General features: G+C 39.7%; 7 protein-coding genes across 8 annotated transcripts; 6 read left to right on the forward strand and 1 right to left on the reverse strand.

Moving 5' to 3' along the window:
- The first annotated feature begins 24,234 nt into the window (after positions 1 to 24,234).
- ccbe1 (collagen and calcium binding EGF domains 1) lies at positions 24,235 to 53,324 on the forward strand. Of its 2 annotated transcripts, none has more exons than XM_034547736.1 (11): positions 24,235 to 24,402; positions 24,526 to 24,606; positions 43,402 to 43,454; positions 43,694 to 43,828; positions 44,383 to 44,520; positions 45,575 to 45,684; positions 46,661 to 46,769; positions 47,543 to 47,682; positions 48,877 to 48,912; positions 51,804 to 51,839; positions 52,295 to 53,324. In XM_034547736.1, the coding sequence occupies exons 1-11, from the start codon at positions 24,299 to 24,301 to the stop codon at positions 52,565 to 52,567; spliced, it is 1,215 nt and encodes a 404-aa protein (XP_034403627.1). In that variant the 5' UTR covers positions 24,235 to 24,298; the 3' UTR covers positions 52,568 to 53,324. The 2 variants fall into 2 exon arrangements, with proteins under 2 accessions (XP_034403627.1, XP_034403628.1); XM_034547737.1 differs by having other exon boundaries at positions 48,877 to 48,917; positions 52,295 to 52,421.
- A 6,354-nt stretch (positions 53,325 to 59,678) lies between these two features.
- Positions 59,679 to 70,894, forward strand: lman1 (lectin, mannose-binding, 1). The gene is made up of 13 exons (XM_034547416.1): positions 59,679 to 59,930; positions 61,031 to 61,185; positions 61,637 to 61,744; positions 62,255 to 62,316; positions 62,640 to 62,739; positions 62,892 to 63,015; positions 63,718 to 63,776; positions 63,943 to 64,075; positions 64,257 to 64,444; positions 65,172 to 65,251; positions 68,843 to 69,005; positions 69,106 to 69,230; positions 70,223 to 70,894. The coding sequence occupies exons 1-13, from the start codon at positions 59,711 to 59,713 to the stop codon at positions 70,257 to 70,259; spliced, it is 1,554 nt and encodes a 517-aa protein (XP_034403307.1). The 5' UTR covers positions 59,679 to 59,710; the 3' UTR covers positions 70,260 to 70,894.
- A 1,887-nt stretch (positions 70,895 to 72,781) lies between these two features.
- Positions 72,782 to 77,402, forward strand: cplx4a (complexin 4a). Its single transcript, XM_034547207.1, has 3 exons — positions 72,782 to 72,945; positions 74,455 to 74,542; positions 77,010 to 77,402. Exons 1-3 carry the CDS (start codon positions 72,782 to 72,784, stop codon positions 77,235 to 77,237), a joined length of 480 nt encoding a protein of 159 aa, XP_034403098.1. The 3' UTR covers positions 77,238 to 77,402.
- A 4,390-nt stretch (positions 77,403 to 81,792) lies between these two features.
- rx3 (retinal homeobox gene 3) lies at positions 81,793 to 84,038 on the forward strand. The gene is made up of 3 exons (XM_034547233.1): positions 81,793 to 82,051; positions 82,395 to 82,630; positions 83,589 to 84,038. Exons 1-3 carry the CDS (start codon positions 81,793 to 81,795, stop codon positions 84,036 to 84,038), a joined length of 945 nt encoding a protein of 314 aa, XP_034403124.1.
- Positions 84,039 to 85,843: 1,805 nt separating this feature from the next.
- On the reverse strand, positions 85,844 to 86,925 carry grp (gastrin-releasing peptide). Its single transcript, XM_034547244.1, has 3 exons — positions 86,769 to 86,925; positions 85,989 to 86,218; positions 85,844 to 85,894 (listed from the first exon to the last, which is right to left on the reverse strand). Exons 1-3 carry the CDS (start codon positions 86,923 to 86,925, stop codon positions 85,844 to 85,846), a joined length of 438 nt encoding a protein of 145 aa, XP_034403135.1.
- Positions 86,926 to 94,957: 8,032 nt separating this feature from the next.
- On the forward strand, positions 94,958 to 101,531 carry znf532 (zinc finger protein 532). The gene is made up of 8 exons (XM_034547054.1): positions 94,958 to 97,288; positions 97,449 to 97,630; positions 98,255 to 98,431; positions 99,190 to 99,352; positions 99,593 to 99,901; positions 100,324 to 100,436; positions 100,791 to 100,929; positions 101,040 to 101,531. Exons 1-8 carry the CDS (start codon positions 94,958 to 94,960, stop codon positions 101,529 to 101,531), a joined length of 3,906 nt encoding a protein of 1,301 aa, XP_034402945.1.
- Positions 101,532 to 104,450: 2,919 nt separating this feature from the next.
- oacyl (O-acyltransferase like) lies at positions 104,451 to 110,291 on the forward strand. The gene is made up of 15 exons (XM_034547246.1): positions 104,451 to 104,466; positions 106,194 to 106,327; positions 106,414 to 106,492; positions 106,584 to 106,719; positions 106,873 to 107,085; positions 107,256 to 107,458; positions 107,550 to 107,652; positions 107,741 to 107,842; positions 107,957 to 108,122; positions 108,207 to 108,286; positions 108,382 to 108,492; positions 108,649 to 108,772; positions 108,928 to 109,114; positions 109,905 to 110,047; positions 110,187 to 110,291. Coding segments are annotated over exons 1-15 (1,887 nt in total). The 5' UTR covers positions 104,451 to 104,465.
- Positions 110,292 to 111,489: the final 1,198 nt, after the last annotated feature.

Consider the following 111,489-nt stretch of genomic DNA (forward strand, 5'->3'; position numbering starts at 1 on the left):
TTTTGCATTGCTATTTTTAAAGGGCACACATCGTGAAACAATAATCACTTTTTCAGTGCTTGTGCCCATATATTTAGAAATCGGAAGTGCTTACCAACCCACACACTGTGAAATAAGACCACGCAGTCAGTTTTTTATGGGCTGTCTCAATCTGAAAACATGATTTAACACACATGATTTGTCTCACCATGCGGGGCTCATGACATAAACTGTCCACAGCTTGAGAACTACAAGGTACAACATATTTTCTTCAAGAGAGTTTTGTGATTACAGGTATATCCAGACAGACAGTGTGTTTTATGTAAATTAAACCATGTAAACATGTTCTAATAGAAATCTAAAATACAAGTATGAACCTGAAAAGGAGCATGATTTGTCCCCTTTAATATCCAGCGTGAGGATGATTAGGACGCCCTTTGGCCAAAGTCCAGTACACTCAGCACAGTGCATATATTTGCAGTCATATATCTGTTCGTTGTAAGACTCCTCAGTGTTTTATGTGCAATCACTTTGACTTCACGTATCCCTCAGCCAAACGACCAGCGGCAGTGCGTGGTGTTGGCAACAGGAGCGCCAATGTCTGTACAAAAAAAGAAATACAAATCAGTTAACATCACAAGCGCCTATTAATCTTTTGAAACTAATTGATGCAACTTGCATCTTCTCAAATCAGTGAGATCTGAACACATTACGCATACTGCCAGAATCACCAGGACCACTGCAATATCTCCATCCACGCAATTAATTTGCTTCATTAGACCTTTTATTGAGTATGAAAAGTGAACCAGTGGTTTTTCTCTTCACGGGCATGGTTACCATGAAAACCAAAGACTCTTTAAGGGGCAGACTGTCCACCAATTAGTTAGGATTTGGAAAAACATAATGTTTGGCCTTGTGAATAACTACTCACAGGTTTAGGCAACCATAAAACCACAAAGTGGTGGCAAACACTGGTCTCATGGTTGATTGTCCTCTATTTGTTGAATCCATCCAGCTCTCCTCCTGCCCACCATACGTGGTCTATTTGGTTATTAAATACTCCGTCACCATCTCGGACTGTTGCTTAGTAACGTTGGTGCGTTTACTTTGTATCCACCACAGAAAAGGATCCTATTTGACTCTCTATTAGCATTATTTTGACACGATAAAACAGACAATTCATGTCCATGTACACAAAACCAATAGATTACATGTTGTGACTATTTCATGACCTGCCATGATACTTGGCTGGAATAACCTTTTCTATTTTAGAATGAAGGGGGTAGAAGAGTTGGGAGGTTGCTTTGACTGAAACATCCAGGACCACCGAGCTGCCCAAGTCCATCCAAGGGGAGGAGACAAGAGCTGACCATAACACAACACTTCCTGGCTATTTGCTGGCTGTTACTTTGGATATAGAGAGAATTGTCAAATAATCAATAATTTCAGTTTTGTTCTTGTATAATATTTATTTTAGGTACAAGAAAAAAGCTGCAAATAGTCGGCTACAACATTTCCTTGGAAGCTATTTTAGCTACAGTACAGTCTTGTTGGTAATTGCAGACTTCAATGCAGGTTTGGGTTCTTTCCAGGGCTCTGTGACATCAAACAGGTAGTTATGCATACATGAGTACTCGGTCTAACTCCCAGGTTACTCCTGTCAACATCATTAAAACCAAAAGTGCCTCACCTGTCGCTCCCTTTCATACACTGGTGCCCTCTCTTTCAGGCCTGCATGAAAAGTGTGAGGATTTTATCTCCTTTGAAATAGGACTAAAATAGGGTTACAGGATTAAGCCTGACCCTCACTGATCCAGCAGACACTCAAGGTTGACATGCGGTTAAGAGACGGTAATATATTTGGAGACCGTATTATCATAATTTTTACTTTTTACTCTATCCAGAAATGTGTTATCTGTACAAAATAGGAAGCGATAATCCTGCACTACGTGGTATATGTACTTAAGTTACCTAAATTGACTGCTGAAATGTATTCAGGTTGAGGTTCCTGTGTGATGCCGTCTGCATGTGCATCAATTACACAGACAGAACATGCGCTTTAACCTCGGTGTGACCGTGAGATGACTTGTGACCTCCAACTGCATTTGCTTGTCCTTTAGAATGATGTTATCCTATACTGTAGATTCAATTATTTAGGATGGTATAACAAAGCATTTAATTAAACCTGCAGCACTGAGGTCAACAATCATGTAAGTTAAGTCACACCAAGGACATTATAGACGGTATGCTGCAGGGGAAAGACCACAGAAGTGTGTGCTAAAGCATTTCATTGGTGACCAGCAGCCATAGACTTTAGAATTAAATGAGCTTTCTCCTGAGAAATAATGTTTTTAAACTGTAATTACTTTCCCTCAATGAATCTGTAGAAAAAAATGTCATAACGTATTATGTTTTTGGCTGTGGTTTACCATTTATCAAGGGCTTAATGCGCTACTGTGCTTACCCCACACCAAGTTAGGACGCCATATTTCAATGATTCTGAAAAACAAATCATGTTGCAAAAAGCCTACAAATATAACAGAAATAGAAGTACAACTACTGTAGTATACATATGAAAATATTCTAGACGTCTTATTCCCCAAAATTCAGTTTACAAACTTTGTGATCACCGCTAGAAATTAAAATAAAGTTCAAGAGGTTAATACAATGTTACAAACTGCCCAAATGATCCTCTTTTATCCTTGTCTTTTCTCCATGCACAGCAAAACGTGTCAGCTTACAAAACTTCACCTTTTGTCCTGTTTGACGCCCCCGATCGAATTCCATCAGGCCAGTCGGATCAGTGTCCTTCCCTCCACCACAATTAATTTCTAACAATCGAAAAGACATGTCTAACATTAAAGAACTGAGCGACTGTCCTTTGGTGCCCACGTAAAGTCACACACCCACCAGGAGAGACAACCGTGGTAATCCACACGGGGATATCTGACGGGGCCTGATCTGGTCACATTTGAGTGTGTGTGTGTGTGTGTGTGTGTGTGTGTGTGTTTACTCAATATCTGTGCAAACATTGATAGATGCACAAATGTCCTGGCATTCTGGCCGAGAGCGTCCCGGGAAGCCGAAACAGGGGACTCTGATTAGAATGCAACAGCAGCCTTCCTCTGCTGCTTTGTCTGCACCCACCTCATTTACACACACACACACACACGCACGCACACACACACACACACACACACACACACACACACACACACACACACACACACACACACACACACACACAAACACACACACGTGAACACTTTATAGGAGGGAATACATCTTTTATGCATAAGGTGCTCCCTGTCTTTAGCTTTATATGCTCACAACATGTCCATAAACTGTGACATCTATAAATATTATGTTGAGATATCATGTACACTACAGGTGTAGTAATCATGATCTCACCCCGACTCGTCGTATTGTGCCCGCTCACTATCACGAATGAAGTTGGGGTCAGCCGTTTAAGGAATACCTTGACCAGGCAGCGACCTTCGGTTCTGAAAAAGAAAAATGTTTTAATGTTGCGTTCTCTCTAGTGGCCAGCAGGGGGAGACTCCTCCAGTAGCAAACAGAAGTCTGGATGTATGGAAGTCTATGACCCCTCTTCTCACTTGACTAGTTTCAAGTCTTCTTCAATGCAGCGTGATGTTCATTTTGTAAATGATGGTCACATTAAGAGTAAAATAGACCATAAAGCGGAATATGCTTTAGAGTAGGCTCACTGTGATTGACAGGTCGCTACTGCTACCAGAGTCTGGCGTCTCTACGTCAACAAGTATGATCACTTTCACCAAGATGGTGACAGTCGTAATCCAAGATTAGGAATTGGACAAACGCCAAACTACTTATCATACACAGTCTGTGATCTTGACGCTGAAGGTTTGCGTGTCGTTAATGTTGTAACACGTGGTTATTAATGTGAAACAGTGGTGGTAAGGTTTAGGCAACACAACCACCTAGTTAGAGTTAGACAATCATCGTGGTTTGGCTTTAAATTAGTATGCCAAGCTACAGACGTAACGTCATCACTCAACTTTTGGTTTCATACAGGATTGCTGGTCCCCAGAGTAAAGGTCCTCTGGTTATTTGACCCTCCGTGGATTTCTAACTCCTAATAGTGCATGAGCTGCTATGAGCGTCTAACGATGACGCAACGGGTTCATGAAGCCCGTTGCGTCTCAGACAATGAAGGGTATACCCTGTTAGTCGGTATCATGACGTCGTGGGCCACTGCACAAGCGGATTCCAGAGTGAGATCAGGCTGACTGACTAAAAAGACATAGTGGACTTGATTTAAATAAGACATCTCATTACTCATCTTCTTCAAAGAAGAACTGTTGAAGTCTGTAGAGAGTCCGTGTGAGGTCTCTGCCCTTCACAGGAGGCCATTTTCAACTTGGGACAGGACATTTTAATTTTGGAGAGCATTGCGCTGTCTCTCGGTTTGCTTTTGAAATACTTTCAACTAATTTATGCACGTCATTTAAAAAATATTTCCTTAAATGTAACCACACACATGCACTCATACATGTGTAGTGTGGCAAGGCAAGGCGGATTATCTCCATCTCTATCTTTCACCTGTAAAGTTCAGTCGGTAACAACAAGCAATCTCACACAAGGCAACAGCAACCTAACAACATTAGAGAGCCACGGTCATGTCGCTGTTCATCTCGATGAAGCAACTTCTAATGTTAATATAACGCTGTGGGGGATAGAAACATTTTATTTTGCCTATTTTCTGGAAAGTTTGTTGAGATTTGAACTTCAGTTGGATGACTGATGTACAGTGATGACATGAAACAAATAAAAGGTCCAAATCTTCTGCACATTTCAGAAGAAAAGCGGTCACCAGGAAGTGATTGATAATCATTAAACCTGTCATTGCTGATTTTCTGTTGATTGAGCAATTGATTCTTGCATCATTCAACATAAACTGCAGCAGATTGTCTCTGCTCATGCTTTTTTTCCTTTTACTGTTTTGTTACTTGCTTGTGGTACACCAGATGTGCTGTGAGTCGCTTTAACCTTTCCCAAGCACCTTGCCGTCACATAGCATTTAACCTTAGATATGAGTGCTGGACTTCTCCGCTGACCTCACGGTAGAGGTCAGAGGCTTCTTGTTATCTTGTTACTCACACTCTCTCTCTTCCACACACACACACACACACACACACACACACACATACATTCTGTGTGTCACTGATAAATATCAGCAAAAGCATTTTCAGAGGAAAACGTGACCTGGAAAGAGTGGGGCAAACACAAATAAATGAAATATAAACTGAGTGGCATGAGGGTGACGTGAGGTCAAATTAAATGTGAATAATATTTTATTAGTCACTTTGTCTACCAGCTCTTCATAACTCACAGAACTATTGATTAACTGTCAACAGATGGTGTTTGTCATCTCCTTCATTGAACACATCTTTCCATCAGTTACACATAAATGATTTCCCCCTTTTTGGTCGACACACACGGCCAAACTGAGGAAATAATAGTCTGTGTATGTGGAGAAAAGAAGCTTTGATAAGTGCGATTTAGTTTATTGATGACAGTCCATAACAAACAATATTTGGTTAACATAAAAAGTTTGTAAATCTCAATGGGACCACCTTGCGGAATGAAGATCATTTTTTTACAGCCCGGATTTGTTTATCAGTCGGATCTATTTGTTTGCATTCCTATACGCAACAACATAAACAGCAAGATTAAATTCCGCCAATATCTGCACAATGTAAAGTATGAGTACGCACACATTAGGTGACTAAAATGATTAGAAAGGCCCAGAGCACCACAGGTCTGCCTCAATCCAATTGAGCTCCACGATCTAGAGATAATAACTGTATAAACCGCTGATTAACTGCAGGAAGAAGGATATTAGATCAGATACAGTAAGTGTGGGATGTTATCAAATCTACTGAAAAAAGTTAATTCTGTGGCCTCTCTAATAATCATTTATCTTCATTTGCAGGCGCAAATGCGATTTAGACGTCTTTTTGAACGCCATACATTTATACACGTCATCCAGAGATCCAATCAAACACACGGCACACCCTGTGTGGATGAGGAGCTCCATATCTTCAGTCTCATGTGGATCCATCCCCCCAACTGACACACATGCAGCAGGGGTCCTCTTAAGAGGTCTCGATCAGCAGATTATCCGATGCCTACATCAAGGACGACATACAATGTCCCCTTAGTAGACCCACTGTTCCGCTCTCCAACGTTAATCTGTCTGAACGAGCCAGGATTAATACTTTCCCAGAAATGTTAGCCTACAATATGAATCAGAATCAGAATCAGAAACTTTTAATAGCCAAGTAGGTTTACACCTACAAGGAACTTAGCGTAGTGGGTGGTGCAACATAGGACATCAGACATAACAAGCAACAACAAGCAACAACAGTGGACAACAAATAAACAATCAACAAAGTGCAGACGAGACATAGAATAAAATAAAATGTAAAATGTAAAATGTACAGTGTAAGATAAAGTGCAATTATAAAGTGTATGTAGTGTTGAACGAGTGAAGGAGCAACAAGGAGACATGACATCATCCTACGGATCCACTAAAGGTCAAGGCCTCACACACAACAGATATTGTTGACCAATGCGCACCGAGTGTAAATCTGTCATGAATGATCTCCAGGATTTTATGTCAAACAAAGAAGGGCATTCCAAAGAAGTCCGCATATTTCAATCTAGTTTAAAATCTTCTCTATGACACTGAAGAGTATTGAAGTGGATGCTATATTTTGTATTTATTTAGAGTTTAAAAGTCAAAAACCCAGCTTATAGGCTTAATCAGAACTGTAAGATTTGATTGACAGTCAAGAAGAAATACAAAAATCTGTCATGTGACAGAAACAAATGTGAAATAAGATAACCAGTCTACTGCAGCAAAGCACCTCCAACCAATGTAGGTGAATTGAAATAAATGAATGAATGAATCACTTGTTTATTAGACCCACAGTTTGGATTGTACTCAAACAACAGGATTAACCTGGAAGAAAATAAAGACATTCAGTTCATATCTCTCACTGCACTCACATAAGAGAAGAACTTTCCCTATTTCACCATCACTTTCTAAACCAACAGCATGAAATCATTAGTATGCACGAGATTAACAACCACCAAAGGAGAATCGACCTCTGCAGTAATTACAAGATGTTGCAATAGCTGAAACTTACAGCCAGAAAATAAGAGAGCGCTAGAAAACCGCTAGCAGAATTGAATTATAATGTGGTGAAAGGAAATGATATATGATTACATAAATTCACCACAGATGATCACGTTGTGTTCTGTCACCAATTTGCAAAGGAAAAGCCAGTTGTTGGAGGTCTGTTGGGATAAATCTTATCTTTCCGAGAACTGCCTGCAAAAATGAATGACTACAGTGCAATATTGTTGGATTAAATTTGATCTGAGGCAATGACGTCTGCGTTGATTGTCGCGTCTGACGAATCTCGCATGCAATGAGGGCCTCCAATTTTCACAGCACGTACCATTGAAAGGTCACATTCATTTTTGATAATGTATTCAGTCAAATATTTTTTTAATTAATGTTCAGTCTTACTTACCACTAGTCTTATCACCCAAACACATGTCCCCTTCTCTCCGGGTGTGACTTGTTTCATGCTTCTATACTTGAAGTCGCGAAACAAAACAAAAAAAGAGTATTTGAAATAATGACACAATCTGACAGTAATCTGTAGCCCTTATTTTTGACATTTTGCTCCAACAGGACTGTGCTGATCTTCTCGTCTTATTTCCACGCAGACACCAGTGTCATCATGTTAGCGAAGCTAGAAAGTGTGAAAGTGTGTGCATTTTGTCCCAGCTTATATATGCACTTCCTGGGCATGGCTGCTGTGCGTCAACACATTGTGTGCCTAGATGGACTCAAAGCCTGGTCATTCAGTATCAGTTAGTCATCACAAAGTAAACTGTAATCTGGTCAGTTGGAGGGCAAAAGGATGTAAGAGGTTTCCCTCTGATGTAGAGCCCTATCCCAGACTCCGTGGACATGTGACACCTAATGCCTCCTGCGTAACAGTAAATAATCCTGTCATCGTTAAACCCTGCCAGATTAACGAAAATCCCTTATGAATGGAATTTTTTTTCTTGTTGTAGTTTTCATAACCATATTACTGATAATATTATGATGCTCCCCTTCGCATCTTCCGAAAAATAAGGAAGTGGACAGATGGCAGAGCCGTCGTGGTCGCTAGGTACAGGCGCGGCTTGAGGCCCGTCTCGCCGTTGGGAAACATCGGCGTACGAAACTCAGGCTCGCTGGCACGTCGGGATGTCCGAAAACATGCATTCGTAATTTAATGGATTGAGAAGTGAACGACCTCTGCAGCCTGTTAAGTCTAAGCTGTGGAATCCTGAACCGTCTGTTAGACGACATAAGCTTTTATTTATTTTTTTCCCCAAATAAAATATGAAAGGGATCTGATGTAATTCCATTATGGTACTGTCACTGCTGCTATTTCTGCTGCAAGTGCGAGTACTATGTATTTTACTTCTTTTAATGTCATTAAAAATGCTAAAAGCTTTATTGGGATGTTCTGTGCAATACTACAGCTGCAGAGGGGAAGAATACACTGGGAGTACAGGTGCCCCATGATGTCCACATACACCTTGTCTTTAATACATGGTCTGCATAGTTGCTTGGAGTCATACATTAAAGGAAATGTGGGCTATTGTTCACTGTACAGTTTCCTTTTCAACCTCAATATTCACAAGACAACGTGAATATGAGAATCCTTAATTTGAACACAATTTGAATGAGAAAAAAAACCTCAATAATTGTTTTTATTTCAGTTACAATCCCCAAACAATTCTCACCTGAAATAACTCCCAGTACTTTTAATTCCGTTGCAGCGTGTCAACATATCTTCTTAGGGTCAACAGATTTATTTTTCCCATCTGTGGCATTCATGAGTCATATTGTGCAGTTTACTCGACTACTTGCACGGCAGATGTTGAATGCAATCCAGATATAATCTGGCTTTAAGATTGGACCAATAGAGACTTTGGAAAATACTTTCCCTTTCTGCCATCATAGTAATGTTGTGATGCAGATGTGCTCCAATTCCTCAGTTGGCCTGTGAAGTATGCTGAAATATTCTTAAGGACAACCAACAGTATCATTTGTCAATTTTTTGTCCACATCTAAAGGTCCATGGACCATTATCTTACACACATTTATATGTATACACGTCATAACAATAACAATACTGGATTTTCTTTTTAAACAATATAAATAAGAGTGTATTCTCTGGGTCCACATAAATATGCCACAATCGTGTTGCCACAAAACAGCATTTTTATGTATTCATGAGATATCTGACTATTTGCCTCCCAAAATCAAATAGACGATAATCTTCAAACAAGAACAAATGTTGAAGGAAATTGTGATGTCAAGAGTATCATTTCATTTTTGTGAAAATCATGAATACTATACACAAAATATGATTGGATCCTCGCCAGAAAAGGAAAAGCCCTTTATGTCAAAACAAAAAGCCATCTGCGTGACCCGCCATCCCCCCTCCGGACTTTGCTGTTCTGACAGAAGCTATGCGATAATCAAATGGTTTTCCTGTGTCATCAGGAGGAAGTATTACATCACAGAATGAACCGACATGTACAGATGTGGCGTGGAAGTGACCAACCAGGCGCTGATGATCAGCCTGAAGTAATAATGGGCACACTGAGTGGCCATGTGGCTGTTACGCAATCAGTCAAGCCACATCAGCAAGGTTGCGCAAGAGGTCTGCGGTGGTCTGTTTGCATCATGCAATCCATCCCAATATCTCAACAACTATTAGATGGATTGCCATGAAATTTTTGGGAGACGTTCATGATTTCAAAACATTGTGTAACATTTTTTTAAATTTTTTATCAAACACCATCTTCAAGATTATCCTGGCCAAAGAAAAAGTGGTTCACTATATTTTCCCGATAATCATCAAATAAACTTAAAGTGACACTCAACAAAACATTTCGTTAAGGAACACAAATTGTATTGCGTCATAGATAGGACACATATCTTTGGGTAAAAACAAAACATCTTTATTAATGAAAAAAAACCAAACAATCAGAAAATGAGGTAATCATAAATCATGTACCGCCTCATGAGTAATGGATGAATATGATAATTCCTTTGTTTTTTAATCAGGCTTTAATTTCCACTTCTCTAACATGCATAGCAACCAAGGCAGCTTTTACAAGTCAACTGTTAAGATATTCAGGATTATCCCGGTAATGGAAATTCACCACAATCAACTCTGTTGGCGCATGTTAGCATACTAATATTAGCATTTAGCTCTAAGCAGCACAGTGCCTCAGTACAGCCTCGCACAGCTGCTTACATGCCTGCAGCCTCTTTGTTGTAAAGTGCTTGTTTCAGCCACACTGACTTAACTTAAACTACATTTTAGATTTTTAAAGCTAAAGACTAAATTTGCTCTTTTTATTTGTTATGAATCAACCATCTCCTGACTGCGTTTTCGATACAAATTCTGTGAAGTGAATAGATGAACTAATTAATCATCAGAAATGGTGCTTCAGAGCTACTTTGGATGCAAAAGTAAAAACCCTGAGCTCTCGTGTCAGTGTGTTGTCAAGTTATTCGCACCCTGTCCATTCATATGCACCCAAGCGTGTCATGAGGATTTACGTAGCTGACACGTGGCAGGCATTAATCAGGTATTTGCTTGTGTCTGGCAGTGGTGATAAGACGGAGGGGGAATGGTGGTGGGGATGAGGCACATTGTATTTTTTTCCCCTTTACAGTACATTTGCCATATTGATTAAATCGATTTACATAACTAAGGCCAGATGAGCTTTCTCTCTCTCTCTCTCTCTCTCTCTTTGTTTGTGTGTATTCTTTAATCAGATGTTGCTCTGGAAACTTTCTTTTTGTCATCCATGACATTGGAGGAAAGCTATTCCTGGATCAGTGTTTGCTTTTGACTCCGTTGCAGCAAAACACAATGAGTATCATTCGTCATGTGAACCATTTCATGGATGGCAGATTTTTATTTTTATTTCTGTTATTTGTAATGTAGTGTCTCATTCTTTTTTAGAAACCATCTGTGTGCAATATGTGCCTCAGTTAAAGCTAGCACACAGCGCTAATTTAGGGGTTTGTTTTCTACACATGAAAGAGAGTTAATGTCCTGTCTAGTTTCGACTTTACTCGACTGAAGACTGACCTCTGTGAGGATACTGCACATTTCAAACTGCTCCACTTCAATCACTGACATTCACTTTCTTCTTCTCTTTGTTGATTCTCTTTCCTACAAAGTGGTGACTATAACAGGTGTAAAACTGTCAGTTCTGGTCTTCATTTTCCCTCAAGAGGAAATTGTTTTTGCAGCATAGTTTCATTAAAAACACAATAAAAAATAAACGCAATGAGAAATCAAGACATTAAAGGGCAGGTGCAATAGGCACACAAAGCAGAATACAACAAAGGTTTAAGGGATACAAGCAAAGAAAAAATGGGAGAATAGGGAGAAGACAAAGGACTGCAGGGAACCAAGAGGCAGGTTATGGTGTCTCAAAAGTGTTTACTGCACATCTATAATGGTTTCTAATTTTCTGCAACAGTTAACTCTATCTAACCAGATGGGAATGGACGTTAAAATCCTTAAAGAGAGGAATGCCTGGATTTGCTATTTAGCTTTTTGTGTTATAAGGTAAAAATCTCTGACAAAGAAGGCTACAGCTGACTCATTATTTAACTTGTTCAGGTTGTCCAATCGATTCATTTGAATCCACATACCAAGACACCTTAAAGCAATAACCTCTGCAGAAAACACTCTGTTCATTGTCCTTCCATATTGCCTCAATTACTTCAATCAATACTCCAATATTTGCCTGAGAAGGTGGCAGTGATTGCGTTAAGTCAATAACTGTGTCTTTGAGACTGTTCATCACATCACTAAACCACTGAGCGAGAGGCACATGTATTGACTCCTTTCCTTAAAGAAGTTGCCAACAACTCATCTGCAAATTTAAGAAATTGCCTGATGTTGTATTAAGTAGTGTGGACAGGACACAATCCTGAGTCCGAAATCCCTCTGACAAGCTTGAAATCAAAATTCAGAAGATTTTTTGGCAATATACTGTATATGTCTCAATCAAAGGAGAGAGCATCAATAAATACAAGTGTTAAGGTACTGATGAGATGATTAAAGACAGATAAGTGATGGGTTCTTCTGTTTTTGCAAGCGGTCAAGGAGGCCCTCAACCCTGACTCTTAAATGCCACAGGCCTGAAATCACTGAGCTCCTAAAAATACTATTTATTAAAAGCTATTTGAGCCACGTTGGTGCCAGTAACCTGGGATTTCCCCTAACATAATGAAAAACAAAGGATTAGATGAACAGTCAGCATTATGACCGGGGTGGAGATAGGTCAGGATGAAACATCGCAGGGGAAACTGAAGACACCTGAGGTATTTTGAGGCCTTTAGTCCTGTAAAGCTGAGGCCAGTAAATCGCCTGCAACACACACATCATCATTTAGAGCCTGTTCCAGCTCATGCTATTGATTTGCTCAGCAAAGTATCCTCTCTCATCTCACATCCATGTTGTTCTTGTCATCTTGACATTAGACAGAATAGAAAGGACAGGGAAGGGATATTTGGTCCTTGGGCAAAGCATGTGATTATTGACAGTGTGGTTATGTATAGCTCAGTGTTTATAATGCCTCTTATCCATATAATTTCAGCAATAGACCCATGTTGCGAGCCTTTAATAGTCTGTTTTTCACTCTCTCTCGTCGACATGAAAAGCACAACAACCTGTGATTGGTCCTTATCTATCATTTCAGTGCCACCCTTATAATAAACCCTTCCTACAGTCACACACATCAATTATTTAACAACATCATTCGGGGTCACTTGACTTGATTGACTTCTGGATTAAGTCACAAATACCCTGATCATTTCCTGGTACATTATCACTCGGAAGATGTTTGCTTTTATTAGCATTTTGGCTCGAAACCTTGTTACTGTTGCGTCTCATTTAGAGTGCATACAGATTTAATGTTGGCATCTGCCTCTATTTCCCTGCCATGCAGTAAATCAACAGCAACTGACTAGGGATTCATCCACAGGTGGATGGATAGCAGCAAGCTGTTGCGGTGTGATTGCACAGGAAGTGGCATCAGCAGAGATTGAGCAAGTCTATTTGACAGCTCAAATAGACGTTCCTGTTGGTAATGGCACTGCACAAATTCAGCCAAGACACGGGCAGGTCAAAACACAGAGCCACTTAAGTTGTCAGATTGATGCTCCTCTGCAGGCTTGTTTCATTTGAGCACTTAAATGCTCTATTTGGATTTTTTCTGAGCCCTGTTCTGTCACGCTGAACACTGTAGGCATAATAGTTGAAACACCCAACCCTGGTTGTAACTCTGACAGATGTCATTGCCAGGTCAGTGTTACAACGACTGGTGCTTTATCTTAAGTGCAATATTAAGCCAATCTATTGCCAAAAGAAAAAAGAGAAGAGAAAACGGGCAAATCTGGACCTGAATTCATCAAATCCAGCCTTTTGAGAAAACTAAAATCATAATTTTGCCATTTTGCAATCGTTTTACAACCACAAAAAGCTTAGAAAAGTTGGACATATCTGCATTATCTTTTAAATAAATCCATTTCTTATATGAATGTATAATCTTTTATTGTATTCATTTATTTTTATTTCATTTTACAACAAATCTTGGGTGTATTATGAATCAAAAGAACAGTTTGTACATTCTGAGGATTCGTCGCCTTCATGATGCACAAAGAGAAACTCCCCTCGGGCTGAATGCCGTGGACCATAAACTCCATACTTCATACATCAGTCATCCGTAGAACCATAAAGAGAGCGTGTGCCCTCAGCCTACCCTCGCCATAAGTCAACTTATGATGCCAAATTGAATTCTGATGACCAGATGAGAAGAGTTTTTTTGCTGACCTGGTGAAAGTCTTTCATGCATTCATCTCTTATCGGCTGATTTACTGAAACACTCTGTACCGTTGCCTCAATCTGAATCAAGTCGCTTGCTTTGCACTGTGCAAAATGCCGCTGAAGTAAAGGTTTGTTTTTGCACTTCTTTTCTTTCCCTCAACACCGTTTTAATGTTATGAAGGACTGAGAAGAACAAATTCGTCCTGTCATGGCGTGGAGTGCGCCCCTCCCCTCTCTTTCTCCTCTCCGTCTCTTTCTTTCATGTTATGAATTCCAAGTTTGTCACCACCATCCTCTGTCCTTGAGCCTGGCTCCCTGGTAATCAAATTAGCATGGTGAAATGCGCAGGTGCTAAACCCAATTCATATATTTCATTTCATATAGTTATCAGCCCTCCAGTTGACCGCCAGTGTTTGCCCCAGAACATGTCTAGTCCCACATGTCCCACATGTCTATGGCGATGGTAGTTGTGTGTTTCCTGGCCGTCCGGTGCATGTGAACAGTTCATAACCCATACGACAGTAGTGTCAGATAATCATGAATTGACACGCTGAATATGTCCTCTGCATTTGGGTTGATGACCCCTTGGTGTGTAGTGAAGGAGAGAAAACACCCTGCTCGCTCCAAAATTCAGTCAGATCCATTTCCTGGCCTCATCTCACATTTTTTTAGCATATCACCTGAATTATTACTGTTCTATGCAGAGCACAGCGAATGATGCGACTGAAAGAAGCATTAATAAATGATAAACCAGCAGCTGTGAGCGTCAGTGTTATGCAATCACGCCCCACAAGTAATGTGTATGTGTGTGAGTGTGCTTCTGCATATATGTATGTGTGTGTGTGTGTGTGTGTGTGAGAGTGTGTGTGTGCACAGTATATGTGAGAGAGTGAGATGACCATGTGGCTGAGGTGAGAGAGAGGGAGCGAAGTGGCCAAGACTCCAGTGACGAGGCTGCATGAGACTTATCCATATTGATGCTGTATTTACCACCACCGCCTCCCCGCTTTGACCTGAACGGTACTGTTTGATGCATTATTTAAAAGGCTTGAGGGCTCCAACTGTCCTGGACAATACATGGAGTATGAGAGGAGTTTGATATGTAATGCTACAGTATATGCATATATGTCCACGCATATTCATTAACTAGTTCAATCTGGTAGATTTTTTTAAAAGGTGCTCATTCAGTCGAGAGGCAGAATGCCCGGGAGTGCCAACGCTTACTGAAACGGCACATATTGCACAATACACGAATCCATGGAGAACCATGTGTGAAGTGTGAAAATGGTTTCAGAAGGATGTTCATGCACGTCAAGTAAGCAGCCAGTTAGTTAACCATGTGTCATGCTGTATGCCTCTCATGCTAATGGTGTTGCTCATGTCTCCTCAGGAGCACAGTGCACCACTGCACATCAGACTCAGAAGGTTATCATTAGTACTTTTGTGTGGCCCGTACAGTACACTCATTTGTACACAAACAGTTGAAGTGTGAAGGCAATGTTTGTCCATTGCGGATGACGAAGTATCAACAGTAATTGTATGCAAACCCCCGAAGAGTTCTAACAATGGCGATGTACGGTGGTAGATCCAAGTCTTTGCTCCTAGAGTCACATTATGCTGTCGTTGATGTAACACTCTATTAGTTGACCTCAGGTGTGCCCCAACTCTCATTCAGCTAAACTCATTTAGAATTAGTTTGTTGTATAAGTTGTGTGTATATGCTTGTGTGTGTTGGACCCTATATTTTCTTTTTTTATTCCAATGCCATATGCTTTGGATATGCATGCATATGTTTGCTCAATTTATTCAATTTGATTTTGTATTTATGATTTTATGTTAGTTTGCGATCAGCCCCATATATGTACAAATGTATATATGTATATATGTAACAAAACACACATTGTAATATTGTTATTATTTTTATTCTTTTTTTAAGTAATGCTGGTCATAAGTAGACAGTGCTTTATTTTTAAAAGGCGTGGAATGTTCACAACACGTTTTGCACATTGATTCAAACTTGTTAATGCAGTAAGCTTGCCATTATTTTATAATATTCAGGTTCAAAGCTTTTCTCCTCCAGGTGTCCTTTAAGCCATGGCTGCCATGTGGAGGAATCAACAATGTTGTAAAACACGGAGTTTGTTTAGAGGAATTCAAATTTACAAGGATCTTTTGATGTCTATTTCAGAAACAGAATGATCAGTGTTAAGAAAATAGTAAATCACTAGAATGGTGAAACAAGGGATTTTAATACGAAAGATCAGTATGTTTGCCTTTTATTTTTTTTTCCCGTTTCTCATTGAGTCACATTAAAGCTGCATTGGAGCCACAAATCATAACTAAGGTCAGCCCTCTGTCTTATTGCTTTACATATTAGTGCATATGAGTTATGTGTAGATGTCAGAGAATATTTACAGTGTAGGTGTCCTCAAGGATGGACATTGTGCGTCCCACAGTAGAGAAAATGCTGCAGCTGACCGATGGGGAAACCTTATCAGCATGTCGCAGGGAGGTGTGTGTGTGTGTGTGTGTGTGTGTGTGTGTGTGTGTGTGTGTGTTTAGATAGTATAAGAGAAGCCGGTAGAGCATCACAACTTTTGAATTTGGGCTGCTAGTTGCAACATATAAAAACAGCATACAGTTGCTCTCTGCTGGAATCCAAGCAGCTTTTATACTGATTGTGAACGCCCCAAGACTGTGAACAGCTGGACTGACATCCCACGATGTGAGACCCACAGTAACGTTGAGCTGTGGCCACCGCCTACGCAGTCAGTTTGACTTTCTGTTTACTTCTCGCCTAACTGTTGCCGCCACACTGACATTTAAAATGTGACTAACCAATTATGACATTTCTGAAGGGTAAATCAATTAGAATAAGATAACTGTGAGTACTTTTGTTGGCTGCGGCCTATATGATTGACACCTTGAACAGTTGACATGAAATACAATTAGCTGATACAATCAGCTAATGACCTCTAATTTGGATCGTGCAGCAGTAATTTGTATGAGCTGAAGGATTGTTTTATTAGCCCAAATGAGAAAGACTATACATAATGTTAGACAAAAAGCCCAATATCTAATGGGAAAAGATCTGACTCAATAAATGTTGTAAAGTGCAAACCTGTCACAGGGTTTTAACAGTAATTATATTATCTGGTGTTTGGAAGTGTTATTGACGAAAGCTTTCTATAAAAGCACACCAATGATGCCTTTGGCTTTTATTAATATCTCTCCAACAAACATTTGATGAAAAAAGCTGAAAATGCAAAGCATCTCACACTCAAAGAAATATTTAGGCCTAATATGTAAGATGTATGTATTTCAATTGCATATAAAATACATAGTTTTAACGTGAACACACTAATAAACTTAATGTATTTTATTTTCATTAGTCGAACATGAATTGAAATCTAAAAATAAACCAATAAACCCAATGTGTTTGGAACACACAACAGACGTTGTATTAATGCATTTACCATAAATAAGTCAAATGTGTTTCAAATTCATAACCAGGTATATGATGAGCAGGAGATACAATGTTTTTTCTAGAGCAGGTGTCTCACTTTTGTGTTTACAGGTTGCCAAGAATGATGGGTGTACCAGGGAAGGTGCTCCTGTGCATTGTGCATACGCTGGTCTATACATGCAGGTCAACCTTGGAGCAACACTGTGCGGGACAAATCGAAACGGAACACTTTGTTTGCTCAGTTCACACAAAGCTTCCTGAATTTAATCTTGAAGTAATGACTGCCGGAGTGGAAAATCGATGATGACTGTCACTGCTGCAAACTGTGTCACTATCCTGTGACAGGGAAAGGAAACAAATGGGTATGCTAATGTCTTCCCGAGTTAAACCGATATGGCTCGGTGTACTGGTGCATGTTGCCACAACCAGGCCATAAATTCGCTGATACCCGGGACCAATTCTGCCTAATGCTTCAGAACTAATTTAAATGATGATGGGCCGTATTTCCAGACCAGCGCTAGTCCTGATCACCAGCACGGCCGAGAGGAGCTATTATCTTAAGAGTAGAGAAATAGACGCCCAGGAGAGAAGAGTGGAAGAGGTAAAGAAAAGCGTGGGGGGACGTCAAGAGGATACGAGGAAGGAAGATAATGTGTTACCCATCTTAAGTAAATGTTTTGCCTAGAGAACTAAAACTGAAACTTTGCTTAGAAATACTCTGTTTTAATTTATTTGGCTAAAATGCTAATGCATTATTTTAGATATATGAAATGTCGCGAGTACAGAGCCTTTCAAAGAGAAATAATCCCTCTTTTTTCTTTTTTTTGCATGGGTCCAACCATCTGCTCGCTGGCTGTATATCTCAGTGCGAGATCAAGAAATGTGCAGCATAGTCTCCATGTGTAAATAAATAAATAAACCATACAACACTCTTGTCACGCAAGTCAATCAGCAATTTCCACTTCACTTTTAACTCATTTTCTAACTTGTTTTTTCTGTAGACACACACACACCCACACACACACACACACACACGCACACACACACACACACACACTATACACTCACACTTTGTACAGGAGGGCGGTGGAAACAGACCGATACATTCCTTTATCAATGAGTATCTGGATCTGGGAGGAAGGATGACTTCAAGGAGAGACCAAGTGGGCTACATGTGTGTGTGTGTGTATGTGTGTGTGTGTGTGTGTGTGTGTGTGTGTGTGTGTGTGTGTGTGTGTATGTGTGTGTGTATGCATATCAGTGGCAGTAAAAAATGAGCCAGGAGATCCAGAGGAGGGGGAGATACATAATGACAGGGAGGGGTGGTGAAATGTGGCCATCCCAAGGACACGGCACTGAGGTTGATTTATTGATCGCAGCATCGTGAGGGAACATATACAGTGGCATGTACTGTAGTAGAAGTAAATTTCAATTTGACCATTAATGTTACATGTTTTCTTGTGTATTAATCAACATGGGGGGGGGGGGGGGGGGGGGGGAGTCCTTTCAATCAGCTTAGTCCAGATGTTGATTGTTTCCATCCGTTTTTATCTGTTAAAGATTAAACTTTTACGATTATAAGAAAAATAAATAAATAAAACGCTATTTTGCTATGCAACAGTATTTCAGGACCAGTTATTGAAGATGCTCTTTTGCTTAAGGACAGTCATCGTGTTTATAATTTCCCTCATATCCATGTCGCTCTTCCCTGAATCGCTTCGTACGTGGGCATGTATACAGCAGCTGAAAAAAGCAAGACTTCCTGACACATCACATTGCACCTTGTGTGAGTCACCAGTGAACCTTTGAGCAGCTGGTGCATGTGAAGAGAGAGATAGAGACACGGTGACGTGGTGGGGGAGATCGCTCTCACTGAGATGACAGGAGGAAAACTCTGTATTAACCTGCTGCCACAACGGTGGAGGAGTGAGAGCCACAGTGATGATGGCTGTGCTCCACTTGCTCTGCTTTGCAGTCCTGATTTGCTTACTTGATGTGTATTTGAAACCCTCCAAAGAGAAACCAATAATGGACTTAAACAGCTTTTACTTTGGTTGTGAATTGAAGTATCCTCCATGTTATTTTGAACTTGCATTGGAAATGGACCCCTTCATGGTCAGTATGGAGAGCTGGAACACGAACAGCAACCAGAAACTTTCTTTGCGTTCGTGAATGTTGTTTTAGGACCATAAGCAGACTTTATCTCCACTGTTTGATGCAGCAAAAGAATCTTAAAAATATACATATTACCTTGATTTTCCTGCCCTAGCAACACAGCCACGCATCTCCTTTGTTTTTTTTTTCACCTTTTCACCACTTGAGCTCCTTCACTGTAATTTATTCTGCTCTTCACACATTTATTAAGTCTTTTGGTGAGTTATGAATCACATCTTTGTATCCACCCTGACTGCATCATTGGTCTATTTCTGAGTGAATAAAGGTCTATTGCCATGGCAGAGAGGCAGAATAGAGTCTGACAAAGTTACTAAGCTACACGGTTTGAGAATTAGACAACTGGCAACATTTATTCTTTGATTTAATTAGTAATGGTTTAATGTTGCTGCGGCATTATTATATCTGTGGTGGACTAATTGTTAAAAAATAACTATATGTATACTGGTTCAGTAGATACTTAGCAAAGATAGTTTGGAACTATAAAGGTAGTCAAACAAAAGAATTGGAGTAAAAATGAATTACTGTAATGAACAAAACAGACATTATAAAGAGGTATAGTGTGAGACTGTATATTAAAGCTGCAGCGACCATATAACAGTTTGCATAAAAAGCTTGTGGGAGGCAGAGTGACCTTGAGACAAAATACATCTCTATAGAGAGGAAGTCACAGGTTTGATTCTCGTGACTAAACGTGTCCCTGTCGATGCATATTAACCTTTTCAAAATGTTGAGGGATTGATTTACAGTTGTGTCAAATGAGACTTTTGTTCACGATGCAAACGTGCCGTCTGTGATGCTGCCTGTTAATATTTCTCGTGAGCACAAACTTGATGTGGCTCTCTCCCGGTCTGGGCATGTGCAGAGAGGCACTGCAGTGCTGCACCGTGAAAAGAGAGAAAGACAGAGAGAGGAGTTTTGACAGCGGGGTGTTCGTGCCCTGCAATATTGTCGTTGCTATCCCATGTGTTGAGAGCATTTAGAGGATAACAAGTGTGTATATAGTCCACTGCTGCAGCCCTGCATGATGAAGCATCCATTAAGCATGAAAGGTTTAATGCTAATGTCAATGTCGGTGATTTACAAGGCACTGAGTAGGTTTTCCCGGCACATACTCACATTGGACAGCTCGTCCGTGTGCTGTAACGTCTTTCTTTTCTGATTCCATCTTGCCAAGCAACCAAACCAAGTCCATCTGGTGCTATGCAACCCTGAAGCCATCGCACCTTGGATTAGCAGTGTAGTTCTGCTCCACCTTTCTCCGGGTTCAACTGGGGCCATTTCAGCCTCTCGCTGGCTGAAATCTCAAGGACAGCTCCTCAATCAAGAGGAGCACGTCTCATCAAGGACACTTTGAGTCTTTCCTGGCTTTTGTTTGTACCCGCATCAACTTTTATAACTGTGTCCTTTCTCCCTGCATCACTTTTCTTTTCTCTGCTCTGATTTCATTTCCAGGTCCATTTGTTTTCTTTGTGCTATGGATTATTTTTAGTTTTATCTATGTGGCACTGTTAAGTGGTGAAAAGAAAACAGTCCAACAGTGCTCTAAATAATCCTTCCTGGTCAGGAAAACCCAGCTCAGACTAACACAACTGATGGAGATTAGGTAAACAGGGAGAACAGGACATATATAGTGAGTTGATCTCAAAATGTAAGTTTGGAATGTGGGAACACAAACAGAGAGAGATTAAAGCTGATTAAAGCAAGTCACGGCAAACCAGCTTTAACCAAACTCAGAAAACAAGACAACACAATAAAAGTAATGTATTGTAAAGAGACAATAAAGCACATTAACAGACTGAAGGGTAGAAAGGCTTCCTTTGTTGTTCTACGTTGTTCTCTGGAAATTGATAACAAAGGCAAAAGAATCACAGATAATTATTTCATATCTCTATGGCAGAGGATGTTGCCAAACATTATAGTGCTGTTATTAGCCCTGTAGCTTTTGATACAGTATCCGGCTGCAACATTAATTGGCTACTTGTGCTGTTGCAGACATGATCATTCTCTTCCTCTCGGGCTGCTGAGGCATCAAAACAGGTGGAACATAAATGGCACAGCGTGTGCACCTCAGAGTCGTGACGCACCCTGGTATTTCTAAAAGCTGTCATCCATTTTGTGGGCAATGATGACGATAGTGGCGAAAGAGAGGTGGGGGGTGGGATCTCTTGGTTGAAAGGGCCATCAAGTGGCCGAACATTGAACTGCACCGTCAGGCATTGAGCCATGGAGGCTCTGTTGTAATGAAGTAGGTGGACCTTTGCTTTCCCTTGAACTAAAGTGGTCATGCTTGAGCAGGCCCTTTGAAGCAGTCTCAAGGTGCTATTTCCTGCTCAATAATACTGTGAAACGATTCCCTTTCAATTGAAAAAAAACTAAACATGATTGTAATGTGAAGTATTGTATTATGTTTCATCTGAACAGACATTCTTACTAATGTCATATTCTGGATAAAGTTAAATCATGCCTGACTGACCTCACAGATTGAAAAGCTATCTTTGTGGCTGTAAGTGACACCGCATCCTCTTGTTTCACTGGGAGATCCTTTACAGGCTCCTCAGTAGCCAACTCCACTGTAACGCCACACTGCATTCCTGAAACTAAAGACCTCCTGGGTTCTTCAGATGCCAGTGAGCAGTGTTTGTGCTCAGATCGGGGACGCTGGTAGAGGTCACGCCGAGGTCACGGTCATTAGGAAAGAAAATGCCATCATATTTGTGTCATCAACTCCCTTTGAATCACCCAAAGAATGAAGATATAGTGAGGGGAGCCTGTGAGTGGACCATGATGCTGATGTCCATGAACATGCTTCATGTTACATAACAGTGCTGATTGGAATCCAGTGGTGGACAGTACTGAGTAAATGCTTAAGTGCAATACTGAAGTACTACTTCCCTTTAGTATTTGAATTGCTTCTTCATACTTCTACTCATGTTTCAATATTGTACTTTTTCCTTTCATGCTTTTTTTATGACAACTATACTGATTGCAGATTAACAGTTTAAAAACCAAATCTCAGTGCTGCTTATATTTTAATACATCATTGCTAATGAGTTTGTTCTGTCTGTATAATGTTTTTCTGTATCACTTTTGATAGTTGTAGGTACCTTTTGTTGATAATATTTGTAACATAGTTATTTTATGCTGTATTATTGCTACTTTTACTTCAGTAGAGGAGCTGAATACTTCTTCCATAATCAGTTAATATCATGCTTGAGTTTTAATGTTTAGGCATAACATTGAAGCACACATTTTGCCACTGGACACCAGGCTATAAATATATCCTGTAGTTGATATTTTATTTTTGATGCTCAATTAATTCACAAACTCTCTTTTAACAAGCTGCATTGTGATGATAGCTGATAATTTGCACCATAAATCCCCTGAGCTTTGACACAAATAAAAACATTTGTTGATAAAAAGTACAGAAAAAGATGCCCCTTGGTGAGTGATGGAGGATTTAAAGCAGTGGTCTGGATAAATAAATACAATATTTCCTCATTTACTATTTAGTTCTCCTTGTAAACATAATACTAACTAGTAAACAGTTTATGTTGTGTTTGTTTGTAGCTGAGAAAAAAAGCTTAGTATCGTCTCTTTGCACATCACAAGCCAAACACCTCATTGGTTGCTTTTAAAAATATTTAAAAAAATATTTAGTGAAGTTCATGTATTTAAAATGCATCAGTTCAGTACATCAAAATTAAATTATTAATGATTTGCTCCAGCAATTTGATATTGCACTTCCATGAAGTTTGCTGAACTTGTGAGATACTTTTTAAAAATTGGTAACAACAGAGGCTCAGCTATCCTGACTTCAACTCCTCATAAAGCTCCAAAAACATGTATTAGTCTTTCATTAAACATGTCATTAAGGATGATGACATAATCAGGGTTATCTTTTAAACTTCAGAAAGCTCCTTTTGGTGGTCACAGTAGAAATGCAACTACTGTTTTTGCATTCAGTATTTCGCTGAATTTCAAGTGTGGCATGCCCCTTTTAATATTTAATACAATTGTGTTATCTTAATTAATGAATAATGCTTACACATATATGTACAATAAATTAATTACTTTAAATGTATTTTTGATGCTGTCTCTAATGCATTGTAATGTGTTGGTTGTATGAGCATCCACTCAAGTGTCAGGCAGAATTGAATATCATTATGTCTAATTGATGATGGACTCACCACACTTTCCTTATTGACCAGTTATTCCGCTAACAGCCACGCGGTGGTAGCAGAGGCGCAGGCGTCATGACGACACGTCCAGCGCTCCGCTGAAACGTACGCGTGCGTGTGTATGTGCGCGCGTCCTCAGGTGCTCATGCGCTCGCACCTTTGTGGGGTGAGGGATGGGGCGTGGTAAACGTTAAGACACTAAGTTTAGAGAAACGGTTGAACAAAAGGTAAGTGTCACGTGTCAGAGAACTCCTTAGCTTAAAGAAAAGATATTTAATGATGAAATAATAATAATACAAAAATAATAATAATATTATATTCCGTCTCTTCCGGTTTCTTGACCGTGACCTGTCCAAAAGTAACGGGAAGTTACCGTTGACCGTTAAGCTAGCTTACTGCGAAGTGGGAGGGTCTGTCGTCGGGCTCCACCACTTTAGTCCCAGTAGTTGTAGCAGCGAGGTGGAGTTAATCATTACTGGTGTGCGTTACTGTCACCTGCAGCCGACTGGACCGATGAAATGACACTAAAACACAACAGGAGTCCTCTCCTGCTCGCCGTCACCTGCATGTACTTCTCGGGAGGTTTACTTTGGTCCCACCAAGAAGAGGATGCCACTCACGGGTAAACTGTGGGACGCGTGTTACAAACGACATGACAAGAGGAGCTCCTCGCACGAGATGAAGGAGAAAAAAATGCTCCAACTTTTTTTAATGTTTTTTTTTCTTCTTCTTTTTCCTTTCGCAGAGAAGAGTGCTCCGAGAATAAGATTTCTACAACAAAGTACCCGTGCGTGAAGTCGAGCGGAGAAGTCACGACGTGTTACAGGTAGGAGTGATTCATGTGGTTGGATTCTGCTCAATTTGAGTTGTAATGGTGTGAAATGATCAGGGTGTGAGTGCAAAATGTAGCTCTAACTGATTGTAGAATGTGCCCGTATTAATATTAATATTAATATTAATATTAATATTCAGAGCAATAATGTTGTTTGATTGTGCTTGGTTATAATAGGTGGAAACTCATATGTACTGTGTCTCACACTGGACACAGTTGTGCCTTGAGAAGCATGGAAAAGATAACACAAAAATGGTGCCTAAATTGTGTTTCCTGCTTATGGCTTTAAAAGAAAAATTGAGCACAGCTGTTAAACATTCTCTAGTGTTCCTTTCGACTATGCATGCGATTTTATTTATTTTTGAATTAATCTACTGTCGGTCAAATGTTTATATGAGTTGTAAAATGTCTGCATCCCGCAGTCTAATCATTACATATGTTACAAAACTCCACGAACCTTCGGATATTATATCACGATGTATCTGGAAATCAAGGGATTTCCGGGGAGACGTGGGTAGATTTCTGTCGTAATCGTCTTTTTTTGTGAATTTCAGGGATCATAGCAATCTAAGAATACACAAGCCTCCGTATTGGACTATTATACTCTTGACACTGGCTTTTAATTATTGCAGTTCAGACACTGTGGGCACAGCGTTGACTCGCAGCAAAACTCCTGTCACAGGCTACGGATTAAGTTGTTAGAACCTAATCTGTCTTCATTGCGAGGGGCCACCTCACAGACATAATGAAAAAAACCTGAAAGAAATGGTTTGCTCAAAAATCAATTCAAATATTCGTTCTTCCCTAAAGGCCAATTTATTAATTTAGGTATAGAATAGATAACGTTTACTGCAAAAAAGTTTGACAAACGTCTTATCTTTTTCATGTATACAAGCTGCAAGTTGAATCATGTATTAAAGGAGTTCAACTTGATATATGCTACTCTCCCAAATCCCCCACACTGCTTACAGAGATATATGTATTAAATGATGGACAGGCTGTCACGATAGTTGTACTGTTACTTACTAAGGAAACAAGCTCATACAATTTATTCCGGAAGTCATTTAAAACATTTTGTCAATCATCTTGATTCATAGCAACAACAAAAAAAAAAAAGTCTGTACGTCCTTATCTGGGAAAATGTATAAAGAAATGAAGTCATGCCAGATTGTTGAGTATCTCCTTCGGGAAGTCTTTCCAAATGTAGACTTTGAAAGGTTTCATCTCTACATCACTTGACAATCTGCTGGCTGTGGTACAAGCACTCAGTGACATCCTGTTTGATCCTCAAATCCCAAACACATTCTTAACATAACTTTGTTGGTTTATGGTTATTGGCTGCTGCCACAGTTGTTTCCCACAATGTTTATTTAAGCAAAGAAAAGGGTTTCAGCTCAGAGCCAAGATCGTGTAATAGGGACATTTCAGTTCACCTGCCCAGTGTGAGTCGATGACTGGCCATCAGCCCTCTAATGGTTAGTAGAGAAGTCTTATTGTAGTGCCAAAGATTGAGATTAATGATCCGAATTTGATAAGATGAATGTGGATGTTGCGTCATTTACCAGCACAATTGTGCCTTGGCATGACTGAGATGCAGTTCAAAGGGAACCAAGTGGGATTTAAGTTGGCAAGACTCTGTTGCCAGAGAAAAATATGGCATTCATTAGGCTCTCTCTTGAGTATCAGTGTCGGCACATCCCGGAACATTTAGTTACTGTGTATATATATATATATGTATATACTTTTAACACTGTCATGTTAATGTTGCTTGTACACACAGGTGGGCTATAGTTGCTTGATGGCCAAAAGGCCAAGATCTGAAGTTCCTTCATCGGGCAAATATTGGGGTTGGTTAGCTTCTAGAAAGGATGTTTAAATTCTCACTAAACAGTTTAATGACTGATTTTAGTTTTTTAACTTTTTTGTCTTCTTTGGTGCATTTGACAATGCAAATGTCACCAATTTGCAAAAAAAAATAGAAATACTGTACAGTATTATAGACAGTGAATATCAATGCACCTCCCACATCTATATGAAGTAGTTGCCAGGCAACCAGCAAAGACTCCATGAAGTCGCCGCTCTCTGCCAAGAAATGCAAAGGCCCTCTGTAACAAGAACAATGCTGAACTTTTGTATTTCATACACACATTTACCATAATGTTAAAGAGCTGTTGTTTTAATAGTAGTGTAGTAGAAAAACAACAACAACGCACAATACTTCCCAACTACAGCAACACAAACAACTTCAGGTCAGAATAAAAAAACAAAAAAGTTATGTGACGGTGATTTTCTGTGCATAGGCAAATAAAGGCCCCCACATTTCTTTCAATAATCTCTGAAGAGCCTGCTTAACAGATTGTTAAAAGACACTTTTTTTTTTTTTGCATTTAGTTTTTTGGACAAAATAAACAAACAGGATATAAGCCGTCAATCAATGAGCTTTAAAAGGTGGATTTTGTGTACTTGGACTGAGCCGGGCTCGCTGTTAATCCCCAGTTTCAAGTGTTTATGCTGAACTAAGATAATCAGATGAGAAGATCGATGCCACTCTCAAATGTGTCTGTTTAATATGATACCAGCAGCTAACTCTCGGCAAGAAAGTGATCAAACGTATTCTAAAAATGTCAAACATTTCCGAGGTCTTCTGTATAGGTCTAGTGGAGAGCAGAGGACCACATGAAGGACTTTTTAAACAGTCCTCCTTGGACAATGGCATTCCACTGTGTGCACAGTTAAACATTCATCTTTGGAGCATTCATCTTATTGTGAAACTGCATCATAGGAGACACCAGAGAGCCAGAGAGTATGCGTCCCAGTACAAGAGAAGTACCAGGACCTCAGCTGACACATCTGTCTCTCTGACAGTGCTGGCACATTTTCCTCTCACCGTCTTTCTGGGATGTTTTGAGATTGTCGCATGTGGGTTCTGTTGAAGGATTCAGCATTTCCGGTCTTAAAATACATGCTTACATCTGTAGTTTTACAGGGTAAAATTAAGTATGCTTGGCTCAAAATAAGATGTGAGAGGTTGTGCAGAGTTTTTTTGTTCCAGAAATTGAACTTAAATTATGACTGCCTTTTGATTGCAGCACAAATGCTCCACTGAAAGCCAAATAACAGTTTCACTCAAATAATAAGGAGCTTGCTGTTTGTTCCAATTTGGCAGCAACTTTAGTGTTAAGCGCCGGTCACTACTGTTGCATTTTTTTAATGGACCTCTCATCAGTATTGACTGTAGTAGTATCAACATCTTTATTAGGTTGTTTTTTTACATATTTGTTATCATTAGTCATGTAAATCATTCTCTTTATCCTCAGTGTATTTTTTCCACAACTGTTGCTGCTGCTGAAAACATAAAACTATCACTTTCGGTTTCCTTGTGTCACACAAAGCAAGATTATTGACTTAGCTGGGCAAATGCACTGAATATAGCCCAGAGGAGGTTTTTATTTGAATCCATTTAGCAGATTTGAGAGCCTTCCAGGTTTTACTCAGCAGTTATCCAGCTAACTTGATAATCCTGCTTTGTGAGACAGACCCCCTGGTGAAAACGGCACATTTTTCAGCTTTCACAAGCTCCTTTTAAGCTAAATCACTTGACGGCAGATCATTATTATATTTATGAACGGTTATGTACTAAAGCTTGATTGTTTTTATGCTGTTCAATTGAACACAGTACATTTAATGTAGTTTTTTTCTTCTGCTGCTGAGATTCAATATCATATGACATCTCTGAAAAACCAAGATGAGAGCCAGATCCAGTGTGTTAGCTAACAATCGTAGGTTAGAGGCACATTAATAATCTTTGTTTATAACTTCTCTTAGGAGACAAGAGGCTACATGAAACAGTGATTACATTGGCTTGATTTATTGTGTATATGATGTCGGCCTTACCTGCCCTGTAAAGGAAATGCTTCTCTGGAAAATAAGCAGAACGCAGTGAGAGTGAGTCTTTCCACTCTACAGCTGCAACAGTTATACGTAAATGATGTGTGGCCTTTTGTAATTGTGGCTTTGTTATTTTTCCAAATCATTTTGATGGAACTAAAGCATTTTGCTGCGTTCTCTCCCCCCTTTTGTGCTCTGCTCCCGTCTTCCTCTTCTCTGGAATTCAGGGGGAACTGGTTTACACAGTAAAGGAACTGTGGATAACATTTCTTCAGCCCCCCTGTGAGACATGATGGTCACGATACTTCACATGCACTTGGCTGATCCAAACAGCGTTGTTTGTGTCTCGTAATTGGCCCCCATCAATTCATTCCAATGAAATGCATGGGAATTTGTTCAGAGGTAATTGTTGTTGCTAATCTTTACTTATTCCAGTTCTGCATTGTTTTATCGTGAATCCAGCAGCCCAGAGGTTTGTAAAAAATGCTATTGACTTCTAAATGAGTAATTTATATATTGTGTGATTCACAGTCAGGCTGATTGTTCAACTTGGCTACAAAAGCTTTTCAAGTATTTCTTGTTTCCTTGGTTTTCAAATCTGGTTTTCGCATCACATTTAAAATGTATTCTACACATTGGAATAATCTTCATAGTTGGACTTCTGTTCCTTCTCCCGATCCAAATAGCTTTCAACACGAGTCTGTTGCCATATTGTCGTCCCTCCAGTGATCGTAGATAAAGGAGTTCAGTATTTGATAGTTATATACACGCACATAAACTGATGCAGTATGATTAGTTATTAAGCACAACAAATATTCCAGAATGAATGAATGAAAACCCTCTTCTGGAAAACTGATGAGTGAGGGAGATGGAAAATGTCCAGTCCATTTAAAATGACTCTTTTGCTCTCAGGCTTTAGATGTCTCTATTATTACATACAAATCCAATTATCAGCCACCTTGTGTGCTGCTGGATATGCATCACGGAACCAGTTACTAGACTTGATAAGTATACTTGTCTTGTTTGTACAGGAAAAGCAGAACAGTTCATGTCAAAAGATGTTGTCAGATAACTCTAAAGCAAAGCAGCAAACTGTTGTTCTGTTGTAAACAATGTGTTGGTGGTTTCTACTTGAGGGCTTCCAAACACACAGAGGCTACGTGACAAAGCAGGAATATTTTTGGGATTTATTGAAAACACATCTGGAATAACTAACAAAACATTTTACTGAAGAATTCATTTTAGGAATGACAACATGATAAGCTATTGCAGTTTCGAAGACAAAAATGCATCATAAAAAAATGTAAATAGTTTCCGAGGAAGGAGCATGGAATAAGTCCAAACTGTTTTCTCAACACTTTACTGGAATTAACCTCAGTAGATGCCGAGTGAGATAACGCCACTAAAAATCATGCCAATCAAACATGCCTGAAATGATATGCAGCACCCCAGCGTTTTGATACTCAGAGAAAAGGTGAGTGAAAACTGCCAGTAGAAATTCCAACATTTTATTACACTATAAAGTATATTATCAAAGATTGGACTGATATATCCCAAATCCCTGAAATGATACGTAATATCCGTTCAAAGAAAATACATCAACATCTGTTTTCTATCGATATTCAGAAAGAGGATATGTAGCCTGTCAACTGTAGACTGCTGTATTATTGAGGCTGCACTGTGGATTCAAAGAGCTGACATCAACATTCGTTATCGCTCTTTGGCTCCTGCACATTTGATTGTTAAAATAAATCTAAATGGCACACAGGAGGTCAGCTGTCAGATTAAGCTAATGATCCTAGTCCGTCTGCTATGAAATACAAAAACGCATGCATTAAATACTTTGAATCTACTATTCGACTCGTAGAATCTTTAGTATAAATTAGAATAAATTGAGTTGAGAGTCCGTGGGGTAAATGTTGACTTCAACAGGTCCGCACAATTAACTTTTTAAAACCTGATGACAAGGTTGGGTTTGGTAGAAATGAACACAACTTGATTAGAGTTGGAGCAACAGCATGGTTTGGGTTAAAATGACTGCATTGTTAAGTTTGGGTACCGTCATCTTGTTCAAAGTCAATGAATGGCCATTGTTGTTAAAAACAAATGACATTTACTGTCTGTAGGAAATGGGAAACAAACTGTGGTCTCCTGGAGCCAAGTGTTTTGTTGACCCACTTGGGTGAGACTCGTAACAGATACACAGGCCGACTGGGTTTTGTCTTTCTGAAATAACTGAAACTGTGGTGTTTCTTAAGAAGGCAATGTCCCCTTTTCCAACATATTACTTTCTCTGTAGGTCAGAAACCAGTATAATAGAACCAGTGAATGATCCTGTGGCCTATGAATTTGGATCGGTCTTTTTACTAAAGCACTTTAGTTGGAGCACCGGAGGCCCAATGTAACCACCAAGTTCAGGGTTTATGTGCTTATAAAACGTCTTTTAAAGCCACTAGTTATGTTTTCAATTATTTTAATGATCATGCTCCACACAGGAAAGAACTTTGCGTGTTCCAGTTGTTACCTACAGGTTATTTTAGTACATTACTTATTTAGTTATTATTTACACTTCTGATTTATTATGTGCCTGTGTACGCATGTGCATGTCCTACTTTACACTGCACAGGTGAGATTATTTGTACCTACGTATGCATTTCTGGGCAGAAATACCTCCATTTTAAACGCATCATTAATTCAGAAACAGGCCTTGCTTATTATTATTGTTCTCCTTTTTTAAACTGAAAAACATGGTGCAGTTCATATGTTGTTCTGCATCAAAAAGGAAACCCCCCAAGGTAATTTACAATGAAAAATAAAAATGCAAGGCTTTAGAACATCGGTTTTTCCTAAAATATACCACAAAAACATTTTAAATGTTCTTGTTTCAACAGAATACAAGTGGAAACTATTGTTTTTGTACTCCAACTTTATTTACGAGTATCACTTGTTTTTCCCAAATGCTTTAATCTGTTAACTTGTCCCAGAGAAACATTATTGCTGTTGATAATGATCATTCATAGCACATATGCCCTGGAGCCAGCCATTATTGTGTCACTTTGTCACACTTTGCACCATATTATGAACAATATTGTCTTAGACGTTGAGCCAATTGGTCGTGAGTAATCTCTTCAGGTCCTGTCATTAGCTGTTGAACTGTGTTGTGAGTGGTGGAGGCAGGTTTTCTCAAGTCTGATATGTCATTCATCTTTGCTCCCGTAGGGGGTGATGTTTTGCAAAACATTAAAAGCATATCTGTATTGTTTTGTTTTAGATGATATGTGAAATAGCTGTTTTAAGTGGTGATATTCCCTATAAGGGAAAGGGTGAATCTGTAAAAGCACTGAGGAAGATTCAGTGAAGTGTAAGTTATCTTAGTGAGAGCAGGGGAGGACATGTTAGTGTTAAGGAGCATTCCTGAGTGACGGATGTACAGCACAAGCAGCAGCAAACATCCTCTCTCCTCTCTTATTTCTCTGCTGCATGGCACTTCATGAATTAAAGTGATGTGATAGAAATATTCAGTAGGCGATCATAAATGTGCTGTTGGATTCACTATGTCATGTTTATTTAACCATTAAAAACACCAGGACAACCAATAAAATGCCACATCATTCAATTTACTTACAAAAAACACATTTCTTTCTTAATATCTTATATTTTCCTTTCTTTGAATAATTAGAGACTCATATTTTCTGCCACACAAAAAGTAACCATTGTAATTTTGATTTGGTTCCTTTGCATTTTGCCATCTGTTTTCATTTGCTTGAAGAACCTAATATGAAACATGGAAAGAGCATGACTTTGAGAGTTATTACTTCATAATGTCTCCAAACGAGTTGTTTAATTGGAGTAGTTTGACAACTGTTCTTTGGATGATTTTGACCTGTTGCCCAGAGTGCACATGCTTTCTTCAGCACTGAACAGTAGTTAGCCAGTTGTGGAGGACGGGCTGTTAATGGAGATGGATGTTCTCCCTCGGCCTTCAAGGGCATGTGCAGGGTGTGGGATAAGCTATCTGAAAATATACTGTAAAAGGAAATGAGGACTAAATGTGAAAATAAATTACTATCTATCTCTCTACAGGGCATCCATCTGGCCTCCTTTTGTTAATTTATGAATGACTGCTGGTGTTTACACATTTTATTCTGTACATATTCTGACCTTAAATATAATTTTAAGTACATGCTGAATGGTAGTAGATCCTAAACCAAACGAATTACAAGATCTTAGTTGGTGTGTGGAGTCCTTGTGTGGTCCGTTTCACATTCAATTTTAACATTTTCAGATCACATACATTTTTCCCTCTTTAACCCATGTATCAACTATTTTGTTCCTATATTTTGGTTTCATAAAATCACACTCTTGTTTTCTTTGGCTGTTGCTCGTTCTCCCATCTGTTTCTTTCCATGGAGAACTGTAGTGTGGTCACGCTTGGGTCACGCTTGGGTCACGCTGTGGTTTAGTAATGGTGAAGAGATGTGGTGATATGGAAACCACTGGCTGTGGGTTTCTGCCTCCATGCCTTGGATATAGAGAGCCTATATCCAAGACGGCTCTAGTTGTATTCAAGATGGTGTTGCATTCAACCCAGACACAATATATTAAAAATAATATTATAGCATCACTTTGCATAAAAACAGTATTTGTGTACCCCCTACTGTGAAACAGGATCTTCTGGACAAGTTAATCAGATAATTGAAAGCAATCGGGTATGTCTTTAAACTTGATGTGCATTTTATTTTTCATAGCAAGTTGTTGGGCCATTTGAAGCCTTAACTTATTCCCCCATAAGTGAAAGGAATGAACTGCTAATTTATCGGCCCAGAAGGACAGCAGCTAGCCAAAAAAAATGTCCGCCAGCACCAGTGAACACATGCACCAGCCCAGTCATGTTAAATTATAAACAGCTGCACCATTCAATGTTAATAGCACATTTTGGAAAAGAGGCTTAATGTTTGGTGGCTTTTGGCCGCGCAGATGTGGCCCCTTCCCTTGAGAACGTTGCTTGTTGAGACCATGTTATTCAGCAGGTACAGAGCTACTTCATGCTGCTTGAATTACGCAGACGTTTATCTTCCCTCTTGATGTGCCCTCCTCTCTACATTTAAGAAGGCCGGATGAGGTTTAATTCGGAAGGAAACATGGACATTGATAAATGTTGTTTTAAATTATAATCTGAGTTTGTCAATGACGGCTAATTCAATCCCTCGACAGAATATTCAATTTCACTACATGCAAGTATTAAAATAACATGAAACAACAAAACCTCAAGTGGGTTACACAGGTTACATACCACACATCTCAAATACCTCACCAGTGTAAAGGAGAAATATAATCCAGTAACAAGCTCACATGTTGATATAATAATCTCCAGCCATGACACAACTACATGGAAAAAATACTGTTAACCAATTTAATTACTTCAAATGGAAACACTCAAATTATTTATTTAGATTTTTTACACTTTTGCACAAGTTCAGAACATTGCTTTTAAATTGAAAAAAAAGAGTTGAAAAAACTATTCTCATTTTAAGTGTTACCACTTGAAGTCCTTTTTTAAGTATCTTTAAAAAATACCTTTTGTCAGTCTATAGGACAAGGCTTATACAAAATATCCTACATTTCAAATTTTATGGAAATCCATCGAGGAGCTGTTGAAAATAATTGTTGACATTTTGAGTAAATCTGTAAAATATCTGTACAAAATGTTGACCCAATTCATAGAGTATATGTTGAGATATTTCACTGGAAAATGGGACATTTCCACCTGCTGAGTGCACTAATAGAAAAGCCAGGAAGGGTCTTTTGGATCCATCCTATAAATGTCTGTACAAAATTGCAATGCAACCCATCGAATAGTTGTTGATATTTCAGTCTAGACCAAAGTAGTGGACTGACGGCATCGCTAAAAAACAAAGGGGGGGGGGGGGGGGAGGCAGGAATCCAGCACACTACTGGTCAAACACACGTGACAAAAACTGTTAATGTGCGCTGTAGATATCAACATTCATTGCATCTGGTCTTCTGGACAGCAAGAGGCACCAGAACATTTGCACAGCTTTATAAAACTTAACGTAAGCTCCCAAGTTTGATTGCTGTTGAGCCTTTTCTAGGTCCTCAGTAAATGACTGTATTGATTTCTCTCACGTACCGGCTTGAAACCCCATTGTGATGTGGCTTGAATGGATTGTGTATTGATTGCTTTTTTTTAAAGCTCTTGTGGAAATTGTACTATATATCTATACTATACAATATTGTATATATTTCTTGTTAAATCATTAGGAGGAGGTGGTGGCACAATAAACCCACTCCAACTACTGAAAGGTCTTAGCTGAGAAAAAAAAGAACATCTGCTTTTTACATCTTAATCTTTTTGAATACTGTTGGACATTACATTGTAGACATGTAATGTCTACATTGTGGTGAGCTATATTACTTTTAAAAAGCCAAATAATCCCTCATAAAATACTGTTGATTTTAGTTTCAGGAGGCCAGTTCTTCAGGGATCAGTTTTCCTAAAAATCCATTTGCAACATTTGCATAGTGTCACCATTAATTTTGCAGCCAGTGATTTCTTTTTTAAGCAGCTTTTTTTCCCCACTCTGGTAATGTAATGACCTGTTAAATCTGTTAATAATAACAAATGAATTAAATGACTAATAATAATTCTTTTGGCATTTCCCTGAAGTGTACGTTGCACGCTTCCACAGTAACATCAGCTTTTGAAGGGGATTGGTGATATCTGGCTTGTGTCCAGTAGAGTGGTTTAAGTTAGAAACACATGGAAAGGCTGATGACGGTTTACGTTAACAGGCAACAGACACGCATGCTATGTATAATTTCCTGAAGTGTCAGTATCATTAACATCAAACACACCTCTGCACTTGTCCGCAGCTTTTTCAGCAAAAGTTGATTTATAAATGAAATGTTGAGTTTCTCAACTAAAAACGTGACATAAAAGAAGACATATATTCATTATAGATTACACTATGCATTTTATAGCGTGTAGTCAGAGTCAAATCTCATTTGCTTGAGCCTGGAACACCACTGAGGAAACGCAGCAAAGAAAGGCAGTTGCCCGGGCTGCCACTGTTATAGCTGACTGGTTGTATTTTGGATCCAGCTGTCCACCAAAGCTGAGCCAAGCTGAAGTGCTTTTGCAGTAAATCTCATAGAAAAAACGCCAGTTTTGTTGGATTATGTTGCAGATGCCACCACAGCAGGAGCGCAGTGCATGGCCAAAGTGTCTGTTTACGGCAGATGGATTGCAGAGTTCATATGGAGACAGGTCCTCATTTCAAGTGACCCCTTTCTGCCACACAAAAAGTAACCATTGTTTTAGTTGCCATGTATTATCACAATAATTCATTCTATTTATGGCTGCTTTTTTGATCAGACAGGCAGCGACACTTGTTTACTGTTTTTGATTTGGGATGCTGGTAGACATATTTTGTTACCTTTGGACAGTTGTTTCACTCTGTTTTCTATCTTTATGCTAAGCTAAGCTAACCAGCAGCTGGCTGTAGCTTCATATTAAACGTACAGATCAATCTTTTCATTGAGTTTCCTGCAAGAAAGCAAACTTGTGTATTTCTCAAAATATGAGCTATTCCTTTGATCATACTATAATTACATACTTTTCTATAACAAGCAGCAACAGCTCCTTTTTAACGTGTGACTTTATTGTGTTGCTACATGCTCTGACATGTTTTTGTAACATTTACCAGGCCTTCCCATTTGAGTTGCGTCACAAAAGAGAACATGAAAATAAAAGGGCAAGAATTAAAAGCAGAGTTTTGAATTAGTGACATTAAATTGAGCGATGCTTTTGGACAATTTAACCAGACCGCTTGCTTGTTTTTAAATGAGGGGCCTTACCAAGGGGTATTGTACCGAAGCATTGTGACTGCTATGGGCTGTGAACACTGAGTTCAAACAGTCATTAACCAATAGTTTGTTAACGTACCGTGTCAGTGATCAAATGGGGCGCCATTGTTTCTCTGGGCAGACATATGCGCTCACCCGCTCTATACAGAAGAAACGGCAATGCCTTTTTAAATGGAACAGATTTTATTTAAGAAGATATTTGTAATGTAAAAGGCCAACTAAATTGGGACACAATATATCACTTCACAAAATGTAAACAATCTAGTTGGGCCATCCACTAAGTATTCATGATGGGGTCCACACTATTTTCATGTGTTTTGCATATAGCCGCTCTATTGAACCTTTTAGCCTCATTAAACTCCCAGTTTGGGTTTTATGGATTCCAATAGGTTGATGTCGCTGTGTGCCTGCTGGATGTGGTAGTAGCCTGTTGTTTTCTAACATTAGCCAGTTGTATAATGTGATACTAGGTCAGGGCTGTGTGTCTGGCAGCTTGTCTTGGAGTTTTTCTGCCCATTATTAGCTAGAAATGTCTTAATGCAGCTTGTCAAATACATTGAGTTAAGTTTTTCAGAGTTAATTCTCAAACAGCAACTGGTGGAAAAACTCCAAGGTGCATGTGAACTATGTTATAATATATGTATGATGGTATAATAATCTCTGCAATAATCACCTATCAGTACTTTTATCACATTATATCTGGTGTTATTTCAGTACAACACCAGATACTGTTGTATATTAAACTTGTTGAAGTATTGAGCCAGTAACAACTGGCTCTATTTCGTCCTCCTTTATAAAGTTCAGAGCTAGCATGAAGCTCTTAAACAGCTGAGTTATTGTTGGACCCTTCCGTCTTTGAAATGTCCCTTTAGTCTTTACACTGAGTTATACTGCAAAGTGCTCTGGGGTTATAATTTTACAGCTGGTGTCTGCAATGGCCTGCTTCCAAACAACAGATATCAGCTTGTAGAAAAACATATTGCTCCAACATCGTTTACCTTTTTATGCAATCTCCAAACAATCGCCTGTAATCACATAATTACTCACAATAATGGGACATAATACAGCATATCTGAAGTAACAGCAACACATATAAAAGAGGAATGTTGGGTGCATTAAGAATCATGACTAGAAGTCTGCCACTATTGAGAAAACTATGCTCTGCAACAATGTCTGATTCCTTCCTCTTCTGAGTGTAGTATTTTTAGCAGAATGCATGACCTTTCCAAGAGAGGTTTTTTGGACACTAAGGTATCCATGTGGTCTGAGGATGAACTCTCTGTTTTTTTAATGTGTCCATATAAACTTGTTCTCCTTGGGGGTTGTTCTTTTGGCTCCAGCACTGGCAGAAGTTAACTGTCCCTCTTAATATACTGTATTTGGTCTATTCTGGAGTTGCTAATGTGTTGCTTAACTTTATCTCTGTGTTGTCATGACGACCAGTGTGTGCTTACAGAAAAAGAACACATTTTGACATGCTAGAGTTTTTATTTCCAAATGACATCATTTAAATCTCCAAACCATGAGGCCTTACACACTGCAGTGCACCTTTTTTTTAATTGTGTGTGTGTGTTCATTTAATCACATTACACTGTGGTGAACCCAACGGAGAGGGTTCATGTAAAAGTAACAACAGTTGAACGATGACTTGATTATTTGGAAAGAAGTCTTTTTTTGACTGCAGAGTGAGTTGTGATAAGTGTAAGGTGATGTATGAAGGTAGTTCTTGGTAACTGGACTTTTGAGTCTACAAGATAACGAGTGAGCCTGCTGTGTAGTGTTGAGAATGAGTTGACCCGTCTAGTGGTGAGCACATAATACTAAGTAGGCAGTATATCTGCAAAATACCTGAAAGATGAACAGTTGTCTTGTGCAGTAATATACAGTCTAGAATGCCAGTGCTCAAGTTTTGGATGTGATATTAGCAGCTAAAAAAGAGGAAGAATCTGGATGAGCTGGAGGAACTTGAGGCTGGAGGGAACCACTGCTTTATTTGAGTTATTGTTTATAAGGAAATGGCTGATATGAACACCTAGTGGCATAATTAGGGCTTTTGTTTTGCTGTGTGCCATCTTCATTTACTCTTTAACCAGTAATATATAGACTGAACACATCTGAACAAAGGATAACATGTGTGGCCTTTTTATTATAATACCAAACCTATTAAATTAGCCCTTGCGGTTGCAGAGATAACACCTTTTTAGTTTGGGTATGCAATTCTCAGCAGAGAATTCCTCACATTTTTACAAAAATATTGAATTATGAATTTATTTGTGTTCCTTTTATGTCACTCATAATCCACACTATTTAGCACGAACAGGCTAATACGGATGCGTGTCAGAGTTGTGTCCTCTCCACTTCGACAAACATCTTCTCTTGAGTGGAATGCAGACATGTTATTGTATATCACTGCTACACAAATAAACCTCCACTGAGCAGACGGCGTGTGTTGTCTCACAGCTGTGTGTATTTGTGTGTGTGTGATACCCTTTATTTTTGTAATTACTATCCCTGTAAGAAAGAAGAGCATGCTGGGATGTGATGAAGAGGGCCTCTCACGCGAAGGTGCATGGACTGGATACATCTTTGGTTTGCATCTGTTTCCGAGTTTTGCTTATGCTATAGTTGCTTCCACTTGAATTCATGTACGTCGGTGTGAATTAGTGTGTTTCATCACAAGACAACGGCAGGCAGGTCAGTCCACCATGTTGGTTCAGGGGAGGTCCGCTGTTTATAAGGTAATTAGAGTGCCTGTGGTTCAACCCGGGTAACTGAGGTCAGACTAATCTATGTCTAGATTTCAGGGAGGCCCCTGTAAAATGATATGCATCACTGGTCAAATGAAATAACCTTTTTGATGGAAAGAAAAGGCACAGGTGGCAAAACAATCGGATTGTCTGTGATGTGTGTATTCTGAACAAGTGCAGGTCTAGTGCGTCTGAAGTTAAATGTCAGTCAAAAAGCTGGTGTTATGTGTGTGTGTGTGTGTGTGTGTGTGTGTGCATGTGACTCTGGAAGCTCATTGAAATTCGTGTCAAAGTATCATGAATGCTTCTGGGATAGCTTCCCCCCCCTGTTCTCTCACTCATGAATATGAATGAAATCCGCATGTGTTTTGAATTTGGTTGCTGATTTGAATAAAGTACATGAGCGCCTAACAAGCTTGCACATCATTGTATTCTGAGCTGTTATGAAAAGTGCTAAGGCTCTGTGCATAATGACTCAGCATGGTCTTGTCGTACGCTGCATATTAAAAAGAGCTTCATCTCTAATTACCCATGAGTAATCTTTTGGATAGGATTTTTTTTCTGCTGGATGCCAAAACAACAAAGGCACATTCATATGGTGCTCTTTGACTGTCCCCTAGTGTGTCACTGTGGACAGTGATTTAGATCTGAGCTGTTCAAACACAGTGAGAGGAGATGATGTGGACTATTATAGCCTTCAAAGAATCAATGCCAGATATTCACTCAGTCAGTTGTGTCAATATCAGCAGAGCTGTTTGGAGAAAACAATGTCCTTTTTTGATTTAGTGTTGGCGTGCTAAGGTAAGAGTTAATTCACACTCTTCATACAGACGACATTTACGTGTTTCTTCATAAAGAGTTAAGTCGGCTCTTATTATGGGAAAAGCGTTACAGTTTTACTTAAAGCCACTTTTGGAAAGGTGTATTTGGACTGCGAGTACTAATTGCAGCCAACAGTTTAACTGCAGTGCATTAGTGTTCATGTTGTTTTAGGACAATAACACCTAAATGCAAATTTCAGCGCTAATATACGTCTGGTGTGTGATGAGAATATTATTTATACGTATCAGCAGTTTATCTCTGAGGCCTAACAGATTTTCTACCCCCAGACTATAAATCGTGTAGTTAGTTTGAGGTTATTTTATTGCTTTAGTGCATTGACCTTCAGCCTATATCTATCACCCAGTGTCTTCACGAGGCATGTTGTTTTAACTTGCAGACGAGTCATATCATTACTATCTTGGTTTTGCATGTCAACCGCTCCCCTGGTCTGCCTGTTTTCATGTCCAAGTGTCAAAATAGAAAAGGTTATCAAAGAGACAACTATTTTAAATTAATATTTCTGAAAGGACAATTCCAGATGATACTGTCATTTTGTTTTAAATTGCAAATTAACCAAATATCACTTAGATTTGTTTAGTTATTGATATAATGAGATAAGGTAGAATATTGATTTGCGCTAATGAGCATTTCCTTGAATGATAATTTAATAAAGAAACAGTTCAGTAGAACATGAACTTCAACACAGATATGAACCCAGTTTTCATGGGATGTTGCCTTTCTCATGATCTTCTGGAGACGACATAGATGTTTGTTTTCACATGATTGTTCAACTAACCCTAGTTATTTTACTACGCTGTTTATTTGCTATAAGTACCCTCTGTCTTCATGGGGATGTTATTGTGACATGAAATATTGGGTCACACATGAAACCATCCTCGGATCAGTGCTCTCTCTCACATCCACAAACATCAAAACGTTCCACAGTTTGGCATGCACTGGTACATTTTACTGCACTTGTGCAGTACTTCCAGGCCTAATAAATATCCTACATACATAAAACTAATTTAGGGTTTTTCCGGTAACTAGCATACAGTTCATAATCGAACAAACATACTAAAGTTACATGTGTTACATTTACAGAGCGTTTGCACAAAGCCTTCCTCAAAAATGCGCTTTATAGTATGCTAACAACTTTATGAGGCCAATAAATCACCAGCGTCAATTTGATCAATCAGATTCAATATCTGGACAACCTTCAATTTAGGATTCCCCCATACCTCCCCCGTCATGTGTAGAATCACACAATGCAAACCACCTCCATAGAGGGCCTCATGAGTTTCAATTGTTGCTCTCTGGAAGTAGTAAATATTAAATTGAGTGAAGATGTGAGTGAAATAAGTACTTGGCTGCTCTGTATCTGTACCCATGAAAATGACTATAAAAGCACTCGACTGTTGAAGGTGTAGCCATTAGATTGCAGTAGTGCAGAGTCAGTGATTTACCTTCCCAGGATTATTATTGCAAAAAGCATGACCTTTTTCTTTCTTCTTTTATGCGTCATTTGATTTGTGAATAAAATTGCAGTTAGCAAATGGAAAATCTAACTTCAATAAGATTAGATACGGAAATTAAGAGATTCCTTGATTCACACTCGTTCTGTTCCACGTCTCTTAACGGGCCATTTTAGAGAGAGATCTTGTAAATCCAGTCAGTTTAACTGTCTTCACATAACACAATCTGCTTTTCTTACTCTCTCACAACATTTCTCCTCACATTTTTCCTCATGTATAATTTGGATTTCTTTTATAGCTCCTACGGTGTAGCGTTTAGGAGCAGGAAATTCAAGTTTCAAGGCACATTAGCAGAGTGGCTTTGGGGATGACACTGTCGGCCTTTCGTCAGTTTCACCACTTTGGTGCAGACTGAAATATCAACAACCATTGACCGGATTGCCACGATAGTTTATACAGAGATTAATGGTCACTAGAGTCTGATCTCTTTACTTTTAATTTGACATTTGTGGATTTGAATGGAATTTTACATCAACTTTAGGATGTATTTTCATTAAAAAAGGGAAACATTTCTGTTCTCCTCGGGATGACTCAATACATTTGGTGATCCTACAACTGTACATTTAGCGCTATCATCAGGTCAAAAAATGTTGTCCAAAACTAACTAATGAGATTCATTAAGCACTAACTAGCAATTGTTGGCACGCCACCACACTAAGCTAAAGTGTTAGCATGCTGCTCCTGTTAGCATGCAGACTCACAGAGCTGCATAGCTGGAGAGTTGCTGTACGTTATCCTAGAGGAGCCTCATTGAGCATAGATTAAACATGGTATGTAAAGTAAATGTGTCAAATGTCATCAATTGTTTTGAAATGCTGGTGAGCAGAGAAGGAAGAACATTCATTCTGTGAAATTACCACACGGGCCCATAGGAATGCCCCGTCATCATAACAGCTCCTGAATGGAAGCGGTAAAGCATTAGTGTAATCATCTTTCAGCACCATTATCAAAGTGAGTGTGACTGCACTATATTGCCATGACTTCATGCTGTAATTGGATATTTTATCACCTCCTGCTTGAAAGTAACACCTGGTAGCACCTTTCCTTAGCGCTGAGCGTGAGTCCGGGATGACTATTACCTCATGGTGATGTGAATCGTGCTGATAGAATATTGCAACAATATGTTATCATGGAAATGGTATTAATACAACTTAACACAGATGAGGAAATGATGCAACATAGAAGACGTTAAAGAAAAGCTTATTGGTTTGTTGCTTTCTCTCTCACTCACACACAAACACACAAACACACACACACACTGTTTGGATAAAGAGTAATTCATCTATTCATTCATCATGGCCTTTATGAAATTCCATAAATGCATTTTCAAGTAAAATTGAAGGGATTAGAAAGGAAATTCTGAAGAGAATTATATAGAAGGAAAACCGAGCATAGATGAAGAGTGGAGTTCAGTATGTGGTCAATAAGGGAAATAAGAAACGCCACAAAGTCTGCATAGTCGTGTGTGTGTGTGTGTGTGTGTGTGTGTGTGTGTGTGTGTGTGTGTGTGTGTGTGTGTGTGTGTGTGTGTGTGTGTGTGTGTGTGTGTGTGTGTGTGTGTGTGTGTGTGTGTGTGTGTGTGTGTGTGTGTGTGTGTGTGTGTGTGTGTGTGTGTGTGTGTGTGTGTGTGTGTGTGTGTGTGTGTGTGTGTGTGTGTGTGTGTGTGTGTGTGTGTGTGTGTGTGTGTGTGTGTGTGTGTGTGTGTGTGTCCCCTTTTGTAGGAAGATGTTTCCCACATTAACAAACACAAATGTAATCAGACAATCACTGGATCACAACACATTTTGCAGATCTTTATTTATGTTACTTGTCAAACATTATGCACGTCATATGGAAATGTGATACCTGATCTGTGATTGTTTGAAGTATTTTGATGTGCCTGCTGATATGCATGTCCATTTGATGTTTTACAGAAGGAAATGTTGCAAGGGCTTCAAGTTTGTGTTGGGCCAGTGTATTCCTGAAGGTAGGGGAAACGTTTTGTCTTGTGATTATTTTTGTATTTCTATCCTATAAGTATTGAGTCCTGTAATGTTCACTTCACTTTTTCGTGTTTTTAACCTCATTGAATGTTTACCAACCCGTGACAGGCAGTTTGCCTAAAGTTTTTAGTTGACAAAAACTGAGAGATCCCCTTTTGTGTGTTCTTTGTTTTCTTGTTCACACAAGTGAGCGTGTGACGAAATGCCTTGTTTATTTCTCTAGACTATGATGTGTGTGCTGACGCCCCTTGTGAGCAACAGTGTACTGACCATTTTGGTCGAGTGGTGTGCACCTGTTACCCTGGATACCGTTACGACCGTGAGCGTCACAGAAACCGAGAGAAGCCCTACTGTCTGGGTAAGTCAGCCCTAGTTCAGCACCTCATAAATATAATTCCTCTTTAAAAACAAGGATATATTGGTACAAACTTGCACTCTTCTACCTATTTAATAGCAATCTTTAAGTACAAGAAGTCAAACTATTTCACACAATCTCTAGATTGTATTGATCTGGTCATTCCCAATGTCCACTTGTGTTAAAGACTAGAGCAGAATTTAACACAAAAACATGTTTTTGTTTGCTGGTTTTCAAATATGACTGAAGTGCTCCATTGACTATACAAACACACTGCAATTGGGAAGAGATTATAATTATGTTTGGTTTCATTTTGCTTTTAACCCATGATCACATACAATTCATTACTGTTGAAATGTAATTTGTCTTCCGTAATCGTTTACCCTAACAACTCTCATTAGACCAAATTGTGCACAAAGAGGTTAAATGGATTAATTGCTTTTGAGGAATTGATACATTTTGATGTATCATATTACACATTGTCAATACAGTATGTAAAATATATATGTTCTTTGTCTCTCTCCTTCATTTTCTCTGTCGGTCACTAAAACATATAGACATCAACGAATGTGCAGACGAAAACATGACTCTGTGCTCTCAGATCTGCGTCAATTCTGTGGGGGCCTACAGGTGTGAGTGTGAGACAGGCTATTTCCTGGAAGAAGATGGGAAAACGTGCACCAAGGGGGAGAGAGGTGAGAATAGTATTTTTACTCGGACATGTTCTCGTTATTTGAGAGCACATGCGACTGTGATGTGACCACACATTGTTATTTGGTGGGAGAAAAGGAGATGAGAGGGGGGGGGGGGGGAGGGTACTGCAAACCATAGGCACCTGGTAATCATTACACATCCTGGCTCCAAGTGCATGTCAGAACATTTCTCCCAAACATACCGCTGCCCCCGTGACTCCTGGTCTTCGGATTTGCTGGATGCATTTAAGGAAAACATCACAAAAGGTCCAGGCGATAATAAAGTGTTATTTGCCCCACATTCACTTGCAAGTGAAGCGTTCATTGGCTGCAGATGGGCTACTTCCTCCCATGAGTTTATCTTCCATTACCTACTATAACATTGAAGGAGAAGCTGAAGAATGAGAAACAATGGTTCATATCGTCTTGCTCCTGCTTTATGTCCTGCTGCATCATAACGTAGTGTCCAGACACTTCCACTCTTCCATAGAATAGATGTACGTGTAGAGATGGGGCCCTTGTTATGTTGTTTCTTTCTACAGCATTGATAGAAGTTTGTTCTGAATAAAGTGTTCTTGATTGTAGAACTAAATGTTCTACGAAAAACCATCTTTTTGTAAAATGTTCAAACATGCAAATATGTCATTTTATTGCATCGTTTTACCCCCATCAGCACTAGTCTGCCAGGAGGCTCTGACAGATACACAGTGTTCCTGACGAAGACAAGGATCTTACGTGAACCGCAACCCCCCGGGTCCTAATGACATTGTTCCAGAGAGATACATCCTGCTGTATGAACCAATCGTCCCCTAGTTAGCTCAAACTGTCACCAGACTATCAGTGTGACTCATCAACCTTACTGTTTTGTATTTGTGGTTCTTCTAATTGCTTTCACACCATCTTAAGACATACTTGCTCAAATCATACGACATTCTTCCACATATTTAGTAAACAAAGTGATGTGTTTTCCTTTTTTTTTTTTTTCCTGCTGATTTTCTGAAAGAATTATTTTCAGGTAACTTTTGTGAAAGATTCTTTTTTTTCTCCCAATTTCCAGCGATGCATCTCTTTGAGAAGTCTGACAACGTGATGAATGCTGGAACTTGCTCAGCCACATGTGACGATTTCCACCAGATCAGGATGTCTGTCTTGCAGCTTAAACGGAAGGTAAGAGTCAGAAAAAAAATGGAAAAATATGCATCTTACAAATATGAAATGTAATCTATGCAGTTTACCAGTAATGCTAAACCCCTTTCATCTTAAATCGTACTCCTGCTTTTTTAAATGTATCCATAGTTTAACACAAAAAGTCTCCAGTGAGCATCATTAAACTCGCCTTCTTTATTCAGCTGAATGTAAATACCTGGTACTGCTCCGTTTCTTTATCACCACCTGAAGATCTCGCTCTCTTTCTAAAGAGTACATATCTGCCAGTGTTTCAGAAACAGCAGCAGGCAGATTTGTCCTAACAAACTTCCTTCACTGTAGCTGGTAGATGTTTTCCATAAGTGTGAATCGGTTGTGTGAAACTGAACAGTGGGGTTGCATGTCCCTGTTCGTCAACACAGGCGTCAACTGTGGCACTGAACACCTTCAGCTGTAACGTACTGCGCTCATGCAGCTCTACAGTATATGCCTCTTTTTTTTCTTTTCTTAAGTGTGTGTGTGTGTGTGTGTGTGTGTATGCCCTTGCCACATAGCGAGGTCTTTCGACTGCCATATCCACATGATGTTATGCTGAGATCAAAGATTACTTTTCCCGAGGATAACGCTTAGCATACAGAGCAGGAACTCTCCTGGTCTTGCTGAATAATGCAGAGGGGTTACCTGGCCCTCCATCTGTCTGAGTTACAGCTTGTAGCAGATGGAAGATCAGCTTTCATCTTTGGCTGGGTGTATCATTTTAACGTAATTTTACTTGACATTGGCCCTGCAGTGTGTAATTTCCCTGTCCTGTTTGACACTGCAGGACTTTATGAAACATTATATCTAGAAATGACATCCAAATGACTTTCAAATTAAGGAAACAAAGACGGGAATATGTATTTTAGTCGGCCATGTTTATTTGATTCATCATTCATACAGTTTTTTTGTAGTTGACTTGTCATTGACCTGTTCATTATTTTCTGCATTCGTATTCTAGATGGCCATGCTGTCAAACAGTGCTGACATCCCTGAGCAGATGACCAGCGAGAAAATCCTGCCGTCGCCCATATTTTTACCAGGGCCTCCAGGTCTCCCCGGTCCGCCAGGTAAACACATAAAGTTAAAGATAATAAAACGATGTCAGACTGCATAAGGAAACTGGCCTGAATCCAGCAGGGACAGTTCAGTTTGAAGCAAGACTACGAGTCTACGGCCATGACGTGTGTGAGGCTGTATTTGGGCACAGCTGGGCTTTAAGATATATGCTAACGTCAGCATGCTAACATGCTGACAAGGACCACGCTTGCATGTGAGCATGCTAATATTTGCTAATAAGAACTAAATACGGACTATTAACTGAGACTTGACATTAGTTTGGATTGGGGAGTTTGGTTTTGAACTTTAAGTACTGGACAAATGTAATGTTTGACCTGGTGATGGGGATCAAAGAACCATTACTAACGTTTATCACGAGGGGGACAGTCTCTGAATCAAATGTCACGGTAATCTATCCATTAGTTGTGATTTCAATCAGAACCACACACGTCAACCTCATGGTGGTCCCTGAGGAAAAGTCTTAAAATCACCAGTCTTTAGTATTCATAATCTAACGATGATTGTTACAAAGTGTGTGTCTATGTATCCAGTCGATGTTTATTGTTTATTGTAGATGTTTCACCAAATACATTCAAACCTAAACCTGGACGGTGGTGGCACTGGAGGAATAGTTAAGGGAGTACAATGTCATGGCCGGACAAACCACCTGACCAACCTTTCTAGAGCCCTTGACCGGCTAAAAATAATTGAATCTATTTGATTGACCTTTTTGTGTGCAGTTGTCTTTGTCTTAGTTCACTAATATCAGTCTGGATGGTTTTAGGAGATCCAGGACCAGAGGGCCATCCAGGACTTACAGGGCTGTTGGGGCCCCCTGGGTCTCCCGGCCCCAGGGGCTTGATGGGACCCATTGGACCCACACCAGACCTGTCTCATATCAAACGGGGTTCCAGAGGACCTGTGGTGAGTTACGAAACTTCTTTTCTCAATTATTATAAACAATTGTGTTTTAAACAAGAGTAATTCTTGGACACCAGTCTCGTACATCTTCCTTATGTTCTGTTGGTTCAGTTCCTCACATTTTTTATTTAAATTTATGTTGCAGATCTAAATTTATCATCAAAATTATCCATGTCTTTTTTGTATTGTGCAACGTGATCCAAGCCTCAAGAGAGCTGTGATTAATTTGTTTTTTAAAAAGGGAGCATGAGTAGAGTGCAACCAAGTATCTGTTCCATCCCATTACTCACACTCTTTATGAAACCTAAGCTTCCACAAGGTGAAAAGGGATGAAACACTTAATGGCAGCAATAACAAAGAAGTCTGAATCCATTTACAGCTTTAGTTGTTTTCTTTGGCTCGCTCGGTCTTGCCTGCGAGTGTGAACCCCTCGGTGTTAAAATGTGGGATCAAATTCAAGAATCTGCAGGAAGTGGCCATAAATGCATTGTTCTAGTTTTTCAAAGCCTGAGTATTTATGCAATCTCATTATTGATAAATCAGACCATCAACACTTGCAATTAGTTATATCACGAGCTGCATGATGCCAAACTCAGAAGTCTGCAACACTGTTTTCATAGTAGAAAGTTATCTATTGCTTTATGTGTGCGTCTGACATTTCGATCTTTGTTTTAATTCACAACTCTTTATTTATGTGACCTGTAATCAGTGCACATGCTGGTGAGGTCTCAATTAAAGAGAGTTGTTCTTCTCCGAACACAGTTCAGGGGTTTGGACACCAGCTCACATGTGTCAGCGTTTTTTGATGATGAATGCGCTTGATTGTGTGACTCACAGGCTTGGTACTGATCTGAATATTGACCATACTCCGTATACAATGTGTTCACACTTCTTTTAATGATGAATATTCCAGGAAAAGAGATCAAAGCTTTCTTCGATCGAGCCGAAGTCGCTCAACAATGGCCTGGAGGCCGGCACAAAGCTAATGGTGGAGCACGATGAAGATGTCCGATTTTAGAATAAATTAGTTTTCTGTGAAAATATTGAATTGAACATTAACACGTTTCTGAGTGCAAGGGTGGGAACCACGATCAGATAGATAGTCGTATGCGAATTCCCCTCACAAAATTCAGTTGTATGTCTTTTGGAGAGTGAAAGGAAACTGATATGAAAAACATGTCTTTCTACATTTAACAGGGCCCTCCAGGAGCGGCAGGAAAAGACGGCCCAAAGGTGAGGTCAGATGATATTTTGTCACCTAATCTTGACCTATCTGTGTAACATAACTTTGCAAAACTAATCTAGATGAGTCTCTCTTTTTTTTTTTTTTTGTTGCACATTGATCTAGCATGTTGCCTTTCAAGCAGAGGACTTGTTTGTGTTGGCAGCAGAATTTGACTCTTGGCCTCTCTCAAAGAAAAGATGAGTGTTGCAAAATGTTCCCAAATACCAACTTGATACATTTGGCTTATCTGCCAATTTGTGCGTCAAATTATTTCTCAATAGCCAAAATGTCTCAACATCCAAATGCATACAGGGCGGGAAAGCAGAAGGCAAGTAGGTGCCAGGGTTCTCACCAATCATCAGCTCCGTGCTTCGCAGGCAGCGCTTGTCCCTGCAGATGATAAGATCACTACATGCTGCTACAAGCTGAGGGAGGGAGGCCGGTGTGCCAAATGGCAACAGGCACTACTGTGATGCTCTTGTTGGGAAGTAGCAGGATTTGGAAGGAAAGCTTCTCCTTGTGAACACGAGCAGATTGTCGTTTGGTATCGAGTGGCCAAGTATGTGTTCAAAATACTTTACCTGACACAAGAGCTTCTTGGCCCAAACTTGTGGGTCATTTGTAGTCTCCTAATCAGATTCCATCAAGGCATTAATGTTTGTTCAGAGCAGACGAGAACGGGTCGAGACCCTGCAGGTGGGTTGTAGGAGGTCTTTTTAGGGTGCGCAAATAAATATGCAGGATTTCTTCCGTAGTCTATTATTTAACATTTATATTTGCAGCACACCTTTTAAACCACGTGAAGGAGCCTGAATGTTCGTTTTGTTTGGATAATTATTGCCTACTTGAATCTAATATGAAGGGTGTACATTCTGTTTGTACATTCTGTGATTTCTCAAACATACTGTCTATCTTATTTAAAAAAAGCTTGCTCAACATAATATGAGGTGATGTCAGGAACATTCATGTACCGACAAATTTGCTCTTTGTGATTCATAGATGAGTCTTACTGTGAATTGAGTATCAATGGTTTGTCTTTTTTTAAAAGTGTCACCTGAAAAAAAAAAAAAGGTTTTGCATACAAGTTTCTCAGTAAGAAATGATGACCAGCAAGTCTGTTCAGTAATTTCCTCCTGACCTCCAGTGACGACTACCTCTGGGCTATTGCGGTTGTCTGGAATATCGCATGGCTTTTGTGAACAGTACATTTGGATCAGCTGGTAGTAACCATCTTTGTTGCTCCGCATCCCCACGAAGCCTCAAGCAAAGTGTTTAAAAAAGGCTCCAGCAGATGGTTAAGCCTTAGATTAAAGAGGCACAATGAAGTTTCCACCCTGGTAACGATGAGATTTGTCTTTGCATTTTTCACATTTCTTGTGTATTAAATCAGATTTGCTTGTGCCCTCTTTCTCATGTTGTGATATTCCTATAAAAGACAATCAAAGAGCAACTGCAGTCAGAAACATATGATGGCATCTTTGCTGTTTGCAGATGATGTTATTTTGGCCTTCAGACTTCTGCAGTGTGCTTTGTTACTCTCATTCAGATGGGGAGTTTAGGTGGTAATGTCAGCAATAAAGATAAAGCGACTATAAACATCATTTGAGACTGTGGTACAAAGTTCAAGTTAAAAGTCAACTTCCTGTAAACCTTTGATCTGTCGGTAGATTGGTTGTGCAGTGACAGTGGTGGGGTTTCCCTTCTCTGTGTCAAGGGAAAGTTGACCTTGAATGTTGAGATAGATCTCTGTGATCCAGCAGGATGTCAGAATCAACTGAGGTAGTTTGGGCCTCTAATATATAGTAGACTTCAGGCCTATAAGTCATTGTAGTCTGACAGGAATCTGGTTTTGATGGTATAAGAAAACCAGAATTGAAATCCTCTTTTTTGTCACTGACGAAGAGAAGTACGAGGTATAAAGGCTGAAGGTCTGTTAGTGTTACGGGTATAACAAGATCCAAGAGACAATGTTTGCTTGGCTTGTGGATCACGTATGGAACAACTTAGGTGCATCTGCTTTCTTGACATAGTACCTTGGTATTCTCCCAGTACAGCTGGGATGTTTGTGTGGATAGATTGGAGGTTGATGGTAATCTGTCTCTCTGAGTAACAAATCCAAACCATCTGCCAAAACACTCACAGCCCCAGTGTGACCCTGAGCCCGGCTAACAACCGCAGTGGTCAGGTCTGTCTGTCCGTGTGCTATTGAGGTCAACAGGCTGCCATGATACCTGTCGAAGCCTCATGTACAGTATGTTTAGTGTCACATAGGCACAGTTTCAGAAAAGGTTCTAGAATTTGGGAAACACACTATTTGCATTCTTGCCGAAAAGGTAGATGAGAAGATCGATAAGATACCCCTCTGATGTCTGTGTTAACGAGTGTATGAAGCTAGAGCAGGAATCCAATTAGCTTAACTTCACTAATTCACATGTGCTATTGCGTTTGTTTAATCCGTACACAAAATAAAGCCCAAATGTGTTTGAACTTGTGTTTTTCCATTTCAGGTTGGTTCATGGATTAAATGAAGGAGATACAATAAGTGAATTAGTGAGTTTTAGAGGTGTCTGCAACTTTAGAGAGAGCCAGGCTAGCTGCTCCCAATCTTTATGCTAAGCTAACATGATCACCTACCAGGCCCAGTGCCATTCGTAACACACTGCCATGAGCGTTGTCAATGGTATTGTTGTTGTTGTTGTTGTCTCAACCATTTTATCATTTTGCAGTTGCTGAAGCATTAATGTCCTTAACATGATATGCTTGCTTGTAGTTACTCTTATCCTGATCTCACATTTTCTTCCCTTCCTCTAGCTCTTTAAAACTAAACTATAGGAATTGTTCTCATGCTTTTCTCAGAACTGTAATTCATACAAGATAAATATTTGTTTTGTTTCCCCAGGGGGAGAGAGGAGCTTCTGGGCCTGTCGGACCACCAGTAAGATTCTAGCCATCTATTTTGATTTCACTAATGTAACTTAGATAGATAGATAGCTACTTTATTAATCCCTCAAGAGGACATGTTTTACTTGTTACCAATATCCAGAACAATAAAGTTCAACTAAAGCATGCCTGAGAAACAGACCACTGTGGACAACACAGTTAATGAAACTGTCAAACTCAAGGTAAATAGTATCCAGCACAGAGTAAGCGTTGTCCTCTTAGATAAACACTGATGGTGCTCGTGTTTAACAAATCATGAGAAACATTGGCCAGACAGTCCATTGATCAGCTGGATTTCTGTTACGATAATCTCTGCGGTTTGGGAATAAATATAGAGACACAGAAGAAATGTAATCTATCCATTTAAAAAGTAGAGTAACTTTAATGATATCTCCAGAAAGAAACTGGATATTTGATGAATAATTAGTGTGTTTTACTCGACCCCCCCAGGGCCCTCCAGGCTCCTTTGACTTCCTGCTCCTGCTGATGGCAGACATCCGTAACGACATCGCTGACCTGCAGAGCAAGGTGTACGGGCGACCGATGCACTCTCCAGGGGACTTTCCTGTGGTGCCTGACAGCTGGCGGGACCACCAGGACAATCTGGATACGGGCTCGGGTGATGACCATAAGGACCCTCCACCTCCACCAGGCAGAGGATCCAAGAGGAACAGGAAGAGGAAACCAGCGCGAGAGAGAACAGACTTTGACTGGAATATTTAAGGGGGTGGGTTTAAATACTTACTGTCGGGTGTAAATATTGAAGGGGTTTGCATTTTTTTATTTAAACAACATGTACTGTATATGCCTTTCAATCACAGATGTTTATTTTTGTATGATATGAGAGTTTGTGTGAATATTTTTTAACTAAATGAGGAGACGAATGCATGTTTTTTTTAATTCTATATTTTCAGAAACATATGGTTCCTTTGTGGCACATTAAACAAGTCTCTCATGAAAGCAGCTTTTAAACTCTACTTTATGACGGTATATTATTCTGTTTCACACAAATTGTATCCGAGAGGTAGCCACCCAAAACCTAATTGATTAATAAATCATAAATGAATTCACAAGAGGGATTAAAACGGCACAAATGTTGGACTGTGACGCAAATGCCATTAGTCCTCATTTGTAAGACACCTCACTGTAGTTTTTAGTTGCTATGGGAGCAAAGTTAAAAACATTTAGACGATGGAAAAGAATACTGATTTCTTTTTGTTGCTGTAAATGTACTTCCACAGAAATATTATGCAGGACAAAAAAAAAAAAAGGTAAACTATTATGTACAAACTAGACTGTGGATCATGGTTAACTGATAGTTCTCCACCAGAGGGAGACATTCTCAAAGCCACTCAGTCGGTCAGGATAAATACTTGGATGAGCAAACTTACATAATAACTTTATACAGCAGCTCATCCTGCATCCGAAATACATGCGTTTTCTTTTGTACTGGAAAAAGTGCATCTCTGATGTTTCTATTAAAAAGCTCACACGGTGTTTGAACTTAAAGTCCCCCTTTTTGTTGCATTTAAGAGCAGTATCACATTTCATTTCTGAATTTTAGAACACAATAATGTATTTATAAGCAAATATAAGTACAATTGTTTGACAATATACAGTATTCGTCAGCAATTTTTACTTTGCCTATGATGACAAATGTTATACTATTACATAACTGTTTTATGATGTCAGCCAACCATACGCTGGTGCCCAAAAGAGATGTGATAATTGTTGACAAATACATTCGCAAGTTAAGGACTTCCAATTAAATTAATGAGTTCATGAATTGTTTATAAGCGCTAAACGGGGTGTAAATAAGTAGTAGTGTTTCAATTAAATTATAGATGTTAATGACTTGATCTTTTGAAATTTAACTTTGAATATGTAAATATTTGACACCCCCAGATTACACAATGTAACATTGCTCTATTTCTGTCCAGTAAGGACAGCAGCTGGAACAAGTTTAGCCTCTGAAGTGAGAATGAGGTTGTAACACTGGGCACCCTGGACTCTAACACGTGTCTCACTCTGTCCTTTATCTGGATGAAGAGAAGATGAGGATATACTCTCCGGTAGCTCGACCAAAACAAGGTGATGTCATTTATTACAAGAACATGCAATACTGTTCAAAAAAATTATCTCCTGCATCATAATTTCTTTTTTTTTCTTTTCATTGCCAACTTAACCACCACACTTTGCTGATAATACTTTGACTTAAGTAAGAATTTGAATGCAGGACGTAAACTTGCTTCTTTTTTAAAGTGAAATATCTGAATACTTTTTCCAACTAGTTACTAATAATTTGTTTAGCCAAATATCAATAGAGCAGCCAGTGTGGCGTCCTCAGCTCCTGTGACTCATGAGGAAGCTTAAGGTATGATGTCATTGTGTACCATTATACATTTACACCAGACAAAACATGCCTCAAGAATATTATTAACTAGTTGTGGGCTTTTTTACTAATAATTCCCTGTAAAACGTGTATCCACCCACAATACACGACGCCTCGGTTATTCAGTACCCCTCTCCGTCCACCAGGTGGCGGTCACACAGTACGGTCACGTTTGATTGGGTCAGAGCACTCAGTGGTCAGTGAACTCATTTACTCTGTGTAGTGTGTAGTTCACGGAGAAGCACATGAAGATAATCAAAACACAATTATGAATAAGGCTTTGTGGAGATGTTCACTCAGCATAGGTAATGTGGGTTTTCTTGTTTATTTTTGGACTCGAGGACTGAAATTAGATGTTATGCAACGATATTTACCATATTTCCTCTCAAAGATTGACAACAATGTGGGCAGCCACCAGTGAAAACCTGAAAAAGACCAATTTGATCAACTTGGCCTGAGTAGTAATTGCTGTCACCATTGCGTAATAACTTTGCTCCTGCAAGCAAAGCATTACATTTGAAAGTGACCACCAAACAACATCACTGCTGTTTGTTGTCACCATAATTATCAATAGTATTCCAATCATCGTCATTTCATCGATATCCCAAACAAAAACACATTTGTTAATTAGAAGGAATCCTTCTAAACAGATGCCACCTTCATTAAATGCTACGTTATTGTTGACATGTTGTGTATTTGTTTCACAATGAGCCCATTTTCAGAGAACAGTACATGTCATGATTCACATTTGATTAAAGAGGAGCCGAAATGAACGTCCTGTGCACATCCTTTTAACAAGCTTGAGGCGTCTCGTCAGGGGGGGAAAAACTTGGCAATATATTTCTCCAAAATCCCTTCTGGAAGTAATTAATCACCATCGTACAAGGGCAAGCCTTAAAAGATTTCAAATATTTGCTGAAGTGCCCCCTTGTTCCTAATTATATCTCCCTGCTTGTCCCCCTCATTATTTAGAACTACCCACAAAAAGATTCAACACTGAATGGGAACAGTCCCCTTTCCAAAGAAAATGTTTGATAACAAATGAATGAGTGAGTTACTGTGCGGCGATAAAGGCTTTAATGAGGTAATTTTATTAGTAGCGGCTGCCCAGAACTGTTGGAAACAAACAGAGAGAGGCAGCATAGAGAAAATTAGTGCTACCCAATTCATTAATTAATGCATTAGTGTGGACGGCAAATTCACTGCCCCAAAAATCCCCCATTCAGTGAAGATTATGATGAGAAAAACACATTGTTGCCCTCCGACGTAATTACAAGACAGTGCAAATTCAATTCTAATGAGGTGAAAGGCACCCCCTTAACATACATCCCCTATGTCCCCCTGTAAAAGGGCTTGCTCTTGTTGGGGCCTAAGTTTAAGGAAGTATTGAGAGTGAAGGAGACAATAATGAGAGATCGGCCAGGCCTTAAGTGCTTTATGTGCTACAAGCAGGTAGAGAGGATTGAATGGCTCTCCTTCTGGGACTCCTGGGGGGCCTGTCTTCCCAGCACAACAACACTTGGCCCGGAGAAAAGGGTCCGCTGAGGAGCCTGCCGAGTGCATGGACCTGTGCTGCAGCGGGTCAAACTGAATGGCCACAAGTTCTTCAACGATTACAAACTATGTTGTGCCGGCCCGGACTACACAAATGTACACGAACGCGCACAGAAACACACGTAGACAGACCCTCACCCTTCCACCTCTCCCGCTCATTGAGTTATCTTTACTCAGGCTTTGTCTCCCCTAATTGGAGCTGATGAGAGACTAATTGGTAGCTTTTTTTACAACACCCAGTACTTAAGCGACAGCCAGCCGAGGGAGGCAGCATGAGCAGAGTTAATGAGAGGCTTTGCACAACTAAAAGCTTTAAAATGGGCCCGTTTCACAGAATGGGAGAAAAGGAAAGTTGAGAATATCTTTTGTGTCCTCTACATCTTTCACTTCTGTGCAGGTATCTGAAAAGAAGAGGGGAGTGGTGGAGGGCACACAGTGGTTGCCCGAAACGTTGAGCACTTGTGCGCATAAAGGGATCTGTTCGGTATTGTTTGGGGCCCATCGTTTAGTGTGTCTGTTAATAATGAGAAAGGGCTGCTCTTCAAATGAATGTGCTAAAGTCCTCAGTGGACAATAAGTGCCCTCTCTGGGCTGGACCACGCTGCACCGTGTTGAAGTAATCTGAAATAAAGGTTCAGCCTTTCTGCATTGTTGAGGGTGAGTATGCGGCCTATGTGTGCGCAGCATTGAGCCAGCAAATAAAACCGCAGAGAGCCGGTCTGTATTGCGAGTGATCATTAAATCGGTTAACGTATTCCAGATCAAAATCTGTTTTCATCTTTAATAAATGAGGCTTGTGTCTCCTGTACACACGTACAACGATACGCTGAATGAAAATTCAAACTCAAGCAGATGGTAATATAAACATAGAAATCATGATCTCCTGGTCCTCGCCGGAGGGCCAGGTAGAGATTTGCATCGCGTTGGTAAACTTAAGAGCACAGCGGGTTCAACCGCAGGACATTTCCTTAACATGCTGTCGTCTCAGCCAACATTTTGTTCATGTGATAATTGGTTGCTTTGTGCTTTTCAGGTATGAATAAACACCATGAGGCAACAGGCTTCATTTAACTAAGCTGCGGTGTCACTCCAGGAGGTGACAAGCCACTCTCCCTTTCCCCCTAATGTGACATGGGTAATACAAACATCTTTAGATCCTCTAGGAACGAGCTGCCCCAAGCACAACTGTTATTTGTTTTATCTGATTAGGCCAGTTTAGGATCTCCCCATTATGACTCATCCAAACGATGGCTTAAAATACACACACAAGCAAGTGGAGATATAGAACATGTTAGGATATGAGAAATAAAATAAAAGAATAACCCACTTGAAACTACATTTATTGCGGCTATGGATTGATCAGGATTGATTGATGAGGTCCTGGGACAGGGGATTTTGTATGTGTACAGATTGTAGGCAAATTTGTAATTTGTGATATTATATACAAAATAAACTGAATTGAATTGAATCAAATGCGGATTCAGTATATATTTCAAATATGAATGAAATATTATTAGTTCATGCTCCAGAAAACTCCTAAACCAACATACGTTTCCGACATCATCCTATAATTTACTGGCCAAATATTTGTGCTGACTCATGTGATAGGCTATTCACAGTCTCAGTGACCCATTAACATCCGACAGGTTTCCATTGTCCACTCCTAATGGAACCATTAGCATTGCTATTGTTATTTAAATCCTACATTTCCTTCCAAAGAGTGTTGTTTAACTCTCTAATGAGGACTTCCTCAGACAAAGGACAGAGGCCTCTATTTTCTCTGCTCTCTAAATCCCCTGGAAAACTGTTACTTTTCATAATTTTTAAATGTCACAGTAATCATGTTATTTATGATTTTATGTACTCCACTTGAGGGCGATTTGTATTTTCCTATACATGCTGTCATTATAAACAGGATCTTAATTCATATCATCTCAGAGACATACTGTAATTGAAGGGTCATATTTTTCTTATACATTACTTTTCAGAGTCTCATAACTCAAAGTTCCTCTGATACATATCTCTATAACGTTGTATGCCTAAATATTCACTTGAAAACATGGAAACAGTTTGACAAGAAGCAGCGATTAAACATTCCTGTCATGCAATGAGCTTTAATATTCCACTTCTTTACTAAACTTTGACAAACTCCTTCAAGGGGAAATGTGTTTGCCATATTTAGGTTATTCATTCTTTAGGCCAACAGATTGATGATCATTATATAAATGTAAGTTCCGTTTCAGCAAAGACACAACGAACAAGACAAGAACTTTCTTCTGGACCTCCTGTGAGTTTGGTCCACCATTAAGACCAAACCAAATAGATCATAGTTTTTAGGATTGGCACTATCTCTGTAAAAAACACATTTGTCATCTACTTGTGACATTAGTGGTTTTGAAAAGGTGAAGAAATTATTCAATGGATAACTCGTAAAAAGCAAAGAGTAAAAGGCCATCCGTGTGTTACCTGACTGTAAAGAAAATGTATCCTTTGCGTGTCATTACAGCAGCATAAATAAAACCTGATGAAAATCAGTCGCTGCCATTTACTGATCATTTGCCAGAATAGTCACAGTCTGTAGATTAGTGTCCCCACAATGGCCGCTTTTGTTGTGGGGTTTGTAGCTGAACCCGTAATCACAGAAAGTGATGCTGCACCTCCAGAAGCAATAGGAAGAAGCGGACTGAAAGTACATAGAGAGCGAGTGACACGTAATTGTGTCATCTCCCGTCTCCAACTGAGGCTTTCAGACGACAGTGAAAGCTCCAGCAGCAGCCGGCACGGCGAGGTCACTTAACCTTTCAGTGACCTCATGCGGGCTGACGAGCCTCCAGCAGCTGAAAGGACTAACACCTCTATGAGGAATCCGACATAACGGATGAGTTTGTTGCTTGTTACAGTGTGGCCCTTTAACTGCTAATTCAGCTAATTTGCAGATCCTATAATACATTTTTAAATACTCGCTAAACATATTTCAAGGTAAATCACATCGTTTGAAAAAAAAAAAAGGCGTGGATACTTTATGTATCTTTTATTGAACAGCCTACAAACAATCATTACGGCAAGACCGTAGATTTGTGTGCAAATGAGGTGACATTTATGTTTACTACGGCTATATTGCTTATTATTATTATTATATTTGATTGAACATAACTTTATTCAAGAATATGCAACATGTGAGCACAATATAAACTAAAGCGATTACACTTTAAAAATAGATAAGACATGTTGGCCATGGCGATAGCACTATGGACACATACATTAATATTTTACTTTAGTGCAAATTCTCAAACAAATTATGCAATAGGTCTTTTTCACAAGAGACATTTTTCATTGTCATTGATCAAGTAAAAGAAGAAGTGTATTGGTATCACCTTGGGCTTTGGTGTGATGAGCCTTTTTCACTAATTTCTGACAAAACATTAGTGTTAGCATTAATATTAGTATTAGCAAAGTATTAGTGTTGCAATGGCATTTTTATTAGTATCACGGTATTTTTGTATTCCCGTTCGTAATAGTTTATTACCATCCGTTTTACAAGGCAGTAAGTATAGCATTAGCATTTTTGACAATGTACACAAATATGCAATTTGGGATATTGAGATGGACAAGTGTCTGACTTATGCTGAACAATACATTTTATATTTAAAAAAAGAGTTGCAACCCTAATTTATACAAACATGGATGCATTTATATTTAATTTTTTTGTTGTATTTTGCTGAAAACATGTATGCTCAGAAGGCCCGTCGTGTTGACCTCAGCTAACCTTTAACAAAAAAAAGAGGAGAAGAAGAAGAAGAGGGAAAAAAAAAAAAGAAACCCCAAAAATATCCCGACCAATCAGAAAGCGCCCTGTTGGCCCTACAGACATCCCGTCATGCTCGTGGCTTCAGCGCTACGTCAGCAGTGATACAGAAAACATGGCGGTGTCCACAGCACGGCGCCCGGCTGCTATCGGTCGTGTGTTGATAATAACTTTTCTCACGGCGATAATATTTCGCTGCGGGGTCGCTGACGTCGCCCCCGGTGCCTCGACGTCAGAGGAGCTCCCTCACCGCCGATTCGAGTACAAATACAGCTTCAAGGGACCGCACCTGTCTCAGACGGACGGCGGCATCCCGTTTTGGATCCACACTGGAAGTAAGTTTCCAGCTGTCAACATCGCGGAGCTCATCGCTCGTCCGCCGGTTTGCATTTAAAAAAAACGTGTCGCGAGGTCTCGAGGGGGACAGTCGAGGTCGGCGATGTTTCGGAGGGTTTATAACCGACGTGTTTCCGCGCAGGCTGTTCGGAAACGACAGCGGGGTTTTTTTCCTTTTTTTTTTCCTCTTTGTCCATTCAAAATTGCCAACAGCGCCCCGGCTCCCAGTTAATTAAAGTCCTCTTCCGACGTGTCGCGAGCTGCGTAAAAGCAGCACGTTCAAAGTGGAAACCGCCCGCTCGAGGCTGTGCACAGTGAGGCGCGTGCAACAGGGGTGTTGAACTTTCCTCTCGCCCAAATGGGCCTTTGGATCTTTGCACCGCTCAGTGAGTTGTCCACTTGCTGATATGAGCTCTCAATAAGCAGCGTGAGATTACACTGCATTCCCCCTAAGCATTGAATACAGGGCCGTGGCATTAGCAGGCTGCTGATCCATTATTATTATTATTATTGTATTATATTGTTATTTTCCACAGTATCATTTGGGGACGTTTTCTCTCCTTTTGTTAGGCGTAGGATATGTAGAGGTGTTCCCTGTCACCTCTACATATCTACAATAAGCCCACAATAATATATATTCATGTATATTTAATATCCATTGTAAGTTCACAGAGCTTTATTGTAGGCATAGGTCTTCAAGACGTTTTCCAGGTTACATGGACATGAAACTGAGAAAAGCAGCAAGTAGTAGATATTAACAGTTAATCATTCTTGTTTTAGCACAAGTATGCACATGCGTATGCAACATGGAGTAAACCTGGATGGTTCAAAGAAATCTGAGAAAAATGGTTCCTCACTTTGTGAATCATGGCACTGAGACAGTTAAACGATTAGAGAGCAGGCACACCCTGATAGTGCTGCCTCGTGATAACCGCGTGGAATAGAAACAGACAGAATACGACTTATTTTCTACGTTTGTTGTTTAAGAAAATGAATAAAACGCTACATATGTTGTTGTATACTTTCATAGAAATCATCGAACATAATGTGTTAAACTAAAATCCTGCTGCTTGTCTCCCATTTCTCCTCCCCATCCAAGATGCCATTCCCAGTGCAGACCAGGTGCGCATTACCCCGTCCCTCAGGAGTCAGAAGGGCTCCGTGTGGACGAAAAACAAAGTCAACTTTGCCCACTGGGAGGCCGAGGTGACCTTCAGAGTGTCTGGAAGAGGCCGGATGGGAGCGGACGGTTTGGTAAGGAGGGTTGACGCGTCTGCGTTGGTTCACGAGGCAGTTCAGAACCATCTGCACCACACTGAACTGACTTACTCTGCTACACGAGTGCTGCATACTTTCCCCGTACCGACCAAACTGTATTTGTAGCCTCGAGCGTCATGAATCTAAGGTTGGCTTTGAATGCTCTTAATCACTTGTTCTTAATCAGTAAAACATTCTTGCTTTTTTTTGACTGTGGTGTTTTATGCAGCCAGAGCAATGAATGAAAAGCGGTTAAAACATGTTAATATTCCCCAAACGGAGGAATTATTGGTTGATCATCTGGTTTGAAGCTTCTGCTACTAATTGATGAATACACCAAACCATTACACCTTTTTGTTAGGAGAGATACCCAGAAGACCAAATAAAAAATGGCCACTTTTGATGAGGAAGCTCAAACTAACTGCCTCGTGTGCCTCTTTGTCTGCAGGCCGTGTGGTTCACCAGTGAGCAAGGCCTCGACGGCCCGGTGTACGGCGCCGCCGACCAGTGGAATGGAGTTGGAATCTTCTTTGACTCCTTTGACAACGACGGAAAGGTCAGTGTTTATTGTTCAGCCATAACTGTTGATGATGTTCCTGAAAGTATCTGTTGGGGAGTTTTGTAAACTGTCCGTAGAGAATCGCTATCAACAGGTTTAGTCATGGAGGAAGAGGGTTAAAATATAAATGTAATTATGATCAGACGTGTTCAGCAGCTTAAAGTTTTGGCTTATTTCTGTGTTTAAAATATAGAAAAACCCACATGAAACATGTTTTCTTTACTCTTGTTGAACACCTTTTAAATATTCCTGTGTTTATGTGTATGAATTTAAATTCTTTAAAAATGTTGTTTTGTCTTTTTATTTTTCACAATTGGATATGTTTATAAGTAGATAGATAAATAGATCACGTTTATGCAAAACAAATGTTCCCATAGGTCTGATGACGTTTGAATATTATATATCTCAGGTATGGGATTAATAAAATGAGATTACATCAAATCAAAGCCACCTCTGGTCTTCAGATGAACAAAAGGATTAATGTGTTTTCTTCCATCTTCATTCCAGAAAAATAACCCATCTATAGTTGTTGTGGGAAACAACGGCAAACTTGTTTATGACCATCAAAAGTAAGTAAACATTTATTTTGCTTTGCTCGGATGTCATCACCAACTCAAATTTTAACAATTTATAGAAGATTAGGAAATATGATTATATTTGCTTGGAAAGTAAATAATCCTCTATCTTTCCTAATCTCCCCCGGGCCAGTGAAAGCTTTAAATCACTTTTTCAATGACATTTCCGTTTAGAATTCACACTGTTTACTCTCCCACTAAACAAGTGTTGACAAAAACATACATTCATACTCACTTATTTATTAATATACGCTATGTGGAGCAATGATTCTGTATGCAATTGTTATAATTTGTCTGAAACCTTTGTTTTGATCCAGTGACGGCACCACACAAGCCCTCGGCACATGTTTACGAGACTTCCGCAACAAACCGTATCCCATCCGAGCCAAAATTTCGTACTACAAGAGGACGTTGACGGTACGAGAACATTTCCTGAGTACATGAAGCCGTGAATGATGAGGATGAACGTCTACCTCGTTAATAATTGGCACTTTTCAGCCAGTGTGACGCGGGTTTTTTTCGATGAGCAGCGCAGTCGGTGGTAATCATTGTCCCGTCGTCCTCCTCAGGTGATGATCAACAATGGCTTCACTCCCGATAGAGACGACTACGAGTTCTGCACAAAGGTGGACAACATGGTCCTCCCCGGTGACGGCTTCTTCGGCATCTCAGCCGCCACTGGTGGTTTAGCAGGTATTGTTCGGTCCTCTGTGTGGGAAAATCCTTGAAGTTGTGAGTGAAATGTGAGTTTTGAGGATTTCTATTTGTCCTAATTAAAACTATACTTCCCCCCCCCCTTGAGCCACTTAGAAACCACACTCATTTGCTAATCTTTAATGAACCGAGTTGGAGGCACAGACGGGCTGATTTGTGGTAATTCCACAGGAACTTGCGTTTCCGTGGAAGGAGCATCTAGAAATAAGGACAATACAACAAATAAAAACAAGGCAGTTCTGCATTCTGTTTAAGGAAGAGACATTTTAATATGAGGACTTCCTGGATATCTTTTCTATTTATTTATATTTTCTGATAATAGTTCCATATGTTTCCCTATTATCTCATTTATTATCAGTTTATGACTCTATTATTACCTCTCTATTATCCCCTTTATCATCAGTATATTTGAACACAACCATCATTATTACTCTCTGAAAGAGAATTCGTACCTTATTGAGACGTTCTTCATAGTATTACTGCTGCCATTCCCCTATTACAAAAATAAACGTCTATTACCATTGTTAGAATCAAGTAATACCAAGTTACTCTGTGATTGCCATTCCCCAGTTTCACTCTTTTTACCCTAAATTCTAACGTTGTTATTACCGCGCACCATCATTTTAAAATATGTTTGTTTCGGTTGTCATTTTCTAATTCAGAATTTCTTTCCTCCCTCAGATGACCACGATGTTTTGTCCTTCTTGTTGTTCACACTCACAGAGCCAGGCCAGCAACCGGTAACTACATTTTACCAGAGCTCCTAATACTTGGACACTCCTGTGTGTGTGTGTGTGTGTGCGCTTTTCTGTGTCTGTGTGAGCGCATGCATGTATGTGCACAAGTAGCTTAAGCACAGCCTCTATTGAGTTCACAGAGGTTTTTTTTTTGTCTCTCCCACTGAAGCCCCCACCTGAATCTGAGATTCCTAAAGAAGAGAAGGACAAGTACCAGGAGGAATTTCAGAACTTCCAGCAAGAGCTCGACAAAAAGAAAGAGGAGTTTCAGAAAGAGCACCCAGGCGTCCAAGGAGAGCAAAGTTAGTTCCCCGAAAACAAATCATAAACAGAAACATAAAGTAAAAGATAGTTTTACTCTTTGTTATCCGTTTTATATAATCTAAACAAGCAAAATAAACATTGTTAGAAGACGTAAATCATAAAACACTAAAACACTCAATAATTAGTTGAATTGTGTTGCAATCTTCGCATCTTCTTCAGTTGACGACATGTATGAAAACGTGAATGACCGCGAGATCCGTCAGGTGTTTGAGGGCCAGAACCAGATCCACCTGGAGATCAAACAGCTGCACCGGCAGCTCGCCATGATCCTGGACGAGCAGCGGCGATATGTGTCGGTCATCACCACCGAGGTCACCAAGAAGGGGCCGAACGCCGAGTCGGGACAGGTGAGGGGGGGGGTCAATGCCAACAGATACAATATGCAGCATACTGTAAACACAATATGCAACAATGGGGCCAGTGGTCAATTTGGAGGCTATTTTAGTTTTAGTCACGCTTTAGTCATTTTTATCCTACATAGTTTTAGTCGACAACAACTCAAAACTGTTGAGTCAATACTTTGTCCGAATGTTCTCTCTCTTCATTGTGTGATGTGTCCGTAAATTGTCATTTTAGTCAAACTTCACATAAGATTTTATCTTATCTGATGAAAACTGTTTGAATGATTTAAGACTTTTCTTCCTTCATCACATAAAAGGGAAAAGGTGGATGGTGATGAAAATATAGAGGGATTTTGGCAATCTTCCATGTTTATTCGATATCGTCAACCTTTGTGTTTAAAAGAAAGTTAATGCTGTCTTAGTCATGGAAGAAAAGGTAGTTGATGAACACATTTGTTTAAAGGTTTAGTTCACAAAATAAACACTGGATGTACAGGATTTAGGAATGATTTAGAATTGCATGTTTTATTTTCCGCGTTGCGATCTCAATGACATATGGTGGCCGCTCAAACAGATTATCCACACATTAAAAAAAAACATGTACATTTACATCCACATTATTTCTGTTGCTGAAGTACACTATTTTAATAGCATGTTATCAAAACTAATAATCGTATCTTTCTTTATGACCGTGTGCTTACCGTCAGACCATGATGTCGTCTTTCTCTTTTAGCTGGATCCGGCAGGTCAACAACAGTTGGGCTCCATCATAACCAACCAGCACGAGGTTCTCAAAAATCTGAATGAGCTCAGGTGAGGAACAACAGCGTCATTGTTGTTGACGGTCGGTCAGTCTTAAAAACTAGCTGTTGTTTTTGCAACAAACATGAAGGGAGATCCGTGATACGACCTTGAAAAACAAGGGAAATCCTTGCAGTTAAACCCCTTTTTAAATCATATTTAATCTCAGGATGCAGTGGTTGCAACATCACAGGTGTCCGTCAGCCTGATGATCCAACTTCAGTAAGTCAGGAAAGCACGTTCCCACACAAAGACGCGCTAAATGGGATAATCATCACACTGCCTTGCTCTAACCATTTCACTCATTTGTTGTGGTATAATAAGAGTCAAGAAGTTGCATAATTTACACCTATGGTAGATACAGGGCTTCCCAACAGGAGTGTGGATGTTTATCAGCATCAGGATTATACAACATTTGTATTAAATATAAATACAATTGGCTTTTATGATGTGCCATCTAGGAACAAGGACATGTATTTTTACAAAGAGGGGGCACCAGCCCCATTTGACCCGGAACAACAACTCACGTTGCGCACACACCAGCGCTAAGACAAGCAAACCTGAACACGTATTAATGAGTATGTTCAAACAAACAAAAAACAACAACAAAAATATATAAAAGAAAGTAAGTAAAGAAAATGAATTTGACGTTCCATGAAAAAAAGAAGAAGATATTATCACCGTGAATAAAAATGATATCATTACAGCATGATATAGTAATATCCAGCTGTAATCTTCTCCTTCTTTCATTATATTTATGGTCTCCTTAGCACTCTCAGATAAGAGCCTGAACAGGTTTTTAATGCCAAGATAATACAGCTTAAAAGAGATTTTATGATGGTGTGCCTTCCATGACAGTTTGATTTTAGTACTTATAGTAAGTAAGCCTGATTAGGTGTTCAGAATGTCACGTATTGATGTTTTGAGCTTGTGTCTTGTGCTTTTGAATTGCTTGCCTGAGGTGCTTGTGGGCTTAGTCCTCATGGGCAAGCCACAGATTTAAAAACAATGTCCTCTTCAAAACCCTACTCAGAAATCTGAGGGGATTTTAATCAATGTTTTTTTTTTTCTCTATTTCCCCAATAATTAAATTATGAATAATCCAACTAGTCTGATTATTTCTAGTCAACCTTTTGGGCTCCTATGTTCAGTTTTTAATTGTCTTCAGTTCTTTAATTAACTCTCTATCAGCACTTTTTAAAAATCAAATTCTAAACAAAGAAATTGCGTTTATTTATTCAATAAAGAATCGTTTGTCCCTTGTGGCTGCAGTTTGATCGTGTGTCTTAATTTTAACACACCATCTGCATTAAGAATTAATCAGAATCGCAAGATATTAAAGATTTTATTTTATGTAACATTAATCTCTTAGTCTCGTGTATCATAAAAGAACCAGGCTGTTTCTATGCCCTAAATCCAACAGGACACTCATCCTCAAATACATGATTTTCTTTATTATATTGTTGACCCATAACTCGCAGGGAGCCAGACTCTCACTTATGTGTCTCTTGTGCTAATTATACCCAAGTGAATTATGCTCTGTACACAGCAGGGAAAGACAGAGTTTCTGTCATGGTTCAATTTAAAACAGGAGTAAGCTGATTGACACTGAATATGAGTGGAGGCCTTGGCAAAAGGCTGCAGCTGCTCCCTCTAATGTGCTAATGTGAGCAACGGATCTGTATTACTTTGTAGATTAAGCTCTTAGTTTATCCTGGCCCATCTTTTAAACACAGAGTTTATGATAGGACTTCATCTCAGACTCCAAGGAGGGCTTTCTGCTCATAAATAGGTCACTTGTAGCAGATGAAGATTAGATGTAGGCTTTAATAAATGCTCACTTACTTTCTCAAGGGAGATTTTTTTTATTTTTTTTATTCCCCTCTCTGGGTAGCAAATTAGATTTTGTTTATATATCATCCCTGTCCATCCTTTCAGAGCAAGAAAAGGCCACCATCTTAGCACCATTTGGACCTTATCAGATTAGTCGTCTTTAAATACATCTGTCGTACACAGAAAAACACGCTTTACCTCCGATTGATTTCTGGTCACAATCCCCCCCCCCACACCAACCCCCCACCCCCCCTCCTTCCCCTCGGGGCCTCCGCACTTCTTTTCATTTGTCAAGTCACTTTTTTTCCTTCATAATCGTCTTAGACGTGTTTAAGATGATAAGGGAAACTTATTGCTTTCTCCCTGTAAGTAATCAACTTTTAAGAAATTACATTTTGTCGAGAAATATGATCCAGGCTTAGATGTCTGGATTCTCTTCTGGAAATGGTTTACACCGCATTTCATTCACTGATGAAATTGAAAGTCAAGGATACAGATTTGACATTTTATAATTGGTGAGCCATGACTGTAATGGTTTTGAAGTGTGTGTGTATTATTAATATTAATAATATTAGAGGCGTAACACCATTAGCAGACATTAGTGTTGGCCCTCTCAAGCATAAATCCTGCTCTTCTCAATCTCAAACATACTTCACATATCATAATAATTTCACTATCTTGAGTGTCCGTTGGTTGCCTGGCAACCTCTCAATGACGCCAGGAATTCATGGCATCCCACCAAGAAATGGCACATCATTTTTACTCAGGATTTTGGACATTAAAACAATAACTAAAATGTTTGTATGTCCACTTTAGAGATGCTGATGGGATTTAAAAAAAAAAAAAACTTTTGTCAGAGACAACTAGCCAAAATTAGACAAACGTATAATAAACAGTATTTATATGAGGCTTACTATTACTGGTAATGCTTCAGCGTTAAAGTGCGTGGACGTTTTAGATACTTTGGGGTAAATGCATCAGTAGGTTTCATCACAGAGACACGAAGAGGAAACGTCTTTCTAAAAGAAGATCCTCACTTTGTCTAATTTAGACAAAAACAATGACGTGTTTTAAAGTTACTGATTAGATAACAAACCAGTTGGGGCGAAGCAGCTCTTGAGAGAGAATTTACACACGTGGCTTTCTCACTGGAGGGACCCAAACCTTTAATTATTATTTACTTTTATTGTTATTTTAAAAAAAGATCAGTTTCGAAAGACTTACAACTTCTTCCTCTTCCCAAAGAAACGTTACAATACGTTTACAGCGGCTACATTTATTTAATTTCCACTTCCTTTTTTAGTTTTTCAATCACTATTTGTATTTCTTCCGCGTGAAGGCTAGACTCTGGATTCCAGAGAGCGATCCTCCGCGGTCTGTTTCTTAACCTCCTGTACTTGTAATCTCGTATAAGAACATGTTTTCATAAGGGATTAAATCAGCCATCATGACCTCTTTTATCAGATGGTAATTTTCTGTTTTTCAAACTTTGACAATATGTAGCCTCCAGTGAATAGGGATTAAGAGATTAATTTCTGACAATTTGTATTACTGTAAATAAATGATACCACACAGCATATTTGCTGGACATCATCTTTCCCAACACAGACTTAAATTGTCTATTGACTATATTTCAGAGATGTTTATTTGGTATTAAAAAGGCTGCTGCACTAAAGATGATATAATTCCGGTCCTTTGGGGAAAGCAGCTGCAGTATTAATGTGTTTGGCTCCTAAAGAGACTTAGTGTTTCTCTTCTTTGTCCCTGCAGAAACTCCTTCCACGAGTCTCTGAAACAGATCAGCTCAGCCCAACACCAGGGGAACGCAGCCGGCATCGGAACCTACGAGACCGTTCAGCACTTCAACGACATCAAGGAGCATCTGCACATGGTCAAAAGGGACGTGGAGCACCTGGTGCAGCGTAACTCTCAGGTATAGTTCACAGTGTGCTGCCTCACGTGGAGCGGATTATAACACGGATCCAAATTGGGCTGAACCTCCTTTTTGTTGTTTGTATGTTTTTAACCCACAGAATCCAGCTGAAAAGGCTGTGAAGTGCCCCGAGCTGCCGGCCATGCCTACCTGCTTGTCCACGCTTCATTTTGTGATCTTCATTATCGTCCAGTCAGTCCTGTTCTTCTGCTACATCATGTACAAGTAAGACGTCATTTATTTTCATTTAAAGGTATGAGTGTTTAAACCTGTGGTCTAAAGTACATTTACTCAAGTACGTACTGAATGGGAATATTTTGCACCTTTTTATGTGGATGTCCGATCAGAGCTGATGGTAAATCTGTTCCACTTAAGAAATATATTCTCCAATGCGTGTTATGTGGGCTGAGAAAGCTGATTCTCCTGCTTGCGGGTCTCCAGGATGTGAGTTTGCCGAGTTACACCAGCTCTTCTATCTGTTTTTAGTGCGGCAAATAAACAAAATAAACTCTCAAACGCATCTCGGGTTCGCCTCTCCTCTGTTCCAACAATCGGCAACTCTGGTTTGGTCGAAATTAGATCGTTTGCAATGCAAGCAACGAGAACGAGGAAGGTCACGTTGGTTGGCGGCGGCGTAGAGCAGACATGTCAGCCGAAATAGCTCGTGGTTCTTTCTGACCACCGAGCATGTCGCCGCCGCCACGTCACCAGATGCAGGGAGGACACGTACTGCAGCTGCGGCGCAGGGAACATCGGCAAGAACTGCAAGCGCCTTTTCACACTAGATGGATGGAGAGGTGGTTGATAATCTGCAAACTTTGCCTTTTTTAAAGTACACATTTGAGGTACTTGTATTTAACTTGTGTATTGTATTAGCTTTGTATTCCACTACATTTATTTAACCACCGTAGTTACTCGTGGACTCGTGAACTTTGTGGATTCAGGTTATGAATACAAATTATAAATCAACTAATATACATATACAGGCAGTATATAAAGTAGTTGAAATTAACAACTGCAACATTAGTGATAATTAAATGAATGCATCACAAATTATAATCCAGCGATATGAAATGTAAATATTCTGTAATGGACCAGTACTTTAAGTATAATTTGATACCAATTATATTTAAATGTTGATGCAGATTTAAGATTATAGATGTGAGTACTTGTTCCACCACGGTCTCTGACGCCTTGTGTCTTCTCGTCTCTTGCAGAAGTCAACAAGAAGCGGCAGCAAAGAAGTTCTTTTGATGAAATGCAGTTATGAAAAGAAGGCGTGTAAATGAGGAAATGTCCATATTGTTAATTCTTTGATTAGTTTCTGATTGTAAGTTATTGTACTTGAGAAGATTTTTTTGTTGAAGTTTGTTTTAATTAATTGCGGATTTTTAATTTGATCAGTAAATAATTGACCTCTGAATTTCCAACATGATGTAACTTTCCTTGCAGTATTTTTGGATGGTCGGATCCTTTTTTGAGTTTGTTTTTTCAAAAGTCAAAATGTTCCCCCCAATCCCCGATCATGAAAAACAAAAAAACCTGTGTTTTGAAATGTGCAATTTTGTATAAAATAATTAAATACTGGTGAAGAAAACCTCCGTTTATCTGCTTTGATCAAGTCAAACATGTCAGAATCTGACATGAACAATTTACATTAACAACATGTAAATAGCTTGTAACACAGTTACAGGGACATTTATAAACTCATGTTTTCACTACATATATTTTAAAAATGTATACCTGTGAATAAACAGTTTGCTTGATGCATTTCCACACATGAAGAAATCCTTTAATTGTGTTCCAGTATAACACATTTATTACGTGTTTATGTAACAGCAGTTAACATTTTTTGCTACATGCATAAATAAACACAAACACCCCTTGTACCTGCATTTTACTGTTTTATGGTGTATTATAAACCTCTTACAATGTTAAACATTTTTTTTATAAATGCTTAATAGGGTTGCAGTTATATTGAGACTGACGCTACTGTATTTCAACACATGGCTCGCTCTGTGCCACTTCCACGTCCGCTGCATCTATACGCAACAATAAGATAAGAAGTCCAAGAGTCTACGGCCAGCGGAGCTAAGGCACATAGCTAAATGCTAACCGTGGTGGAGGAAGTATTCACTACTAATACCACATTGTAAGAATACTCCAATAGAAGTAATAGTCCTGCATTGGAAATGTTACTTAAGGAAAAACATGTAAGTATAATTGGGTGAATGTACTTTTAAAGTATTAAAAGTTAAAATACTTGATGCAGAATGCAAAACAAATAGATTTAAATACGTTAAAGGAAAAGCAGCGAATCCTCGCATTTGTCAAGCTAAAACCATTTTTCTTACAAACTATTATCAAAATAGTTAACAATATATTGTCTGTCACTCAACTGATTTATAACACTGTTGGGTAGCTTAATTTATAACAAAACATTGTAATTTAGAAGCTCGTAATTTTGCCTATTTTCTATGCAAAGATCTTAATTTGTCAAGTAACTAACTAAAGCTGTCCAATAATTGTATAAAAAGTAAAGAAGTTTGTTGAGGGATAGAAGTAAAATGTCAAATATAAGTACCTAACTCCACTAATGACGGTGTTTAGGGGGTATAGGATCATATTATTTTATAATGTTAACCATGTTCACCATCTTAATTCAGGGTGTTAGCATGCTAACATTTTCTAATTAGCAGTAAACTCAAAGTACAGCTTAGTTTTGCAGGTATTTGTTCGTAAACCCAAAAGGTTGGCCACATTTAAATATTGATAACCAAACGTATTAATATTTATCCTGAGGGTAAATCCATCTAATAGTGTTTGAGACAGTATAGTCAATGGAGTATGTGTTTAATAAAATCATGCATTTCACTAAGATGCATCACATGTAACTGCAACATCCAGGTTAAAATATATGCAGGAATGCCACATGCATCCCAGCATGTCCTGTAGTATTAAATAAAAGCAAAATAATAAAACGTACATTTACATGTAACTAAACTAAAGATAGTACATGACATTTGGTTGCAGATGAGCATTTCTGAAATGTTTGAGTGCTCAAGAATTCCAGGTGAATCTGAATCTACAAGTTCTTGCCCAAAGCTTGCAGATAGCGATGCAGTGATAGGCCGAAGAGTCTCCTCCCCGGCTCTCATCCTCCTGTCAATCATCCTCCCACTGAACAATAGCACGGCATTAACGATGGCCCCAGTAGGGGGATGAACAACACTGTAATCCCGCTGCTCTCTCTCTCTCCACTCTGCTTGCTCGCAGCAGTATAATCTGCACGGGCCAGTCACTACTTTACTAATATGATTAAGCACTAGTGGGCGGATGCGGCATATGTGTGGTCCCAAACTGAGGACAGCCATCTCCAAAGACATTTTTAAAATGAGCGCTGCACCTTCAAAAAAATGCACAAAGTTTCAGAATTAATAAAAGAGAAAGATGGACAAAGGTCTGCATGATTTAAAAATAGAGAGAAAACAGGCCATCTGCCTCTTAGCATAGTGGAGCAGGGAGGATTAAATCCAGATTATGGCCGTTGTGTGTGTGTGTGTGTGTGTGTGTGTTGCTTGTCGTCAGTGTGTCCTTGGCTCCATAGACAAGCAGCAGGTTAGCTAGAGAGCTACCACTGGATTTGACAGCTATAGGAAGCCGAACCGGCGGACACCATAAGGGGAGCAGCATCACTTTCACTTTTTGAAAATATTGGCACCATCGCAGAGTGAACAACAACAACAACAACACAACAACAACAACAACAACTCAAGATGGCTTTCTTGATCAAGAGCATGATTGGGAACCCCCTGTCAGGGATCGGGCTCGGTGGTGGAGGTGACAAGGAAGAGGAGGCCGCCCCCACAGATCCAGCCAAAGCAGCAGGGATGACACGCGAGGAGTATGAAGAGTACCAAAAACAGGTGGTGGAGGAGAAGTGAGTATCATCTGGACGGCGCTCCATTTTAAATGGATGCCCATGTCGGCCCACGGAACGCAGGAATGGCTGCAGAATGTACACTCTGACCTTGACGAGCTGTGTTGTCCTCCCCTCCACTGTTTACTTCCCATTCTTTTGCACGACCACAGATCTTAGCCAAACCCTAACTAAATGTAAACACTCAGATATGTATTGTTTTCATGAGATGATGAGGAGCAAGCTGTATTTTTTTAGATGCATCTGTTGCTGAAGGTCAGAGTAGAGGTACCAGCAGAGTGGATTTCTTAATATAATATCCCTATTGAGGCCAATGATCAATAATCGCTCATAATCTGGTCATCTGTTTCTGCAACAAGAATCGTTGCGTGTAACATTTTTAGATACTTTCTAGTTTAAAAAAGTAAGCAATTGTAAAATTCCTGCTGGATTTGCAGCTCGAAAACATGGCGTTATGGGCATAACATATTTAAAGTGTAATCCAACAATTGAGGAGCTTCTGTGGTGGTGCAGCAAAAGAAAGCAATCCTGCAAAATTATATTTATTTATCTATTTTATTTGGATCTCCATTCGAGGTCGTCCAGTTTGTCAAAAGCTGTTTTTACTGTCACTCTTATATTATTATTTCTTATGGATTCATACAATTAATTAATCATATTTTATTTTAAAATGTGGACTTTTCAGAGACGCCGTACATTTTGTAGCATCGAGCAGATCCTGTATTACATAACAAGATTAACCCAGTTTATTTTGGGGGAAAAAATAAAATTACCACATTTTGAACCACGAACATGTTTGATAGAAACAAAAATGGCAGAACATCTTCTGTTCTTCTTCTTCTTCAAAAAAAGGAGATAAATATCTGGATAATGTGTCGCACAGAACAAGCATTTCATCAGATGAATAGTTAGTTCGAAACCCTCGTAAACTGGCTTTTTGTTTCACTACAAATTGAGATGTCTTGGCTTGATTTCTAATCTGCGTGTAATTCTGGTGTCATAATCCCATCTTTAATTAGCTGAGGGAAAGTACGCGAGTCTCGCCTTGAAAACACAGAAATACATATTTTAGGACTCAAGATGGAAGATAACTATTTGCTTTGATAACTTGATTTTATTACATAACAACATTTCCTTTAATGTGTAACATAGCACAGTTTATGTCTGAAAGAAGTAAACTGATAGTAAAGGTATTAAATTACACGCATTACAGATTTCAGACTTCAGTAATCTCTTTGCAGAACTGCAAATAACCTTGTCAAACAAAACAGGCTGAGCCGTCACAAGGAAAATATTTGTCATGAAAATCCAAATGCTTATTGTGCTGCTCTTGACCTTTTGGTCACTGATGACAGCACAAGGTCACACAATTCCACCCTGCTGGTATTTTCTTGCAGCAAATATTGGAGATTAAATAAATAATATTCTTCCATTAAATCAACCTGGGATGTCCCTGAGGAAAACAATAAAGGTTACCGTGTTCATAATATTTGTGTTTTTTCATGTCAGGATGGAGAGAGATGCAGATTTCTTACACAAGAAGGCGGAAAGAGCAACATTGAGGGTTTGCCTCAGAGAAAAGTACCGGCTGCCAAAGGTAAACACTTTTTATTCATCCAGTTCTTGTGCCACACACATTTTAGATTTTCATGTATTCTATATATTAATAAACTAAATAGGAACACAAAGGCAAAATGGTTGACTTTAAATTAAGTATTTTTTAGGCTCTCTAAAAATATTTAACAAAATGGTTATGAACACACTATGAAGTACTTGTAGGCAGATAGAAGGACATTTGTAAGTAACAATTATTGTCCTTATCCTATGAAGACATGTCTTATAACTGTATTTTATTATATTTTCATTTGTTATCCGTTTATACTGCAGCCTCCCCGAATGGAAGTCAACAGGAGTTATAGTTGTTGACAAATGCATTAATAAACACTTATATCTGCTTACGACTACATTATAGTGTGTTATAGACGTACAGTATTACCAATTGCTTCAATTCAATACTTCCTATGAGGTTTCTGTATCAGTTAGTTGTGTTTGCTCATCACATTATGAACTCCTTTTCTCAGTCCTTTGGTGGCTGAGCTAGAGGTCCGGCCTGCGGAGGTAGAGCAGCAAAAATATGCTTTGTGGCCGAGGTTATGTTTATCTAACAGCAACCACTTGGCAGCCGCAGCTTGGACGACAGGAGGCGGACGCCATGCCAGTAGATTAGTGGGAAAGACGTCCAACTCACGTCCTGGAAGACGTTAGCCGGCGTGTCCCATATTGCACCTTGAGCCGTACGAAGCTAAAGGCTGCTGAGCAGGTGTCCCGGGCTCATTAGGCAGTGTGAACTGGCTTTAAGAGGGAACAACACCTACTTTAGTGGATGTAAACTGCACAACAGAAATATTTTAAAGGACTATTAAAGGGAAATAAGCTGTGATGGACGGAGCAAATAAGGTATGTGGGGATTTTGTTTAAGCCATCCAAAGAGAAATACGGGCACAGTGTCTTCTAATCCTGTACATTAATCTAGAGGTGAAGACTTGCTTGTGAAGATCTGTGTGTATTTTTGACAAATTATCAATTTTCAATACAGCTTTTCTCATACTAATGATTTGTATTCACCTGAAGGCATTGATGACCTTGGCTGCTGGAGGCATCCCTTATTGTGCGACGCACCAGCCACTCCATTGTTCACATTTCTAGTTTCTAACAATAGTGCATTTCTTTTTACTCTTTGTCTCTTAAATTGAAACCACACATATCTGATGGGGACAATTGCCGGAGGCCATACACATAAATCTAATTATTTCTCCATAATGCCAGTTTGAAAGGACAAATGACAACGTTTCTTTCATAGAACTGGAATATGCATTTTAAATGGCTTTTCACCAAACAATGAGGCACCTAAAGGGATCGTGTGCTGTGGATTCTTTTCATTTAACGGGTAGGAGCTTGAGAATACACCTACATGCTATAAAGAGTCAGTTAGAATAAATAATATTGTTACAAGTGTACACTATGAGTAGAAAGAGGAAGTTGGTGCTGTTAGTCTAATGGAATTAGAGTCTCGTGCAACGCTATAGAAGATATCTTTAGACTAACGTCCGGATTCGGGGAGGAAAGGCTAAGGCGGGACAGATAATCCCACAGATTGAAGTTTAAAGTAGTCCCAGTACGCTGCCTATTGCATGACTTCAGATATTAAGTGATTATAGATTGAGTTTGTTGGAAAGGCTTTGAATATAGCATTTCTATGATGCAAAAGCCACGTGCAAGTAAAGTCAAAAGAATCTTCTTCACAAAATGTAGAAAACACAGACAGCAGAATATCCTCAAGTGCAGATACCGGGACCTGGATTAGGACGGATCCTAGAGTCTGTTTTTGGTTCATATTTTGCCTGATTGCTCGCTGATATTCGTGGTCTGCATTTGTATTTAATTAGAGATGTCTTTATTTTTAACGTATGTGTTACATTAGAACTAAAGTAAAATCAAATTTATATAATTAATCATAAACTGGTCAACAAATTAGGCTCGTGTTTAGTTCATGTGGATTCTGATAAACTGGACAATGAGTGTGAAAGGTGAACGTTTTTTTTATTTTTTAAATAAGGCAAGCAGACAGCATATTAATCCTGTAAAAAGTTTTCAATCAACCTTTTAGGTTGTTTACTTCTCCAAATAATAATTCAATGCCATAAATATACATGAATATGCCCTCCCTCATTTTTACTTAGACCGTGTGTATATCATAACCTGTTTTAGGGAGAAATATTTCAACTAATCCGGGTGAAGAATGTGTGAATGTGTATGAATAAATGTAGTAAATAAATCTAAGACGCTCTCAAATAATTACTCAACACATTTTAACACAGTGAAGAATAAATATTGTTTCATTTTAAGATTTTGGAATGAACAATTATATTTGGATGATACAGAGATAGCATACGATTGCAGACCAAATGAGGACCAATGTGGTACTTCATTGATGACAATCAATACAAAGAAATGATCCTGAATGAAGTAATCCGGTGTTCTCACCCCGATGTTGTCGTCCGCAGAGCGAGCAGGACGACAACATGATCGAGATCGCCGGGGACGACGTGGACGTGCCCGAGGACCTGCTCAAGATGGTGGACGAGGACGCCACGGAGGAGGAGGGCAAGGACTCCATCATGGGCCAGTTTCAAAACTTGCAGAACATGGACATGGACCAGCTGAAGGAGAAGGCCTCGGCCACCGTCACCGAGCTGAAGAGCAAAGCGGAGGAGAAGTGCTCCGTCATGTGAACAGTCGGAGAGGGCCGTCTGTGTTTGAGTGATGAAGAGGAGGAAGAGATGAATGCGAGAAAATGTATGTTAACGCTCTCTGGGAATCTGGAGACTGAGCTGTGTGAACAGGTCTGGGATTCGGCCCACAAAGGCAGATGATCTCTCTGTAATATGAAACGGTGTGTAATATGAAACGGTGTGTTAAACTAACCAACTGACTAAGGGGTTTTCCACAGGCCACAATACATTAAAGTCATCTCTAAAAGCGTGATTTCCAGTCAAATAAATGACAATGTATCAAGACTCGGTTGTAAAAGACCCCCCCAGAAAACGTATGTGAGTTAAAAATCCTGTGTGAGTGTTTGAATTTTCAATTTGTTTTGTTGGTGATGTGGTTGGTATGTGATCTTTGAATTAGCTACGACATTTAGATTTTTTTTTTCTCTCCTTGTGGTGTTATTACTTTGAATTTCTTCATTATACACATTTTAAGTGTAATAAAAGCTGTCGAGTCTGAAACATTTGCGGAGACATTTTGGAGATTTGCACAAATCATAACTTTAAATACTAAACAAGGAGATACATATACATAAATACTCAAACATATCAAGTCACAGTATACTATGCCATCATAGTGGCATAGCATAGTTGATTATGAAAGTCATAAACATTCAAAGTAAAGTATCTCATAAAAAGTCACAAAATATGAGTCAAGTCATACAAAAGTCATGTCATGAAAAAGTAATGAAAGTCATAGTTTAGTATCTGATCATAATAGTATAATATCATAAAAAGTCATAAAGTAGTAATAAAAGTCATAGTAAAGTACGTCAAGAAATACCATGAAATTAATTATAATATAGTATGTTAAAAAATAAAATAAAAGTATGGTATTAACAATAATATGTCATCAAAAAAGTCATAGTATTTTATGTATGCCATGAACGTTGCTAGTAGTATGTTGAAAAAAAAGTGTGATCAAATGTGATGTCATAAGTCATAAATCATAAGATAGTATGTCATGAACAATTATAGTTTAGTATGTCATTAAAGTCATAGCTTAACATGTCATAAAAGTCATAGTTTAACATGTCATAAAAGTCAGGATGTTCATTACTGAACGGGTAGAAATGTATAACTTATTGCAATAAACTAGAATTACTTCAAACTACAAGCATGAGGCCACATCTGTCCCCATAAACGCTTTCAATGTTCCACAATACTAATTAAAATGATGATTATTATATGTGATAGAATCGTCACTTTGTTGTTAAATGAGACAGTGAAGTCTCTGAAAGTGTGATTTCAGTCAAATAAATAACAAACAAACAAAACCTTGTTTAAGTTAAAAATGAAGTCATGAGTTCAGAGATCATCTTTTCCTTTGATATGTTGGTTCTTCTAGATTTTATTTGAAATAAAAACTGTTGAGCCTGAAACATGTGCAGGGACATTTTGTAGCACAACTTTAACATATTTATTGATTTACTCCCTAAAAACAATAAACATAATAACATGAAATACATGGAGGTGCTTGAAAATTTATTTTTCATCAGAGATTTCTATATTGAAAACAGGAAATATGTCAGTTTGTTTGTGTGAAGCTGGATGCTGGAAACATCTTTAAATATCACATCAAACAGTCGCTTTGCCATGAATTCAAATGTTCAAACTTCATGTCTTGTCTAATTATCATTATGTTACACCTTCAAGGATCCAGATTTTTGTAAAAGACGCCTTTTATGCCCGTTAACTGTAACGTCGCCGCACGCTTTGCTCTCTAAAAGGTTCGACTTCAATTAATCCAATCTACCGGAATCAGATCTGATGCAGTGAATAAGGAATAGGTCTTAATTTAATTGGGCATGCACTTGTTAGGGATGATTAGACATAATGGGGGGGGGGGGGGGAATCCTCAACACTTAGAGTTTCACATGAACCCACGTTTAAATGGCCAAGGATTTGTAAAGTCTGGAGATTACATCTAATAGGATCAGCAGAGCCAAGGTTGTCAGCCTCTCTCTCTCTCTCTCTCTCTCTCTCTCTCTCTCTCTCTCTCTCTCTCTCTCTCTCTCTCTCTCTCTATTCAATTATGCTTTATTGGCATGGCCTTGATGTTACACAGTACTGATGGAGCACATTGTACTGTACAAGGAAAGCAGTCACCACTCCAGGGCAAAACAACAACAACAACAACGACAGCAACTATGTCGACACGTTTACAATGCAGATAACAAGAACTGAATCAGCAACAATATAAAAAATAATAATAATAAACATAACATCTATGTGCGGTAATGTGATTTCATTTGTGTTGGTGTGTGTGTGACTGTTCGGTGGAGGGAGTGTGTGTGTGTGTGTGTGTGTGTGTGTGTGTGTGTGTGTGTGTGTGCGTGTGGGGGAGCTTTCCTTAAGGAGAGTTCATTAAAGACGTGCTCTGCTGCTCGACTGCAGCAGGGTGGGGATTTTGTTCAAATTCTGAATGCTTGTTTTTTTTAAATTTAGGGGAAATATTTCTTTCCGACTGGCTGGCTGAAGTGTTGATGCATTCTGTTAGAAAGTGCACATGTGTCTCCACCTGCTCTGAGTTGTTTGTTTGGAGCCCGTCCCTGTGGTCACATAACCTGTTACACTGTACACACACAAGCCTTTTGCTTTGTGCTTTTGTTTGTGCGTTCCAACTGGTGATTTAGTTTTATTTCTGATGTGTTATCATTCGGTTGACTCTAATGGATCTGTGGTCAGACCGATCCTGGGACAGAACAGGATGAGAAAGTGGACTATAAGCCTCAGGACCAGCTGAGTGAGGGGACTCTAGTTTCTGCTCAGTTCTTGGCATTGCAGGGCTCAACTGATACGAGAGAGAGAGGAGACAGCGAGCCTGGCTCTGTCTGAAGGCGTCAACATGTGCCTACCAGCACTTATAAAGCACACTCATTAACTTGTTTGTTTTGTTTGTACACAAACTGATTTACTGCTTATTTACATTCTTATTCCAGCACTTAACCACCAAGAAAAGCAACTCTCAACAAGGAAACGAAACAGTTCCCCGAATGTTGAACTGGCCTATATTCTTTTATAGGTTCAGTCGTGCATTTAGAATGGTGGACATAGTTGGTCAGTGCCAGTCTAAGAAACCGCCAAGAGGTTTTCTGTCCTCTCTTCAATATTGTGAAGGCTGAAGGTTATTATACTGATGCAGAAGATCCATAACCTGTGTGCATGCGCCCGTCAAGACCAACCAGCAGGCTGAAATATAATATTCAGCTTTTTACAAATGTTAACAATACAAATGTAATCAATTTAAACACTCAATTAAACTTTTCGGACACCATACAACTTAAGAACCTCTTATCATGATGTGCTGCATCACTGTGTCAGAGCTCCTCACGCGCAACAGCCTCTAAAAAAAAGAAAGGTTTTGCTGTAAAAATTTACTTTTTCAAGTCACAACTTTTTGCTGTTTATTAAATCAGTGGTCAGTTAGCGTCTCCCTCCCTGGGACCCTCCTCCGCTCTCAGGCAAACAAAGGATAAGGTCACCTTCTGTAATTAGGAAAGGCTAAATAGTTTCAGGGGTTTTAACTCTTTTGAGTAAAATAATGTAATCCCCTTAAGAAGGATTACCACACTGCTGTCAATCTTTGTTTGCTGTTAAGTGGTTATAGCCCAAAATTGTTATTGTTTGGGCTTTTTACCCTCTTTGACTCAACACCTATACGAAACTGGTTAAAGAAAGTCTGCATAGTTTCATTCTGATTTATGAATAATTAATTGATTTTAATAAGCCTATAAAGGTTTTTTTTCCCATTCAACATGTGTCAAGAGGTGCACGATTTGTCCTTAACTTCAATAAAAAAGAATTCACTTCGACTAAATTAAATGTCTATTTGGTTTGGCAACAATATCTTGACGCTTTGATTAAATATTAAGCTGTCATCTTGCAATCTGTGTCCTCGCCAGAAATCTTGTAATTATGATTTTGTTGTACCTTAATCTGTGGGCCTAATCTTCCTCTTTTTCTTTTTTTTTACACAGACTGACATGAACATGACATCTGGGGGAGTTGAAAGATGGTTTTAAGATTTATGTAAGTAGGTTTAGAGCCAGCACTGGCGGATGCACTTGAGATGGGGGAGGAGTTAAAGGGAGGGCGTGCGCGCTGGTGCCTGCTCGGGCGCAAAGTTACCCCTAAATCCAGGGCCAAATCCAACAGGACGTCCCCTTTCTGACGTGCAGCGGGGGTCCCGCATGAGCAGTCCTGCAGCAGGCAGCACTTTAAAAGCCTCCTCTGAAGATGCTCCGTATCCACTGAGCAAGACAGGCGGACTTGGTGCGCGTCTTGGGCTCAAAGTGTTCCACTCCACTCTGGTTTGCCATTTACAATTGTACCAAAACACAAAGAGCAGCGATACATTTGAAGAAGAAGAAGAAGAAGAAGAAGAAGAAGAAGAAGAAGAAGAAGAAGAAGAAGAAGAAGAAGAAGAAGAAGAAGAAGAAGAAGAAGAAGAAGAAGAAGAAGAAGAAGAAGAAAAGGTGTGTAACTGTGACCACCTTTTGGACCTCACCGACCAATGTGGCTTCTTGGATCAACTTCCCAAGTGATGATGATGATGGATGAGCGCCTGTCTCCCTCCGCGCGATCAGTGCAGAGTCCGGGGGACAACCCGTCCACAATCCACAGCATAGAGGCGATCCTGGGATTTAAAGAGGACACCATCTTCCACAAATCGGCCTGCTACAGCATGGCAGAGAAGGTTTTGGTCAAAGATGCTGAGCGGAATGTCATCATGACCCCACTGAAGAAAGGCCATTCCTCAGAAAGTTTTGACAGTAAGTAGATTTTTATGTTTTCTCCACTATGTAAAAGAAAAAAATATCCGAAACATCTAGTTTTGAGTCTACACGTTTCCAAAGAGTTTAACCTTTAGATTACTTTTTTATTCTTTTTTTTTTTGTCTCAATGATATTCTTGAAAGCGCGCAAACAGGTTGACTGGCTTTAAAAGTGCTAAACAAAAACAATCCACAAATTCATAAATAAAAAAACATTATTACGATACTTGGGGGGAAAATAGAGTTGTTTTACTTGTAATTTTAGAAAATTAGATTTTAGGGCGCAAACGGGTCATTTCCACGCTTGTTGTCGCCGTCCTCACGCTCCCGTTTCTCCGCAGGTGTTTGTTGCGCAAACGGCGCCGCTGACGCTCCGGTGTGCCCGGACTCACCGGACGGAGACGGAAAACTGTCCGACGATGAAAACCCCAAGAAGAAGCACCGTCGGAACCGGACAACGTTCACCACCTTCCAGCTCCACGAACTCGAGAGAGCTTTCGAAAAGTCCCACTACCCGGACGTGTACAGCCGGGAGGAGCTGGCGCTGAAGGTCAACCTGCCGGAGGTCCGAGTGCAGGTATGTACCCCAAATCCACCACTTCCATCTCCTTCGTCCATACTCGGCCTGCATGATGGCTGTATATATATATATATATATATATATATATATATATATATATATATATATATATATATATATATATATATATACTTAAAATAATAATAATAATTATATATATATAATTATTATTATTTATTGTTTACATATATTGTAAACAAATAATATATAATCGTCTTTGAGTGTCAAGAAACGCGCTATACAAATTCGAAGTATTATTATTATTATTATTATTATTATATATATATATATATTTATATATATATATATGTACCTCTCCAAATATTTGTAATAGTTTTAATAAATAAAAGAAGAAGAAAAAAATAGAACATTAAAAAGTTATTTATATAGTTTTAATGTCTACATATAAAGTTTTTTGGGGGGAGATATACCGTTATTACATTACATTTAAGTGATACATTAGAAATGTACTGAAACAATTTGTAACATTGTTCGTTTGATTTTGATTTTCACGTATATTTAACTTGCCACGGGTTCACAAATATGAAACTGAAAGAACTCACATTGTTGGGATCAGTTAAGAGCAGTGCGTGTTTTAGTGCAAATGCATTTACAAAATGTGAAACTTTAGTTATGGATTTTATCATCGATTCAAAAATAAAAGGAACTGAACAAACGGTTCACTCGATTTCTTTTGGAACAATCACTAATTATTAATTATAGCATACAATTCAATGCAAAGTGCTTTCTTATTTTCACTCATATTTCATAGATATTGTAATACTTTCAGATAATATTATACTTTACATAATTAGATATTTTTTACGTCTTTGATTGTGTTTTAGCTTTAAATGAGTGTTCTATCTCTTCTCCTATCTATTATGTGTATCAGGGGTTAAGTTGTAGTAATAAGTGAAATTAAATTGAAAATTTAAATCCCCCTCTTTCTTTCCAGGTTTGGTTTCAAAACCGGCGGGCAAAATGGCGTCGGCAGGAGAAGCTGGAGGTGAGCTCCATCAACCTCCAGGACACCTCCTCTTCCTCCTTGCTCTCCTTCAGCCGCTCTCCCAGCAGCTCCCTGTGCTCCAGTCTGCAGCTGGACCCCTGGCTCTCCACCCCGATTACCACCTCCACCTCCCTGCAGTCCCTCCCGGGCTTCATCACGGGCTCGCAGGGACTCCCATGCACTTACAGCCCTTCTCCTCCCCCTCCCATGCCCTCTTCCTTGCCGGCCTCCTTCCTCAACTCCCCTGCCCTGGGACACAGCCCTCACCTGCCCCACATGGGCTCCATGTGCCCTCCTCCCCCGGCATACCACTGCTCAGCTGACCCAAGGAACTCTAGTATTGCCTCACTGAGGATGAAGGCCAAGGAACACATTCAGTCTATTGGGAAGACGTGGTGATGCCGAGTGGAGGTTAAACATGGACATCCAAACCCAGAATGCATCGTGCTGCATCTTTTAAAGGAACCGACTCCATCCTCATGCAGACGGGATTGTTATTTCGAAAGAGTGAAATCTACAGTTGACGTCCAGGATTAGAGACATCCTCGTCACTTGTAAGGGTAACCCTTTTCTTCTCCCATTAAGTATAACATGAGCAGTATATTAATGTTGAATAAATGGTTTATGACACAATAATGAAGTAGATTCAACTGTTTATAAGAGGCGGAGGTACATTAATTATCACTTATTATCCTAAGATGGTCACGACTTCATTACAATGTGTTAAAAACAATTTATTAAATGTCTTTAGTGCTTATAAATTCAAGATAAAGGGACTTAAAGTAAAGTGTCACCCTTTTAAGCAACTATCTAAATCTGTGACACCAACTGTGAAATTATTGTACAAATATGAAATTACTGAACACTGATGATCTGGTGTTTTTCTTCTCCTTTATCTTTGCTGAGAGTTGTATTCACTGTTAAGTTTTACATTTGTTCCACCCGGTAGCATTCTTATCCATATGTTGCTAATATAACAAGTCCATTAGTACCCATATTTATTTTACTTTTGTAAATGGAGCATTCATCCTTCCTTCCCTGCTGCTTTTTGATCTTCATCATGAAACATTTAACAAATGTGAATATTTCTCTACACAATAAACTTTATATGTAAAATTCATAATCAACATTGTGGCTAATTGTGTTTTCCCAAAAATAATAGATATGTGTACATCAGGAATGACTGTGATGCAAAAGTAAATATAGCAGAATAGCGAATTTAACACTAAATGGGGAAGAAAGACATTCTTAGCTGTTTAATTCTGTTATTCATAATGAAGTGAGTTTGGAAACACTGTCTCACACACACTTAAATAGAGCTTTAGATCAAAAAATCAATTTCACCTCTTTATATGGTATCAATTCACACCACTTGAACATTTAATCATTTCACTTAAACAACAAGAATGGAGCAGCTTAAACTCCCAGACTTCCGCCCTCTGTTTTACACGTTTGTTAACCCACTTATTTGCTCCTCATTAACTTTAAAACTTTATCCCATTCGCTCCTGGGATTAGTCTCATAATGACGGGGTAAAGTGACTTGTATCGCTATTGTTCGCCAATCATCCGCGACAAATGAGGGACGACGACAGAAGAGAACACTTTCCTTTGGCTTTAAGAAAAAAGATGTGTGTAATCAAATTGTTACAATTAGCATTTCCTATTGTCTGCAATGACTTGAGAGCTAACAATAAGATGAATATCATCTATACTACTGTCCTAGATACACACTGGGGTGTGTTAGTGTTCAGTTCAGATGGAGAAATAGCACCATCGAGGCTCACTGACATCTGTAATAATCATAATAATATTCACTTTACTGGTAAGTTAAAAATGTTAACCGCAGGTGCTCTCAGAATGGATGTTGTGCGCCATCTGGTGGTACAAACTGCTTTATGAGCGTTACATGGTTTCATTTAAAAAATAAATAATAGTTACTAGTGGCGTGTAAAGCATGATTAGACATCCACAATGCAGTTATCACAACGTTCAATTTATTCCACCTTCTCAGTCCATGAAACATAACTTTATCATGTCCGTCTGTAATCAAACTCGGCATGATGTGCATATTATAAACTTTAAATTACTGATAAAATAAACTTCTACTGGATTTCCTGCATACTCTGTACAGCAGGAAAAAAAGAAATAGACAATGTGAATATGTGGAAGTGATGGAGACCCTTCTGTAAATTCGGCTTGCATTCAGGAGCCATTGTCTCGCAGTTCCAAAGCCAGAAGCAGCAGGTCTGACATCTACAACAAGAGAAAGAGATACAACAATAACATGTTATTTCCAAACTGCTAACATTTGAAGCATCACTGATGAACTGATAATCCACAAACTGACCTCTCTGAGATATTTGTCTCTGTCCTCTTCTCTCCAGCCGCTCTGCAGCCGGAGCCGCCGCCTGCCTGCCGCCTGTGGCATCCTCTGTTTCTGGGTCTTCTGTTGCAGCAGAGCCTCCATCAGTCGCTGTGTGACCCCGGCGGTCTCTGGGGGTCGGAGGTAGTCCCGGTCCGGGTGTGTCTCCTGCGGTTCAGGCGGACTCTCGATGCTCTTCTTTCCCATCAGGTGACCTGAGTCGGACGTAATGATGCGTTAACTGTTCTGCAATAAATCGGTTGGTCCAACTACGTTTGGTTTAAAACATGATCTGTCATTACGCTGGAATAGAAAATCCTCACTTTTAAAACGCTGCACAACGTACACAATATCAAACTGATTATTATTATTTTTTACTAAAAGAGGTATATTTAATTAGACTACTTTCACTGTAATGTATTCCTTTTGTGAACCTGTTCAGAAGAGAATACAACATATACTATATTACTTGAAAAGGTCCCAGAGTTTAGTCAAGTCCCTGAACAATCATAATGAATAAATCAATAAACTAACATTCGGATCATTAGTAAACAACTGTGTTCAAATTAGCGAAGGTCCCATAATCCAGGATAAATAAGATAATACATTCTAAATATAGTAAAAATATGTTCTAATTCTAGATATTATATGATTTGCTCTGAATCGTGTCGCCATGTATGGCGCAAATGAACCAAATCGATCAATAAGACAACACGAGGCTTCATGAAAAGAACATGATGTCATAAATATAAAGTTTCCTCTTACCTACTGCCCAGTGGTTGCCTCGCGGATACATTTTTCCAACAACAGGTGCCGCACGACTGTCCGAGCAGTGCAACGCGCGCGGCATTGTGGCCAGAATGATCAGAAGTGGCCACACCGGTCTGCACGACCACGAGCAGCACTCGCACACTCCGCCCATGTTATCTATCAGGCGCAGTGTCAGAGGTAAACTGCGGTACTTCTGTACCCGCAGGTGCGCTTATTCAGCTTGATCTAACTGGAGAACAAAATGTGCACCATAGAGATGAAGTTGCGTGCAGCGGGGTGACACGTGCTCCAGCTGCTGCAGACCCCACGGACGCCTTTGATAGAAACGAGTTCCTGAGGAAAGTTAAATGCCCCTGCGGGCACGAGCCGCGCGTGCGTCAGAAAGCACCACGCTGATTCCAAAAAGGCATGATGACACAATTATCATCTGGAGCCCGCAATTATTATTGCTCGCCATTGTTTGTCCAGAGTGATACGCGGGAGGTGTCAACGTCACTTCACGGTGATGGACGGGACTTCTCTGCGTAACTGCTTCCGTTTCACGACGTGTGCGTGTGTGTGTGTGTGTGTGTTTGTGTGTGTGTGTGTGCGTGTGACAGGAAACGTTCTGATTGTTTAATAAGAAAAAGTATTCATAAAGTGTTTATACAGTGCGAGTAAACCATGTGATGGAGCCTGTTCATAATAAACATGCAGAATGGCCTCTTTCAGACTATATTATAGGATTATAATTGAATCATAATTACTGAAGCATTTAAACGTTGAAAGTTGAGGTGAAGCACATTTCCACTAACTGTGTGTCAGCAATACGTCATATTTCATAAAGTTATGCGTTTTGAATGTTATATCTTAATGTAAAAAGTAGTTGGAAATAGTATAGCTTTCAGATGAATCTATAAAGTTTAATATTTCATTATGTAGTGTAGTGTCGTAAAAAAGTACAAGGTCAAGAATAAGTAACAAAAAAGTGCACATAGTCCAGAAGTACATACACAGTGTGTAAGATAATATACATACAATTATAATCATAATGTCTTTGGTGTCCTGGTTTAGTTTTGTCAAGTCTGAGAAAACCACACTGATGATGAACAGATTTAAATTGTTTTGTGTCTGGGCTTTAACCAGGCAGTGAAGGTCTAAAGAAAGAAAATAAATGCCATTGGCTTTGGCCCTAATGTTAGAGCTCGGGCCTTGTACTTTAATTTCATCATGTTCGCTTTTAATGTTGACCGTATTTTTAAATCTGTCTATTGTGAAACTCCTGACTTTATTGAGTCAGTCAATACTAAATCACTGGTTTATGCCTTTCAGTACAACTTACTTACCACCATTATTAATGCCACAGTCTATAAATACTCCTTTTCAGTGCATTCCACCATTTTACATAAAGTATCAAATAGTACCCATCACGCAAGATGTCCCACTTTCCAAATGTTATATTACTATATATAGTATTCTGGGATTATATTAATGATGCATTGACATGTTATTGACATTTGAATGTGTTTATACGTAAAATGTTAAGCTCCAAACTGCACAGCGGTCAGATAGTAACACATACAACAATGTCTTTGAAATAGTATTAAGAGAAAATATTAACTTCAGAAATGCAGGATGAGGGGAAACCTGCAGATAAGAAGAAACAGAAAAGACCCGTCTATGATTATTATGAGACCCCAAAAAGTGAATTTGTAGCAGCATATCTGGCCTGTATGCAACAGCAGTATATATATTTTCTTAACTTTTCCTTGTTTCCAGAGGAAATGACGCCAAAGTTTAGTAAATCAACGATGATACATATATTCTTTTTGCTGCAGACAACACCTGTCGCCCGTTCAATTACAAAGAATTTGACAATGCAGCATATGCCAGCTCGTCGTGTGTAGCTCGCATCATTTGTCCGTACAGTTTATCGCAGCGTGTTTATCCTAACCCCGGAAAGGTCAACAGCGTGAACGAAGCAATCGTCACGCACGGTGTGTGAAATTCTCCTACTTGACTGAACGCTTTCATGATTGTATTGACAGACAGATTGTTAGAGGAAGAGACCTGATGAGGACAGATAAGGAGTCCACACAGGTAAGTAACATGTTGTGTTGAAAAGGTTGTAGGTTTTCCTCTGGGCATTGTCAGGACAAAAAAAAAGAAGCACAACACACATCCCACGTAGGACGCTAGAGAGTTTCTCCGACTCGTTATGCATCGTATCTTCGTCCAAGGTTGACCTTAACAAAACAGGATGAGTCACTTATGGCAAAAGGGCAGTACGATGAAGTGCCATCTGAAATATGTGTTGGTTTATTTTCTATGGGAAACAACAATATCCTGCATATGATCATGTAGTGCAGAAAATCCGAAAATTACATGAAATGTACCACTAAAATAAAATGTTTAGTTTATTTATGAATCAATACTTAACATGACGACACATACTTATTTTATCTTTAAAAACCTGAAATGATGACATTGGGGAATATAATGAAAGTGACTTTCCACCTTATTTTCCAAAACCAAATGCTAGAGACGTCAAACAAATAATAAACAAATAATAAAGTATGCCGCATGCTGAGAGGCCGAGGAGCTTTTAATTATCCAACCTTTGATTCGTGAGTTCACTAACAATCACTCATGTCTGATTGCTTGCCCTTGACCACACAATTAGATAAGTTAGATAGGAACTTTGAATTACCGGTATGGACTGCGTCATGCCGTTTTTTGTAAGTGTAAACTGGTAATTATAAGTTGTGATTGATTACATTTGAAAAGCTATGGTTCTCCATGCACTGGTTTACCCTCAACCTGACTTGTAGGGAGTAGAACCAGCAGATGGCACTGTGGGGTGAGTTTAGGAAGCAATCATGTTTGTATGTTACTGAAGTTTTGTATTACACATATGTTTGTATCATTACATGTTGTTTAAAGCACGACACTATTGGTTTGAAATGTTTTATTTATCATTACAATCTTGTATGCCTTATTATATGTTTTACATTACAATATTATACAGAATACAATTATTGTAATGGTACATGTTTCTTCAGTCTGATTTCAATAAATAAATGATCTCTTAGAAATCAATATGTTGAGCTGTGAAAAATAATGGCCTTCCTAGTTTCTCCTCAGACTATTCATTCTTTTAAAATGTCATACGATACATTAAGTGTTCTGATGGTGCTGTCAAGACTGCAATAATATTGGCTTTATGAAAAGTGAAAATTAGCCATTGAATAAGGAAGGCCTTTCAGCAGCAACGTGTCAATTAAAAAAGACAATTTGCCATTATGAGGTCTTTGCTGATCATCATATTTTCAAAAGAATCCCTCATCTCTCTGATCAGAGGCCTTGATATATATATATATATATATATATATATATATATATATATATATATATATATATATATATATATATATATATATGCTTATTGTTTTAGAACTTGTTATTTAAGTTTGAAGTGATTATCATTATTATTATTACTTCCTCTATTCTTTCAAGTCAACTTGTGCAAATGCCACTGGACAGGTTTTTCCACTTATATTTCTATATTCCCATGAAGTTTAGAATCTTATTCTACAACGTCTGACAGTATCACACACACACACACACATTTATATATATATATATACATATTAACCAGTCAAAAAGCTCCTCTTTGCTGCTTCTAGTCGACGTGAACGGAGACAACATGACGTCATGTGACCCTGCCTCTGTTAGGGTGTCATGTGACGTGCCTCTGTTCGGGGGTCATGTGACCGTGCCTCTGTTGGTGGTGGGGGAGCACAGCAACCTCAGCCTCCTCTCCTGCACTGAATCTGTCACACTGTAGACAGGCAGGAGGCACCATGAGTGCCTTTTATGATCTATACAGATGCACAAATCCAGCTCCCTTGCAGTGTATAAAAACACATTTGTGTTGTCTGATAAATAAACCTGGCAGGATCCTCTGAATAATGAAGGATAATTAGTTTATGCAGTCTTTTCTCGCATTGATTTGTGCTAATGTTGCTATGCACAGAGAAACAACAGAGAAATAGACACGAGACTGGTTGACCTTGGCTTACACAATATGCACATGGGAAGTTGGGATTAAACAGGCCTCTCCTATTTATACTTTATGTTATAAATGTATAATGTTATCGGTTGTAGAGGATTTGTTCAAGTTCGTCCCCACAATCCCACCTCACTAGCTCATACGGCTAAGCTATGGCAGGGGCTTGACATACAAACATATTCATATTGAAGCCCTCATTATACTCTTTTCCTACTCATTTCCTGGTCTTCCTTTCTATCTCCCCCACCTCCTTCTGTCTTCATCTCCCTCTCTCTCTCTCTTCTTTCTCTGCACCAGCTGCTGCTGCTGCTGCTCCAGTGCCAGAGTGGAGAGTCCCCTCGCCCCCCTGCACAGACACAGACAAAAGGCCTGATTCGCCTGCGGAACACTGCCCCCTTTTTTCTCTCCGTCCCTTCATGCACGGCCGTAGTGGTGGTGGTGGTGGTGGCTTCAGGAAAAAAAGCGAGGCCTGGACTGGGACTAAAATCTAGGACTGACCCAATGAAAGAAAGTGGGAAGAGGGGGAGGGGAGGAGGAGGATGGGGACTGGATTGGTTGGGGCTGAGTAAAGGCAGGTGCTGAGGCCTCTGCAGGAAGATTTCTTTTTTCCTGAATAGGTGGAAAAAATCAGACAAGGGTATGCCACATTTACCTCTATATGTGCATGAACGTGCATGTTTATGTTTATGTGTGTCTCTGTGGTGGCATACGTGGGCATGTGTTTGATGGAAATCTGGGTACCCGAATGGCCTATGTTTCCCCTATTGCTGCTGCGGGCTGCATGGAAGTTTGAAAACGACCCGTGTGTCTGGGGTGAAAGCACTGGGGGAGAAACAGGCCAAGGTACCCGACTGAGCTTCTACTACAAACACGGTTACCTCATTTTGTTTCTTCCTTTCCATGTGCTAAGATGAATATCATTTTGTTTTTTTCATGTAACCTACTTTTTGTCCACAGTGTGGGATTTTTTCTCATCCTCTTTCCTGTTGTGCTGTATTTGTAAGTGTCAAGTCATCTGTGCTCACCAAAACCGCACCTTGGTGTTTGCATCGTTGCACCCGTCTATAAAATACTGCGTTCTTGCTTCACTAAATCTACGAGCAGACGCATGTAGTTTAGTGAAAGAAATGTTGCAGTGCTTCCAGGGAGGTGAGCACAACGCTCCTGCCTGCGTGTTTCTGAGGCCATACTGCAGCACAGGGATTTTTATTGGGTGACCAGAACCAGATGAAACCGGTTTGAGGGAGACGGAAGGCTGACAGGAACAATGCCTGTCTCTGTGCTCCACTGAGGGATAGAGATAGCCCAGACTGCTCCATGGCAGCCCTTCACAACTCTGCTCCTGGCGACCATGATACAGACCCTGCTGCTGCTGCTGGTCGCTGGTTGCTGGATGGCGGCGTGCTACGCAGCACGGCTCATAGCGTGGGGGGCAGGGAGATTTATTTGGGAAGGGATGAGGGGCAGGGGGACGTGGCTGACTGGGAGTTTGTCAATCTGCAGCCGGGAGCCTCACGTACACACACACACACACACACACACACACTCATGCAAGAGCATGATCTATCCGTCTGTTTGTATGTCTCTGTGTGCTGCTAGTGGTGCAGAGAACGACGAAGGAGGATCCTTACACAGGACCACCACCACTCACCAGATCGCTGGATGTAACCTGACCCTGTGTCCTAGGCCTTTGCATGGCTGGGAAGAAGCAGGCTTCTTTTTTTCTCCTCCCGGCAGGGTGGGGCGGGTGGCTTCTTTTGTGGGTTAGTAGTGTTGTGACTGTGTTTGTTGCAGGATGGAAGGAAGGAAGGAAAGAAGGTTTGGCTAGTGGCTGGAGAGGGACAGAGGCAAGAGGGTGAGGAGTGGCTGACTCACTTGCATGTTTCCACCATTGTTGTTTTACATTCACATTACTGAGATTGTAGTTTTACACATGATTCCAGTTGGTAATGAAACATGTGTATTAAACTGCTGTAGTTGAGAGGGGTTCTGTGTTTCATATTTTTCATATTTGTCTGTATTTAACCTTCATTTACTTTCTACGTCAGGCTGCTCTGGCTGTCATGGCTGTGACTAGCTGTTCTTTCCAGCAGGCCTTTCTCTCTCTGCTGCAGCCTCGCACAGCTCAGCAGCCATCTTTTCCCCCTCACTGCAATTCCTCCCTGCTCTTTCCCCTCCATAACGTTTCTCACTCTGTCATTTTGTTTTATGTAAACCTCATTATTACAACTATCCCTTCATCTGGATTAAACTGAGAATTGTTGCTTAAAGACGAGGCTACAAGATAGGAGTCTTGTGTGTGTGTGTGCAGATGTGTTTGACCATGCATTTGGATCAAAGAGCTGTGCTGGTTTAACTCCAAGGCGGTGCCTTTTGTCCCCAACACCCACAGCACATGCAGACACAGCGCATTTCAGTCCCATCATGTCTCTTTTGCAGTGCTCACTATTAAAAAATAAAAACTGGTTTGTTTCTGAAGAGTTACAACCACACTAAAAGTATTTTTTTCTGATATTGAATAATACTGTATCAGACAATTAGGTTGAAGAATTCACAAACAAAAACATGTTAATAAATATGTTAAAGGATGCGTGACCGTCCTTACATTTTCAATATCACCTCACAAAGATCTTCACCTGTCATCATGATCATATCTACAGTTCATATTTCAGTATTGTTTGTATGTTTTATTCAATCACAAAGCCAGCTGACTGTAAGTCCACTGATAAGAAAATAACTACAACTATGCCAATCTTCGATATTGTATTAATCATTTGGACCAAATCAATCATCATTCTGATTATATATAAGTAAATAAATATGAAAAAAAGAGAAACTCTCTAATTCCTGTCTTGCTTTGTTACGTCGGCAGCTTTTCAACACTGGAATATACTTGTTTTCCTGCCATTTAATTTGTTTAATTATAGCAACGCTGACCATGTAATGATTAGAGAGGAAAAGGTTTTGCTAAGTAACCATGTATAATGTCATGAAAATGTCACATCTACCCCCCGCGTGCACCCGCAAGTGGCTGTCCGGCGTTTCCATCAGAATCAGTTAAATGAAGTGGCCCAATGTGAGGACGAATGAGGCATAAATAGAACTAGTTGTACGTCAGCTGGACTATTTCTTTCAGGGCAGCTTTGCATGAGTGTGATGCACACATTGATTTCCAGATGTTGCTGAAGAGAGTCCTGAACTCAGTCTGCTAACGCAAACATTAACCATCAAACACAAAAAAGCGTCATTGTTTGGAGGCTGTACTGTACGTGGACAGCTGTGCACCATGTGGTGACAAATGAAACCCCAAAACAAAAGCTGAATGATGTGTATGTGCTTTCAGTGGCGGCTGGTGGAATTTGTTTTTGGTAGGGCCATCCAATCAATTTCATCAAACATCCCAGTATGATTCAATGCAAAACGAGTATCAAACATGCATTTCTACTTTGTAGTAAAATATTTAACTTTAATCTACAGTAACAAATAGATAAACTGTAGTAAAAATAAACCTTACTGTGTATTTTGGATGTTTTCTTTTCACTAGTCTGATAGAAGACATGTTATGGAAGCAAAATAGCCCACACTCTAAAAATGTTCCTCTAATTTAAATTTCTCCACAGATTTTTGCATTGCTGCCTTCATGTCCCAACAAAATACTCATGAGCATGATCAAATTACAGTGGCCTTAGCCTTCCAAATTTAAAGAGAATTGCGATAATTGCCCTCCAAAATGTCATACATTTCTCATTAATAAACCAATTATATGATGAATATCAACCTGTCATCATGAGAAAAGGCCTCATTTGGGAGCTAAAATGGATTTAGGATGATATTAGTCGGTCGTTAATGACGTTTATCGAAAAAAAATTCATGTCTCCATTAAGTTTTCTATTATGGAAACTATGATTCATGGATATTATTGGTTGTTATTTTACCTAAAACCCAAATAAGACATCTCATAATCTAATGAGTAGATGAAAACGACAAGGAACATTCAGCACCAGATAACGACGGATGAACTAATATAGCACATGTTGATCAAATCTGTAGTATAGACATGGCTTATGTTACTGATTATTGTACCATTTATTGTGTGTTCCACAGGTAATCTCCTCAGAACAGGAGCAGGACCATGGGAGATATGAAGACGCCAGACTTTGATGACCTGCTGGCGGCTTTCGACATCCCTGACATGGTGGATCCTAAAGCCGCTATTGAATCTGGGCCCCATGATGACCATGATGGACGACTCAAGCATCCCAGTGGTGGGGTGACTAGTGGTGAAGATGAGTCCCACAACCCCTCAACAGGACTTGACGTTGGCGTTAGTGTCATTGTCAAGAACATCCGAAACGCAGACACTAGGCAACAAGGTGGAACCATATCAGAGAAGGATGGGCATTTCTATCCCCAACCCCCTTCTGTTGACATTAGCAATGGACTTCATAATAGCTTCTTGGCTGCAATACAACCAGATACTCATTGCACCAGAAATGGATGGAATGCTCCCATTAAGGAAGCACAGCCAGTTAATAACCATTCACCAACCTTCAATCAATTCAGCCCCATCTCCAGCGCTGAAGAGTTTGATGATGATGATGATAAAATTGAGGTTGATGACCCTATGGACAAGCAGGGAGTTCAGTCAACCTTTATATCGACTACTAAGACAGGGGAGCAGCATCCCAAATCTCCTGTATCGTTAGATAATGCTTCTAAGCCCACAGCAAACATAGACCAGAAACCTGTTCAAAACAAGAACACCAATGAAATTCTAGGATGTTTCAAGTCTAACGAGCTCCCTCAATCAAGTTTACCTGAGGGGGAACTACAGAAAACGATCCTCGAGTCTCAAGATCAGGAGTGCAGGGAGACTCGAGAGACAACGGAGCTTGTTAATGTGTCCAGTATGTCTCAAGTCAAAGCCAAGACCTCTGCAAAACTTTCATCTTGTATAGCAGCCATAGTAGCTCTCAGTGCCAAAAAGGCTAATCCAACAGATTTGGGTGTTTTGGATTCTCCTCCAACACAGAAAGAATTCCCGCTTGACGATAAAAATCCCAGAGCTGTAGAGAAACCACATGAGCAGGAGTCAGCCCTAGAGTTTGCAAAGAGGCTGCTAACAAGACAACCGGACAGTCCCTCCAGTGTCATCAGTGAAGGTAGCAGCAAAGCTTCCCCTACCTCAGGCACGGACACCACCCCAGTGATCCCAAAAGTCAGGATCAAAACAATTAAGACATCATCCGGGCAGATCAAGCGTATGGTCACCCGAGTTGTATCAGAGTTCGGTCCGGAAGGTCTGAAAAGAGAGAATAGTGTTTCTGTCATGGAAACCACCAGCGCAATGTTCTCATCTCCCACAAGGCCCTCTCTGCCAATCACCGTATTAGCCACCACTGGAGGCCCTTCAATTGAAATAACCAAGAAAATGACTATTAAACCTGTGGCGACAGCTTTCCTGCCTGTCTCAGCAGTCAAGGCAGCTGGTTCCCAAATCATCAAACTGAAACTAGCCAACAATACCACAGTTAAAGCAACTGTCATCCCCGCTGCATCAGTGCAAAGTGCAAGCAGTGCCATCTTGAAAGCTGCTAAAGCCATGAAGCAACAGACAGTCATGGTACCTGCCTCCAGTCTGGCTAAGGCCAAATTTGTGCCAAAGACAGTGCACCTTAGTAAACTCAATCTTCTGCCTCAGACTGTATCTTCTGCTGTCTGTGATCTCAAAAAGGCCCTGTCCTCCTCCAAACAACCAGAGCAAATCAAACAGCATACAATTCTCGCTGGCCGGGCCACAAAGAAAGTCTCTAGGATTCAAGTGTTCAACAGCTCTCAAAGCTCTGTAGTGGACGCCTTCAACAAAGTCCTGAGTAGCATAAATCCTGTCCCTGTGTACGTACCAAACCTCTCTCCGCCAACCTCAGCTTGTATCTCTCTACCCTCACGTGGCTACAAGTGCCTGGAGTGTGGAGATTCATTTGCTCTCGAGAAGAGCCTGGCACATCACTACGAGCGTCGCAGTGTGCGGATCGAGGTCACCTGCAACCACTGTGCCGAAAGTCTATTGTTCTACAACAAATGCAGCCTCTTGTCTCATGCCAGGGGCCACAAGGACAAAGGGGCTGTCATGCAGTGCTCACATCTAATCCTAAAACCCATCCCCGCAGATCAGATGATAACCACATCACCCTCACCAGACCCACCCAACATCACTGGCACCACCTCCACCTCCCAACCACAAGCAAAGACCCAAATCCCAGGGAGAGTCGCTGGTTCTGGATCCCAAAGTACAGTGATTTCAGCTCCATGCAGTGCTCCTCTTGTTGCAGCCATGCCCTTGGAGGAGGATGCACCGAAGATCTGCAGGCACAGCCTCAAGTGCTTGGAGTGTAACAAAATGTTCCAGGATGACAGCTCGCTTGCTTTGCACCACCAACAGGCACAAGATTCCAGCGGGCAGGTGTGTGTACTGTGTGAACTGCAACATAATGTGGTTCAATTGGATTTCACGGCCCTTCAGTGGTTTAGTGGTGGTAGCCACTTCATTGGAGAGCCTCTGGTTAAAATGTATTTTTCACATTGACAAAAATTCGTGACTCACTCATATCTCCTCTTTTCAGAAAACATGCACCATCTGCCAAATGCTTCTACCAAATCAGTGCAGCTTTCTGTCACACCAGCGGATCCACCAGCACAAGTCTCCTTATATCTGCCCCGAGTGTGGCGCCAGCTGCCGTTCTGTCCATTTCCAATCACATGTCACAAAGAACTGCCTGCATTACACCCGTAGAGTCGGCTACCGGTCAGTCTAACTACAATCAGAACTTTTCTCTGCAGGTGTCTTTAATTTCCAATGTACATATATATGTTTTAAGACCCTGATTTCTTGGAATGGTATTTATCATTGAGCAGTGTTCTTCCTTTCCAAGTGGCGATACTCAGACTTAATGTCTCTCGCTCATTTCTTTTAAAGTGCCACTTACGATGACATATCTAATTACAGTTATTATTTCTGTATTAGGTTTGCCTCAGCTTGACAATCCCATACAACTGAAAGATACAAACCATTTAAACTGATTTTCATTTGAACTTATGATTCAATAATGCATCTGCCATTTCAAAATATTATTAAAATGAACTTCTTGTCTCAAAGTTAAAATCTCCACAGTTATATGTATATTTTGCAGTCTGGTGATGATACTTTCATGGCCATTCGGTTATTTTGTTTATTGTAGTTAGATGAGAGGATTGATACCACACTCAGCAGGTTGTTAGCTTAGCTTAGCATAACAGCTTGCCTGACTCTCTCCGTGCTCTCTATGCAAAGATAAAAAAAGATCTTCAGACCAAGGAATGAGTTGAACTGACTTTCTGTATTTTTAAATCGTATATAAATCTGACTTTTGCTTATTCCTTCTCTCTCCAGCTGTATCCACTGCAGTGTGATCTTTGCTGATGCTGCAACCGTAAAATCGCACATCCAAAGTTCTCACTGTGAGATCTTCTATAAATGTCCTCTCTGCCCCATGGCTTTCAAGTCTGCACCTGGAACACACTCTCATGTGAACACACAGCATCCAGGAATGAAGACCGGAGAGCCCAAGTAGGTCGAAAAACACCGTGGGCACTTATTATTTACAAATATGAACCAATATGAACCAAATGTGTTTCAGTTTTACATTTCGTTAAAGACAGAATTCAGCAAAGTGTTTTCTTGTTGTTATGTACAGTAAGTGTACATTTTCAAAGACACACCTTTTAATTACATTCAAAATTGTATCTTATATTAAATACAAATAGTATACATTACACGCATAATACACCAGCTTTTTTTTATGGAAGAATTGTCAACTCACATCTACACACTCTTCCTTTCACACAGCAATATAACCTGATACCCACGTCAAAGAAAAACCATGTTCGCTGCTTCATCAGTAGTAGGATTTGTGGGTTTTAGACATGGTGGCTTAACTTGGATTGTTTTTTTCCACATGGAAACCTTTTACTGACTCGCATACACTCCATCATCAGCCCTACCGACGACACGGGTGCTCAGTAGCAGGTGTTCTTGTACCATTGTTTGGTTAGGCCCTGCTTTTGACCCAAGCTTAAAGCTAAATAAAAACATGCGACGTGGAGCAATTTTCAGTACTAAATCACCTATTTCAGAAACTTAACATTAACGCTTTAGAAACAATATGAAACCATCTATAAGGTTGCGACTCAATGTTTAACAGCTTCATGTGAAATATATGTGAAAATAAGATAACATTTGTAAAACAAATAGCTTTTTTTGTCCTCTTTAAATATAGATGTGCGCATATTGCAGTAAATATAAAAAAGTTGTTTTATGTCTTTCAGGTTGATCTACAAGTGTTCCATGTGTGATACCGTGTTCACTTTGCAGTCCCTGCTACACTCTCATTTTGACCAGCATATCGTCAATTGGAAAGTTTCAGTGTTCAAATGCCCCGACTGCTCCATGCACTACGCACAGAAACAGCTCATGTTGGACCATATCAAGGTGGGCATAACAAGCAGTTATTTTGGGGATGCTTTACAATAACATCCCCTTTTTATGTCAAACCTCACGCTGTGACTTAATGATCTGTGGCACCATATATACCACAATAATATCTTTGTTCATATTTTCAAGGCCAGTTATGAGTCCTAGTAAAACATTTAGTCTAGAACTGTTTCACAAAGCAGTGTTCTTATAGATGTATTTGTTATAATTCAATCTGCATCTGTGGATCTTTTCCAGGCCATCCATGGGACCCTGAAGACCATCGAAGGTCCACCAAACTTGGGCATCAACCTTCCTCTCAGCACCAAGCCCACTAACTCCAATAGCACCAACAGCCCCAGTAAGAATAATAACAACAAAGATGGAGGAAGTGACAAAGGTCAAGACAAGGGAGAAAAGAAGCCTTCACCTCTGAAGAAAGCCAAAAGTAACTGCTCAGTGGCCCTCAAGAACCCGCCCAGCTCAGGATACACATGTGGAGACTGCAGTAGTCTATTCAGCTCCAGGGAGGTCTTTGTGGCTCACATGAGGCGCGAACATGGCAAGGTGAATGTTGACGACCATCATGAGGAGGTTTATGATCCGTCGCATGGTCCTTTTTGAGATTCTGCGTAGCATTAAGAAATAGAACAAACAGCTTTTTTAATTATTGTTTTACTACAGTAAAATGACTAACACCACACTGTAAAAACACTACACAATATATATTCATAATGTTACTGAAATAAAAGCACAAGTATGTTTCGAAAATTGTACTTAAAAGATAGAACGTTAAAGTCATATTGTGCATTATATCATTAGATACAACGAGGTGTAAGCAGCATTTTATAGTTGTATTTGATTGAGTTGGTGCTATTTCTCAAACATCTTATATAATGTTGCAACTAATGATTACTTTACAAGTCACACTAGTGTAAAATCCATAAATGTCTATATTTTAAAAGGCATTATGCATTCTTCCATTGCAGATACTGAAGAAACACCCATGTCGGCAGTGCGAGAAGTCCTTCAGCTCTTCTCACAGTCTTTGCAGACACAACCGCCTCAAACACAAGGGACAGCGGAAGGTCTACACCTGCCCGTGAGTGCACACGTCCACTGTGGCTTTCCCCCACACTCCTCAAAATTCAACGTCACAGCACTTGTTGGCTCATGCCCTCCAGAACGACACACACACAAGTAATTGGATCAGGTTTGTTTAGGTTTAGGAAATACAAAATAAAGATCCTGGAAAATCTTGGTTACCATAACTACTACTGGGATACAGTTAACGACCACTGCTGTGTGGTGCAGATATGCTCTACGCTCTCACTCACTCACTCACGGACGCACGCATACAAAGAAAAATACAAGCAAATTGGATGTATGCACACAACAGAAGGCAAAAATCAGCATGCAAAAGGGTTATAATTGTTATTTTCTCGTACTTTGATAGGCACTGTCCAGCTCTCAGTCCACCGTTCACTAAAAGAGTGCTGCTGGATCAGCACATCCGCTTGATGCATGGAGTCAAAGACCCAGATGGGAAGACTGTAAAGTCTGATCCCATGGAGGCGCCACCTGACAAGGAGACGGTACCGTGGCACACATTTGCAGATATCCATTTATTAGGTGGCAGTTCATCTTTTTGACTTACAAGTGATCTTCATGGATCTTTCATTCCTGATTTTACCCTCCTCTACAGACCCACAGCCCCAAAAGGAAGCAAGGAGAGGATGAGGGGTCTCCAGGCCTGAACTCCAGGGTCACCGACTCACAGCCGTTGAAGAGGCTCAAGGTGAACATCCTTAAAGTTCACAAGTGTGCCGTCTGCGGCTTCACCACCGAGGACATCGCAGCTTTCCACGAGCACATTCCCCAGCACAAGTCCGACGGCTCGTCCCACCAGTGTCCGGAGTGCGGCCCGTGCTACACCTCCCACCGCTCGCTGGCCCGACACCTCTTCATCGTCCATCGGCTGAAGGAGCCGCAGGGCCTCGCCCGGTACACCGGAAGGGGCAAGGACGACGATGAGAGTCAGCGGGAGAACCAGCTGGATGGTGCAGACGGGACACCCAGTACCAAATGCAAAGTGTGCGGGAGGATGTTTGAAACAGAGGGAAACCTGAACACTCACATGAGGACTCACGGGATGGCGTTCATAAAGGCGAAGAGACTGAGCGCGGCGGACAAATGACGCGTTGAAACCATTCCATCGAAAGCACTGTTGTTTTAAACGTCAACTCGAATGTTAAAGCGTCGGAGATTCAGTGTATTATGTTGTATATATTATGAACATGTAAAGTACTACAATATGTATACAAGTATACAATATATGTACACACATATGTAATATATGTCCAAGTCACTTCATGCATCTTTAAGAAAATTAAACAAGATAGGTCGATGTTTTCTAGAGGCTTTGAATAGATTTGTTTTATGTACAGGAGCTTTTTTATTTTAAAAAGAGTTTCCATTGTTCTCACTAGGGCTAGATAGTGTATGGTTAAATGTTGTAATGGGATTAATCCTCATGCAGTCGGCAGTGTTCTGGATTTTCAAACAGATGTCTAAAAAAAATAGGTATAAAATGTTTGTCAGCTTCAGGTTCACTTAACTTAAAAGTTGAGGAGAAGATCAGCGTCAAACATTCTTTTTGTTTCAGGGTAACTCCTCAACTTCTACAATAAACTCTGGCTCTCAAACTTTTGATTCAATTGAAATTGTATGAAATATAAAATTATGATAATTTACATATCAACGTCAAAGAAACCGGGAAGAAACACTCATGGGCCAAATTTGCAACGCTTTTAAAAGAATATTTTGTAAAAGACTATCTTACTTGTTATGATGTTACATTCCTGACTTATATATATATATATATATGGCAGCTATTTATGATGATAGGTCACGGGGGAAAAAAAGGTGTATTTACCGGAATATTCAAAACAAATATTTAAAAAAGTTATCTTCTTTACATCAGAACTGTGACATTTCTGTCTCGTTACTTCAGTTATTGGTTGTTTCGTTTATGTGGTGAATCATAACGTGTTTATTCACAGGAATAACAACATCTGGCTGTGAAACTGAACTATTACACAAGACAACCAGTTAAATTAAATAACGATAACTGAAAGTTGTGAGAAGCTCAACATTGTTGTCTGTTACTTTCTTTGTTCTAAGGATTTTCCAAAAAGTGTTTTTTCTACTCTGACAATGAAACTTCAAGCGTCTGGCGCTGTAGAGCTGCATGAGAGAAGCAGTCGTGAATTGTTTGTTTATTAGAATTTATCTGGCTGCTGTTTTTCAGACTTTTCTGACGCTTGTGTACAAAATTGTTCTTTATGTCAATAAATGATGAAACCTGCACATGAGTTCAGCTCTTCCCGATGGAAATATATCAGTAAACCTCTTGTGATTATTCACACTCATGCTTGTATTGAGCCATTTGTGTCGTGGACAAGCGTTCTAATTTGAAACAGAGATAAGAAATAACCATAAAGGCTTCCGGATTAAACTTTGCAAGTTGCAAAAACAAAAAGATATTTCATTGCTTTCACTACAAAATCCACTTGTGTGATTTTGTTTAGGCAACTCAAGGTACCTGGTTAAGGTTAAAAACAAGTTTGTGTGTTTATATTATCATGTAAACCAAAACCTGTTCCTCACCCTATTCTTTCATTTTACAGTCTGATTCAATTGCAAAGCACAAAACAGCAGACAGATATGAACACACAAATATAATAGACTTGTTTTATCGATTACATTTCTGTGTAATATTATTTTTTATTGACACTCTCCTTGGATATAAGTATGTCTGATGCAAATTGATAATACATGTGATTCATAAATCTGCTCAGACATCATAGAGGGGGGAAAAGAGCATTATTACTTCATCCCATTTTTAGGCTTTCTTCAGTATCAGGGTCATCCGGTGATAGCTGTCTATACACCCAAGAGGTACATTGCAAACAGGAACTAACTGCTGATTGCTAATTTCGGCATACTTGAATCTGTGCCATTCTGCAGAATGTAAACAATGTCTTGATTTGGTCTGAGTGTGGGGGAGTGTGTATATACACACACACACATATACACATATATATATATATATATATATATATATATATATATATATATATATATATATATATCCTGCCCTGCTATTTTATTTTATTGTATTGTATTTATGTAAACATGTTTGCTGCTGCTTCAAGAAATTTCCCCCTGGGGATGAATAAAGTAATATCTTATCTTATCTTTATCTTAACCAAAGTGTTGAATGGTATGGTACTTCTGTGTGATAGAAGAATATAACACTTCCTGGACAACCCAAATGATAAAATTCATGTCATTTCTCCAGTTATTTTGTGCCAGTTTTAACTTTGATGCAGCGCTTTGAGACACATTTCTTATTATGTTCTAGAATAGATACATTATGTGTGTAGATGGTTTCCCTCACTGTTGTCTGGTGAAAGTCGTGGCATTGGTCTTTAGAACAAGGGCACCCTCTAGTGGCCATTGATGTATTTCTAGTGTGGCGCTCCTACTCTAATATAATTTAGCTTGAGACAAATGGTTCCAGTAAAAGAACATGGAGAAAAGAAACGATAAGAAGAAATACAATCTGATACTTTTGTAAAACATCTGTCGTTCCAGTGGTGATGATGGGAGTACCCTACGCTGACTTTTCTTAGGCGTCATTATTGTACTTGAATCATAATTATGTTGTTCCTGTGTGGTGACCGTAATCACAGCCTGCATCTTTTGTTCCCCTTTCATCCTCATGTAACCAGATCCTGTTCACACCTGATGCAGAAAACCAGGTGAGCATGCTCTTCTTGTCAAAGCAGCGTTTCAATCCACCCCATTCAAGATGGATTTCACGCTACCTTCTTCATGATGATGTGTCCCCCTCCTATGTTATTTAAACACACTCTCCACGAAAAAAAGATGCACTCAGTCTGAAAACATGGCCCTGGGTTGGGTGGCGTTCCTTCTGTTTGCCGGGTGCAGCAGTGTAGCGCTGGAGAATGAGCAGGCCTTCACTGTGTCTCAAAGATGTACGGAGGACACCAACGCTTTCCTCTGGGAAATTAACCAGGACAGGCCGAAGGAATACGCTGTTCTCAGTAAGTGTCGCAGTCTTTTTGAAAGGCTTTTTTCTTTCTGTATGTTAAGTCGTTGAGTCACGTGTGCATTTGCAGTGTGTCCGTGGGGAGCGGAGGGTCAGGTCCAAGGAGTGGATCAGAAGCCAAGTTAGACAGGCCAAGCTAAAGAAATGTTTTTGAACGGGGAAAATAGGAGTTTTGTTTCGCACTCCATCACTCCAGTGCAACGCAACACATCCCATAAACGTTAAGACAACAGACTTTGTTCACACCAACAAAAAGCTGAATGCACGTGAACCACAAATATATAGTGTGCTGCAAATCTTAAATCAAGATTTAATGTGCACCTCAAGAAGCATCAACGTGTGAATCGAATACATCACTTACAGTCTTATACATAGTGTCTTATCGAGGTGTAGCCTACACAAATGCCCCCAGTAGTGTATTATTAATGTTAACAAGAATATTCAAAGAACTACAATTATTATTATTATGGTGAACTTGCTTGTGGTTATGATAATTGTATTGTTTTTGATTGTGTATTTGACCTTCTTCCCCCTTTTTAAAACATTGAATTGTTCCTAAATGTTCTCCTATAATATTTGTAAAGCACTTTGAGCTGCCTTTTGGATATGGAAGGTGCTATACAGATTAAGTGTATTAGCGAAGCTTAAAACCAAAACAGGAAGGAATTCATTCTCACAAAGAACCTTCTGCTTAGGCTTATTAAAAAAAATATGAGCAACCAACAGGTGAATGAACAACCTGTGGATGGAGCATTTAAGAAATTACCAAATATATAGTGCAAAGTTATAATACAACAGCGTTAGTGTCCAGGCTAACAGGTAGCCTCTTAGTATGATCTCCATAATAACTATAAGCCTCTTAGTATGATCTCCATTAAACTAAGTTAGTTAAATACACAAAGACAGGAGACAGAGAGAAGACAGACAGATTTGACTCACCATTGAAGTCAGTCCTTCTTTCTTTCACATAATGTCCTTGCACGTGTTGCAGATGAACATTTGGTTTGTTTGTTATTGTTTTGCTTATAAAACTAGCTGCTAGGTTATCTTACAACACCGAAAAAACAAGGGCTAATAATAACTACATTTGTTCTGAGGACGACTGGCTTCAACGTGTTACATTTGTTTTTCACGTGTTCATTCACAGTGCGGGGACGCAGTGAGCGCGTCTGATTGGTCGATGCTTTGTAATCAAAGTTAACAACTTCATGCGTCCCCGGTCCTCGTCACACGTGTGAGGGTGCAGCGCCACGTTTGACCGTTAGCACACAGGGGGCGCTGTTTCCCTCTGTTAAAGCAACTAGATGGAAAAAAATGGGGAAGACTACAACTAAACGTGTCTGTCGTCATATCTTTTTATTAAATTGACAAGATGGAGCCGTAAACGAAATCCTCACTTTCATTTTTCTCGGGAAAAAAACCCCTCAGCAAACATATAGAGAAAATAATATTAATTTGTTAAATTTCTATTTAAATGTGTATTCAGTAAAACAATGAAAAACTCATTTACCTTTTTGAGATTTATTTTTATTTACATTTTTATCTTTTACATTGTATTGCAAAGTTGTGAAATGGACACTGAAAACTTAATTTGTGCACGTTAAAATCAGTTAGAGCTTTAAATTAGGTTTTTGTAGAGTCACCGGTCGGTGTCGAGGATCACTTTTCTGTTCTTTGCACTAAGTTGCTGTTGTGTGTTTCTTTGTGGTGGTGCATTGTCAGTGTATGATGCATTTGGAAAGATGGGTAGCAATGTCAAAGGAGGTAACGCCAACCAGCCTGGCCTGCTGCAGCAGTGTCGCTCTGCACATGGTACTGCCTTCTCTGGACAGTACTGCCAGGTGTTCCTTAGGCAGGTAAAACAAACAACATCATTGCACAAGATACAATGTCATCCTGACAGTTGGCTTAGAGTTTGAACAATATGTTTTTACCATTGTAGGAAAAAGTCCAGTACTTTGTGGGTATTTGCGTTCCTGACTCCTGTGGAGAAGACGATGTGCAAATGCTGGTGCTGGACGGTCAGTGATTTTAAAAACAGTTTTCTCTTATCTTTCAGTCAATCCAATACTTGTTTTGTGTTACTTGTGACTTGTTTCACCTTTTTAACAGGGAGACTTCAGTTGGGCCAGAATTCCCTTATTCCTCCCTTACCTCCCATCCTGGTCAATCATTCCACTCAGGAGATGATCATGACCCATTGTTTGTCCAACACCGTTGCCCCTGATGCATCAGATGTCACCTGCCTGTCAGTATATGATTGGATGTGCCATTTCTTTACTGTCTCACATGCATGTGTACTTTTAAGCTCCACTTTTTTACATTTCAAGACTTCCGTTTGTTGTTTTTGTCTTTAACATTGGTGAGTCTTCCCCTAAAACAGAAACCTTTTCTCCTGCAGGTTTGTGTGTTGTGTAATGGTAGCAATTCCCCTTGCGGCTACGTTGTTTACAGCTATAATAAGATGGCAAAAGAACAGAGAGGTCAAGCCCACAGCGGAGTCTGCCTGTCTAAACACTGACCTCAACCTTTATGGGACCCTGAAGACCAATGGCTGCCCCAGTAGCGATATTAATAGTGACACCTCAGAGGACAACAGCAATAGTAAGGATATGTATTATGAGTTTGTGTGCGAGTACTCAGTTCCACAAGATTTCCCTAAAAAGGTGTACCGGATGACATCACAAGCATAATGCTCGTCTGTATTTGGACTATAAGATAGATGATGAATACAAATTGAACACCCGACAAGTTGATTGAGTATCGTCTTCCTACAGAAACCAGGCCCACTCCCACGTGTTTTCCTCAAGGCTGTGTGCAACGATGCCTTCAGGCGTTCTCTCTACAGACCACCAGCCAGGGCGTCTTCAGCACCTCCTCATCCATCACAGGAGGAGGCTATTCCTCCCTCAATGGCATCCGTGTCCTCAGCCTGTTGTGGATCATATGCGGACACTCGGCACAGTTCCCCGTAATAAACAATCTGGGTACGACAAGACGCACTGCCACTTGCAAATTCAGTCTGCGAGTGATTAACTCACATATGTATTCTTACATACTGTGTTATCTCTTTTGCAGATAACTACAAAGACTGGAAAAAGACAGTTGAAAGCAACCCTCTGCATGTGCTTACCATCAGCGGGCCTGTCTTTCTGGCTGTGGACACATTTCTACTGATAGGGTGAGACTGAAATAACACAAAGTTTAAAAGCATATTGTGCGTAAGTGAGTATTACGTTGTCAGTTATACAAGTTTATTTGTGTTGTAGGGGTCTGCTTAGTGCGAGGTCTCTGCTGGGCTCCATCGACAGGGCTGAAGACAAACTGAGTCCCAGCTTGGTGGCCGGCTACCTCTTCAGGCGGATTAAAAGGTATGCTGTCTGAAAATCTATCTCTCTGTGTCATTCTGAATGTTTTTTTCTCTTATGTGTGATCTAAAACCAGTAACATAAATGTGAATTGTATTTGTCTTCCCATCGCTGCAGGATTCAACCACTGCATCTATTCATTATGTGTCTAACCATTGGCCTCATCTCGGTAATCCAGTGGGGACCCTACTGGTTCCCATTTATGGATACTATGATGGATTGCAAGACGTACTGGTGGGCTAACTTACTGTTGATAAGCAATCTCCTCCCAGTCCATGAGATAGTAAGTTTAAATAATAATTCAGTAGCTCCAATTCTATTTTGGACTTATTTCTTAATAAAATGTTATTTCACAATCTCTCCTCAGTGTATTCCGTGGACATGGTACCTGTCTCTGGACTTCCAGTGTTATGCTACCACTCCTCTGTTGGTCTATTTTTACAGACTGTATGTTCTATTTTTACTACCTCGGACAAATTAAATGTATGAATCATGGCCACAGCTCAGTTCTAACCTATTTATCCTGTCTGTGGTTTTTTTAGAAACAGAGGAGTGTTTGTGGTTGTTGCTGGTGGCCTTCTGCTGATGACCACTGTGGCCAGTGCTGTCATAACTGCCCTCCTGCAGCTGCCAGTCTTTCAGCCTTCTACACTGTAAGATTTAATGAATGTGATCTCGTATTAACGCAAACGGCTTCGGAACCGAACGCGTGAAATGTAAAGTGACCGTGATGTCAATGTTTTACTTTAATAGAGTGAAATCCTGAAGGCTGACCCGCTAGTCTTTGTTTTTTGCCCCTCATTTTGCAGAACATCTGAGAATTATGTTTTGTCTTACTATGTGCGACCGCACACGAGATATGGGCCATTTTTAATAGGAATCTTGACTGGAATATATTTAACAACAAAGAAAGATCAGCTGCTAAAGCAAAAGGTGAGAACATCGCCGCCAGAATCGCGACACACGTCGTATTCTTTTTGTAGGAATGTAAACACATCATATGCTCTTTTTCTGATATCTTAATCAGTGCATAATACAAGGGTCTAAGCTGCCATCACACTCATGCCCCTGTCTTGCTATTAATCCAGTGGCAAGCAGCACTTGGTTGGTTCTGCTGCCTGTCAGTCATGGCTACGGTGGTTGGATTGGCCTACATCCTCAGGGAGACCCCGACCCATCTATCTGTGCCACATGCCCTCTACCAGGGACTACACCGGCCCCTCTGGGCTCTGGCTGTGACCTGGATCATCCTGGCCTGTGAGGAGGGTTATGGAGGTAAACCGAGAACAGGGTTCAAATTCCATGAAATACCATTTAAATATGCAGCTTAACAAATATTAAAGTATTTTTTTTTCTGCATTTTGTAACTATTGATCATGTTGATTAATGATTGATTACACGTAGACAGTGACTTGCTGTTTAATGATTTCTTACTTCATGGTATTATTTTTGTTATGGAGCAAAATGGGACTGGCATTTCGTTGCACAGACCTGCTGTACGATGACATTAAATAACCATATGACCTTTTTATGAGAAAAAATGTAATATACTATTTGGGCAATCTTTACCCTTTGCCATAAGCAATACTTAAAACCATCAATTGTTAACACTCACCTACCACTTTACATTATTCAAGACCCAAATTATGGCATTTGATTATTATTAATATTATTATTAATATAAGAGTAATAGTAATAAGAACAACAATCATAGTAATAGTCCTAATTAAAGACTATTATATAATATTTCATGGGATAGCACTTTAAAATGTACCCAAAGACACTTTACATGGTAAAAACCGCAACTAAAACAATTAAAACAATAACAATAAGTACAACTAAACAAATAACATAACAGATAAAAGTAATAACAAGACATTTAAAACAATGATTAAAAGCAGATTAAAATAGATGCAACTGATTGAACAAATATGGATAGAAATGCAGTAGCATGTCTGTAAATTTACCGTGGCATGTGAGTAAAAGCTTGACCTTTCTACATTAAGCAGAAATACATATTTTAAAAAACAATGCTGCATTTTCTTCTGTGTTTCGTGCTCTCCAGGTTTCATCAAGACCCTCTTGTCTTTGGGTTTCTGGGTCCCTCTTTCCAACATTAGCTTTGCCTGCTATTTAACGCATCCTGTCTTCATCATCCTCTACATCGGCTTGCAAGAGACCCCAATTCATTACACGGACATCAACTTCGTAAGTTAGCACATTGCATTCGGTTCCATCGAGCCTGATGCTGAGATGTTTGGGTTCTGGCCATTATCTGTCTTATGTATGATAATGTCTTATGCCATTATCTGTCTCTAATGTATTGCATGTCTCCTGTCTTCTTCAGATGTACCTGTTCCTTGGCCACCTGCTGCTCACGTTGGTGGTCAGCTATGTGTTTACCGTGCTGGTTGAGAAGCCATACCTCCTCCTAAAATGGAGCAGTAAATAACAAGAGAAGTGTTTATCCAGCTATCACCCATTCTATATATATTCTGTTTGCTTTATAGAAAATAAAACTGTTTGTTAAAAAAAAAAGTTTTTATAGTGATTGTTTATATAATTTAACAGTGTAGGCAGTATTCTTCAACAGTTTACATATCATTGAAATGTCCAAACTGAAGGTCAAGATCAACTCATTCATCAACCTTCACAGGCGTAATTATATTTAAAATGTATTTGAGTTTTCATCTCCAGAACCACTAACATCAACACATCAGGAATCAGGAGAGAGAAAAAAACTAAAAAGCATGATATGATGTGTTGTTTCTCCACATTTTTGAAGTTATTAAAAGAGATGGGGTCTAAATTTAAATTCTACCTCTTGCCGGTACAAGACTACAGTGTGACTGGCTTCCTGCCATCCTTCCCCTCCATCTGCAGGAAGACGTCACAATAACATGGGATATATTTCACTGCACCTTCTGTGGCAGTGAGTCAGAATTTACAAGTGACAGTGACTCAGCTGATGAGCTCATTAAAATGGTTTTCAGTTTCTCATGACGCATTAACTGGGCCGCCACGTTTCCATTGTAGCACGTATGAGTTATGCAGGGCATGTAATCTGATGTACATTGCATTAGGCTGAGTAATGGGTCGTGCACAGCCTAACAGAAATACCACGATCCTTCAGCAAATGATTATCTCTTCCGCTCACCCAGAAAATAACATTGCATGTGATGACTTTCAGCATCCAATGTGCTTATTTAAATGTTTTATTTACAGGTTAAGTTAAGGCTACTATGTTCAGTGGTGGAAGACAAATGCCAAATATGGTTTGCTATTTCTCTGTGGAGAAGTGTCTCATATTTATCATTAGCCTGCAGTGGCACTCCAGCCCTAATTGGTTCTGGAAAAGCACCCGTTAGCGGACTCGCACGCAGCCAGACAAACAAAACGTGGCTGTGATGCACACCATTCTCCACCTGGTCCTGGCAGGGAGTTCATGGAAGGAGGGCAGACGCCAGGCTGAGGCAGACTGTGCAACAACGTGGGGTAAAAATAACACTTTGCTTTTGGTAAGATGACACTTCTCTCACCATGACGACAAGAGTCCGCGCGTCCAATCCAAAAGCCCACAGCAACATGCTCAAGATGGTGTAACATGTCTGAGACTGTTTCACATTTTTAACGACACTGTCGAAGAAGGG

The sequence above is a fragment of the Cyclopterus lumpus genome, chromosome 12 (genome assembly GCF_009769545.1).
Source record: "Cyclopterus lumpus isolate fCycLum1 chromosome 12, fCycLum1.pri, whole genome shotgun sequence".
NCBI classification, from domain to species: domain Eukaryota; kingdom Metazoa; phylum Chordata; class Actinopteri; order Perciformes; family Cyclopteridae; genus Cyclopterus; species Cyclopterus lumpus.

Bases quoted from the DNA above. Each gene is read 5' to 3' on its own strand.
- oacyl (XM_034547246.1), top strand. The intron at 106,493-106,583 runs GTCAGTGATTTT...CCTTTTTAACAG, and splicing joins GCAAATGCTGGTGCTGGACG to GGAGACTTCAGTTGGGCCAG. The intron at 107,086-107,255 runs GTATTATGAGTT...TACAGAAACCAG, and splicing joins AACAGCAATAGTAAGGATAT to GCCCACTCCCACGTGTTTTC.
- lman1 (XM_034547416.1), top strand. From the start codon at position 59,711: ATGGCGGTGTCCACAGCACGGCGCCCGGCTGCTATCGGTCGTGTGTTG. The intron at 64,076-64,256 runs GTTAGTTCCCCG...CATCTTCTTCAG, and splicing joins AGGCGTCCAAGGAGAGCAAA to TTGACGACATGTATGAAAAC. The intron at 64,445-65,171 runs GTGAGGGGGGGG...TTTCTCTTTTAG, and splicing joins CGAACGCCGAGTCGGGACAG to CTGGATCCGGCAGGTCAACA.
- ccbe1 (XM_034547736.1), top strand. From the start codon at position 24,299: ATGACACTAAAACACAACAGGAGTCCTCTCCTGCTCGCCGTCACCTGC. The intron at 46,770-47,542 runs GTAAACACATAA...GGATGGTTTTAG, and splicing joins AGGTCTCCCCGGTCCGCCAG to GAGATCCAGGACCAGAGGGC. The intron at 48,913-51,803 runs GTGAGGTCAGAT...TTGTTTCCCCAG, and splicing joins CAGGAAAAGACGGCCCAAAG to GGGGAGAGAGGAGCTTCTGG.
- rx3 (XM_034547233.1), top strand. From the start codon at position 81,793: ATGTGGCTTCTTGGATCAACTTCCCAAGTGATGATGATGATGGATGAG. The intron at 82,052-82,394 runs GTAAGTAGATTT...GTTTCTCCGCAG, and splicing joins TTCCTCAGAAAGTTTTGACA to GTGTTTGTTGCGCAAACGGC. The intron at 82,631-83,588 runs GTATGTACCCCA...CTTTCTTTCCAG, and splicing joins TGCCGGAGGTCCGAGTGCAG to GTTTGGTTTCAAAACCGGCG.
- grp (XM_034547244.1), bottom strand. From the start codon at position 86,925: ATGGGCGGAGTGTGCGAGTGCTGCTCGTGGTCGTGCAGACCGGTGTGG. The intron at 86,219-86,768 runs GTAAGAGGAAAC...CGTCCGACTCAG, and splicing joins AGGCAACCACTGGGCAGTAG to GTCACCTGATGGGAAAGAAG. The intron at 85,895-85,988 runs GTCAGTTTGTGG...CTCTTGTTGTAG, and splicing joins GAGACAAATATCTCAGAGAG to ATGTCAGACCTGCTGCTTCT.
- cplx4a (XM_034547207.1), top strand. From the start codon at position 72,782: ATGGCTTTCTTGATCAAGAGCATGATTGGGAACCCCCTGTCAGGGATC. The intron at 72,946-74,454 runs GTGAGTATCATC...TTTTCATGTCAG, and splicing joins AAACAGGTGGTGGAGGAGAA to GATGGAGAGAGATGCAGATT. The intron at 74,543-77,009 runs GTAAACACTTTT...TGTCGTCCGCAG, and splicing joins AAAAGTACCGGCTGCCAAAG to AGCGAGCAGGACGACAACAT.
- znf532 (XM_034547054.1), top strand. From the start codon at position 94,958: ATGGGAGATATGAAGACGCCAGACTTTGATGACCTGCTGGCGGCTTTC. The intron at 98,432-99,189 runs GTAGGTCGAAAA...TATGTCTTTCAG, and splicing joins ATGAAGACCGGAGAGCCCAA to GTTGATCTACAAGTGTTCCA. The intron at 100,437-100,790 runs GTGAGTGCACAC...GTACTTTGATAG, and splicing joins CGGAAGGTCTACACCTGCCC to GCACTGTCCAGCTCTCAGTC.